A 114,526-nucleotide genomic window follows, 5' to 3' on the forward strand; every position below is an offset into this window, starting at 1 on the left:
TGCTTTGCCTTCTCATCCCTTTTGGTCTTCTCATCCTTTTCCCCCAAAGCGGAGCTTCGAAAGCTTGCATCGCCTATTTCGTGCATTTGGGGCCTCATTCCCACTTACAAATAAATTGGTTTGCTATCCGGATTTACGATCCGGTTTAAAAGGTAGTGGGAATCAGGCCTGGGTTAGCTGTTTGGGCTTTACTAATGGTGAGTTATAGCGCAGTAGTATTACAGTTATAAACATTTGGGATTCAAAGACATAGCCGTGTTAGTCTGTAGAATCCGTATGTAGCGGGGTCTTGGAGCACCTTTGAAAGAAAGAAGTTGGCGGCATACTAACATTTCGGAGTTGCGTCCCAACTCCTGAGCCATCCCTCCCTGCCCCAAAAAGAACAGACGCCAGTCTTTCCAGATTTCATTTCATTCTTATGCTTCCACCGCCAAGCCTCACGTCGCGCCTTGCCATCTTCCGGATGAAAGGGAAAGCCATCCATGGGGAGGCAAGCTGTTGGCTTTGAAGCCTCCTCTCTGGAGTCTTCCCCCGGAGCAGTGTATCAAAGAACCCTCCGGCTTGCTTCATGCCACGGTTGTCTGGAAATGCGCTCTGGATGAATTGTGGTGAGGAGTGAAGTCAAACGGCAGGGTCCCCCAGGAGAATGTGCGCTGCCAGTCTCCGTCTCTCCTGCCTTCTGGCGCATCGGCGTTCGCTCTGGAGGAGCCACGTTGCAAGAGATCGGACTTGAAAAGGTGTAAGTCCAGAGACAGAGGGAGGAGGCAAGCACAGCCATAGAGAGGCATCTAACCCAGACTAGCAATGGGAAAGATGTGTTTTCAGTTAAGTTTGCTGACGTTTCGCCAGCATCTGTGGCCGGCATCTTCAGAGAATGCTGGCATGGAAGAGAGTGAGGTGTGTGCATATACACATGCATGTGTACACATACATACTGTGTGACCCTGGGTAGGAAAGAATACACACACACACACACACACACCTCACTGTCATCCATGCCAGCGTTCTCTGAAGATGCCAAAGCTGGCGAAATGTCAGGAATAAACATGTGGCACATGGCTACATAGTCCGAAAAACTTGCCAAATTTTGCTCATTTCTTCATATTTAGAGTGGGCATAATGTGAAATCAAAACAGTAGAACAGAATCTGAGGTTGCATCCACACTGTAGAAAATTATCTGGTTTGACCCCGCTTTAACTGCCATGGCTCAATGCTATGGGATTCTGGGGACGGTAGTTTGTTCTGGTGCCACAACAAATGGCAACTAAATCCTTAGCAATTAAAGTGGTGTCAAACCAGATTATTCTTGCAGTGCGGATGTAACAATCCAAGCTATTTAAAGGGCTGTATCTCCCTATAAGAACTGGGTTAAGCTCTAAGGACTTCCAGAGAGGCCCTTCTCCTTGTCCTAATATCTTTTTAGGCTCATTTGATGAAACAAGGGAGAAGGTCTTCTTGGTGTCTGCTTCCACTTTGGGAGACTAAGATTGCATCTACATGGCAGAAATAATCCAGGTTTGACACCACTTTAACGGCCACAACTCAGTGCTATGGAAGTCTGGGAACTGTTATTGGTTTTGTTTGGATGCATGAGGAAGTAGATTGAAGTCTAGGAAAGCTCATGCTGCCAACTTTTTTCTTTGTGTCTCAAAGGAACTACCAGATCTCTCTCCATACTGATTCTACAGACTAACAGGGCTTTGAATTCTACCCCTGGATATGTTTTCTTTAGAGTTTTGGCCATAAACCCTTTTTCTCTCCCTCCGCAGCCTATAAATAAATATAGCATTTGAAACATCACTCCTGATGGTCACCAATCCCTCAAATGCAGCATGCCAAGAGTTGAGAGGTTGCAAACATGGTCCTTCGTCCTTTGCCAAAAGCTTTCTCCCTGTAGTAACCCCTATGCCACAGTTGAACAAAGCTGGGATTGGCAAAACCAGTTGTACAAAGCTGGGCATTAGCAAAGTCTCAAGTTCAAGCTTCCCAGTGAAGCCTTTGGGGAAGGAAGAAAACCTTTTAGTCCCTTGGGGGTGCCTTCTCTCTCTACCCATCGCTAGAGAGGAATGGCTGGTTTATGGGATGACGTCCGTCCCGCCCTGCCTGGCAACCCTGTGTCCATAATTCTCTGCATCTCCAATTAAGCGGCCCGGCCAGGCTGTAAAAGCAAGAGATGGAAGATTATTGATTGGACTGAACTGATGCCATGCCAAGTCCTCCCACTGCGGATCTATCTCCTCCTTTGCAGCATCATCTCCTCAGATCCCAAGGGGTGGCATCCCCCAAGCAGCCCAGGATGAGTCAGAGCAATAGAAACTTGAACTCAAGCCATGCCACCAGGAATGACGGCGCCTTGAGAGGGACGCTACTTTTGCTGCAACAGAGGTGCTTTTCCTTTCAGCACCACCTTCGGCTTGAGGTTAAGCATGAGAAGGCAAGCATGAAAAGCACTGCTAGTCATCCCCTTTGCTTTGAAGGAGTTCTTCTCAACCTTGAAAGGAGCCATGGGTTACTGGATTCTCCATGGATGGACAATTGGTTTTGCAGTGTGAAGGCGAAGGCTTTCATGGTCAGCATCCGTAGATTTTTGTAGGTTTTGGGGGCTATGTGGCTGTGTTCTAGAAGAGTTTATTCCTGATGTTTCGCCAGCATCTGTGGCTGGCATCTTCAGAGAATGCTGGCATGGAAGAAAGTTGGGTGTGTATATACCCAACTCTCTTCCATGCCAGCATTCTCTGAAGATGCCAGCCACAGATGCTGGCGAAACGTCAGCAATAAACTCTTCTAGAACATGGCCATATAGCCCCAAAACCCCGCAAACATCAATTGTTTTTGCCCTCTTCTGGATCCATTCCAGCTTCTCAATACTCTTCTTAAAGCTCCTGCATGGCGTTGGGTTGGACCGGATGATCCTTGAGGTCTCTTCTGACTCCATGATTCTATGATTATATTCTGCTTTGACAATCTCTACATGCCAAAGCAGAATCAAATCATAGAATCATACAATCATGGAGTTGGAAAAGATCTCAAGGGTACTCAAGGGTCATCCAGTCCAACCCAATGCCATGCAGGAATACACAACCAAAGAGGAGGACTTGTTCCATAGTGCTGTTCCGAGAAGCTTTTTTGTTATGGACCCATTGGCCCTTCTTCATTTAGATCAGCGATTCCCAAACTTTGGTCTTCCAAATGTTTTGGACTTCAGCTTCCAGAACTCCTAATGGTTGGCCAACTTGGCTGGGGCTTCTTGGAGTTGGAAGTCCCAAAAGCCTCTGGAGGACCAAAGTTTGGAGCCACTGATTTCAGTGCTTTTGTATGGGTCATTCTGCAAACCTCTGGGTCGGCACACATGCTTTTATTTTCTCATTGGTTTCACTTTGGCTCCAGTTCCGTTGGCGTTCGCCACCTGAGTTTGCTATTTAGAAGGCGTGATTAGTTGCAACTCTCTGGAGTGATATCTTTCTTATCCCAGAAAGGTAAAGAAATAGAGAATCCCAAATACAAAATATTCAGCTAAAGAGATTCCCTAGAGAATAAGTGGAGCCCTTCATGGAGCAGTGCCTAAGAAAAACGGTAACAAAAAGCTTTTGGGAAACCAGAGCTTCTCATCCCTGAGTCCGACATTAAGCAGGTGGTGCAGTAAAGAACCTATAGCATGCCAGTCTTATTAATCTTTACTGTGTAGTAAGGCCCATGCAGCTCAATATGATTTACAGTCAAATTAATCAAAGGGCTACAGTCTTAGGCCCCAAATCCATCTGCTAATCCTGACTAATGAAGATCCAATGATTCATTGGGATTTGGTTCAAAATGGTGACCTGTCATTCAGCAATTGATGCAATGGATCTACTTTAGTCGGAGCTAGCCATTGGGTTTAGGCCCTAAACTCCAATTCAATGCATGCTTAAGTCCACTGAGCTCAATGGGATCGACTTTTGATTTTGTGCACACAAGATTAGGGACACTTTACAAATGTGTGCATTGTTCTCCTCTTAAGAGGATGATGTGCATGTTTCAAAAGCATGGATTCTTTAGTGTGCATTGTCCAAACATCCCTATACATTGGACACGTATTTTGGTGTGTGAATTGGACCACAAGGTATAGATTCCCAGTTCCAAAATGCAAATTGTACATGAAAACACACACACAAATGCATATAGTTGTCTCTCTGTTTTTGCAATGGAAGGGGACCAAAATGGTGCGCGTCACCATTCAACCCAATGGGGCTTGAATATTGGCGAGTTTCTGTTTTCGCGGGGTGATGGTGGTCCGGAATGAATCCCCCACAAAAATGGAAACGCGACTCTATTTTAATGTAAAGCACTACAAAAATGTATATTTAATAATAATAATAATAATAATAATAATAATATCCATTTTGATTGATCCAGATCAGTAACAGATGGAGCCATCCATCCCTACTGCAAACATAAGTTATATCTTTTATGTCTCTATCCATTTCAATCCTTTTAGAACTCCGAGGCATTAGACGGTTGCATTGGATTTGCATTATTATCATTTATTTGCAGCATATTAGCAATGCATGAGATCGCATTAGACAGGTGTGACTTGTTGAGCGCACCTGCCTCCCGGGACATTTTTGTTTTCCCCAGCATCCCCATCGGTTTTGGAAAAAATATTCTTGTTTTGCCTCAAAGAGGATGTGAATACTATTTTCTCATAGCATCCCCATGTTGTCTTGAGCTCAATAGAAGACGTTTTTCCAACAGAAAATGACCTGGGAGCCATTTTAGGCCTGGGAGATATCTCTTTTCTGACATGTGGTGACCATTCCTATAAGGATAAAACAGGCCCTCCTATATTTAAAATGGCCAATGGAAGGTCCAAAAGATGATTCGATTGCTCCTGTGTCCCATGGGGCATCTGAGAAAAAGAAAAACCAGTTTGCATAGGATACAAGGTTGGGTGCAATGTGTTGTGGTCCTCCAAAGCCCTCTTTGGGCACGTATGTGGCCCCACTGACCCACAAGAATGGACTACCCTAATATTAGTGCTGTAGCCAAAGGGGTGCAGGGTGGAAAGATGCCACAAATCACATCATGACAATCTGCGCATGCACCAATTCTTCTTGTTCGCTCCGCTCTCGGAGCAAGAAAGGAACAGACCGGGGAGAAATTCTCTCCTCCTTGTTTCTGATTTGTGTTCTTGCTTGACACCATCCCAAGAACGCAGCAAAGGACCATTCATTCTTGATCCATCTGCTTTGATTTAGCGTAACAGGCCTTGAAGGATGAGCGGCAAAGGGGAGTTGGGATCAAAAGGAGCCGGTTAACTCGGGTCCAGAGACGGATTCAGACCGAAGCGGTGAAATAATAGCCCTGTTTAAATGTTTGAAGGGATGTCATGCTGAGGATGGAGCGAGCATGTTTTCTGAAGCTCCAGAGAATAGAAGATGGAGCAATGGATTCAAACTAGAGGAAAAGAGATTCCACTCAACATTAGGAAGAACTTCATGACAGTAAGAGCTGTTTGACAGTGGAAGATGCTGCCTTGGAGGGTAGCGGATTTTCCTCTTTTGGAGTCTTTTGGGAGTGCCTTGGGCCTCATTCCCACTACCTTTTAAACCGGATTGTGATTCGGTTCGACCCTGGTTCCCACTTAATCTGAATCGCCAAAGCAGTTCCAAGAGAGGGGGGCCGTGCTCCAGACCCATTTAACTCACGTCTTTTTGATGCTGATTTTTCCCACTTCTTTTTTGATACATCGATTCCACACAAGTGTGAACCACAAGCAGATCGGAATCAATTCAACTTTCCCCTTCGGCTGGCTGGAACTGAACCATTTTGAATCGATTCATTGGTGAATGGGAACCACAAGTCAGTTACTTTGGTGCCAGAAAAATGATAGAAAATGCAATCGAGGCAAATGTGGTATAAACCACAATCTGATGTTGAATCGATCCATTGATTCGGATCACCCACTGATTTATCTGTAAGTGGGAACGAGGCCTTGATTGTGTATTCCTGCATGGCAGAATGGGGTTGGACTGGATGGCCTTTGGGGTCTCTTCCAACGCTATGGTTCTGCGTTACGGTGCTGCTTCTTTAGAATAAGGTCCCATCCCTCCGAAGGGCTTTGAGGACGCGCGATTCCAGCTCCTTCGTCCTCCCAGTGTAGATGCCCGCCCTGGGAATGTTTATCGCTGACAGCCACCTGGACTGGGATGCAGGGGGAAATTAAAAAATTAAGAAAGTGTTTCAATTAAAGCCACCTGCGGTGCTCCGTCTCCCTCCTCTCCCTGTTGGGTTTCCCTAACCAGGCTCCCTGCCAGCGCTCCCTCTCCCACCTTCCTCCCCGTTCCTCCAAACTCCCTGGCACCAGTTTCCAAGCAACAATATTTGAGATACAGCGATGAACACACCGCGATTATTTTATTATATGTTCCTCCTGTCGCTTCACCCAGAGATTCCCGGTCTGAGATCTGCCAAGTGAGAAGCTCTGGAAAGACAGGCTGGTTTGGAAGGAGAGAAGCAGAGGACTTAGGGACAGAGTGGGTTGGAAGCTCCCATTGGCATGTCTCAGACCCACGAAACAAAGGAAGCCTCTTGGCGTATATGGCTCAGCAGACCTTTGAGGATCTCAGTATCCCTTAGCTACCCTATGTTCTAGTCTGATGGAAGATCATAGCATACTAGAGTTGGAAGAGACCCCAAGGGCCATCCAGTCCAACCACCTGCCATGCAGGAACTCTCAGTCAAAGCATCCCCGACAGATGGCCATTCAGCAACTGTTTAAAGACCTCCAAGGAAGGAGACACCACCAGACTCCATTGAAGGAGTGTGTTTCACTGTCGAACAACTCTTACTGTCAAGAAGTTCCTTCTAATGTTGAGCTGGAATCTCTTTTCCTGGAGCTTGCATCCATTGTTCTGGGTCTTGTTCTCTGGAGCAGCAGAAAAGATGCATGCTCCCTCCTCAATCTGACATCCTTTCAAGTATTTAAACAGGGCTATCATATCACCTCTTAATGTTCTCTTCTCCAGGCTAAACATTCCCAACTCCCTGAGTCTTTCCTTATAGGGCTTCATAGTTTCCAGACCCTTCGCCATTTTAGTCGCCCTCCTTTGGACATGCTCCAGTTTCTCAATGTCCTTTTTGAATTGTGGTGCCCAGAACTGGACACACTTTGGGTCGCCTCAGGCCAAGTGATGCCCTATGCCACCCCCCAAAGATTAGTACAGTAGTTCACATTCCTCAAAGCCAAAAGCAAAATCTACTGCAACATCCTTACGCTGAGGCATTCAAAGCCTTTCACTTGCCTGGACATTTCCAGAAAATGACCAAAGAGAGATGGCCGGGGACCAAAATGGTGACACTTCTTGAAACCATGAAGCCCTATGCGGAGCGACTTAGGGAGCTGGGGATGTTTAGCCTGGAGAAGAGAAGGTTAAGAGGGGATACGAGAGTCCTGTTTAAGTATTTGAAGGGATGCCATATTGAGGATGGGGCAAGCTTCTTTTCTGCAGCTCCAGGGAATAGGACCCAGGCCAATGGGTTCAACCTGCATGAAAAGAGATTCTGCCTCAACATTAGGAAGATTGTCTTGACTGTAAGAGCTGATCAACCGTGGAATATACTGCCTTGGAGTGAGGTGGAGCCTCCTTCTTTGGAGGTTTGTAAACGGGGCTGGATGTCTATCCATTGGGATTCCTTTGATGGTTTGTTCTTGCATGGATTGGATGGCCCTTGAGATCTCTTCCAATGCTATGATTCTTAAGAAGGCCAGGATGCCTTGGTTTTTTGTGGGATGGGGACATGAAAGCATTCTCTGAAAATGCATTCTCTGAAGATGCCAGCCACAGATGCTGGTGAAACATCAGGAATAAACTCTTCTAGAACATGGCCACATCGCCCGAACCCCCCCCCCCCCAAAAAAAAAACAACAACTATGGATGCTGGCCATGAAGGCCTTCGGCTTCATACCAGTATGCCTTCTTTATAACCTCCAGCATAGCAGAGTGGTTTGAGTGTTGGATTACCTCTCTGGAGACCAGGATTCAATTTCCAGCAAGTCACACTCTCTCAGCCTCAGGGCAAGGCAATGGCAAACCACCTCCGAACAAATCTTGCCAAGGAAACCCCATGATAGGTTTGCCTTAGGGTCGCCATAAGTCAGGAATGACTTGAAGGCACACAACCACAACCAACCTGTCACTTCATAAGCCTCCTCTTCTGGTCAGCTGAACCCTCTTGCCTTGGATAGATATCCTTGGTCCTGAGCAACATGCGCCAGACACTTGGAGGAACCTATTTTTTCCTATCTGCTTCATGCTGCTGGAGGACTCGTGACCTCCAGGCCTTGCTTAAGGCTCCACAAATTAACATCTCGTCTGGTAAAGGAGACTTTTAAACATTGCACTGGATTTACCGGGGTTAGCGCTCCTTCAATTCTCTGTCATCGTACAGCATGTTTTGGCAAGCCATAATAATACTTCCCTGAATGCAATTTATGCGGGAAGGTCTGTGAATTTTTTTCAATCATGTCTCCGTAATTAGATCTTGCGTAGAGCAACTGAATAGCTACTATCAGAAGCTCCTGGGGAAAGAACCAGGGAGCCCTATATATTGGCACATCTTCGTTCTGATTTTGGGGTGTATTATTATTATTATTATTATTATTATTATTATTATTATTATTTCCTGCCTTTCTCCCAATGTAGGGACTCAAGGCAATGATGTACTAGCATTATGGAGTGTGAATTGGACAGCAAAGGGTTTTAGCAGTTACAGTGATTCCCTCCAACCATCACTATTCCCTGATCTGAATTTATGAGAACCTCCTATGTAAGACCTCTTGACTCCTGTTTAAAGACATGACATTGTCATGAGTTGCTGGACTTGTGTGCATTGCCACATGAGATGAATGACTGAAATGTTAATGGCTTAATTTTGATGCACATTTTAATGCAACTCTCTCGGCCTGCAGTATCTGGGTTGCACCTAGACGTCTCATTGGATCCGGGAAGGAAGACAAAAGGACTTGCTATAACCAGTCAACCTTCGTGCCTCTTGTTCCTGTATCCTTGATGGTTCTTTCATCCTGACGTCTGGCTTCCCCCTCAACTTTCCTTCCTGATCTACCTGGGATCTGCTCTTTGGTTGTTACCTTGCGGTTCTGGGATCCTCTTGCATAGATCTCCATGGTCCAGCCCTGATGGGCATTAGCGCGCAAGCCATGCATCCTTGAGGAACAGGAGATTGGCACAAATTTAGGGCAGGGCCAGCTTCTGTCATGAAGAGTGTGACATCTGCCCAAAGGCCTTGTTATTTGGGCTGGAGATTTGGGTTTAATGATGCAACTGACCTTCTCATTTCACCAGTGGTTTTAGAGGATGCAGTGAAGAATGGTCTATAAATTGTGCTGGGACTTCAGCCAGCCAAATAATCCAGATCCAGACTGGCATCCTTTCGGTGCTTTATGCATGGTGTGATGCAACAGTTTGGGCATTGGACTAAGATGCTGGGAGACTAGGGTTCAAATCCTGGGTGGCCATGGGCAGGTCACACTCTCTCAGCCTCAGAGGATGGCCATGGCCAACCCCCCTCTGAAGAAACTTGCCAAGAAAACCCTATGATGGGTTTGCCTTAGGATTGCCACAAGTCAGGAACAACTTGAAGGCATGCAACAACAACACCGAAGTTATCCTATGGATGCCAAATAAGGCCCTGCAGCAGTTTCTGGACTTGTTTTAGAGATGTATAAGTGAGAAAATGTGACCTGCCCAAGGTCACTCAGGATTTGATCCCTAGTCTCCCAGTGTCCTAGTCCTAGCACCACACCATGCATAAAACACCCAAAGGTGCATACAGGTGTACATTCTTGGATGGTGCATAACTCTCCATCGGTGTCTCCAGTATGCCACTTGATGCATTTGGGATTGTGAGAACAGCCGTCACATTCATAGATGCACAACCAGTTGCACAGTATTGGTATGCAGCAGGAGGGTAGTGTAGTGCGATCGTAACTTAACCAAGGATACATTTAGACTATGCAAGTAAACTGCAGGATTTGGGCACATTCATTGGAGAAAGCAACTAAAGAGCTGTCATTTTTGCATGCCCCCAATGCTGTTCTCCTGGGGAGGGGAACTACAGATCAATGTTACAATTGACCCTCTACATCTCAGCAGCAGTTTTAAAGCATGCTGTCAAGGATGGATCACTGTTGGGTCGGAACCGCGGCTGGCTGGACGATCCAGAAACGTCCCAGATGACAAACCCAAGCGATGTTATTTATTGTGCTCTCCTAACAATGGCACTGTGCACATGTTTGCAAGCACAGCGAGAGCAGAGGCAGCAAACACTCCCTCTGGTTTTGCCAGCTGGAAAGTGGCCGCTTGCCTCGGCTCTTTCCAACCGCCACCACCCACCCTTTGCTGCAGGCCTGATTCCTCGGCTCCTCTCCTTTGGAAAGACTTAATCCCTTTGCAGGGGGCTTAGCCATCTCCGCCAGCTGTTTCTTCCTAGGAGGACGCGGGGTCAGGAGCACACAATTGTGATTCAGCAGACAGCTGCTCCCACTAATAGGCTCTTCACCTTGGCAACTATAGGGCCAGCTCAGTCAGGATTGGAGACACCGAGGCTTTGTGGGCTGGAGGCATCTCCTTGACCCGAAGGACTCCTTATGCATGCCTAAAATCGATGGGGACGCCCGTCCCGGCTTTCCTTAAAATGAAACAAGTAATCATTTTGAATATTTTAACACATTCTTGTCAAGCAATAGACTCTGTCTCACCTGCCAGGTGGCACAGCGCGGTGGCATGGAGACATCTTTGCTGGCCTTCGGGGGGGAAAGAGGACAGGTTAAACTGTGTCGTGGCACTGGTTAGCACCCTGTGCCATTGCAGAGAGCATGGGGAAAGAGCCAGAGGTCAATTGGGGGGTAGCAGGCACCATAAATCCAGTAAGAAGGTGATTGGGAATGCTCCTCTGCCTTCTAAAGGGAGCCCCATTAAGATGCCCAGGTTAATGTTTTTGCTGCAATTGTACCCTAGTCCAGAGGCGGCACATTGTTGTTGACCCTCCACATTTGTGGCTTTGACCTTTGCAGATTTTATTATTCGAAGATTCAATTAATATGTTCCCTGTAGGGATCTCTAGCTCCATCAACATCTATGGCCAACTCTATGGCCAGCTTTTGCCAGACGTCGCACTGCAGGGCCTAGAGATTCCTAGAGAGAGTGCTTCTCTAGGCATTTGTAGGTCCTCCAGCAGAATTCGTTGGTCAATGCCTGGCGAATGGTGACCCTGAGATTGCATTGGAGGACCTAGAAATCCCTAGAAAGGTGTTCTCACTGGTTTTAAAAAAATAGTGTTTTATTATTTGCATTTTCCCACTTTCACCGAAGTCCTGTGTCCCTAACCCCAGCAAAAGTGGAGGGACCACTGTATTTAGAGGAAGAATTCACAGATATAGCAGTGTTAGTCTGGAGAATCAGTATGTGGAGAGATCTTGTAGCACCCCTGAGACTAACTGAAAGAAAGAAATTGGCAGCATGAGCTTTTGGAGACTTCTGTCTACTTTCTCATCTGCATCTGAGGAAGTAGACTGAAGCCTAACTCATGCTGCCAATTTCTTTCTTTCAGTGAGTCTCAGAGGTGCTACAAGATCTCGCCGCATAATGTCTTTAGAGGAGTTATCTTTAGTGTCTGGATTCCGATTCAAAGAATTTGCTGTCCTTATCAGTCTAGAAATTCCAAAGTGCGTTGTTGGTTTGGGGGCATGTACCGTATATACAGTGCACCCGCGTTATATGCGGCTTTCAGCATATGGTGAAAGCCACATGGGGCACAAGGGGTGGTGCGTCCCATTCGGATGAATGGGGCGCACTCCAATGGCACACACACACCGCCGCACTGCCGCATGCACAAGCCCCATTCACTTGAATGGGACTTGAGCATGCACAGTATTTGGCTTACGCCAGGGGGTCCAGAGCTTATCAGTGGGATATAGATTTTCAAGCCATTTTGTAGTCTCATCATGAACCATGTTGACTTGAGATGACGGTTGAGGTAGTCCCATGAGATATGGAGGACCATGTGGTCCTCACTTCCATTTTCCCAAGAGGCATTCTGACCTATACATCAGGGATTGTGTGTTGTGTGCCTTCACATCATTCCCGACTTATGGCAGTCCTATCCTGATGTTTTCTTGGGAGGATTTGTACGGAGGAGGTTTTCCATTGCCTTCCCTGAGGCTGAGAGAGTGTGACTTGGCTACTGTCACCCATCAGGTTTTATGGCTGAGCCGGGATTCGAATCCCGGTCTTCAGAGTCACAGTCCAACGGTCCAAGGTTGGTATTGTAGGTCATGTCAAAGGCTCTGTTTAGGAATGCAAACAATTTGGAGATGGCTCCTAACTTAAGATTCTAACCCAAATAAAAGGGAGCACTGCATAAACAGTTTGAGGACAGTGAAACAAAACATCTGGATCAAAGATGGATTGATGGCTAGCCCACGAGGGACAGATACGTATGCTAGGATATCCAATGAATGCACAGGGGGTGTCAAATGTTTAATTCAGCGTAACCAATGAAAATGTGATTTGTAGTTTTCTTTGTTCAAAATGCTATATGGTTCACTTTGAATTTCGGGCTCCCAGTAATTTGGACGGGTTTCCTACTAGGAACAATGCTGCGGCTAAACATGAAAACGTTTCCTTTCCGATCCTTGGTCTCCCTACGGGTTTCCAGTTAAAATTCTGGGTTTAAAATAATCGATAACCAATAATCAATAACAGTCGTACGATTTTGTAGGGGGGAAATTGAAAACCATCTGCCCCGCTATGACAACCGCAACATGGAAAGGGGAGGCGCAGAGCCAGTATATCATTGCAATAGGACTTGGTGCCACTTGAGCCGTGAGCTTATTGGATCGGGATGACAGGTGTCTGTCAAGGAAACTTTCAGTGTAACCAATGGTTTATTATTACTTACAAATGAGATGAACAGATACCAATCAGCCCCAACGCCTCTTCTGCGCTTCTGTGTGTCAAAAGGCCGCTTTTATGAGGACTTGCGTCACAGTTACACAAACGCTAATATCAGGATATGTGCCAAATTGATATTATGGCCGCCTTTGGTGGTTGGAAATGGTTTTCAATTATTAATCTAAGCAACTGATCAATGACAACAAGATCCGAGCCTATCTACATGGCTGTTAGGATATAAGATCCCATGTGACAGGATTGGATCAGGACCCTGGAGAGCTGGGTTCAAATCCCCGCTGAGCCATGATACCCGCTGGGTAACCTTGGGCAAGTCACACTCTCTCAGCCTCAGTGGATGCCAACGGCAAAGGAATTTGCCAAGAAAACCCCATGATAGGTTCGCCTTAGGGTTGCCGTAAGTCAGAAGTGACTCGAAGACACACAACAACAACCATCGCAAGTATTGCTACCCCAAAACTGTGGCCATGACATTTCTCCATTCCGTTTAATTTCTCAGTCATGGTTGCCATATATCAAATTCTCCGTACAAATTCAATCCAATTAAAAAGTATAGTTTGAAAATAATCTTTTGAATGTGTCTTTTCCCTTATCTGCAATGAGATAGCGAGAAAAATCAAAGGGAATGTATGAGTATAAGAGATGATCTTCAACACGTTCGCCTTTATATCAGGCATATATAAGGAAAGGAAAGACAAATGTCCAGTTATTTCAGTATCTTTATTAACTTCTCTAACTTTTGGTATCTTTATTAACTACATTTCTTCATTAACTTCTCTAGCATAGGGATTGAGTGTGTTTCCCAAACCTGTTTTCACCCACATCGAGTTCTCCTTTTTAAAAACCCGCAAGTCCTTTGCATCCCAAATACGAGGAAACGTGTGACTTTTTGCAAGTTCGCACCAAAACCAAATCAAGTGCGGCAGGTGTATTTATATTGTAACTTTCACAGCCCCTGTGTTAGTTCGGGACTTGCACGCTCACAAAGGCACACATGCGCACCTAACAGCATTTGAAGAAATGAATTCCTTCTGTTTCTTAGGACATACTGTCTGGCGTACAATGGAAAAAGAACCAAACCCTACGGCAAAATTGGAGGAGAGAAGACACTTTGCATTCGCAACACCTAAAACATTATTGTCATAAGAACGACAGAAGCCAATTTAAGGGACAATTGCCGCTCTGAGCAAGGTTTAATCTTAAATAATGCTATTCATTGACAAAGGAGCTTATCTGTACTTATGGCGATTCAACACCAGATGGGCTTTGGAAGTTGGTGTTTTCTCTTCCTAGTTGCAAAGGTTGAGATTATTTTGTCCCATTGATGTAGTGGTTGGACTAGAACTGGAGACCAAGGTTCGAATCCCGGCTGGGTCATGTAAACCCTTTGGTTTTCCATGGGCAAGTCATATTCTCTCAACATCAGAGGATGGCAATGGCAATGGCAACTCCCCTCTGAAGAAAGTTGCCAAAGGACCCATTCATACTACTGAAATAAACCGGCATGGAACCGTTTTATTTCCGTGGCGTTCACACTCACCCTGACTTCAATCGATACTGTTTGTGGGGGGTAGCCAAAAAGCCCACTTAAATCGGTGCATTTGGCACCGGACCCCTTAGCGGTTCTTTTTTAAAAGAGCCACAACGACCCGCATCTTCGGTAGTGTGACCACGCTACCAAATCGATTTGAATCGCGCTGCACCGTTCCCAGAAACGGAGGCTCTTCCGGTGGCAAATGTGAATGGCAACAGGGTTAAAAATGGCACGGAGAGATTTGATCCCAGTAAACGTCGTCTGAACCGAATTGGCGCAGAGATGTGAATCTCTCCATTCAAAACAGTAAATGTGAACGACCCCAAAGAAAGCCCCATAATTTTCCTTAGGGTTGTAATAAGTTGAAAATTCTCTCTAGGATCGCAATTTTCTCCTTAAGGTTGCAATAAGTTGGAAATTCTCCTTAGGGTTACAGTACTGTATGTCAGAAGTTCTCTTTAGGTTTGCAGTAAGTCGGAAGCGACTCGAAGGCACACAACACACAGACGGCCAAACATCCCTGAAACAAATAACCGGTATTTCAAATTCCCAGGCACCCAAAATCAACATTTAATGGGATTGCCAAGGATCCCAAGGACCATCTACTCGATGGAGGAATCTGCCGCTAAGTAACTCCGAATCGTGGACTTCCAACCTCTGTTTGGAAACCTCTGTGAAAGAGAACCCATTACTTGCTGCCATTCTCTTTCCAAAACGTTCCCAACGTTTTCCGATTCGGTGAAACCTATCTGGAGAATATTAGCCGCGAACAGATATGAGTTGAGATATATGGGTTACCACTTTAACAACAAAACTTACCTGGTTTTATCAGGTCCATATCTAATGAAGGAAACATTAGTGCTGTCAAATGCTGATAAATCATCTGCGTCTCAGTTGATAAATGGAAGTAATTAATTGATCAAATTTTAATCGATGTATGTAGTATCCAAACTTCCAATATACATACATTTTGTTTTTCATGAGCTATTAAAGACTCGATAACAGAACATACAATAGAATAAAGCGCGGCTCTGCAACTGCGTGACCGACATGATCCATAAAACGCAAGAGAGCCATGTTGATCCATAAAAGCAGAGGGAGGGAATCCAATCCGAAATCCATCATTGGGCAATACCTTTATTAGCAGCAATGAAAAACGCTCAAACCACTGTGCCAAACTGACTTTCCAAATGGTATATATTTGCAATTAAGTAAGATATGATGAAAGAGGAGATCCATTTTGGGAGACAGGGGATCGTCTTTCCTTCAAGATCTTTAAGGCGTCACAGTGTCAGGGAACTAATAACGCCACGAAATCTGGCCGGTCGCAGTTTGGGGACAAACCCAATCCAGGGCTACGTACGGCGTGAAATTGGCTTGTGGAATCTGCTGCTGCAAGAGTTGGCGCTGGCTCCACGCCTGGAAGTCAATATGAATGATTAAAGGAATTCATGGTCGGCATCCAGAGCCATTAATCATGAGAGCTAAATGGAACATTCAGATGCAGAGGCAGGTTGCTTCTGGACTAGACATGCCTTTACGTTAGGTGTCTTCCAGATCCAGGTTAACGTCGATATTAAATAAGAAATAAAGAAACGTTAATATTGGGATTCTGCATCCCCCCTCTCTCTCATCTAGCTATCCATCCATCTATCCCTATTATCTATCTATCTATCTATCTATCTATCTATCTATCTATCTATCTATCATCTATCTATCTATCTATCATCTATCCAGCTATCTCCATTTATCTAACTACTATTCATCCATCTATATATATCATCTATCTATCTACCTACTCTGTCTGTCTGTCTATCTATCTATTCATCTAGTTATATCATCTATCTGCCTACTCTGTCTGACTATCTTCTATCTATCTCATCTATCTATCATCTGTCTATCTATCCATCTATCTCTATTTATCTATCTATCATCTATCTATCTATCTATCTATCTATCTATCTATCTATCTATCTATCTATCTATCTACTCTGTCTGTCTGTCTATCATCTATCTATCTATCTATCTATCTATCTATCTATCTATCTATCTATCTATCTAATCATCTAGTTATATCGTCTATCTACCTACTCTGTCTGTCTGTCTGTCTGTCTATCTATCTATCTATCTATCTATCTATCTATCTATCTATCTATCTTATCATCTATCTATCTTATCTATCTATCTATCTATCTATCTATCTATCTATCTATCATCTATCTATCATCTATCTACCTCCTCTATCTATCTATCTATCTATCTATCTATCTATCTATCTATCTAATCTATCCTTCCATCCATCCATGCATCTATATCTATCTATCTATCTATCTATCTATCTATCTATCTATCTATCTATCTATCTATCTATCCATCCATCTATATCTATCATCTATCTATCCATCCATCTATATCTACCTACCTACCTACCTACGTATCTATCTATCATCTATCTATCTATCTATCTATCTATCTATCTATCTACTTATCTATCTGTATCTACCTATCTAGCTATCCCTGTCTGTCTGTCTGTCTGTCTGTCTGTCTGTCTGTCTGTCTGTTTATCTATCTATCTCACCATTCTGCCCCAAAACGGTGCTCAAAGTCCCTGGCAAGATTAAAGAATTCGTATTTAAAAAGCCTTGATTCAAATATAACAAAAGTAAATCCATGAGAACACACTAATGTGACCAGCATCCAACCAGTTGGACTTGCGTTACGAAAAGTCAGTTGCGGTTGCTTTGCGTGTTCGAAATCTGCGTCATGGGGCGGTGGGTTTCGACGCCCTCCCAAGCACCCATGTTTGCCATGTTCCCTGGTTGGGCCGCCGAACCCTTCCCTTCCAACCTTTTTGTTTTAACGTATCAATTTCTTTTTGGCACTCCTTGCGCTCAAGGAAACTTTGGCACAGCGGAGTCGCCATGTGTGTGTTTGCTTTTTCTGTCGCCTGGGGTTTGCCTGGAGGAGAGCATCTCTGTGTCTTTTGGAGCATGAGGTGCGCCAGGGTGTGCGCGGATGTGTGCCTGCTCAAGCTGGAAAACCTCCTGCTATTTATTGTTTGTTGTATGCATGCTCACCCTCCTTCCCACAGATCCAGATGCTCTAGGACTGAATCACAGAGGTTTTGTTGCAATAAGATTGTCCTCAGCGACTGCTGGGCTTAATGCGCTCCCTCCCTTCGTCTTCCTCCCCTGCTCCTTTGAGAGCATCATTCTGGATTTTGAGGGATAGGGACAAACATGGAGGCTTTAAAGGGGAAATCCTGGCCTTGTTCCCACTACCTTTTAAACCGGATCACAAATTGATTTGAATTGGTTCAAACAACCTTGGTTTGCACTTAAACCAAATCGCTGAAGAGGGAGGCCATCTATCTATCTATCTATCTATCTATCTATCTATCTATCTATCATCTCCATCTATATCTATCTACCCATCCATCCATCCATATCTCTATCTATCTATCTATCTATCTATCTATCTATCTATCTATCTATCCATCTATATCTATCATCTACCAACCTACCTACCCATGTATCTATCTACTTACCTATCTGTATCTATCTACCTAGCTATCCATCCATATCTATCTATCTATCTCTACAGTATCTATCCAGCCATCCAGCCATCTATATCTATCATCTACTTACCTACCTACCCACGTATCTATCTACTTATCTATCTGTATCTATCTACCTACCTATTCATCCAAATCTATCTATCTATCTATCTATCTATCTATCTATCTATCTATCTATCTCTACAGTATCTATCCAGCCATCTATATCTATCATCTATCATCTATCTATCCATTTAACCCACCCCTTTTTTATGCCGACATTTTCCATGTCTATTCCGATAAACTGATTCCGCACGAGTGTGAACCAGATGCGGATCGGAATCGATTTGCCTTTGCCCTTCGGCCGTCTGGAGAGGGTCCATGCATGAATGTGAACCACAAGTGGATTATATTAGAAGGGAAAAATGTGATTGGGGCAAACGTAGCGGGAACCATGCTCCGCTGTCGAATCGATCCATCAATTCAAATCACACACCGATTTATCTGTAAGTGGGAATAAGGCCCCTATTTCCTTATGGCCAGGGAAGGAGCACAATGATGAAATAATTTTCTGCGCTATGGAGAGAATAGAGCTGAGCATCGCTGTTGTTGTTGTTGTTGTTGTTGTTGTTGTGTGCCTTCAAGTCATTTCTGACTTATGACGACCCCAAGACTCAACCTATCATGAGTTTTTCTTGGCAAGATTTTGCAGAGGAGGTTTGCCATTGCCATCCCTTGAGGCCGAGAGAGTGTGACTTGCCCAAGATCACCCACTGGGTTTGCAAGGCTGAGCCAGGATTTGAACCCTGGTCTTCAGATTCATATTTCAATACCACTGCATCACGCTAATTCTCACACTCTAATATGCCTTGTATGAATTCAATGCCACTACACCAGACTGGCTCATTGAGAAGTAGGCATTGTTGCTGTTGTGTGCCTTCGAGTCATTTCTGACTTATGGCAACCCTCAGGCAAACCTATCATGTGGTTATCTTAGCAAGATTGGTTCCAATGAGGTTTGGCATTGCTTTCCCCTGAGGCTGAGAGAGTGTGACTTACCCTAGGTCACAAAGTGGGTTTCCTGGCTGAGCCAAGATTTGAACCCTGGTCTCCAGAGGCCAATGCTCCAACCACTAGGCCATACTGGCACAATTAGAACCATGGATCAAGGTGGGGAACAATGCCAATGAGCAGACGCACCACATCCGTTAAAATGCACATAGAATTGGAAAGAACATACTGTACATAACAATTGAAAAGGACAACATGCACAGCAATGGAAACATTAGGAAGGCATGGATGGTCTACCCTTCCAATGTTTGCTGGTCTTATGAGCCCTGCTCATTTCTTCTCCATCTCTCTAGTGGTTTGGCCAGGGAAGGAATGTGTGCGTATTGGAGCCATGGTGAGGCTGAGCAAGTGATGCATGGCTCATGATGTGGAGAACTGGGGAGAAATAATTGCGTTCACCCTTTCTGCAAACACTGGAACGTGAGGTCATGCTGGGAATGGTCAGGAGAGACCAAAGGGAGAGATGCTTGACAGCACATCATTAGCCGAAGGGATACAAGTTACTTTTAAAGCATGCAATGCCCAAATCTCCCCCGCCTTCGCATGACCAGGTGGGCATTGGGATTTTGGAATCATAGAACCCTAGAGTTGGGAGAGACCTCAACGGCCATCCAGTCCAGCCCCATTCTGCCATGCAGGAACTCTCAATCAAAGCATCCCCAGTGACAGATGGCCATCCAGCCTCTGTTTAAAGACCTCCAAAGAAGGAGACTCCACCATTCTCCAAGGCAATATATTTCACTATTGAGCAGCTCTTACTGTCAGGAAGGTCCTCCTAATGTTGAGGTGGAATCTCTTTTCCTCTACTTTGCATCCATTGTTCTGGATCCTGTTCTCTGGAGCAGCAGAAAACAAGCTTGCTGCCTCCTCAGTATGACAACCCTTCTAATACTTAAACAGGGCTATCATAATACCAATCTACCTTCTCTTCTCCAGGCTAAACATCCCCAGCTCCCTAAGTCGCTCCTCATAGGGCTTCATGGTTTCCAAAACCTTCACCATTTTAGTCTCCTTCCTTTGGACACATGGCTCCAGTTTCTCCACATCCTTTTTGAATTGTGGTGCCCAGAACTGGACACAGTATTCCAAGAGAGGCCTGACCAAAACAGAATAGAGTGGCACTATGACTTCCCTTGATCTAGACACTATACTTCTATTGATGCAGCCTAAAATTGCATTGGCCTTGATAGCTGCCGCATCACACTGTGGACTCATGTTCAATTTGTGGTCTACTTGGACTCCTAGAGCCCTTTCACATGTAGTTTCATTCAGCCAGGTGTCCCCAATCCTATATCTGTGCATTTTATTTTTCTGCCCTAAGTGCAGTACCTTATATTTCTCCGCATTGAATTTCATTTTGTTAGCTTTGGCCCAGCTTTCTAGTCTGTCTATTCAGGTCATTTTGAATCTTGATCCTGTCCTCAGGGGTATTAGCTACTCCTCCTAGTTTGGTGCCACCTGCAAATTTGATAAATATGCCCCCAATTTTGTCCTCCAAGTCATTGATAAAGATGTTGAATAGCACTGGGCCCAGGACAGACCCCACTGGTCACTTCTCTCCAGGATGAAAGAGCCATTGCTGAGCACTCTTTGGATTTGGCCAGACAACCAACTACAAATCCATGTAATAGTTACCTTTCTGAATCACTTTCTGAATTCGAATTAAGTGGGAACCATGCCCGTTTAACCCGAATCGCAATCTGGTGTAGTGGGAATTAGGCCCAGGTTTTGATTCCCAGTGAGACCCACTAATTGACCTTGGGCAAGTCACACTCTCTCAGCCTCAGAGGAAGACGACGGCAAAGCTCTTCCGAACAGATCTTGCCAAGAAAGCCAGACCCTTGGATGCATTATTTCCTAAGGGAGACAGTGAAATATCCTCTTGGGCCACTATCCATCCCAGCAAAAGGGTTCTCCTGTATCACCATCAGTTTTCAAAGTTAATACATTATTATTATTATTATCATTATTATTATTACTACTATTGGGAGGGATTATTTCCTGAGTGGGCAAGCAGAGAAATCTCCCTTTCTGCCAGTGTCCATCCCATCAAAAGGCTTTTGTATCACCGTCAGTGTTCAAAATGAATAAAAATGAGGATGCTGATGATTGAAGTAAGAGAAATGCTGGAAACTGCAATGGCCAGATGCATTTGGAGCCATTACAGTATTTCCTAAGGGAGAGCGGTGCAGTTCTTCCTCTTGGGCCACTCTCCATCCCAGCAATGAAGCTGCTCTCAGTATCAGCTGCACCATCATCCCTTTTTTTTGGAGGGGGGGGGGGAGAAGAGATGGAGCTTGGATTGTACCAAACCACCTTGGAGCTGGGGGCGATGGTTGGGTGGGGTAGGGATAACGGATTGGGTGCCACTCTGGGTACCACTTCTGAGGATGCTGGCCAGGGATTGCTGCCAGACCTTGCTCCCTCCTATACCTTCCCTTGGCTCCGTCCTGTAGAGTCAATCCAAGCCATTCCAGGGAGGAGAAGGAAGGGCTTGGGGGTTGGATTTGGATTTATTTTCCTCCACCCCATCCCTCCCTTTCTGTCTGAGCCTCCCCTCTCTTGGCTCTCCAGATGGTTCCTCCCTGATGCTCTATTTAATCCCAGCAACTGCAGCATCTTTTTTCCCTTCGCCTTTTTGAGCCCAGCCAGCAGCAGCAGCAGAAGCAGAAGCATCATCACCTCCTCTTTGGCTTTTGTGCCACTGCAGTGGAGGATCGGAGGCTTAGGATCTGTGGGGAGGAATCCAAAGGGGGGGATCTCCCTTGGACACCCCCTTATTTGCCCCCCCAATTGGGGTGGGGGGTCAAGGAGGACCACCTTTGCAAGGAAAGCAGGCCAAAGAAGCATCCTTCTTCCTTTCCTCCTCACCTTCCTTCCTCCTCTCTCCCCCCTTCCCAACCCCCCAGGACCCCCCAAAATGTCCTCCCTGGCTTGCAACACCTTGATCCTCCTGGGATCCCTCTGGATAGCTGCCACCCGTGGAAATCTCTTGCGTGACCGTGAGTCGAGAAGGCGGCTTGCATTATTTTGGAATGGGATGTGGGGGCTGGCTCTTTTGGGGAGTGTTGGGGGTTGGATTTAAGGGGCTCCCCCTTTTTGGAGGATGGTTTCCCCCCCTAGATCTGGGCAGGGGTTGAAAAGAAGGAGGGGAAAAGGGATGTTTTTGGCAACGATTTTCTATCGGGAGCGACACTTGGGGGTGCGGAGGGTGCGGACCGCACCGGGTGACACTCGAAAAGAAGGGGCGATGCCGCCAGTACCCAAACATTTGGGCTGTGGCGTTGGCTGGCATCCCTTGAAAAGACGAGGCGAGTCCGGGGCGAGGCTCGGTGGGAAGAGTTGATTTCAAAAATTAATTAATAAATATTAAAATGCTATTAAATTTTCTCGGAAACCATCGCCGCTTTCAACCGCTGGGAACCGTGTCGGTGAGGTGGTGCGTATTGTCGTTTTAAAGGTCCGTTTTGGATTTAGCTGGGTGTCTATGGCACAACTCTTTGGGACCTAGGGATACGGGGGGGGGGGAGTAGGATTGGGGAGTAGGAGCAAAAAAGAAGATATTACTAAGGGTTTTGTTTATGGTGCGGTATAAGAAGAGGTCAATATTGGGGGGAATGGCACCGACCCTAGTGGCACCACTCAATTCTCTTTTATGTGTTTCTTTTTGGCTGTGATGCCACAGTTTGGGTCTGTGGGGCTGCAATGTTTTGCTTCGTGGAAGTGGATTCGGGGATGCTCCAAGAAGAAAAAAAGAGGGTAATCCCAGAGGGGGGATAAAGGATTTCTCCTACCTTAGTGCCAAGAGTGCCCCTCAAATGCCCCCCGAAATTGAATGGCCTCCCTTCAAACAAACCCTAGTTTTTGTAAGGAAAAGAAGACCTGAAGCTAGGAAAAAGGGACTGTGCTCCCCTTGGACTGGCACTTGTTGGAAAGGGCATTAGAGGGGGGCAAGGGAAACCCTTCCAAGGGGGGCACAAAGGGGGTACTCCTGGTTTTGTGGATGTGAGTTTTGGAAGCTGCAAAGGATTTTGTTATGTGTGTGGGGAGGGTGGTATAATGTATGCCAACACACCCACCACAGAGGGGGTTGGTTTGGGGAGGGTGGGCAGAGGCAGGAGGGCCAAAGTGGTGGGCACTCCCCATTGCCAGCTAACATCAACAGAGAGTCAGCTGCCGCAGCCACCAACACAAGGCTGGCATGGTGAGGAGGCAGAGAAGGCGGAGGTGGCACTGGCTCATGCCAAGGCGCCCAGAGAGACTGCATTGTGGGCGAGCGAGTGGGCATTTCTTTCTTAGCTATCCTCTGGCTATATTCTCTCCTTTCTCCTCTTCTCAAATGCCAGCAGGGCAGAGCTCTCTTTGGAGGCTGCAGTGCCAGCCAGCCGGAGATGCCAGGGAGGAAAGGAGGAGGAAGGCAGCTGAGGAGTGGCAAGGCTGGCATAAATAAGAACACATGGTTTCCCCCCTCTATTGCAGAGCAATACCAGCTTGGGTTGATTGTTTGGTTTTTTGTGTGGGGCAGCGATATGCACCTCTGTGTTTGTAGGTTGTGTTGCCATTCTGGGGCTGGAGCCCAGGTTGTTGTGTTGTTGCGACACAATGCCCATAATGCCCAGGGATGCTTTTGTTTTGTAACATTGCAAGCGTGGAAGGAAGGGAGGGAGGGAGGGAGGAAGGAAGGAAGGAAGGAAGGAAAGAAAGAGGAGGAAGAGGAGAAGGAAGGAAGGAAGGAAGGAAGGAAGGAAGGAAGGAAGGAAGGAAGAGGAATGGAAAGGGAAGAAAGGAAAGAACGAACAAATAAAGAAAGAGGAAGAGAGAAAGAGAGAGGATGGGTAGAGTAGGGGAAGGAGAAGAGGAAGGAAGGAGAAAGAAAGAAAGAAAGAAAGAAAGAAAGAAAGAAAGAAGAAGGGAAGGGAAGGAAAGGGAAGGGAAGGGAAGGGAAGGGAAGGGAAGGGAAGGGAAGGGAAGGGAAGGGAAGGCCACTGCAGATCTTGACAGTCCAAGTGACCAGTGAAAGCCACAAGGTGGCAAGTAAAGAGGAGGGAGGAGGAGGAATTAATATCTTTCCCCCAAAACAGCACTGAGGTACCAGTGGGCAAAGCCTGTCTGGCAGATGTTGCGGTTGACTTGGAACTGGGCTTTCTTGTGCTTGAGTTTTTTGGCTTCTGCCTGATCCTGGATATGTGTGTTTCTTAAAAGGGGAAGCGGCTGGAGACCTAGAGTCTGAACTTGAATTTGGAGAGGGAACGGAGAAGGAGCTTTATTTGCAGTGCCACCCTGTTGTTGCTGTGCCAAGTCACTTTTGAGTTATGGCGACCCTAAGGCAAACCTATCATGGGGTTTTCTTGGCAAGTTGTTTCAGAGGGGGTTTGCCCTTGCCATCCGCTGAGGTTGAGAATGCGCGACTTGCCAAGGTCACCCAGTGGGGTTTGAACCACTGTGCCACGCTGGCTCTCCCTGTTCTGAATCACCCGAATAATAAGGAGCTAAGAGTAGCCCAGCTAGGTCAGGCCTTTCTAATAGTTTCTCTCAGTGCCCATCTCGATGCCAGCTGACAAAGCAGGGCGTGGAAAGGGCAGTCGCCCTCTCTCACTGCACTTGTTCCATGGCGACTGGACCCCGGAGCTGGGATTCGAAACCTGGTCTCTAGTCATAGTCCAACACTTAAACCATGTCACAACGCTGGATATGGTTTATGTAGTTTAAGAGAGGGAGGGCTGCCACCTTTCACTCTGCGTACCATCTACTAAGTCACTCCCTCCCAGCTTCGTTGGGCATAGATTGCTGAAGGCTGGAACATCTGGCACAGCTGCACTTGGACTGCAGAAGGAGGCAGCTGTCTGTGCCATTGGCTGGTTTAGATGATGCAGGGCACCTGGCCTGGTTTGTGCCTCATCTTTCCAATTCCCTCTTGGCTGGTAATGGGGGATGTACAGTGGGCCCTTGGTATTCTATGGCGTTTGTTTCGAAGTCCACCTCCCCATGGATGCTCAAGTCCCGTATCTAAAATGGCAAAATCATGGTTTGCTTTTTGGAATATATATATATATATATATATATATATATATATGGAATATTTTGAAGCCGTGGATGGTTGGATAGAGAATCCACAGATACAGAGGGCTGACGGTAGTTTAATTCTGACTGTCAGGTTGCAAGCAGGGCATTAGCAGGGCATGCTGCCACCTTATAGCTAGCCAATCTGGTCTACCCTTGAAAAGACTTTTGCAGAGGGCCTTCTTAAGATGATGTTCTTCTCCTCCTGCTTCTTATGGCAAAAGCCTTGTTGGGTAATCCATCCAAAGGCCAATGTCTCTAACCCGGCATCTGTCTCTGCGGTTAGCAACCAAACACCTAGGAAGCAGGACTGGAGTGTGTGTTGTTGTTGTTGTTGTTGTTGTGTGCCTTCAAGTCCTTTCCAACTTACAGCGACCCTAAGGCAAACCAATCCTGGGATTTTCTTAATGAGGAGATGCCAGCTTGCAAAAGATACTCCTCCATACCATCTGAACTAAGAACAAATATGACAAATGCAGGCCTATGACTAACTTCTTCCATTTTTTCTCCTCTCCTGTATGGTTTTTAACACCTTGCCTGATGAAGAAGCCGGTGGAGCTTCGAAAGCTTGCAACATGTATAATGTGCGTTTTGGTTGGCCCAAGAAAAGGGTCACTGCTTGGTGGATTTTGGATTTGCTATATGGCCAACATGGTTCCCCCTGGCTGTTTTATGGCTAGCCTTGTCTTCCATGGATTTCTAGTGCTTTGTGCTTTGGACCCTAGTCCAACACTGGGAGGCCAGGGTTCAAATGGTAGTTCATGCATGGAAACCTCACTGGATGACTTTGGATGAGTCACACTCTCTCAGCCTCAGAGGATGGCAATTGCAACCGCCATTTGAAGAAACATGTCAAGAAAACCCCGCGGTAGGTTCTCTTTAGGGTCGCCCTAAGTTGGAAATGATGTGAAGGGGCAGAACAGCAACAACATGGTGCTTCAACCTACATGCCTAAAAGGCACCAAATTCCATTGGATGCTGGAAGCTAAGCAAGGCCAGCTTTGGATAAGACTTGGATGGGGAACCGCCGATGAATACTGGTAAAATTCATGGAGTCGCCATAAGTCCATAGCCAACTTGAAGGCGCATATATGCACACAGGACGGTGCTTCTATCCACAGATGAGTTTCACTACCGAGGCCTAAAAAAAATGGGCTTTAGCCTTGGGGCCTTCAACGTTTTCCAGACCCAGCACCTCTTTCCAACCTGGGTGCCATATTTGATCAATTACTTTGCATCAGTGATTCCCAAAGTTTGGTCCTTCGGGTCTTTTGGGGCTTCTTCTTTTTCTATAATTTTTTTATTCATTTTCCAGACACATTATCAATACAATTTGTTTGCAAATCCACGATGCATCAATAACACAATACTAAAATACTAAAATATCGTACTATTTTAATATATCAGTATCTCAATAACCTAGTCTTCTTCAGCAAATAATAACCATTATCACTGATCTCTTCTGTTATTCATATCATTCATCGTTGCTCAATATAAGCTATTTTTTAATTCTCTATCAACTCTTTTACTGTTTGTTATATGCATTCCATTTCTTCATTCCTCTTTCATCAATACTTCTCTCCATTCATGTTCCATTCTGTTTTCTTGTGGGTTTATCTCCTATACATCCTTCCCTTATAAAATATTTCCCCTGGTTTTCTTTCCCTATTCTTTCTTTAGCCTTCTTACCTATATTCCTTTCCATTCCTTTCTTTCTTACTTAGCTCCTACTTTAGACTTCAACTCCTAGAACCCTTAGACATCTTGGCCAATAGTCAGGAATTCTGGGAGTTGAAGTCCAAAACATCTGGAGGACCAAAGTTTGGGAACATTGGGAAATCAATGTGCTTATTCATCTCTGAGTTTGTTTCCTTATGCACCCAAAAGGCAAAAAATTGGGTGCAGCAAAGCGTCTCTCTTTGAGTTTTGCAAACAGGGAACTTTGTGTGGATGGGTCACCAGCATTTGCACAAGGCTGTTTGTATAGGTTCCTTGATGCAGCAACATAGTGTGTATGTGATATGCGTATGTGTATGTGTGTGATAGAGAGAGATTACCTGGCAAGAGATGATGCATAGTTGGTTATGCAAGCTTGCTCTGCATTGAGCATTGCTTTGGGATCCAATGTTTTCTCAGATATGGTGACTGGGGGCAGGAGTATGATCCTTTTCTGGAATCTACCACTAGGGATGCATGGATCAGTCCTTTTCTGGTCAGGATAGTCTTTATTTATCACTCTACCCTGTTCCATTTCTCCATTTATCTGCTAGTTTTAAATAGAAAAATCCTGCATGGGACGTCCGATATTGATCTGCAAAGGTATCATCTGAGAAGATCACTCGTCCATTCCATTTTTCCCCCTTCGTTGTATGCGTTTCTGAATATGTTTTATGTAGAGAAAGCATGCATTTCTAAATATGCTTTGTGCATGGAAAGTATGCATCTCTGAATATGTTTCAGGTATAGAACGCACGCATTCTAATAAAAAGTCTGACAAGTGTCACAAAGGCAAAGATGAGAAGAAGGGGACGCCAGAGGTTCCAGATCATTGTCAGAGCAACCGCACGGCTGCGACAACGATCTTCACACGACGCCGGCAAGCCGCCATTAGCAGCCTGGGACGTCGCGCTGACGTGTCTTGTGCGCCGCACTTTTTGTACGTGTCAGACAAGACACATCATGGAAGCGTGCGCCATATGGATGGTGCTGCGTAAAAATGGCGCTGCCCATATGTGATAGGGTTCCAGACACGGCAGATGCTGCGTGCTTCAGAACCGAAGAATTGGCCCCAGGCCACCGCAAACTGGCAGTCTGTATAGGGGCCAAAGTTTGGAAAAGCTCAGAATTGACAGGGCATAGATATAGGATGGTGAACACCTGGCTGAATGAGACTACATGTAAAGGGATCTAGGAGTCCAAGTAGACCACAAGTTGAACATGAGTCAGCAGTGTGATGCGGCAGCTAAAAAGGCCAATGTGATTTTAGGCTGAATCAATAGAAGTATAGTGTCTAGATCAAGAGAAGTAATAGTGCCACTCTATTCTGCTTTGGTCAGGCCCCACTTGGAATATTGTGTCCAGTTCTGGGCAACACAATTCAAAAAGGATGTGGAGAAACTGGAACGTGTCCAAAGGAGGGAGACTAAAATGGTGAAGGGACTGGAAACCATGCTTTATGAGGAAAGACTAAGGGAGCTGGGGCTGTTTAGCCTGAAGAAGAGAAGGTTAAGAGGTGATATGATAGCCCTGTTTAAATATTTGAAGGGATGTCACATTGAGGAGGAAGCAAGCTTGTTTTCTGCTGCTCCAGAGATTAGGACCCAATGGAGCAATGGATGCAAGCTCCAGGAAAAGAGATTCCACCTCAATGTTAGCAGGAACGTCCTGACAGTAAGGGCTGTTCGACAGTGGAGCACACTCCTTCCTCAGAGTATGGTGGAGTCTCCTTCCTTGGAGGTCTTTAAGCAGAGGCTGGTTGGACTGGATGGCATTTGGGGTCTCTTCCAACTTTATAATTCTATGATTCTAGGAGGAACCTCTTGACAGTAAGAGCTGTTCGACACTGAAATATACTGCCTTGGAGAGTGGTAGAGTCTCCTTCTTTGGAGGTCTTTAAGAAGAGGCTGGATGGCCATCTGTCAATGGGGATGCTTTGACTGAGAGTTCCTGCATGGCAGGGAGGTTGGACTGGATGGCCCTTGTTGTCTCTTTCAACTCTATGAGTCTATGATCTATGCTTTGATCCACTCATTAGTTTAGGACTTGAGCATCCATGGATTTTGATATCCACAGTGGGTCCTGGAACCAAACCCTAGCAGATACCAAGGGTCCATGTACTTTTCCTATCCTTCAGTGACCACTAGGCTATAAGGACAGTCCTTTATAACTCCATCGGATGCGAAGATCTCTCCTACCTGGTGCATTATTTCTGTACTGCAGAACGTTCCTGAATTTCCTCTTGACATATTTCTCAGCGTCTCTTTCAAAAAGCATGCACACAGAGCCAAAACCACTAAAGGCAATCCGATTCTGAAGGGCTCTTGTCCCTTCTGTTGGAGGAAAGAGCAAGGTCATGTTGTGCCGTCATGCCGCTATTGATTCCCAAACAAGGAGCTGAATGAGGGAAGCATGGGGTGAAGTGGGTTTTCTTCCAGGCGGGGTCCAGAGGTCAAAGGCAAGAGCCGGAGAGATCAGACAAGGGTCAGACTCAACAGTTGCATAGGACCTGTTTTTCTACTGCATCATCCTCCCAAAAGAAGAGCTATGGCTAAAATGGGTGCATTGGTGTGTTACCCATTTTGTTTTACTGGATACTTTGGAGAGGAGGTGAACAAAGGAGCAAAATATATGCCCAGCATGTCCAGAGAAGAGAAGAGAAGGTTAAGGAGTGACATGATTTGTTGTTGTTGTCATTTCCAACTGATGGTGGTGAATCTATCATAGGATTTTCTTGGCAAGTTTCTTCAGAGGGAGTTTGCCATTGCTATCCATTGAGGCTAAGTCAGTGTGGAAACCCATTGAGTTTACATGGACAATCTTGGATTCGAACCCTGGTCTCCAGCATCACAGTCCAACACTCAAACCACTGGCTCCCAAGGGACTTGAAAGCCATGTTTAAATATTTAAAGGGGTGCCATATTGAGGATGGAGCAAGCTTGATTTCTGCTGCTCCAGAGAACAGGACATGGAGCAGTGGATGCAAGCTACTGGAAAGGAGATTCCACCTAAACTTTAGGAAAAACATTTTGATGATAAGAGCTTTTCTCAACAGTGGAATATGCTGCCTTGGAGAGTGATGGAGTCTCCTGCTTTGGATTGGATTGGATTGGATAGCCTTTGGGTCTCTTCTATGCTTCTGAGATTCTGGGTCTGTACTCACCTGCCTTAATTCTCCACTTGTTTGCTGCCAGTTCTTTCCTTGGACCAGCAGCTGCTTTCATACTATTTGGGACCAGGGCTAGATAGGTGAGATCCTTCTTCCTGGGAATGTATCTCTGGGGTATCAGGAACCATGAATGATAATGTCACAGCCTTGTGTAGCCAGTACTGTATATACTCATGTATAAGTCTAGAAATTTAGGTTAAAAATTGAGCCCAATAACCTGAGTCGACTTATCCACAGGTCAATGTAAGTACAGTGTGCCCACGTCATACGTCAGTGTGCTTTGGGCAGCTTTCAGCATACGCTGAAAGCCACGCGGGGAGGAAGGGGTGGCGTGTCCCATAGGGACTAATGGAACTGCCACGCCGCCGCATGCACGAGCCCCATTCTTTTAAATGGGGCTTGAGCATACTCGGAATTTGCATTACGCGGGGGAGTCCAGAATGGATCCCCCATGTAAAGCAAGGGTGCACTGTAGTGTATTTTAATGTGTGTGTGTGTATGTGTGGTGAAATGCAAGAGTTTAATCTGCCCTGGAAGCACTGACCATAGCCATCCAGCCTTCAGTATGTACACAAATAGTTAGGCCTGCTGAGATTTTGTAAGTTCTTTGGCATTGTTTCTCTTTCCTTTGTCCTTTACATCCTTCATTACATGCTGCTTACGTTTTACCCTCGACTTATCCACGGGTCATATCAAAATCCAGAATTTTGGCCCCAAAACCTGCCCTCGACTTATATATGAGGTCGACTTATAATGTAGTATGTACGGTAGTTTTTGCAGGTACGTGATGACGGCTCTATCTGCACTGCAGAAATGAACCAGGTTGACACCACTTTAACTGCCGTGACTCAGTGCTACAGAGTTCTGGGAAACATAGTTGTTGCGGCGCCCAAGGTCAGAGGAGACCAAATGTTTCGCAAAAACACAGTTCCCAGGAATTGCTGGCAGCGAAAGTGGCGTCAAACTGGATTATTTCTGCAGCCGATGTCAGAAAGCCAACTGAATGAGAGCATTGGGAGCCCTTGCTTCCAATGGGCCCTTGCGCCTTTACCGTAATGCCCTCAAGGGAGATCTCCGCTCCTCTTGCCGCGATTGAATGTTTTCGTGACAAATGCGTCTCCTCCTTGTACTGTGGAGTGGCAACTGTTGGAATGAGGAGCTGTGGTTGGGTTTCACAGCTAAGCAGTGTTTGAGGAGCATCAATTTAACTCTCTGTCTGGCTTGTTATCAGTCTTTCCGATCGTTGCTTATTTGCCTCCCAACCCATATCGCTCCATTTGTCTCTCTCTGGGTTTTTTTGGTTTTCTATCTCTCTCTCTCTGTTGCTTTATCCATCTGCCTTTCCCATTAAGTCGGTACAGACCGTGCCTCAATTAAAGTCAAGTTCTCAAAGTTGCAGGGGAAGAAGCAGAAGAGTGCGCAGAAGAAGAGGCCGCTAAGTTTATCCTTGGCAAGGCCATGTTCTTGGATGGCGCATCGGTAATCCAAATGTTGTTACATCACAACTCTGAGCATTCCTCACCGTTGGCTAGGATGGCTCGGGCTCATGGGAGTTGCAGTCCCATCCAAAAGGCCACACCATGCGCACTTGTGCTTTCGTCTGCTGGAAGCTCAAAAGAGAAAGAGAAGACTTGAGAATAATGCAGAAGAAAAGCTCATTAGGATGTTATGACAGTTGGTTTCCAAAGCATGGGAGCCTGATGCGATTGGCAGTCGTTCAGTACAATTATGTCGGAAGTGAGATTGCGCTGAAATTTAATTTAGGTTCAAACGCTTTCAAACACTAATAATGTAATTGAGTTGAATGGGTTTTACTCCCAGTTCACTAAGTATAATCAGACTTCTGGATCCATGGGTTCTTTATCCATGGATTTAACCATCCACAGATTGAAAATATTGAAAATATTTTTGAATAGCAAGGGCCTCATTCCCACTACCTTTTAAATCGGATTATGAATTGGTTTGGACGACCAAGAGGGAGGCCATGCGCTAGACCCATTTAACCCAAGTCTTTTTGATGCCGATTTTTCCTGCTTCTTTTTTGATAAATCGATCCACGCAATTGAGAACCACATGCGGATCGGAATCGATTTTAAGTTTCCCCTTCGGCCGGCTGGGAGTGAATCATTTTGAATCAATCTGTTCATGAATGGGAACCACAAGTGGATTATTTTAGGGAGGAAACGTGCAATCGGGGCAAATGTATTGGGAACCACACTCCGCTGTCAAATCGATCCATCGATTCAGATCGCACACCGATTTATTTGTAACTGGGAATGGGGCCCTTGATTTTGTCGTTTCAGATAAGGGACACCATTTTACTATGCCACTGTATATAAAAGGACTTGATTATCCCTTGATTTTGGTATCCATGGGGGGTCCTGGAACCAAACCCCAGTGGATACCAAGGACCCACTGTATAGACTGCAGTCTAAGATTTGCTTAAGAGGAGGTCACAGAGCAATAAATGAAACTGACATCTGAATAGACGCTCATAGGATTGTGGTGTAAGACTGGAAGTGCCATAGGGTCACACCATAGGAAGGAATCTCAAAGATCATCTAGTCTCACACTTTGCAAACGCAAGACATTTGCTACTACAGCATACCCAGCAGGTGGACATGCATTTGTTGTTGTTTGTTGTGTGCCTTCAAGTTGTTTCTGACTTACGGCGACCCTATCACAGGGTTTTCTTGGCCAGATTTGTTCCGAAGATTTGCCTTCCTCCGAGAGATGTTTCTTGCCCAAGGCCATGCAAGTTTGCTTTAAAGCAAACAAAGCAGTAGGGATACACTGAGAATGGAGTTGCGTTCCTTTCATAACTGGAATGCATTCGGTTCATTGTTGTTTGCTTTGAAAGAATCAGAGGAAGTCTTCTAACTAAGGAGCAAGCATGCAAGAGCATCACCCCCATAAAAATAGGTCCAAAAGTGTGCATTGCCCCACCATTCAGGATACAAAGAGTCTGAAACTTGAAAATATAGATGTTGCAGAAAGTGAAGTAGAAACACTTGGCTCTCTAAGGGCTTTATCGCACCAAGATGTATAACACAAATAAACGGTGCCAATTCGATTATTGCTTTGCTTCTATCGCACGGCGGTGTGTTTCTCTCGTAGGTGTATTGCTGGACTCGTGTTACTTGTGGCATGAAACTGTGAATTGCCACAATGTCGCTTCCCAGTGACCATTTTTCAAGTGTGTAATAATTCAGTCCTCTGCAATAGCAATATTGTGATCATTGTGTGATGCTGGTAGGTGTGTTTTTCCATTCTTTCTCTTGCAGACGCCATTCAACATGTGCACGCATGTGCAAAGTGACATAGAAGAGATTGCTATGGTTAGTTGTGCGATAAACCAAGAAAGCGTTGCGCCGCTTTCATTCCAGTGCTTTTGCAAAGGCGCAATATCGCTCGATCTTAAAACAGTATGTTTCTGTCTGCTCAAATACTGCTATATTAACCATTTGTTTGTGCTATACAGTGCGACCTTGCTATCCGCTGGGGTTTGGTTCCAGAATCTCTTGCGGATAACAAAATCCGCGGATGCTCAAGTCCCATTAAATATAATGGCCGAGCAAAATGGTGTCCCTTATACAAAATGGGAAAATCGAGGTTTGCAATTTGGAATTTATACTTTTGGGGGATATTTTCAAGCCGTGGATGCTTGAATCCGTGGATAAAATCAGTGGATAAAGAGACCTGACTGTAAATCATTGTGTGATAATGCCCTAGGCCCAGGGCACTGAGTGTTGAGCTCTTAGAAATGGATTCGAATTGCTGGAAACAAGTCAGAGGCAACAAAGATGCTGTACATTTGCCTTTTCCCTATCCCATTGGATTTCACCACCTTCTCTATGCAATGGCCCTGCGTTTCCTTGTTCTCCCTCTTGCTTCAAACATAGCCAACCCCCTTTTTATTATTTTAACCTCCTTGGTAAGCCCGTCCTGACTTTCTCCCTGCAAATCCCGGCTATTCATTTGTATTCCTCTTGGGCGATTTTCTCCTCCTTCCTTTGTTGCAGACATCTCTTTTCAGTCTGAAAAGTCCTTTGTGCATCCCCCTCTGGATTCTGTAGATGCTTCGTACTTCCTCACTGGAGTTGCTTGCGATGGCGACTTCAATATTTCACCTTTACGAAACTCCCACCCATCACGAATTTCCCCATCCGTTGAGCCTTTCTGACCATTGGATCTCACCCTGTGTTTTTCCAAGCTTATTGAAATCGGGGTTTAAAAAGTGCAAAGCGTAAAGTGCGCGTCTGACACGTTTCCTCCATATAACAAATGCCAGAATGTGGTTACTATTACTGGACGATCCAACAACTTCCACCCTTTTGACCCCGTTCATTTCTGTCAGTGAGGATCAAAGCCCAAATAGCTGATCCTCTTGTTGCTTCCAGAACCTTCTGGATGATGAAATGGTCTGGGAGACAAGAGAGGATTTGTTCTCGTTTTGGGCAGAGTTTGATGTCTAACAAATATCGGAGCGCTTAAAGTCGCTCGCGACTACTACAGCTCTCCTTTCGAAAGTTTGGTCATTTGTTCTTGGAGAGCATCATCCAAGACTTCAGTCTGGCTTGGAGGTCTTGGAGCTCCATGATGATATCACAGTTGTGTTGCCCCCCCTTTACTTTTTCATTTGAATGTCACCCCGGTTTCCATGCTTTTGAGTCAGTGGTTTCCAAACTTCAATAAGTGTTTTGGATTTGAACACCCAGAAGCCCCAGCCAATTTGGCCAATGGTCAGGAATTCTGGAAGCTGAAGTCCAAAACTCCTGGAGGACCAAAGTTTAGGAACTACAGTGGGCCCTTGTTTCCGCTGGGGTTTGGTTGCAGGATCCAAATAAAATCAGTGGATGCTCAAGTCTCATTATATGCAATGGCAAATCCAGGTTTGCGTATTGGAATTTATATATTTTGGGGAATATTTTCAAGCCATGAATGCTTGAATCTGTGGATATGGAGGGCCAACTGTACTGCTTTACGTTGGATATCTCCTCATGGGTATACACATCCCTGGCATATAATGCCACCCCACCTTTTGTCATGTTTGGTCTATTCCTTTGGGATAGTATGTAGAGAGATCTTGTGGCACCTTTGAGACTAACTAAAAGCAAGAAATTGACAGCATGAGTTTTTGTAGGCTTCTGTCTACTTCCTCAGATGCATTTGGAAGTAGACTGAAGTCTCCAAAAACTGATGCTGCCATTTTCTTTCTTCCAGTGAGTCTCAAAGGTGCTCCAAGATCTCTCTGCAAACTGATTCTACAGACTAACACAGCTGCATCTTTGAATTCTACCTTTGGAATAGGCTATACTTCTCTGTTTCGTTGTTATCATTGTGTGCCTTCAGGTCATTTCTGACTTATGGTGATGTTAAGGTGAGCCTATGATGGAGATTTCTTGGCAAGATCGTTTCAGAGGGAGGTTGCCTTTGCAATCTCTGAGGCTGAGAGAGTGTTGCTTGGTTAAGGTCACCCAGTGGGTTTTCATGGTCCAGCAGGGCTTTGAATTCATAGAATCATAGAATCGTAGAGCTGGAAGAGACCGCAAGGGCCATCCAGTCCAACCCCTTTATTCTGCCATGCAGGAACTCTCAGTTCAAGCATCCCCATTGACAGATGGCCATCCAGCCTCTGCTTAAAGACCTCCAAGAATTGTGGTCTCCAGAGTCATAGGTTGCATCTACACTGTAGAAATAATGTACTGTAGTTTGACATCACTTAAGACCTGTCTTGAGATTTGTAGTTTAGCAAGGTCTTCCGCCTTCCCTACCAAAGAGTGCTGGTGCCTCGCCAAACTACAAATCCCAGGATTTGGTAGCATGGAGTCATGGCAGTTAAAGTGGTGCTGACCTGCATTATTATTGCGGGTCATAGTCTGAGGCGCAAACCACTGCACAGGTTTGCGCTGGCTTCCTCATATCCCTCTGTTATGGATGGGATGAGCCTCATGGTTGGGAACAATACTCTGTTTATACATTCCAGTCCGGAGGCTGATCCCATTGGGTTTCAGTGATAACTGTGTGCATGTGTGTTGTGTGCCTTCAAGTCATTTCCAGAGGAGGCTTGCTGTTGCCTTCCCCTTGAGGCTGAGAGTGTGCGACTTGCTGCCATAAGTCAGGAACAACCGGAAGACACACCATAACAACAAATCCCAAATCGCCCGCAGAGTGTCATGACTTAGAGATCCACAAAGTCCCAGTCCGGCGCATGTACCTCCACACCGCTGAGTTTTAATCAGTTAGACTATTACTAAAGCAAGAGTTCTGCAAAGGAAAATCATGTTTCCTTTGGGTACGCGCTCGACAAAGTTAACCCTCTTTTAAATCCTATCGATTTAAGTGGAGGAGTTAAGTCCATCCTTAAATCTTCCCATCCTTAAATCTTCCCTGTTTGCAAGCAGCTCTTGGGGATTGAAAGTGATAGGTTTTTTGGGGCTGGTTGCTGTCCTTTCTGTTCCGATGATGCATTGATGTGTCATAGGAGCACTGCGTCTTTAGAAATGTTCCCGGAGGGACAGCGGTGTTAGTCCGTTGCAGCAAAAGGAAAACCACAAAGGAGGATTTTTAGTACCTTGAAGACATATACTTACTTTTAACACTTTGAACAGATGCCTAAATAAGGATCGGAAAATCTGTCACACTTCTCCTTCCTGATGCATTCAGATTGTTTTAAATCTGAGTTCTTTCCACCTGGAATGTAAAGAAATCTGTGCATTTTGGTAGATCAGTCGGAAACAAGTTGGAATCCCTCCTCGTTTGCATTGGCCACATTCAGTAGGTGCATCTGTTGAAAGCATGGATAAGATCATATTGTGCCTGCCTGCTATACTGTTAAAGATGAAGAGCTTTATAGGAGGAGGAAATAGGATTTGGCCATCCAAATTGAGCAGTAATGTGGCTGAATACATAGGTATTTAAAGGCTTTAAGCTTTAAGATTTAAATACCTGGCTTTGGATGGATGAATCTGTCAGTTTTCTTGCATTCGGGTGATTCGAACCCATATTATTTCCTTTTGGAGTAGGAAGACATTTGCCAATTTTGGTAACTTATTGTAATGAAATGAAACCTAACTGAATTTTTCACCAATCCTGAATATGGATATACACTTGTCCCTCCATATTTGCTAGGGTTAGGGGCACAAGACCCCCATGAATATGGAAAAACCGCAAATAACAACAACACCATGTTTTTACCCAAGAGGGTACCTCTCTAGGAATCTCTAGGTCCTCCACTGCAACTTTATGGTCAACATCTCCCAGAAAGTGACCATAGAGTTGTGCAGGAAGGGACCTACAAAGGCCTAGCGGAGTGTTCTCTCTAGGAATCTCTAGGTCCTCCACTGCAACTTTTAGTTAAAGCTGACCACAGAGTTGCACTGGAGGACCTAGAGATTCCTAGAGAGGAACATATTAATCAAATCCCTGGATAATCAAATATCAAGGTGCCTGGGGCTAGGTTAGCCTCCACTTCTCGGAGGACGTTCTCCATAGCTGCCCCAGCCCTTTGGAATGCGCTGCCCACAGAGCTCCGCTCGTCTACTACCCTGGCCCAATTTAGGAAGGACCTTAAAACCTTCCTATTCCAACAGGCATTCCCCGAATAAACATCCTGTGGGCCTCCCTCCTCTTTCGTGGCCAAGAGGTTGGGCTATGGGGCTTTTTTACTGTTGGTTTATGTGTATCTTATTTAATGTGTATTTTAATTTGTTGTATTTTAAAGTGTTGTAAGCCGCCCTGATCGGAGGAAGGGCGGCATATAAATAAAAAGTTTATTTATTTATTATATTAAAGCCGCAAATACGGAGGGATGTGTGTATTTGAAATATTTGGAAAAAATGGCCAAAAATGCTTTTTGAGTGTTGAGAATCTGCAACCTGGTGTTTATTCTGTGCACAATGTGAGTGTGGTTATTTTGTGCATAAAGCATTTTATGAGCTAGAAACAAAAATAAGGAATACTATTAGTGGGCATTAGGAGTGGGCACAGTCTGGTTGCTGAGGGCCAGGCTATTGCCTAAGGATGCCAATTTCGAACTATGAATTTCCCAGTAACAGATAGATGCCATTAACTGTTGCAACCCATAAAGTGGCTCTTAGCCCTCCTTCTTTAAACGTTATTCAAGGAATCCTCTTTCAGAGCAGGCCTGTGCGTTGGAACGCATTACCATATTGCAGACAAAGGGCAACAGATTAAATAAAGATCTTGAGTTTCCAGGTATCTCCCTCCCTCCATCTACTCACTGGTTAATGTCTTTTCGGGTCTTGATGAGATTTAAACTGTCAGTTTTGCAAACTGGAATGGGCAAAGGAGACGAGACGGGAGGGTGGGCATCGCCCGCGCCAGTCCTTAAGAGTCAGCCAGTATTAAGGAACGCTCTGCTAACAGGCAATTGTGGGCTGCAGCAGCTGAATATCTCTAGGACGCTTTGTCAGAGGAAAAGAAAAAAAGACCCCAAGATCATCCCAGATGTATCTAAAAAGATGAGGTTTTGGACTCTTCTCTAGACTAGAAAGATGGACCAAAGCTATCAAAAATGAAATGGACAGATATAGAATGGCTTGGCAAAAGTACATGTCAAAGGGATCTAGGAGGCATAGGCTTCATTCCCACTACCTTTTAAACCGGATCGCAAATTGGTTTGTACCGGTTTAAATGGTCATGGTTCCCACTTGAACTCAATCGATGAAGCGATTCGGAGAGAGGGGGTCATGCGCTACAACCATTTAACCCGCGTCTTTTGGATGCTGATGTTTTCCATGTCTTTCTGGATAAATCGATTCTGCGCAGTGTGTACCAAATGCGGATCAGAATCAATTTAAGTTTGCCCTTCGGCCGGCTGGAGCGGGTCCATTTTGAACCGATTCATTTGTGAATGTGAACCACAAGTGGGTTATTTTACAGGGGGAAAATGTGATCGGGACAAATGTAGTGGGAACCATGCTCCGCTGTCGAATCGATCCATCAATTCGAATCGCAAACCAATTTATTTGTAAGTGGGAATGAGGCCTTAGTAGACCACAAGTTGAACATGAGTCAACAGTGTGATGTGGCAGCTAAAAACTCAATGAGATCCTAGGTTGCATCAATGATGTATAGTGTCTGAGCAAATGCTCTGGTGGAGGCTTGATATGATAGCCCTGTTTAAGTATTTGAAGGGGTGTCACACTGAGGATGGGGCAAGCTTGTTTTCTGCTGCTCCAGAGAATAGGATCCAGAACAATGGATGCAAGCGACAGGAAAAGAGATTCCACCTCAACATTAGGAAGAACGTCCTGACAGTAAGAGCTGTTTGACAGTGGAAGATGCTCCCTAGGAGGGTGATGGAGTCTCCTTCCTATTTAAACAGAGGCTGGATGGCCATCTGACAGGGATGCTTTGATTGTGAGTTCCTGCATGGCAGAAAGAGGTTGGACTGGATGGTCCTTGGGGTCTCTTCCAACTCTATGATTCTATGAGGCAGGTTCGAGGTGTGTGGCAGTTGTGGATCCATGGTGGCAGGTGCGCATGTAAACACGCATCCATCGCCACATGGTCCCAGAGACCTATATTAGAACCTGGATCAGGAGAGCATGGGCTTGGTGGGGGGCCAGATCAGGGACGTAGCCAAGGGGGGGTTCTTGGGGTCCAGACCCCCCCTTCCATTAGAAAAATGAATGGTGTGTGCTGCTGCGCCGCCACACCCAAGCCCCATTATAATGGTGGCACTTAGTCTGGACCCCCCCCCCTTCCTAAAATCCTAGCTACGTCCCTGGCCAGATTCAAAGGGAAAGCTCCTAAGAAAGGAGTATGAAGAGAGTAGCTTCTCCAGTTTTGGCTCAGCAGAAGATGGGCCATGTTCAGTATCTCTCCCCACCCTTCCCTTTTCATTTTCAGCAATAGGAAATCTGTATTTGGTTGGCGGGTAGCCACTGTGGGGAGCCTGACATTCAGTTAGCTGTTCTTATGAGACTTTCGAGAGAGCTGTTTTTTCCCATCACCGGCACAGCAGCCTTGGTTGTTCTCTGGAGGAAGGACAGGTAGCGCCCTTCTAGACATTTCCAAGTACTATTTTTCCCCTGGAACATGAGGCCTGTAGTGGTATTACCGAGCGGCAGGAGTGGAAATCATGTACTTTTTTTGTGTGCGCTTGGGGTCTGCTGTGATGAGAACCTCCAGCCCATAAATCTGAAGGTGTTGCGCTCTTAGTAAAACAAAGGTTCAGAAGACAGGGTTGACCTTTCGGCGAAGGCCATAGTGTGCACTTGCCCCTTTCGTACCTGATCAACCTCTAGGATTATCAATGAAAACCGGCAATAGCTGTCTCTCTTGCAAAGGGCACTGTCCCTGTCACGTCTCCTTGCATTCTTCAATGTCTAGGGATCATGGAGGCTGAAATGTTGGCAACGGTGTGTTTTTTATTCAAAGGGCAGAATGCGGATCGTTTTGGCAGGAACCGGGGGCAGACGCGAGCATGTTTCTGCACAATCTACTTTCTGAAAACCAGGAACGTGGAAGCCATCTGGTGCAAAAGTCATGCACTTAGAATGGAACTGTTTTGGCCCGGGGGGTTATTTTGAACACCAGAATGAAAAAAGATTCACAGTTCTCCTGCATAAGCATTTACTATTTTTGGTGGGATTTGGGGCTATGCGGCCATGTTCTGGAAGAGTTCCTGATGTTTCACCAGCATTTGTGGCTTTGGCATCTTCAGAGAATGCTGGCATGGAAGAGAGTGCAGTATATATATATACTGCACTCTCTTCCATGCCAGCATTCTCTGAAGATGCCAGCCGCAGATATATATACACTGTGTGACACTGAGTAGGGAGAAATATATATATATATATATGGCATTCTTTGAAGATGCCAGCCACAGATGCGGGTGAAACGTCAGGAATAAACTCTTCTAGAACATGGCCACATACCCCGAAAAGCCCACAGAAAGCTATGGATGCCGGCCCTGAAAGCCTCCGACTTCAGATTGGATCTGTTGATGCCTCCGCAAACCCCCCTCCGACACGTATCTGCTCATTCCAAGCGAAAGAGCAATTTTCTTGGCTCCGGGCGATGGCCTGGTATCCTCGCTCGGAGTAATGACAATCTGCAGAGATCTTTTCCCACCGTTTCCCCAGAGTCATCAGTTTCTCAGCCGAACTTGTTTGCTATAGAGAATTGAGTTTTGTAATGGTGGGACCTACATGCTCTGACATTCACATTCGCCAGATGGATGAGGAGCTGGATGAAGCAGCTGCTTTGTATTTATTTCTTTGTTTCCAGCTCCCCCAAATCCCTCCACCTTTTTCCCTTGTCTGTTTTGGGCCCCATTCCCACTACCTTTTAAATCGGATTGTGAATCGGTTTGAACCAGTTCAACAAACCTGATTCCCATTCAATCCAAATCGCTAAAGGGATTCAAGGGGAGGGGCATGCACTAGTCCCATTTAACCCGCATCTTTTGGACACTGATTTTATCTACTTCTTTTTCAATAAATCAAATCCGCACAAGTGTGAACCACATGCGGATCGGAATCGATTCAAATTTCCCCTTCGGCAGGCTGGAACCCAATCATTTTGAATACTCAATTATAAGTCGACCACATGGGCAGGTTTTGGGGCCAAAATTATGGATTTTGATATGACCCATGGATTAGTCGAGGGTAAAACTTAGGAGCATATAGCAAAGGATCTAAAGGATGAAGGAAAGCAAAGCAATGTCAAAGAGTGTACAAAGTTCCAGCAGACATAACTCTTTGTGTTCATTCTTAAAGTTGGACGGATGGGAGAGTTCGGTGCTTTCAGGGCAGAATATACTCTTGCCTTTCAGCAGGGAATCTTTCCTTCTTTTAAATAAGAGTTAAGATGCAGAACTTACATTGACCCATGGTTTTGGGGGTCAATTTTTTGACCTACATTTCTAGACTTACGCATGAGTATATAAGTATTTTTTAAATACATATATATAAATTCTAATAGCAAACTTTGATCCCCCCCCCCAAATATTATCTAAAGAACACCATTTTACTACTCATATGGGACTTAGGCATCCATAGATTTTGGTCTCCTGGAACCAAACTCCAGCAGATATCAAGGGCCCACTCTAAAAAGGAGGAAAGAACGTCAATAAATAAATGAATAAATATGCAATAAACAAATATTTAAAAGTTAGAATAGATTGTGACTCCATATTCCACTATTGGGGGGGAAATGCATATAATAGTCCAAACAGTTTTGCAGCAACAGATGTGAAAGCCCAACGTTTAATTGGAATAAGATTGATGACCATGGATTTCCACAATAGAGATCCATAATAAAACAAGGGCCAGACGTGTTTCAGTGCTGTCGTCTTCTTCTTCTTCTTCTTCTTCTTCTTCTTCTTCTTCTTCTTCTTCGGTGGCCAATATTAAATGTCTTTTAATTGTCTCTTACCAAGCTAAGGCAAAGACATCGGTGCAGAAATCCTTACAGAATAAGAGCAAATATGCCTCTTGTCTTGACTATCCACAGCCTTTGTTTGCTTGGAATACAGTTATCCTTCAGACTGTGCACTTCTCCAAATTCTGTAATGCAGTTCCTTTGGTCTCAAAGAGACGCATGGGAAGGAAGCGGGAGGCCAGAGATACAAAAAGCCGGCTTCTTTTTTGGATTGCAGCCCAGAATCCAGCCAGTGTCATCGAAAAAAGATAGGTTTTCCAAGCTTTGGAGAAGACGGATCCAAAAACGCAGACCGGGGAGACCATATGCGATGCAAATGTAACTCCCATTTGGGAGTTGCAACTCAAAAAGAGAAGTTTGCCAAGCTTTGGGGGAAGATGAATTTAAAAACTACAGATGGGAAGAGAATGTATGTGCTGTAAATGTAACTTGTGCGTGTGTTGGTGTGTGTGTGCAAAACATGGGACGGGAACAGATTGGTGACTGCAATTGTACAAAACGGAGAGGGACCAGAAATAGACTCATCTCTCAATCGCTGCTCACATGGATAGCTCTTTCCCTGTGATTCATATCTCTAGGATAAATGTTGGTTTTCCTTTAGCCGCTCTACTAAAATGCTGGGAGGTTCTCCTACAAGGATGCATGGAGCTTTTCCTTCCATGGACTTCTTGTATATGTAAGGATTGTCCCATCGGCTGTGTGCAATTGGTGCCCTGGAAATAGTTTCACATTGGTATGTTGCACATAGGTGCATTGGGAAAGTGAACTTAGGCCTGGTACAGATGGACGGGAAGTGCCGTAACTGGGCCGAAATTAGGGTTTGGGGGTGCATAGCGGTGGTGGCGCCATCATGGAGGCCTCTGGTCCAAGCGCCACGCAGCATCCGCACGTCACAAGACAGGAAGTGGCATCATGGTGGCGCTCTTTCCTCTTTGCAGTGCTGCAGAAAAGAAGCAGCTCTAGGCCGCTTCTTTTTGGCAGCGCTTTGGTGTTGCAGCTTGCGGCTGCTGCAAGAAAGAGGTTGGCAGCATTGGCCTTCGTAGACTTAAGTCTACTTCCTCGGATGCATTTGGACTTAGGTAGACTTACAACGTATGAAAGATGCAATTTTTATTAGACGTACATTGTCACATAGCAACGTCTGCTTGGGTGGATTTTGGGAAAATTAGACCTTCTCATTTGGCAGGGAAAGCTGAGACCGAGATGTGAAACGCTAGCTAGTGATACACCATGCAAAAGCTATTTAATTGTTTTAGGGATGAAGTTGCCTTCCTTTAGATTAGAGATTAGCAACCTGGTGCCCTGCAAATGCTTTGGGTTACGGTCCCATTAGCCCCAAACAAACATTGACCGTTGATGTAGAGAGATCTTGTAGACCCTTTGAAACTAACTTTGAAGCAAATCCATGGAAAAGAAGCAGTTTATCACCAGCCCATTGCCATTCATATGAACATCCATATTCAGAGACAGTGTACCTTGGAATAGCAGTACATTATCGGGGGAGATCTATTTCCATTATGCCCTGTTTGTGAATTATTTGGAAGCACTGGCCAACATTGGAAACAGGGTGCTGGGCTATCTGTATAGATCTTGTTTGGGTAGCACTTTGGCTTCGTCCGCACTGCAGAAATCACCCAGTTTGACACTGCTTTAACCGCCATGGCTCAATATTGTGAAACTCTGGGAACTGTAGTTGTTTGGCATGGGATACGATGACCAGTAGGGTTTCAAAAAGGAATGTATCTCCTACCCTGTCTCTTTTTATCACCCTTTCTGAGCAACGTAAAGGGGGTTTCAACTCTATAGTCCACAACCCATTTCAGAAATAATCCAGTTGGAGACCACTTTAACTGCTCTGGCTCAGTGCTAGGGAATTCTAGGACTTGTAGTTTGTGGTAGCACCAGAGCTCTCTGATGGAGAAGGCGGCATGAGAGTTCCTGCATGGCAAGGGGTTGGACTGGATGGCCCTTGTGATCCCTTCCAATGCTATGATTCTGTCTCACAAAACGACAGATCCTGAATTCTTGAGCATTGAGCCAGGACAGTTATAGCGGTCTCAAAGTGGATTGTTTCTGCAATGTGTTTGGACCCTATGGCTCTTTCAACTCTATGGCTTTATGAAATCTCACTATTTGGATTCAGGCAGGCTTGTTCCTCCACGCCGTTCGCCGTTGGAAAGGTGAAAGAGCTGAATTGCCTGATGTGGTCCCTAGTCAATTCCAGCCTCCCCGAGATGGATGGCGGTGTTAGGTCTGGTTTGCAGTAATGGGAGTCACAATGCAGCACTTATCTAGGGGAGTGTCAGCAGAATCAGATTAAAATGATGCATGGAAGGAAGGAAGTTTCTTCTCCACGGCAGCGCTGATTTTCTTTCCACTTGTTGTTGGTTAATAGTATACCTGCATCCGTCCCCAAAGACCCTCGACATCCCCAGGATATAAGAATATGAGATGAAGAATGAGGCAGAAGAGTCTTGGGTGGATGGTGCCATTTCAGGCAACCGTGATGGGAGTTTGGAGGCAGGTCATTGTAGGATGCTCTCCCATTTTCTGCACGTATCCGTTTGCTCCTCTTTTGGGAATGAGGGTGAATTTAATTTGGTCTGTGTTTTTCAGTGAACAGACCCAACTCATATTTCTCAGACAAATCTGCAGAATGGAACCCAGGCATCCATTCCAATGTTCACTTCTTTGGATGTTATGATGCGGCTTTGGTCGCAAATGACTGTGCTTAAAACGGACGGTGGAAAAGTTGCTTACGAAAATGTAAATGTATATACAGTAGCTCCTCCGTTTTCGTGAAAATGGAAAATTGCTGATATTCCAGCCCCGTTGGCTTGAATATTTTGTTCCCTTCCATTTGCTGCCCGCAAACGGGTGAGGGACGCGGATTCGAAGTCTGCAAAAATGGAGGGGCAACTGTATGTGTAGAAAAGTTGCATGCATCAAAGGCATGTATATGGGAAAGTGGCATAAAGGCACATGGACTTAAAGAAAACCATATAAAAGTTTTACATGGAGCCAGTGTGGAAAAGTGGTCTGAGTGTTGTTTTTAAATGGAGGAAAACTGAAAAGTGTTATAAACCTCTTTGGTATACTGAGGTATAACAGGGCATTCGGAAGTCCCTTCCAGCCCTATGGTTTAGCGTTTATCATTTTAATCCAAACTTGGACATTCCCTAGAAAGTTGCAGTGTTCAAAATAAAGACTGCATCACTTTATACTGCAGGTGTGGCCAGAATGGCATAGTGGTTTAAGTCGTTGGACTACACATCTGGAGACCAGCGTTCAATTCCAAGCTCAGGCATGACCTCTGGCAAGTCGCACTCATGCTCAAGGGAAAGCAATGGTAATCGTGCCAAGATAACCCCATGATAGGTTCGCCTTCGGGTTTGCCGTAAGCCAGAAATGACTTGAAAGCACACAACGACAACAGCAAAGATTTTGAGAAGAACTTGTAAAAGTCCAGCTTTGGACTTCTCCTTTCGGTGGCTGGATCTTTCAAGAAAGGTAGTCCAAAACAATCTTGGGCTTGACACTGGGATAGGGATGTATGTGCCTATGTATGGAAGAGCTTACTGTTTCCCATCCTTAGTCGTAGAATCGTAGTGTTGAAACAGACCTCAATGGCCGTCCAGTCCAACCCATTCTGCCATGCAGGAACTTACAATCAAAGCACCCCCAACAGATGGCCATCCAACCTCTGTTTAAAAAACTCCAAAGAACTAGACTCCACCATCATCCGAGGGAGTATATTCCACTGTCCAACAGCTCTTACCATCAGGATGTTCTTCCTAATGTTGAGGTGGAATCTCTTTTCCTGGAGCTTGCATCCATTGCTCTGGGTCCGATTCTCTGGAGCAGCAGAAAACAAGCTTGCTCCATCCTCAGTATGACCTCCCTTCAAATACTTAAACAGGGCTATCATATCATGTCTTAACCATCTCTTCTCCAGGCTAAACATCCCCAGCTCCCTAAGTTTCTTCTCACAAGGCATGGTTTCCAGACCCTTCACCATTTTGGTCGCCCTCCTCTGGACATGCTCCAGCTTGTCCACATCCGTTTTGAATTGTGGTGCCCAAAGTCAAGCTTGCCCTTGACTGTTTTCCCTGCTGGTTGTGCTCCTCTCTAGATGGATCATGTGCCAACTCCCCTGTGCCACCCCTTTCCCCACCGCTACTAACCACTGCTTTCTTCCCTTTGGATCAGCTTGCAACGCTGCTGTGTTATGCTCAGCTAATTGGTGTCAACGCAATGTAAACACAATAGGAACTCGCAGCCAGAGAGCATTATCTGCCAAGCCACTGGCAAGCAGGTGCTGCTGACAGCAAGGAAAGTGGATCACGTTCGTTCTTCCTTCCCCAGTGCAGACAGGCTCCCCAAATCCAGCAAAACTCCATCCAGGAGAATGCATGCAAAGCACAGGCAACAGCTGGACCTCCAGATCTTGGAAGACCCTAACTCCTGTCAGATGTAGTTAGCATAGACAATGGTGCCAGATTGCTGGACAGTACTGGGACCAGCTTGACCACTGGTATGCTTAAGTCTTGGGGCATATAAAGCACCTGTTCAGGGCTTTTTCAATACTGGGAAGCAGGATGTGCCACATTTATCCATTTGAGATCCCATTGTCTTTCATATTTCTGCCTTTTGGGGGCCAAGTAAAAATATGTTGGTTTGTACAGGTTTTCAGGGAAGGAGCCGATGTTGGATTTGTCTTCCGTAATAGTTTATTTGCATCACTTTTATTGAGAATAGAATAGAACAGAATCTTTATTATGATCATAGACCAGCACGCTTATATTGAGTTATTTTAGTAGGAATCTCTTTTCCTGCAGCTTGCGTCCATTGCTCCATTGTGTCCTATTCTCTGGAGCAGCAGAAAACAAGCTTGCTCCCTCCTCAACGTGACATCCCTTCAAATATTCGAACAAGGCTATCATATCACCCCTTAACCTTCTCAGTATTGTTCTAAAGTATTTGTAATTTGCAAATGGTTTTGCTCTGTTTGCTTTTATGTGGATTATTTTTTAGCCTTCCCGATCTTCCGGGAGGAAGGGTGGGGTATAAAGGAAAGGAAGCAAACAAATAAATCAATGTACTAAACATTCCCTATTGCTGTGGGAGTTCCTGCCTACTGAGTCAGACCATTTATTCCGTCTAGCCGCACCATCCAAATTACATCCGATTTGGTCTGATTTTGGAAGCTAAGCAGGGTCTGGCCTGGGTATTATTTTGAATGGGAGACTACCATAGAACACCAGGGGTCTCCAGGTACAACTAGCAAAGATCCCATTTGAAATCCTGGATTGCCAGTTGACACTATTAGCCTAGATGGACCAACTGTCTGACTCAGTAAAAGACAGTTTCCTCCGTTTGCATGTCCCTAGCCCTGTATTATCCACTCTGACTGGTAGTCATTCTACAGGTATTATGGTTTTTATCCCCCAAACTTTTTAAGATGGAGCTGTCCAGGTCTGAATCTGGGATCTTGCACATTCACTTGACTGTGGTCTTTCCCCGGGAATGTAGGAAGCTAAGCTACAGGTTTGGAAACCTTCCTGATGTCAGCTCTGAGGATTTGTCCACCTCTCCTGCAACCGCCTTGGGTCTCTGGGAGGTCTTTCCCATGACTTGCTCCGTTATCCTTCTTACTAGAGATGCTGGATCTAGGACCATCTTCATGCAAACCGTTGGAGATAAGCAACCGAGGTTCAAAGCTAGACTGCCTCTGAATCTGGAGATGCCACTTGGCTATTTCCAGCCTTGCTAAGCCTCTCTTCTTCTGGGCACTCGCCTAGTCCTTTGAGAGCTGCCTAACCTAGTGACCAAGAGCTTGGAGAAGGTATTGGTCTGGACTACATCTTCCAAAATCCCCAACCCATCAAGGCCACTGTTGAGGAATTCACAGAGTGGTGCAGTAAGACACAGAGACGGATTTCCTAAGACAGCTCTTGCCACCCCATCCTTTCTCAGGGAATCCTATAGATGAACTACATGTTGTAACGTCATAGAATTGTCTAGTTAGAAGAGACCTGAAGGGCCATCCAGTCTAACCCGCTGCCATGCAGGAAGACACAACAGGAGCATCCTTGACAGATGGCCATCCAATCTCTGTTGAAAAACCTTAGAAGAAGGAGACTTTGCCACTCTTCACGGCAGCATCTTCCACGGTCAAAGGGCTCTTGTGTGTCAGGTTCTTGAATCTGTCCTGAAACCAGTACTGCTTTGGGCCACAGTGAATTAGCTCTATGGAGAAATGCAGGAATGGAGGAATGTAAGAATGGAGGAATGCAGGCTTTGGAGTGGTGCCAGGCCCCCTTTCTCCCCCAGCCTCCCTTCTCCTCCAAACACCTGCTGTCTTTCTCTTCCTTGTTAATTGCCTATCGATTGCTAATTACTAGCCATTTTCCAATCGTTTAGTTCTTGTTAGGCGTGGCGTTGCGCTGACGGCTTGAGCGGCTTCCTGGAACATGTTGTTCCCTGCGAGGTCTGTGGGGATTGTTCAGCTGCCTATGCGAGCTTCCACTTTTTCATGGATTTAACCTGATGTGGTGCATGTGGGCACCACCTCTCTCTCTGCGTTTTGCCAAGACGCATCCATGGCAGTCTTTTCGAAAGGCACGTTTCCTTTCCTTCGTTCTGTCACTCGCTCTGTCTGCATGTGGGGAAATAAAACTGGCATGCCTCCATCCCTCTGAGGTTTCCTGCTTTTATATATTCCTAATACTCTACTATTTAAAACATATACACACACAAAGCAACTGTACTTTCCTCGGGACTCTTTTAACCCAAAGCAGCAGCAACAGATTGCAGGAGCAAGCGATCCATCGACAAGCTGGCACCATGCTTGAAAAACCATTCTGAATTTATTGCGAAAGGTGAAATGTGGTGGAAAACGCCTCTGAAATAAAGAACGGGATTAATTTTTGCTTTAAATACACCAGCATACCAAGGGAGCATCCTCTTTTACCTCTTTGCGACGAGGAAAGCACATGACCACTGCTTTATTTGTTTTGTTTCGCGCGCTGAAAATGCACGCATTGTCTTCAAGGGGTGAAACTAGTGCAGAATAGGCAACAAAACAGAAACAGAATAGGAACAAAACAGAAGGCTAATGTAGAGGTTTTTGAAGGGATGTCAGATGCAGCAAGTTTATTTTCTGCTACTCCAGAGAACAGGCCACAAAGCAATGGATTTAAGTTACAGGAAAAGAGATTCCAGCTCAACATTAGGAAGAACTTCCTAACAGTAAGAACTGTTTGATAGAGGAATATGTTGCCTTGGAGAGTGATGGGGTCTCCTTCTTTGGAGGTTTTAAACAGAGGCTGGATGGCTATCTGTGGGAGTGCTTTGATGGTGTATTCCTGCATGGCAGAAGGGGGTTGTACAGTGGTCCTTTCCCTTATACGGAGAACCGTTCTGGACCCACCATAAGGGAAATTCCACGTATGCTCAAACCTCTTTAAAGACAATCGGGCTTGTGCCCATGGTGGTGTGCAATTGCGCACGGTGCGCACGCACCATTATTCTTTCCAGTGCATGGCACCACTTCTTCCAGCATGACTTTCAGCATATGCTGACAGCCACGTATATCGCACCCATGTATGACGCAGGCGCACTGTACTGGGTGGCCCTTGTGGTCTCCTCCAACACTATGACGCTACGATTCTACCATCTTAAAAACCCTCAAATGGCCAAATGCAGCATTGCTGTGGTACACTCTAGGAAATGTACCAAAGTAGTCGGCTTCCAGACGCCCAACTGCTTGGTGCCAACCAAGCGGAGGGGAATGAGCTGCTGGGTATGTCGAGCCCAAAGTAGGCATCAACATGCCTGGGCCATTGGCAGCCACCCAGTAGTGCCAGCGGTTGATCTAAACATAGCCATCCCACTTCATAAGGAAGCATGGCTACTTGTCTTAAAACAGAGCTACCTTAAAGTTTGGGGTTTGCTGACTCGGAATTACGGACTCGAAACCACAGAGGAGGCTCTTGGAAAGGCCCATTGCCAAATGTTGTGCGTGATGACCATTGCAGAGATGCTGCGCCAAGAAAGGCTGGGCTAGTTGCTCTGGAACATTGCAGCATCAGCTGATTTTGTGGTTCAGCGATATTCAAATTGCTGAACGCCGTCCATTCTTTCTTTTTTTCCGTCGGTGGCCCCTTGTTCAGAGCTTTGAATGCTGTGGGGAGGAGGGGATGGGGGAATTGTACAGTGGGAGAGATTGGTCAGGGAAGCGTCTCTTACTTAGCAAAGCATTGGGATGAACTTTTAAGAACGCTGTAAGAACTGTTTGAGAGCAGAATAGATTGCCTTAGGGATGGTGGACTCTCCATTTTGGAGATCTTCAAGCAAAGAGCGGATGAGCATCTTTCAGGAGTGCTTTAGTTGTGTATTCCTACAAGGCAAGGCTTTAACTTGAAGGCCTTGAAGTCTCTTCCATCTCTATCATTCTGTTGTTGTTGTTGTTGTTGTTGTTGTTAGCTGCCCTTGAGTTGACTTTGACTTGAGGCAACTCTGTGAATTAGACATCTCTATGGTCTACTACCTCTCTGCCCAGGTCCTGTAGGTTCAGGTCCATGATCTCCCTGATTGAGTCCAACCATCTACCATGCAGTCTTCCTCTCTTTCTACTACCTTCTACCTTTCCTAGCATTATTGTCTTTTTCAAAGAGTCATGTCTTCTCATGATGTGGCCAAAGTATGACAGCCTCAGTTTGATCATCTTGGCTTCCAAGGAGACTTCAGCCTTGATCTGTTCCAGGACCCATTTGTTTGTCTTTTTGACCATTCATGGTACCCTCAACACTCTTCTCCAGCACTACATTTCAGATGAGATTATTTTCTTTCTATCCACTTTCTTCACCATCCAGCTCTCACATCAGTACATGGTGATGGGGAATACGACGGCTTGGATGACCCTTACTTTAGTATCTCAGCGTTGTGTCCTTGCAATTTAATATCTTGTCTAGTTCCTTCATAGCTGCCCTTCCCATCATGACGTCACTGCAGGTCAGTTACATCATTGATGTGCTACAGTGTGCCAATGGTTCACTGGTGAGATCTGCGACACGGATTTAAAAGAACTTGGGCTTTCCTGGTACTTTTTGCTGCGGAGGGACGCTACACGGTTTGGCTGCTGCAGCATCCCTTCAGAGGAAAAGCGGTCGGCTCCAGCCCACTTTTTGGGGGCGGTCTGTCGAGCCCCTAGGAAAGAATTCTGCCCAAAACACTGGAGGACTGCTGCTAGATTGTTGACAATATTGAGCTAAATGGACAATGGTCGGATTCTGCTTCCTGTCATATTGGCAATGCTGAAGAAAGATTCCATTATAGTGGGCCCTAGGTACCTGCTGAGGTTTGGTCCCAGGACCCCCGTCGATACCAAAATCCGTGATGCTGAAACCTCATTAAATACAATGACATAGTCAAATCCAATGGTTTATCCATTTTAAAAATACAGTCGGCCCTCCGTTTTCACAGGGGATCCATTCTGGACCACCACCACCACCCCAAAAATGGAGACTCGCCAATATTCAAGCCCCATAGGCTTGAATGGGGTGTGTGCCTGTGAGCGCATGCGGAGCTTATGCCCCACTGAAAATAACGGAGGACGCCCCTCCATGAATATTCAAGTCTACAGTCCGTGGGAAAGGTGGGGCGACTGTATTTTCAAGCCATGGGTGCTTGAAGCCGTGGATATAAAAAAATCTGTGGATACAGAGGATTGACCATAACAGCTTTTTAAGGCTTTGTTACACCAAGTAGAGGGAAATGTGTCGTCTCGCTTTTTGCCCTAGGCAGCAACATGTTTTGGGGTGACCCTGAGACCCATAGACATGTCCTCCAAAGCTATTTAGGGGCAATTCTTTCCCTGGAACCCATTGTAAAGGAAACTCCCTTTGTTTTTATGGGAAGAGTTAAGCGCCAAGCCAAGCCACAGAGGCCCAGGAGTGGGCTTCCCCTGAAAGCCACTTTCATGAATTATTCTTAGCATTTTGATATGTTTAGATAGTAAATGTTTGTGTGCCCATTTTTTTTTTAATTTTCAAAGCTTCCAGCTCTTTCTGAACATCTCTTTGCTTGGTTCTTTAATAAATGAACTGGGAACTGGAACAGATTTGACTGTCTTCCTGAGAGCCAGGTTCATCTATGCGTTGGGTGTGCAAGCTTGATTTAAAATGACATATGTGGAGCGATGAAAAAATGCGCCACGTCTCATAATAAGCATACAAGTCTGGTCCCCCCCCCCCCCATATCCATGGCATAACGAATATTAACAATATGAGTGACGGTATGAATGCTTCCGAGGACCAGACCAAAGCGTGTAGTCCAGTGTATCCTTCCTTGAAGCACTGGAAGCGCAGTCACATCGGTTTATCCTTCAGAGTGCATCCACACTGCAGAAACAACCCGGTTTGATACCTCTTTAACTGCCATGGCTCAGTGCTCTGCAATTTTGAGAATGGTAGTTTGTTGCTTTTGGAGCAGGAGTGGAAAACCCACATCTCAAGGCCCATGAAAGTACTGGGAGATTTTATTCTGGTGCCCACAGCAAGCTAGCATGCCAAGAATTGGGCAGCATTGAGTCATGGCACTTAAAGTGGTATTGAACCGGATTATTTTGGCAGTGCAAAGACAGAGATAGTGATTTCATGGAACAGTATACAGCGGTCCGTCTACATTTTCTGGGGTTAGGGACAAAGGGCCCCATGGGGAAAAACCACAAATCCTGAAACCAAACCCCAGCAAAGCTTGATTTTGACATTGGATATAAGGGACCATTTTACAACACCATTGTATTGGATGAAAATGGAGCATCTATGGATTTTGGTATCCATAGGGAGCCCTGGAACCAAACCCCAGCGGATACCAAGCACATACTGTATATAAATCCCAAAATCAAAGCTTGATTTTGCCATTTTATATAAGGCATGCTATTTTACTATGCCATTGTATTTACTGGGACTTGAGCATCCATGGATCTTGGTACCCTCAGGGAGTCATGGAACCAAACCCCAGCAGATAACCCAAAAGTCCACTATTCATAAAGGAACATTAAAAATGGTGACACGATACACATTTGGCCCATTTTCCTTTTTGTTTGCTCCCATAAAACTCCAGCAAGGGGATCTGTTTGATTTGGGTGCTGTTTTGCACCAGCTGCTGCACAGGCCATTGGCCAGCGCTGCCTGTGCCAAGTGGCATGGGATTACCATGCTTGCGACGCGGTGAAACAAAACACTCTGTCAACTCTGCTTGGCGAAGCAGTCATGCCGGAAGAGTTGGCAGGCAGGGTAAGGTGTATATATATATATACGTGTGTGTGTGTGTGTGTTTATGCGTGTGTATTTTGTAATCCATGTGACTGGGCTCTGCAGGTCCCCCAACTGTCTGCTGTTACGCAACCCACTTGTACCCCGGTGCCCTGGGTCTGCAAGGCTGTTGTGTTGTGCTAAAGTGGATGTGACATGGAGCAAAGCTGGTTGGCGTCGCGCGGGAGGTGTCTCCCGACGGAGTGTCTGTTTGCAGAAGGCAATGCGTGCCTCTTTCCCACACAGCACTTGGTCTCCTCCCTGGAGGAACCCTGTTTTGCAAAAGGCAGAAAAGAGAGACGCCTCTGGCTTTCCGCGCTTCCCGGGGAGGCAAGAAGCGACATGTACGAATGCCGCCATGAATGCCAAAATCGAAGTGCCGGAGGTGGTATTATTGGTTCTGCCATCTGGAGAATATGGGCATTTGAGTTTATCGAACAAGCTCCTAGTCCTCAGGGTCATAAGAAGACTATTTGTTCGTGTGTTTGTTCATTTTGTTTCGTTTTTTATGCCGCCTTTACTCCCAGAAAGGGGCCCAAGATGCCTCACAAATAAAAACACATCACTAAAACACTGGATAAAAGCAACATAAAATTACATACATTAACACATTAGAGCACTTGCTCCATTTATTACAACCCCCCCCCCATATAAAAGCCACCCCATGATTATAGATTATATCCTATGAATGTTATATACATATACACATGGTTATATGTGGTTGTATACTTGAAATGGGAACATTGGAAGCTGTCTTATTCGGAATCGGATTATTCATCCATTTGGATCAGGGATGGGCAAATGGTGCTGCTGGGACCATGGGTATCTGTTTTTGCAAAACCCAGTGCACCTTCCCACTGCATCCCCACCTGGAAGGATTGCCTCTCCTGACATCTTCTAAGATATGCCATTCACCTTTTGGATAGGTTGCTGTATTTAAAATCAACATCCCTCCGTTGTTTCTCTTCCAAGATGGCAGTTTTTCACTTCCGTTTTGCGGGGACACCTTTGGTGACTTTTTGGAGAGCTTCAGGGGCAGAGAATTGACCCCTAGTCCTGCCAAAGTTGCCCATCCTTAATATAGGGCCCAAATAGACAGGCCAAAATAAAGCTGCTTCGGGTCATTTTGGAGATACGCAGTTTAAATGACACAAGTTTCTTAAAAGGCTAGAAGCTGTGCCAAAGCAGCACTCTAATCCTTAAGACTGGAGCATGGCTTTGGTGCGGCTTCTGGCCTCTTAGGACGCATGCAGCATTTAAACTGCATACCTCCAAAGAGACCCAAACCAGCTTTATTTCAGCCTGTTTGTTCGGGCCTCTAGTTCAGTACTGTTTAAATCAGGAATGGGAAATGTCTTGGCTATTAGATGTTGCTGGACAACAATCTCCATCATCCCCAGCCAGAATTGCCAGTTGGGAAGGATAATAGGAGATGCTGTCTGGAAGGCCTGTTGTTGTTGTTGTTGTTGTTGTTGTTGTTGTTGTTGCTGCTGCTGCTGCTGTTGTGCCTTCAAGTCATTTCCAACTTATGGAGATCCAAGATGAACTTATCATGGGGTCTTCTTGGCAAGGTTTTGTTCAGAGGAAGCTTGCCATTGCCATCCTCTGAGGCTGAGAGAGTACGATTTGCCCAAGTCACCCAGTGCGTTTCATGGCTAAGCGGGGATTTGAACCCTGGTCTCCAGAGTCGTAGTCCAATGCTCAAACCACTACACCACATGGCGCCTGCGTTACTGGACAACAATCCCCATTATCCCTAGCCAGAATGGCCAATTGTGCGTGATTATGGGAGATGCAGTCAGGAAGGCCTATCCTTGGTTGAAACTGGATGCTGGTAAATTTCAGTGTTTCAGACCCAAGTCTGTTTGGAGACACCAGAGATAAGACTGAGGATCTGGGTTTCGAGGAGACTATCTCTTGAGCATCCGCATGGCTCTTGTCTTCTCTATTGCTGTTGTTCAGACTGTGAATGGACTTTGTTTAGAGAGTCCAAAACAGCACCATCCCCTCTCAATGGAAACTCAACATCATGTTCAGAAAAATCATTAGGAACAAAAACTAGAAAGGTGGAACCTTCCCATCCCAAATCCTTTGGATGCTTGGTGGCCATATAATGTTGAAGGATTGTTGTGAGAGTGGCAGAAATGGAAACTTGAACTCGGTTCATTGGGCAGATCTGGTGATCAGCCTCTGCAGCTGTGTTCAGGCGACAGTGGCTGCACCACACTGCAGAAATAACCCAGTTTGATACTAACTTCTCTGCCATGCTATGGGATTTTGGGAACATGGAACCATGGCGGTTAAAGTGGTGTCAAACTGGTTTAATTCTGCACTGCGGATGCAGCCTTAGTCAGCGCCCCAGTCTGGAGCGATATTTATGTATCTCCACGCTGACCGCTTTTCCTCATAAATATTCAGTGGTTCGGGGATTGCTGCAAAAGAGTGCAAAAGGTTTAATTAAGAAAGTATTGATTCCTTTTGCTTTTTCAATTTTGCAAAGCATAAGGATAGTTTGCATTAATTTAATTCCAGCGGACGGACTCAGATGCAGATACCGTTTTTTGGCCGGCGTTGGGGAGGGTCGGAAAGCTGGATTAAAAAGGCTGGGTAAATGTTCAGCATAGCATTGGGGTCCTTTGGGGATTAGTAGAGCCATCTCTCCTTGTGTGAGAAGACAAACATGCCTCCTTCTTCGCTTACTCTTGATCACACAGCGCTGTGTCCATGGAGTGACTTTCAAGCTAGATTTGGGGATGGCGAAGAGGATTGTGCTGCGAAAATTGTGACGCAACCGACGGAATGAAATCAGTTTGAGTCAGATTTGGAGATAGGGGGTCCATTTTCATTGAGCCACTGTGAATAATCCCTCATTCCCACTTTTACCATATTGTCCAAAGGGGACAATATTGTCATTGAACCGATTGAGGAAAGAGTGTTCTCATTCTGCTTGTTGTTGTTGTTGTGTTCCTTCAAGTCATTCCCAATTCATGGCAACCCTAAGACAAACATATCATGGGGGTTTCTTGGCAGGTTTCTTCAGAGGCAGTTTGTCATTGCCATCCTCTGAGGCTGAGAGAGTGTGATAACGTCATACGGTCAGTTTCATGGCTAAGTGGGGATCGGAATATTCCCCCCATCATTATTTGTTGTTCTTTGTGTTGTTGTGGGCCTTCAAGTCGTTCCCGACCTATGCCAACCCTAAGGTGGCCTTATCATGGGGTTTTCTTGGCAAGGTTTGTTCAGAGGAGGTTTGCCATGGCCTTCTCCTGAGGCTGAGAGAGTGTGACTTGCACAAGGTCACCCAATGGGTTTCCATAGCCGAACCAGGAATTGAACCCTGGTCTCCTGAGTCAGAGTCCAACACTGAAACCACTACACCCCACTGGCTTTCTGCATTATACTACAAGTCTAATACTACTATTAAAGGGAAAGGGAAAGGTTTCCCCTTTGACAAGGCAGTCAAGTTGTGTCTGATTGTATACTACTGCCATTATACAAAGATATAGTCATGTTAGTCTGTAGCATCAGTGATGTAGCACCTTTGAGACTCACTAAAAGAAAGAAGGTTGGCAGCATGAGCTTTCGGAGACTTCAGTCTACTTCAGGCCTAATCAGAGTAGGCAGGATATAGAATATAAAAGATTATTATTATTATTATTATTATTATTATTATTAGGTAATGCATCTGAGGAAGTACATTGAATTCTACGAAAGCTAGTGCTGCCAGCTTCTTTCTTTAATTAGTCTCAAAGGTACTACAAGATCTCTCTAACTACTGTTACAGTAATTTAGAAGAACAAGAACAACTATAGATGCTGTTAAAGTCTGTTTTGGTTGGTAATGCAATCTAGAATTTATCTGAGAGGGCAGTATCCCATACTGCCCTATTATTATTATTATTATTATTATTATTATGCCTCATCATCATCATCATCATCAATCTCCATTATTATTTTTGTCCTTCTCCTTCTGGCGCAGTGGTTAAATGCCTGTTCTGCAGCCACTCATTTTCAAACCACAAGGTTGTGAGTTCGATACTAGCCAGGGTCTCAGGGTTGACTCAGCCTTTCGTAGGTCGCTAAAATGAGTCCCCAGCTTGTTGGGGGCAATTGGCTTACACACATTGTAAACCGCTTAGGGATTGCTGAAATGCACTGGAAGTGGTATAGAAATGTACTTGCTATCGCTATTGCTATTGTTAGGTGCATGCATGGCAGGGGGTTGCAATGGATGGCCCTTGTGGTCTCTTCAAACTCTGTGCTTCTATGTTTCTATGATTCTATGATTATTTCCTCCAGGGCTACATCTCTCTTTTAAGATGTGATCTTCATGGGAAATACCGCTTTTGAATCAGAACGTAGGACGCAAGAGTGCAAATGTGTCTTTGTGGGTGTGCGCTTGTAACATGGTGGCCAGGCCTCCAGTGCCATTTCTGTTGATGCCGCTCCCCTGAAGAAGAACAATAGAACAAGAGGCTGTGGTAGTATTGCCACAACACACGCACACATATAATGGATCGCTTCTTCTCCCTCTGGAGACCTGTGGCGAACGGTCCTCCCTCTCCTTTCTCTGCTCGCGAAAAGGGCTGACGGACGCAGGCAGACCCTTTACGCACCGCTCTAGGTAAAACAGGCGCTGCCATGGTTGTTTTGCAAATGGTTTCCGCCCAGCTGGAGACTTCATAGGCAATAAGCGAGGCTGTTCATCAGGGCTTGTTTTCCCCCTCCTCCTTTCGCGTCCGTTGCACCTCTCCTTCTGCACCAGTTCCTCGGTCAACGGTGCCTCGGGGCTGACTTGCCCTGTGTGCGAGTTCTTATCGAAACAGGGACAACAATGAGCAGCAGACGGAAATAATCAGTCTGCATCGCTTGGCTGTTGTTGGCAAGACCCATCTGCCGCCGACTAATCTCCGAGCATCTCTCCCAGGTGTCTCACAATGATGTTGGCGGATTGGGATGGACAATGGAAGGGAGGATCAAGGACATCTTGCAGGGAACTTGGCGGCTTCCTCCCTCTGTAATGCAGACCCTTGAATGAGACGTGTCTCAGATTTTCCTTATTTACCCCTCCTTGCAAAAAAGGCCATCTTACAGGTTTCCTGCAAGGCTGCAGATTTCACAAATTTCTGTGAACCTTTTCCACCATTCTAGGGAATGGAGAAACTATGCTTGTCCACCATTCGCTGGGATTAGGGGCACAGGGCCCCCATGAATGTGGAAAAACACAAATAATAATAATAATAATAATAATAATAATAGTAATAATAATACACTTGTCCCTCCTTATTCGCTAGGGTTAGGAGCACTAGACCCCCGTGAATATGGAAAAACCGCAAATAACAAAAACACCATGTTTTTACCTGGGGCACCTCTCTAGAAATCTCTAGGTCCTCCAGGGCAACTCTGTGGTCAACATCTGCCTGACATTGACTGTAGAGTAGCGCTGGAGGAGCTACAAATGCCTAGCGGAGTGTTCTCTCTAGGAATCTCTATGTCTTCCAGTGCAACCTCTGGCGGACGTTGACCACAGTGTCGCATTGGACAACTTGGAGATTCCTAGAGAGGACGCATTACTCAAATCCGTGAATAATCAAATCCGCAAAAGCCAAGGCCACAAATGTGGAGGGATGACGGTAGTCAGGTTTTGGTGCCTGCTTTGATTTTGTGCCTCGATCTGTTTTCCGATAGACTTCAGGCCCTGAACAAAAGAGCTGTCTCTGGTGCTGATATGTTGAGTCACATCTAAACGCTGCCTACAATCTCAGCTGCTTCCTTCCTCCATCTTCCTCCCTCCATCTTTTATATCTGTCGAGGCTTCCATCTCCTGGCACATGAACTGGCGCATCACGTTTGTCAACGATGCTGTTAGAGGCCGCTCATTGGCGAGCTAATGAAGCCCATTTTTCACGTTCTTTTCTCTCTCCACTTCACGTTCTTGCCGCTGACAGCTCCAATTCGTAACCTCTGTCGGTCCATGACCTTCTCCCTCCGTTGGACACCTGATGGCGAAGAACATAAGAACTGCCATGTTGGGTCAGATCAATGGCCCATCTTTGCTATTGCATACTATCTTTCAACAGAGCCCTGCCTGGTATTTTCAAGAGTTTCACCAGTGGAGCTTGATGATCATATTCTGTTGTCAATGTGGGCAGGAGAATGGCCCCATTTGGGCAAATGGATGGGCTTGGAGCAGATTGCTAGCCTTCTGTTTTAAACCCTTACTGACATATTTCATGCGGGTGACATCTCATACAGATAGATCTGGCTTGATTTTATGGGTTTTACTTATATTGGTTACATATGCCTACAAGAAAAAAGTGATTCTGATAGGGAGAGTATTCTATCTAGAGTCGAAGATAAGACATCCACACGTCATGACAGCCAGGATCTCAGTATTCTTGTGTATCAAGAAAAGGGTGACTGTCAAATGGGTGTTTTCCACACAGTTCTTCAAACATGTTTTTCTTTAAAGTGCTTTAAAATTAGATTTTTGTGGGTTTTGGGGGCTATGTGGCCATGTTCTAGAAAAGTTTATTCCTGACGTTTTGCCAGCATCTGTGACTGGCATCTTCAGAGAATGCTGGCATGGAAAAGAGTTGGGTTTATACTGTGTGACCCTGGGTAGGGAGTGTGTGTGTGTGTGTTTACACACACACACACACACACACACACACACACACACACATCTGTGGCTGGCATGGAAGAGAGTGCAGTATATATACTCCTCCCTACCCAGGGTCACACAGACTATGGGTAGGGAGGCGTATATATACCCCAGTCTCTTCCATGCCAGCATTTTCTTCCATGCCAGCCACAGATGCTGGTGAAACATCAGGAATAAACTCTTCCAGAACATGGCCACATAGACTGAAAAACCTACAAACAACTATGTATGCCAGCCATGAAAGCCTTTGACTACTTTAAAAATATTTGTGTATACACACACACACACACACACACACACACCTACCTTAAAATCTGCTGCTTGCAATTTCTACGAACAGGTGATATGACAGCCGTCTTTACAAACATGAAGAATAGAGGAACTTTGTCCTCTATCTGCCCAGACAGCCGACCCTAAATCCATGGTTCCCAAACTCTGGTCCTTCAGGCATTTTGGACTTCAACTCCCAGAAGCCCCAGTCAACATGGTCAACAGTCGGAAATTCTGAGACCTGAAGTTCAAAACATCTGGAGGACCAACGTTTGGGGACCACTGACCTAAATTGTTGGGTTTAGAATACAGTGGCTCCTTGTTTTCCGCAGGGGTTTGGTTCCAGGACCCCCCTTGGATAACAAAATCCGTGGATGCTGGAGTCCCATTAAATATAATGGCATAACAATATGGTGTCCTTTTTTAATTTGGAATTTATACTATTTAAAAATACATTTTCAAGCCATGGATGCTTGAATCCGTGGATAAGGAGGTCCGACTGTACAAGAAAGGGGTGGACAACTAAAGTCCCAACAATGGCTGCCCTGCCTTTCCTTTGGCCCTTCTCCAGATTTTCCGTAGGCACACAGAACGGTCCATTCTGGAGAGTGTTCTCCATCCCCAGGAGATGCTGGGCAAGCGATAGTTAGTGGCAGCAATTGCTGGCACACCAATTAGGGATGTTTGCATCCCTTTCCTGCCTTGGAAACACGTCGCAAAAGCTCCCAGAGAGCCTTTCTGAGCAGGCGGTGAAGACGAACTGAAAGGTCATGCCGCAGTCTTATTTTTGCACCTTTTACTTGGGGAGAGCATTGAACGGATCCCTTTCGTTGTGTTCCTGGTGACGTTCTGGTCAGTCCCTTCTCCAGGATGCTCCGTCGCATCTCCCTCCCTCATCCTCTGGGTTTCAATTCCCCTTCTCCAGAAGTTAGCATTTTGTATCCGCAGAGCTTGCAGTTTTCAATTCTCCTTCCACAAAGGGAGATAAACAATATTGCCAGGTTTTTGCACCGTCGGTAAGAAAGGATGTCTCAACACATATTTAAAACAATTCCGGTCAACCACTGCCTGACTTTCTGCATCTCAGGACCTTTTGACAATTATTATTATTATTATTATTATTATTATTATTATTATTAGTTTTTTGTGGTTTTTTTGGGCTGTGTGGCCATATTCTATAAGAGTTTATTCCTGACGTTTTGCCAGCATCTGTGGCTGGCATCTTCAGAGAATGCTGGCATAGAAATATATATACTCCATTGTCTTCCATGCCAGCATTCTCTGAAGATGCCAAAGCCACAGATGCTGGCGAAACGTCAGGAATAAACTCTTCTAGAACATGGCCACAGAGCCCAAAAAACCCACAAAATACTATGGATGTCAGCCATGGAAGCCTTCGACTTCATATTATTATTATTATTCGCAGAGGACAAGAAACATTTGTTTTCTGATTTGGGATGCATCCACGGATTTGGGAGTTCCTGGAACCAAACCACCTCAGATACCAAGAGCCCGCCGTATATACCCCCTTGGTCTTGCTCAGCGGACGATTTTTTGTCTAAGGCTTTGCAACTGAGGATTCCTGTCTGTCTTCTCCAAACGCCGCCTAGCCCCGCTTCACTGGAATCCAGAGTGGCTGGAGACCAAGTTGCGTTGGAGAAAAGCTTCATCCCCGTCATTGCTGTGACCCCATTCTGTCAAGGGCCAGTGGGTTACAGCCAGGGAGCTCTTTTAATTAAATCTCGCTGGCTGTGGCGAAGGTAGCTTCAGAGCTCCCATCTGTTAGTTAAAGCTGTCAGCCTTGCGAGTCGCTGGAGGGCGAACGGCAGATTTAGGTCAGGCCCGAGGGTGGCAAAGAGTTGGGCACACTCCGGGAATAGAGGAACCGAAGCCGGAGATGGGACGGAAGCCATTTCCCAATCCATTTGGATACTGTCAGTCTTCTTCTTCAAAAGGGGCAAAGGAGAAGCCTCTCCATCAGAGACGACATCCATCCCTTTCTCCAGATTTTTGCCCCCGCAATCCCCTGCTCTGTTATTTTTGCCCTCGGACATTCTCCACTCGCTTAAATATTGCATTTCGGATGCGAAAATCTGTCAGTTTCATTTCCGTTGCATTTCTCTGAATCTCATCAGCATCCCAAGCCCTTCCAAATTCTGGCTTGGGTTGCAAGTCCTTCTGGAAATGTACCATATATACCCGACTGTAAGTCAACCTCATATATAAGTCGAGAGCATGTTTTGGGGCCAAAATAATGGATTTTGCTATGACCTATGATTAAATCAAAGGTAAAATGTAGGGGCATATAGTGAAGGATCCAAATAACAACAGATATAACTCTTTGTGCTCACTCTTAAGGATGGATGGATGAGAGAGTAGAGGGATCAGTGCTTTCAGGACAGATTATATTCTTGCTTTTCACCAGGAGATGGTTCCTTCTTTTAAATGCGAGTTTAGATACAGTACTTACATTGACTCATGGGTAAGTCGACTCACGTTTTTGACCTAAGTTTCTAGACTTATACATGAGTATATAAAGTATGCCTGTTTTGGCACACACGTTTCCAACATTTCATCATGGCTAACATTTAAAGGACTGGTTTTGAATTCCTCTGTATAGTTGGGCAACTGCAGAAAGTCTGGGACCAGTTTTTGCATGCATCCATCATAACTCTGAATTCAAAGATATTGCCGTGTTAGTCTGCAGAATAGTATGTAGAGAGATCTTGTAGCATCTTTGAGACTAAGGCCTGTTACAGACTGCCAAAATAAAGCTGCTTAGGGTCTCTTTGGAGGTATGCTGTTTAAATGATGCATGGGTCCTAAGAATCCGGAAGCTGCACCAAAGCTGCACTCCAGTGTTTAGGAATGGAGTGTGGCTTTGGCGCGACCTCCGGACTCTTAGGACCCATGCATCATTTAAATAGCATACCTCCAAAGAGACCCGAAGCAGCTTTATTTTGGCAGTCTGTAACAGGCCAAAGTAAGTTTGGCAGCATTCGCTTTCCTAGACTTAAGTCTAGGAAAGCTCATGCTGCCAACTTCTTTCTTTAGTTAGTCTCAAAGATGCTGCAAGATCTCTCTACGTATCATAGCTCTGAGTTTGCTTTATCACCTCCTACTCTTCTTCAAAGCTCCCTAGAATCATAGGCTGCATCTGCCCTGCTGAAATAATCCAGTTTGGCCCCACTTTAACTGCCATGGCTCAATGCTGTGGGATTCTGGGAACCATAGTTTGTTGCGAGATCAGAACCCTCTGAGAGAGAAGGCTAAATGTCATGCAAAATTACCCTTTCCAGATTTCCGTAGCATGGAGCCACAGCAGTTAAAGCGGTTTCAAACGGGATTAATTCTGCAGTGCAGATGCAGAATCATAGACTGGGGGGGAGGGTTGGAATAGATTCCTCAAAATCAACAATTATATGGCAGGAGAAGATCTTTCCGTGGAGTAGATGTACCTGTTAAATTTAGCCGGTGTATCCGCTGGGAGGAGAATTTCAATTCTGTTTGTGAAATATTGATCACAAGTTCTTCGCAGTCAGAATGTGCGGGACAAAAAGACCTTGAGGTTTATGGAACCGAATGGCAAAGAAAACAAAATTCAAAGATGTCCTCTTCCCTACTTTCATTGGGTTTATGTTAAGGACAGGGGGGCAATTGCAGAAAGCCTGGGGCCAATACCCTTCCATGCTAGTTGGGGGGGGGATTAAGCTTCCCCCCCCCCCCGGCACATTTTGGGGCTTTAAAGTGGCTGTTTTGCACCCGACTCTTGGAGGCCTCCAGGACGGCAAAACAATTTTAATATGATTTTTTGTTGGGGGGAGATGGTGCCACTTATGTGGCCTTAGGCTGTCAAAATGGTCTTCCCAAAGGGGGCATTTTGCCCATCCTAGGGCCTCATTCCCACTACCTTTTAAACCAGATTGTGAATCGATTTGAACCGGTTCAAACAACCTTGGTTCCCACTTAATCTGGACCGCTGAAGCATGGATGGAGCATGGCCCTAGATACATTTAACCGTGTCTTTTGGACGCTGGGTTTTTTCGCTTTTTCGATAAACCGGTTCTGCGCAAGTGCAAACCACGAGCGGATTGGAATCGGTTCATATTTTCCCTTCGACTGTCTAGGACCAAATCATTTTGAATCGATTCATTGGTGAATGGGGACCACGTGGGTTACTTTGGTGACAGAAAATGACAAAAAATGCGAACCACAATCCGGTGTCGAATTGATCCATTGATACGGTTTGCGCGCCGATTTATCTGTAAGTGGGAATGAGACCCTAGAGTTAGAAAAAAGAGACTTGGGTTGAATGTTAGGAGGAACATCTTGATGGAAGGAGCAGGTTGGCAAGGGAATCAACCACCTCCAGGATATTTGTGATGGACACCATCCATTTTCATGCATTCTCCCTCGATGGAGGTTTTTCAAGGAAAAGCTACACAGCCATCATCTGGAGATGATCCAGTTCTGGGTTTCTTGCATCAAATGGGAAGCGAGACTGGATCACTTACACCCCTTGTTTCATTTCTATGATTCTACTTTGAAGCGTCTCCGTTTCAGCGCTACCCGCTACTTAATATTTAGGTTCGGTGACAGTCTTATGAAACCGCATCGGGGCGTCACTTGCTGTGAACAGGCATGCTGAGATCTAATGAACTCCAGAGCAAACATGAGTCATATCTTCTCCCTTATTTTTAAAAGAAAATGTGACCGTCTTTTGTTCTTCGCTCTGTGGGCACTTTCTCTCCCTTTTTTGTCGTATTAAGTGCTCACGTCGTGTTAGCAAGATCCGCTCACAGTCATCCAGTCCTTGAAGACGTCTAGATTAGAGCCGCTGAGATGGACCCGACATGAGGCTGGCCTTTGAAGCCTGCGGAGGACATTACAAGGCCTGAGAAGCCACGCATCTATCTAGGCCACTCACTGGGCTTAATAATGAAGGCAAGGATGTCATAGCCATGCTTAAAGGATGGCACTGTCTGTTTGCTTCTGGACAGGCTCTAGTTGTAGCGACCCACCAAAGATCCTCCCTTGACAGGGTAACAATCCACTATCACAGCCACTGGAAGCAATGGGAGGCCCCATACTAGATGGGGAATGTTCCCCATCTCGTATTCTCCCTTTGTTGTTGTAGTTGACTTCCTTGAGTCAGCCCCAACTGATGACGATCCTATGGATGAAACATCTCCCAAACCCCTGCCCTCCACTGCTCTGCTTAGCTCCTGTAGAATCATGCCCATGACCTCCCTATTTGAGTCTATCCATCTGGCATGTGGTCTTCCTCTCTTTCTACTGCCCTCCATCCTTCCAAGCATTGATGTCTTTTTCAGTATGTCACGCCTTTTCATAACGTGGCCAAAGTATTATAGGCTCAGCTTCATTATCATCAGCTTCCAAGAGGAAAAGCTAGACAACCATCATTTGGAGATGTTCCAGTTCTGGATTTCCTCCATCAAATGGTGGGGAGGACAAAATGACCTGCACCCCATACTTCAGTTATACGATTCTCCGGCTACTCTGAAGTATCTCTATTTCAAATCGACCACTACTTACTGGTTAGATCGCTCTTGAAGCCATTTATTTGTCTTGAACCCATTGGTTTATCTTGGCCATCCACAGTATCCTCAGCACTCTTCTCCAGCACCACATCTGCAATTAATTGATTTTCTTTGTATCCGCTTTTTTCACTGTCCAGCTCTCGCATCCGTACATGTTGATGGGGAATACTTTCACTTGGACTTTTCCGACTTTAGTGTTCAGTTGCATGGTTTTACTCTTTGGGATCTTATCTAGTTAGAATCATAAAGTTGGAAGAGACTCCAAAGACCATCCAGTCCAATCCCCTGCCATGCAGGAATACTCAATCAAAGCACTCACAACAGATGGCCATCCAGCCTCTGTTTAAAGACCTCCAAAGAAGGAGACTCCATCACTCTCCAAAGGAGTATCTTCCACTGTTGAACAGCTCTTACCGTCAGGAAGTTCCTCCTAACGTTTAGGTGGAATCTCTTTTCCTGTAGCTTGCATCCATTGCTCCATGTCCTAGTCCCTGGAGCAGCAGAAAACAAGCTCGCTCCATCCTCAATATGACACCCCCCTCAAATACTTACACAGGGCTACCATATCTATCATAGCTGCACTTCCCATCCCCAGTTTTCTGATTTCTTGGCTGCTGTCACCATTCTGATCAATGTTTGATCCTAGGTAGAGCTACTCTTTAACTATTTCAATTCCTTCATTGTCTAGGTTGAATTTAGGGACCTCAATTTCAGCACAGTAGGCAGGCAGCAACAATGATAACCACAGTTTTTTGTGGGTTTTTCGGACTATGAGGCCATGTTCTAGAAGCGTTTATTCCTGACGTTTCGCCAGCATCTGTGGCTGGCATCTTCTGACAATGTTGGCATGGAAGAGAGTGGGGTATATATGTACTCCTTCCTACACAGGATCACACTATACACACACACACACACACACATATACATATATATATCCCACTCTCTTCCATGCCAGCATTCTCTGAAGATGGAAATGAGTGGTGTGTGTATACACACACACACGCACACACCACTCACTCCAATGCCAGCATTCTCTGAGGATGAAAGTCAGTAGGGTGTGTGTGAATATATATATACCGTATATATACACACACACACACATATATACACACTGTGTGACCCCACTCTCTTCCATGCCAGCATTCTTAGGCATCTATATATGCCAGTATATATATACTGTGCATATATATATATATATATATATACACTATGTGACCCTGGGTAGGTAAGAGTGTGTGTGTGTGTGTGTGTGTGTGTGTGTGTGTGTGTGTGTGTAGATATATATCCCCAACTCTCTTCCATGCCAGCATTCTCTGAAAATGCCAGCCACAGATGCTGGTGAAACGTCAGGGATAAACCTTTCTAGAACATGGCCACATAGCCCGAAAATTCCACAAAAAACCATGGATGCAGGTCGACTTCACAATTATAACCACATTACTAAACAGACTGTGGCTCTTCTCCTACCTCTCTGCTTGCCTGCCAGTGGTTTGGGATGGCACATACTTGCACAGCGCATCTCCCACTGGCATCTGAGTGGATTGACTGGGCTCAAAGTGTCTGATGTCTATGCGTGGAAACGTTTCCAAACGGCCCTGTTCTGTGAAAGGTGGCTGTGACTCAACGGAGTGGGAAGCAGTCGGTAGGATAATATTGAAAGGGAGGAGAGATCTCGGGTTCAGAAAAGCAGTGATCTCATGACAATTAGCTTTGAGCCCTTGTCAAGGGATGCTGGTCTCCTCAGGGGATCGCCAGTTGCCGGATCTGCCAAAAAGATCCACAAAGAGGGAGAAGCCAGTCGAGCACCAAGCCACCAAACATGTTATACATAAATGCATGGATCTGGATCTAGGGCTGTCTGCATGGAGGTTGCCTGTGAGGATGGGCAGCTGTTTCTCAAGCTTTGAAGCTTCATGAAAACCTGACTTGTTGCAACAAAATTTGTCCTGCTCCGAATGCTTGACAGCATTAAGAGCCGAGCATCATTTCCAAATTCTTCTTTGGCTTTGGATCTTATGCAAGATCTGGCATGTGGGTGTTCAGATTCCTCAAACTAGATGCCTTGCTAGAAGCTTAGGATTCCTTTTATATTAAACTTCTCCTTTGGGCAGAATTCAACTCTATGATTCTAGAATGCTATGCAATTATTTTTTCCAGCGATGGTAAGCATTTTAAAAGGATTTAGAGATAAATGAAATGTGCATGGTCCCTTAAAACAACCAATTTTTAATGGTTTCCCCCCTGAAAATATTCATGTCCTAGGCATCTTTTTAAACAGCGCATAAGAACATTTGCAGAACCATCCTAAAAGACAAGTGTGGCTGCATCCACAGTGCAGAAACAATCTGATTTGACACCCTTTTAACTGCTATGGCTCAATGCTATGGAATTCTGGGATGTGTAGTCCTTTGTGGGGCTCTCTGACAGAGAAGGCGAAATGTCCCCCAAAACTACAGTTCCCAGGATTCCCTAGCATTGAGCCATGGCAGTTAAAAGGGTATCAGGCGGGACTATTTCTGCAGTGCAGAATCCTATTGGTGTGTTAGTTGAGGAATTACAAATGAGGTTGAATGAAATTCTTCACTGTTGATAATAATAATAATGATAATGATAATAATAATAATAATAATAATAATGTCTTACTCGCCTCTCTCCATAGGTCTATCTCGCAAAAGGTAAATTGCTTCTCACTGACCGCCCAGATAACCCCGAAGCAAGAAGCGCATGTATACACATGCGCAAGCAAACACACACACATGCCAAGCGTTGACCTTAATCTGTCCTCTTTATTCCCCAGGCTCTCCATTTGAACATATAGGTCAATCTATTCTCAGCATCTCTCTGGGAATCCCCAGCCCAGATGCTGGAGAATCGCCAGCCTTGGCGGGGCCCTGTGGATGCAAGGAAGCATACTACGGTTTGCAAAGATGTTGTGCAAAGCCCCTAAACATGAGGAGAAAAGGACTAGGAATAGCCTTCAACGTCACATTGGACTAGGAATAGTTTAAATAAATAGCCTATGTGCTAAGCAGCGTTGAGTAGAGTGCACACTTATACTCTCCAAAGTGGAATGCATCACCAGGAAAAAGGATCCTACAACTTGCATTTGTTGTTGTTGTTATACGCCTTCAAGTCATTTCTGACTTACGGCGACTTGCATTAGAAACATACAAATCATTAGTTTTGTGTGGGGTTTTCGGACCATGTGGCCACATTCTAGAAGAGTTTATTCCTGATGTTTCGCCAGCAATTGCGGCTTTGGCATCTTCAGAGAATGCTGGCATGGAAGAGAGTGGGTTTGATACCTTCCTCTCAGCCAAGGGTCACACAGTATATATACCCCTCTCACTCTCATGCCAGCATCCTCTGAAGATGCCAGCCACAGATGCTGGCAAAACGTCAGGAATAAACTCTTCAAGATCATGGCCACATAGCCCAAAAATCCCACAAAAACTATGGATGCCGGCCATATAAGCCTCCGACTTCACATACATATAATTATTAGGCGACCGAAATCCAGTTGTGAGTCCTAACTACAGTTGCGCTACAATTGGATTTACCTGTTTGTCGACTCAGTATTCCACAATTTATTCAATCGGTCCAATCTAGGTGGGGTTAACCACCATAGTTTATATGGAAACACAGTAAAGTAGGCCCTTGGTATCCGACTTTAGGACTCCCCTTGGGTACCTAAATCCACGGATGCTCAAGTCCCATTAAATATGATGGATAGTACAATGGCGTCCCTTATATAAAATGCCAAAAAAATCAAGGTTTGCTGTGGCTGGATTGACAAATGCAGCTGAACGGAAATGAGATGATAGAACGGATGGTTCAACGCCAGGTTAGGGACGGCGAGGCGTTTTGCCCGGTTCCTTTTTTTATGTGTATATAATAAGAGTCGATTTCCCTAAATAGGAAAGTGTAGACTTGAGATTTCGTTTTCATTTTTCCTTTCTTAATGAGCGCGGGGAAAATGTGAGCCTGCCAAATCCATCTCTCCAGACAGGCGCCATCGAGCACTTCCCTCTTATAAGTCTAGCTTTGAATCCATGCGCATTCAGCCGGCATTGTGGGGCTGAATCTGAGGTGCCTCCTCAATTTTTCCTCTCCTTTTTGTTCCTGATAGGCTCCTCGTCTTTAACAGCTGAACAAAACACGGTTCTTTTCCAGGCTGAGAATAGCTGTGCCTATGGAATTTGTTCAGTACAGGTGCAAAAATAACATCCATTCCCCTTTTTCCTGACCTCAGCGTCTGACATTCAAAGATATCCCACTCAGCCGCCCTCTTTTTCCATTTCATGTCTTCCACTTCTGCCTTCAGGTCCAGGAGGAATTCCAAAATGTCCTCCAATCTGAGCATGACAGGAGCATGAATTTATATTTAGTTGAGTGTTTTTACCTTTGGTTTGGTCATGTCCTCCCTTTTTTCTCGCACAGCCCACATTTTGCACTGTCTTATGTGGCACTAAATCTGGTCACGCTGACATAGATGTGGCACGGTTGGGACAAAGCACCCGAAAATGTAGGACGCTCAAGAAAAATGGGGAACAGGACCAAATCAAAGGTGAAACCGCTCACAGGACTTTATCGCACAGGACGGATCCCATGCAGAAACTGGAGTTGAAGTGAACACAACCCACAAAAGGGAGTTGTTTTTCACACGACGAGCGGAAAGAAAAAAATAACCCACAAAAGCAGGTAGTTTTTCAGACGACGTTGGCACCGACGGGAAATAACGCAACATTAATCCTAGCGGAAAGTCAACCAAATTCGCTCCTTTTTACTTTCGAAAAGTAAAAAAGGAGGAGGGTTTCATCCACTTTCCATTTGGATTAATGTCACATTATTTCTCATTGACATCGCGCAAATAAAGCAAAAGTGGCGAGTAATTGTGCGAATGATTACCGCACGCAATTGCGCAAATGAATTTATACCGGAAATGCATTGTCACTGAAATGCTGAAAACAGAAAGATGTGCGTTGATGCTTCTTTGTGATCACTTTAATGGCGGGTTTAATGCGATGCCATGTGAAACGGTTTCACATAATTGTGCATTTTTTCCAGGATAGTCACAGGATAAACTCCCAATCTCCTTCATGTGATAAACATATAAGAGATATTGCATACGATCCCTTGCGGTTGGCTTGACTATAAAACCACAGAGAACATTTGCGGGCATAATACCTGCGTAATACCCAGCATTTATTTATATGGTGCCGTCCATGTACATGGGCGCACATGTGTGCAGATGTGGGATGTGCAGAAGGAAGAGTGCAGCATCGTTTTTGGGAGGAAAGAGGTAAAACAGATGGAGTGCTAAGATGCCTAAGAAGGAAAAGATGGAGAGCGGTGGGAAAAAGATGACAATGCCATTATGTAAATTATCCCATGGCCCTTATCTGAGGCCGCACCATGCGCTGTGCTCATCATTGCCGCCTCCAAAAATAAGTGACGGGGAAGGAAAAAAAGCTAATTGACAAATTGGGGTGAGCTTAGGGAATGGCAGCGGGAGGCAGGAAAGCGTCGGGAGAAGCACCCAAACAATCATATTATTTATCATTTCAATAACAGCTTTCTGAGCGACGCTGAAACGAAGCGCTGGTTGTTGTTTTTGTTGTTTTGTTTTGTGGGTGTTTTAAATTATTATTTCAGATGGGAGGAATCCCATTTGCATTCGCCTTCCTAGACTTACTCACACCGCTCCTATTCCAACTAAGGTGGAAATCCAAATGGCAGCACTGTCGTTTCGCTGCTTGAGGCAGGCACCCAATTTTATATGTGGCGATCTTCCCCCGGAGTTGGCAGTGGGATTATGTTTGTGATAGGGATACAAGAATCTGTAAAACACACAAATAGACACACACATATATGAATACAGTGGGCCCTTGGTGTCCTCTGGGGTTTGGTTCCCAGACACCCTATGGATACCAAAATCCATGGACATTCAAGTCCCATTATATACAGTGGCATAGTCAAATGGTGTCCCTTATATAAAATGGCAAAATCAAGGTTTGCTTTTTGAAATGCATATATTTTTTAATATTTTAATATATGGCTGAATCCATGGATGAAGAATCCATAGATACAGAAGTCTGACTATATAAGACTTCTCCGAATACCACCTCAAAGTTTGCACTGACTTCGGTCCATGACTTGAATCCTGTTTATGACATATATATGCATAACTCAAGATTACATTCTGATAATAGGAGGGAGACGGGATATAAGAAAATATGATGATGATGATGATGATGATGATGATGATGATGATGATGATGATGATTGCATAGAACATTTGGATGAGATGGAGCAGGGCTGGCCCCTTATACTCCCTCCCAGGATTCAATTTCAACAGGGAGAAAACGTAGGATACTACACTTGGGCAGTCAAAATGAAATGCACAGATATAAGATGGGTGACACCTCTCTTGACGACAGTACATGCGAAAGGGATCTAGGAGTCTTAGTGGACCACAAATTGAACATGAGTCAACAGTGTGATGCAGCAGCTAAGAAGGCCAATGCGATTCTAGGCTGCATCAATAGAAGTCTAGTGTCTAGATCAAGGGAAGTAATAGTGCCACTCTGTTCTGCTTTGGTCAGGCCTCACCTAGAATATTGTGTCCAGTTCTGGCACTACAATTCAAAAAGCATGTGGAGGAACTGGAGCGTGTCCAGAGTGACCAAAATGGTGAAAGGTCTAGAAACCATCAAGCCCTATGAGGAGCAACTTAGGGAGCTGGGGATGTTTAGCCTGGGAAAGAGAAGGTTAAGAGGTGATATGATAGCCCTGTTTAAATACTTGAAGGGATGTCATATTGAGGAGGGAGCAAGCTTGTTTTCTGTAGCTCCAGAGAACAAGACCTGAAGTAATGGATGCAGGCTGCAGGAAAAGAGACTCCACTTCAACATTAGGAAAAACTTCCTGATGGTAAGTCCTGTTTGACAGTGGACAGCCTTGGAGAGTGTTGGAGTCTCCTTCTTCGTAGGTCTTTAAACAGAGCCTGGATAGCCATCTGTCAATGGGGATGCTTGGATTGTGACTTCCTGCATGGCAGATTGGTTTTGGACTGGATGGCCCTTGGGTCTCTTCCAACTCTATGATGCTATGGGTTGTTTTTTTTTCTAGTGAGGAAGAGACCATGTTGTGCCCACGTCCCATAAAGGTGCGAATGATGAGGAGTGTCTCAAAACAAAAGAGTGGGCAATCCGAACTGAGTACCAAAACATTGTTGCCAACTTCTGAGGTTTTATTTTGTTCAGAGTAGGTTTGCCATTGCCTTCTTTTGCAGCTGAGAGTATATGACTTGCCCAAGGTCATCCAATGGCTTTCATGGCCAAGCGGGGAAATCGAACCCTGGTCTCTCCGGAGTCATAGTCCAATGCTCAAACCACTACACAATATAGTTGTACACCATGGGATTGAAACCCAACCATTTAAGAGCTAAGCACACATAGGTCTAGACTTAGATTGGAGCTTATCACACGAAGGAGATCGGGAGTTTATCCTGTTAATAACCCGGAAAAATCGCATAATTACGCAAAACGATTTTGCACGACGTCACACAAAACCTGCCATTAAAGTGGCCACAAAGAAGCATTAACACGCATCTTTTTACTTTCGGGATTTCAGCGACAATGAATTTCTGACATCGGTTTCTTTCTACAATTGTGTGTGATAGTCATCCGCACCATTATCCACCATTTCCCCTTCATTTGCAGGATGATTTAAATGCGCTTGAATCTCTCTTTATTGCCGAAATCATGTGATAAACTCCATTGGTCCATCCGACGGTTTTCACCATATTCAGACTTATAAGATGTCAATACAGAGACGGTTTGGATTGTGGCAAATTCTTACCAAAGCCGCGCTGAAACAAAATCTTCCTCCATCCCTAATTATTATGGAAACAATTAGGATCCGGCGGGATTTTAATGAAGGTATTAATTGTGGGCCTGGAAGCTGTTGGGAAGGAATGACTGAAATACAGATTAAATTACATTGTTTTAAAAAATGGGTCGTAAACTCGGACCTAATTGGGATCCGACTTCTTTGAAAGGAGCTGACGGCACCTTCTCCGTTGAAGAGTCGCCTCTTTCACCTCCGCAAAGACTAAATGACTTGTCTGTATTCATTAGTTAAGGAAAACTGTCATCTTAGATCCTATCACCTACGCCGAGAGGCTGTCATATTTGGATTAATTAGTTAATTAATTAATTAATTTGCGAAATCAGAGACAGTTTTAATAGATTGGAGGGGATGGGATCACGGAATTGATTGACATGGAGAAGGAAGGCTCTTGCGCTCTTGCCAAGAAAGTGTATTGTTTGGACCCTCGCTGCAACGCTTCGATTCCTTTTGCCGTTTTTAACACACTCCCGAAGGTGTGGTTTGTGTGAAAATCGGTAGATTTGATCCTCTTATTATATTTATGCTAAGGCGGTCGTCCGGGCCGTAATTCAGCCGCCTTTAATGTTTAAATAGTCTGCTGCCGTTCGGGCTTTTTGATCCTCCGCTTTGAAATGTTTATATTCCGACGAATGCTGTTTCCGTGCTTTTTGCGCTGTGCATTTTTGACGCCTCATTTGCAGGACGTCTTGGTTTTGTCGCCTTATCGTTCGTATGGTGCTTTGAAGTCCTATCGGGAGAAAACACACACATACATGAAATTGTTTTATTATTTCGTTATTTTGTTGTCGCCTTGCCGGATTGAAGGAAATGCTAGGTGGGAACTTAGAGCCATGTCAGATTTCCAACAACAGCCAACACTGGTTTGCAGTGCAGTAACTGTTGTAGGTCTCCCTTACGCCGTTGCAGTTTACTTGTGCATGCGACAACCAAAAGTCACTCCATAAATGCACCTTTTCCAGATCACAGTGCTCATTCCTATGTTGCCAGAAAGCAGGGGATGCGCAGAGATGGTGGACATGTTGCAATAAGCATTTGCAGGGATGCCTCAAGTAAAATGAATCTGGGAGAAATGTAAGGTACAGCACTTAGGCCGAAAAAATGAAATGCACAGGTATAGGATGATGGACACCTGTCTTGACAATCTCTGAGGATAGTTGCAACTGAGAGGGGAAAAAGTGGCCCTGATGGATTTATGACTGGATCGAATCTGATCTAGGATCTTGGTTCCCTGCAAAGAAAAGAGGACTCGGAGTGACACTGAGCCTTATCACACGAGGGGTTTTGCAGCTCATATCCGGAGTCACTGCGAGTCCAGCCATGCGTATTCATGCTATAATGTGATATATTATCAGACGTGATTGTTTTCTATGGGGGGTCGTTGCGAGGCGGAGCCACAGTCAATTCGGAGTGACTCCTAATTTTTGTGCATTCGGTAACAAGCAAATTCACAAAAATTGTTTCCAAGCTCACTTCGATTTCACTTCAAATTGGTTTGGTGTGGAAGATCACCCCAATCTCACCCCCAGTGACCCCCTGCCACCTGTGCCATCATCCCCTACCTCCTCCTTCTCCCCGATTTCGCCCCCAGTGACCCCTTGCCACCTATCCCATCATCCCCTGCCTCCTCCTCCTCCCTGATCTCACCCCAGTGACCCCCTGCCACCTGTCCCACCATCCCCTGCCTCCTCCTTCACCCCGATGAAGGATGATAGCTAAGGAGGGGCAGGGGAAAATGACAGCGTCCAGAGCCCCACTGAGTATGCGCAAGGGTGCCAATTCGAACCGTTGAATCCCTCTAGTGTGGTAATACAATGTGCACTCACTCCGCTTTGCCCAAGTAGAGACCACAATTTCGTTCCTCACATATGATAATACATCACATGAATTGCCTTGGATCCGAAGTGACTCTGCTACCCCCTCGCTTCCAAAGGGCTTCGAATTGGAGCTCTTGTTTCACGTGTGATAAGGCTTTCTGTCAGGGGAATAGCTCATGGAAAGCACGTAGATGCAATAAAATACATTGCATGTCTTTCCAAAAAAAGAAAAACACATTAATGTGAAAGGATTATTGGTAGATTTTTGTTTATTTATATCACATAATCTATGTATATGGTGAATTATCAAATGCAGATGTGAGAGAGAATACCCCCGAGGGATTGGCGGTTGAAAACATATACTGTATAGAGAAACAACGATTAGGATGCATTGGACCCTCGGTATCTGCTGGGGTTCGAGGATCACCCCCTGGATGCCCAAACACTGTGGTGTTCAGGTCCCATTATATACAATGGACACTAAAATGGTGACCCTTATATAAAATGGCAAAATGAAGGGGTACTTTTTGGATTGCGTATATATCTTTTGAATATTTTCAAGATGTGGGTGCTTGGATCCATGGATAAAGAATCTGTGGATATAGAGGGTAGGCTGTGATTTGTGTGATATGCAAACCTGATACCTGGATTGGGGGAATGGAATATGGCAACCGTAATCAGGATTGCAACTCCTACCATCCCTCATTGCTCTCTCTCCTGGTTAGGGCTGATGGGTGTTGGAGTCCAGCAACTGTATATGGCAACCGTAACCAGGATTGCAACTCCTACCATCTGATGGGTGTTGGAGTCTAGCAACTGTATATGGACAACATAATCAGGATTGCAACTCCTATCATCCCTCTTTGCTCTCTCTCCTGGTTAGGGCTGATGGGTGTTGGAGTCCAGCAACTGTATATGGCAACCGTAACCAGGATTGCAACTCCTACCATCCCTCACTGCTCACTGCTAGGGCTGATGGGTGTTGGAGTCCCGCAACTGTATATGGTGACCGTAACCAATTTTGCAACTCTTACCATCCCTCACTGCCCATTGCTAGGGCTGATGGGTGTTGGAGTCCAACGACAGCCAAAGCATCCAATGTTTACCATCCCTTGGGTATACCAGGGGCATGCAGAATCTAGACTGGGATCTCTCCTGATCATTCCCACTTGACCTGATCTTCTGGTTCCAAAGGTTTACAAAGAGCCGCCTCATGTGTCAGATGAGAGACTATCCTTCTCTGCAAAATACCTTGCCTTTCAGCAGATCTGGTTCTTTGTTTTATCCCTCCATGCTTGGTTGCTTTACATCGCTGTAGCAAAGAATAACAGCAATACAAATAGCGTTTGGCCACCGTTTCAGCCCATCAACCGCTGGGGACTTTCTTGGCTGCCGGTACAAAAATATAGCCATTGTCATTGTTTCTCCTTCTGTTTTCACATCTGACGTATATTCTCCATCTCTCGCTCGTCGCCGACTCCTTTTCTCCCTCTGGGAATATTTTTCTACCTCTCCCCCTTTTTATATTGATTCGCCTCTCCTTTCTCCCATTGATTGGGACTGGTTTTGCTCCATGCTTTCTCCTTCTCTCTCCTATCTCCTTCCCGCTTTCCAGGCATCTGTCAGTCAGCCCTTGCTTCTCTTAGCCTCATTATAAATCTCTCCCATCCCATAAGCCAGGCTCAATTTCCATTTGGCCTTCAATTTGTCGAGTGTATTTGAAAGCAAAAGGCGGACGCCTTCCTCCCTGCTTTAAATTCAGAGCAAAATGACTTTATTTGAGAGGGTTTATTTAAATAAGGTCATTAATTTGGGGCTCTGGGTTTTAGAAAGATCATTTTAACTTTGATATATCTGCGCTGTGAACTTGACTTGCTGGGGTCCAAAGGCGCTCAATTCAATGCAACCACAGAGATGACCAAAATTACCTCTGCCGACTTGGGTTTCTATCCCAAATACACTTATCCCTCCATGTTGGCTAGGGTTAGGGGCACAAGACCCCCGTGAATATGGAAAAACTGCAAATAACAAAACACCATGTTTTTACATGGACACCTCTCTAGGAATCTCTAGGTCCTCCAGCGCAACTCTGTGGTCAATGTCCAACATACACTGACCATAGAGTTGTGCCGGAGGAGCTACAAAGGCCTAGTAGAGTATTCTCTCTAGGGATCTCTAGGTATTTCAGTGCAACCTTTAGTTAAAGTTGACCATAGAGTTACACTGGAGAAGCTATAAAGGCCCAGTAGAGTATCCTCTCTAGGAATCTCTTGGCCTTTCAGTGCAACTTTTGGTTAAAGTTGACCATAGAGTCGCTCTGGAGGACCTAGAGAACATATTAATCAAATACGTGAATAATCAAATCCACGAAAAACCAAATCTGCAAATATGGAGGGATGAGTGTATACTCATCCCTTTTTCTCTCTGTGGTGCAGGTTGCATGGCTCTTCTCACGGCAGTTTGGTACATTGTGTTTATGTTATCGTTTGGGTGCAAAAAGTGCAGATCAGGTTGTCCAGTTATCTAGCTGTAAAGCAACTGCTTTTCCACCGAGTTACAGCCCATCTCAAATTAGAAAATTCAACTTGTTTTTTACAGCATTTGTTCTTTCCGCCCCAGTTTGCCTACTCTCCAGGCTTGCTCCCTGACATCCTTTTCAACTAGAGATACAGAAATTGAACTCTGGTGTTCGGCACGCAGGATCTCACTGATCTAGATTTTCGCTATGGACATACTGTGCTTTCCAATATTAGCCAAGCGTTTTCTTGTCCAGCTGCAAGTCTCAGGGAGATTCAGGTCTTCCCACGGCCAGCTGCTTGATGCTCTTTTTTAAACTGGAAATGCCAGGAATGATGCTGAAAAGATATCCAGTGGGCCCTGGGATTTGGTTCTAGGAACATTTGTGGATACCCAAATCCATGGATGTTTGAGTTGCATTAAATACAACAGCCTGGTTGAAATGGTGTCCCTTGTAAGATTTTGCTTTTGGGATTTTTCATATTTGGGGGGATATTATCAAGTCATGAACGGTTGCATCCATGGATAAAACATCTGTGGGTATGGAGGGCCAACTATACCATTCAGCCATGGTTGCATTCCAAAAATACATAGCAACCACCATGTACTGAATGCCAAGGCAGTGGCTCAGCTGCCCCTAAAATGAACAATCTAGCTAGCTATCTGTCTTGTATCTCATCTTTCTCCCAATATAGGACCTGTAGGACATGTAGGACCACACTCCTCCAGGATCAAATCCTGATCTTCCCATTTACCAACCTGTCAGGTGCTCTCTAAAACCTCCAACCAGTTCACTTCATGTATAGATCTGATATGTTCATAGAATCATAGAATCGTATTAGTTTATCATAATTACGTGAAACCATTTCTCATAACGTCGCACAAAACCTGCCGTTAAAGTGGTCACCAAAAAGCATTAACGCGCATCTTTTTTACTTTTGGGACTTCAACACAATGCATTTCATTTGCGCAACTGTGTGTGATAATCATTCGCGCCATTACTCGCCATTTCAACTTCATTTGCAGGATGCCTTAAATGCGCTTTAATCTCTAATGCCAAAATTATCCCCAGTGTGATAAACTCCTTAGAGCTGGAAGAGACCCCAAGGGCCACCCAGTCCAACCCCATTTCTGCCATGCAGGAACTCACTATCAAAGCACCCCTGACAGATGGCCATCCAGCCTCTGTTTGAAGACCTCCAAAGAAGATGACTCCACCATCCTCCAATGCAATGATGTGTTCCACCATCGAACAGTTCCTAATGTTGAGGTGGAATCTCTTTTCCTGAAGCTTGTATCCATTGCTCCAGGCCCTAGTCTCTGGAGCAGCAGATGCATTTGTGCCTCACTCTCCATCTACTTACAAATAAACACAGTTGCTCCAGAGTACCCATGTTGGGAACCTATTATTAATGACTCACTTCTCTTACCTGAGCAATCTGGTTCCTCTCCAGTTTCCAAAGGAGACTGAATATTTTCTCCATCCTTTTCCTTCACGCTGAGGGAGGTGCAAGGAAGGGGAGCGAAACCATGGGTCTTACTGTCTTTGGAGAAACATGGAATCCCATCAAGAGGGAAGGCAAGGAGCGAGTGCAGCGAGACGTGTGCACATGCAAGAAAGGAGATGCTCATTACAGGGCAGCTTGCCACATCGCCAGCTGTGTGCCACACATTGCGAACATGGTTTTAATTGGCAGGCATGCTGGGCTGGCTAGTGAAAGGCAAGCTGCAGGCTGATGGGGATGCTCCAGTCAAAGCGCAAGGAAGGCTTGGATGTGGGACGAACCATGGGCTTGGAGGGCTTTGAAAGGGGGATCGAACAAAATTGATGTGCAAAGCAGCCGGCCATCTTTTCTTCCAGACCTCTCCGTTGCGGATGTGCAAGCACACACTCAAAGCACTCTCTGCAACAGTCAATAAACTACTCACTGAGCATACTCAATCCTTATTAAGTTGGTTTTGCCTGATTTGTGTGTGTGTATGTATGTATGTGTGTGCACTTTTACAAACCTGAGGCTCTTTGGAGACTGCTGATAAATCCCTCAAGTGTGGTTGGTGCTGTTTTATTTTGGGTACTTGCATGATGATGATGATGATGATGATGATTAGTTATAATACTCTTTCCACCAAAGTGGGGGACATCAAACATATATGTCCCTTCTTCATATCTTCAGGGGATCCATTTCGGACCCCACCGCAGGTAAGAAAAAACGTGGCACCTGAAGTCCCATTGTCACCAATGGTGGCATGACATGTGCGCATCTTCTGAAGATGCCAGCCACAGATGCTGGCGAAACGTCATGAATAAACTCTTCTAGAACATGGCCACATAGTCTGGAAAAGCCCACAGAAAGCTATGGATGCCAGCCATGAAAGCCTTCGACTTCACATCCCCATAAACAGTTTCACCTGCTGACATTTTGGCATTGTTTTCCTTTGCTTTGTCCTTTAGATCCTTTGTGATGTGCCCCTACATTTTACCCTCAACTTATCCATAGGTCATACTACGATCCATCATTTTAGGCCCAAATCCACCCTTGACGTTTACATGAGGTCAACTTATAGTCAAGTATATTTGGTATGATCACCAGTTGGTTTTCCGCATCGGTCAAGATCACATTGCACCAAGAAGAAACAGAACCCGGGGGGCGAGGATGTGCCAGTGAAGAGGCATGGCTAACCAAATAGATGCATAGTTATTCAAACTGTGCATCCGGAGACAGCGGATTGTAATTAGACTCGGGCAAATTGTCAGTTTTGCTTTCCCCCACATCTATCAGGTAGATTTCGATAAAGAGCAAACTGATACAAAATTCTTTGCAGGCTCCCATTGTAATTAGGAAAAGAAGAGAGGTTTGTTTGGTAGGTTTTAATAGGAAGCCATTTAATTTGCACTTCCCAAACTAATATGTGAAGTGGAACGCTTTGGGGTTGTGGTTTTTTCCCCCTTGCTTTGTTTTTAACACCCCTCTGGGTTTTGCAATAGGCTTCTCCGATCAAAATGGGCATCTGGAAGGGAAAGAGCATGCAAAGATGTCACATACTGGGGGAAATTGGATGTAGAAATATGTATACAGTAAACATTTGCACTTGCACATATGCACCTGAATGTTTGTTGTTGTTGTGTGCCTTCAAGTCATTCCTGATTTATGGTGACCCTAGCCCAGGGTTTCCTTGGCAAGATTTGTTCAGAGGAGGTTTGCCATTGCCTTCCCCGGAGGCTGAGAGAGTGTGACTTGGCTAAGTTCACCCTGCAGGTTTCACGTCCGAGTAAGGAATCGAAACCTTGTCTCCAGAGTCATAGTCTAATGCTCAAACCACTACGCAACACAATGGGATTGAAACCCAGCCATCGAAGAGCAAAATGCACATAGGTCTCGGCTTAGATCGATCCGTCTGACAGTTTTCACAATATCCAGACTTCTAAGATGTCAAGTCCTTTCCTCTCTGCCACGCTGGCTCCTGCCTGAATGTTTATGTGGACTTTAAAAAAGTAGTATGATGGATGAGTAGGACAGAAAGGAATAAGAAAAGAAAGAAAAGGGTGGATGGAAATTAAGGAAAAACAGGAGGGGGAAAGGAAAACGAAAGAGTGAAGTGAAGAAAGAAAGAAAGAAAGAAAGAAAGGAATATATAGTTGCCGCTTTGAACTTGCAGGGGATCCGTTCCGGACGCCCCGGCGCGAGTTCAAAATCTCATGCATCTTCAAGCCCATAGGCTTGAATGGGGTGCATGCATGTGGGGCGCATGCCACAGGCGAGCGCCCCATTAAGATTAATAGTGGTCACCCTTCCGCGCATTTCCAAGTCCGCGCATTTCAAGTCTGTGGATTTGGAGGGGCAACTGTACTGTATATATTCATGTATAAGTCTAGAAATGTTAGTCAAAAAATTGACCCAAGAAACCTGGGTCGACTTATCCATGAGTCAGTCTAAGTACTGTACTTTAAATCTTCAAGTTGAGAACTTGATCTCTTCTTGGAGCACTTAAAAGAAGCATCAAGTACTATCTTATCCATCCAAGGTGAGCATAGTTATGCTTGCTGGGATTTTGTATGCTCTGTGGCATCATTTCCTTTACATCTTTGGTTCCATGCTGCTAAGTTTTACCCTCGACTTATCCACGGGTCTTATCAAAATCCACAATTTTGGCCCCTAAAACTACCCTCGACTTATACATGAGGTCAACTTATAGTCGAGTATATACAGTGGGTATATAGTCGAATATATAGGGTAGGTAAGCAGATTATCAAAAGGACAAAGAAAGTGTGCTAGAAGAAGGAATGTGAAGGATGTATAACGGGGACGTTGCAAGGAATATGGGAAGACAGAGGACCAACAACGGAGGGATTTAATAGAGATTAAATGTAAATAGTGTAATTAAAAGTAGTTTGTGGAGAGGTACAGAGGTGTTTACATTAAGTTATAGCAAAGGATCTGGATAATGGCAAATACATCCTGGTGATTTCTTTTAAGACAACCGGATTAGTATGGCATTGTAGTGTTGCTTTTTGGATTCAGATTGTATTGTTATTGCACTTGAATCATAGAATCGTAGAGTTGGAAGAGATCCCCAAGGGACATCCAGTCCAACCCCATTCTGCCATGCAGGAACTCTCAGTCAAAGCATCCCCGATAGATGGATGAACATGAATAAAATGTAATTGGGAAGGAAAGGCATTGCAAAGTAATGTGGGAACAGGACAGAACGTGCTTGTGTTGTGTGTGGATGAGAATGCACACCTTGCGCAAAATGAAACCGTTTTGTCTAGCCTGAGTATTAATCTAGGACATAGTAAAGAGGACAGAGATATTTTTAATGCAGGGCTGGTGGTGAAAGGAGAGCAAGGAACACTCTGTAGGATGTGCATTGCGTGTGTATGTGTGTGTATATGTGTGTATATAGGTCTGTCCGTGTGTTTGTAAACCCCATAGTAACGCTACTTGGCTCTTCTTCTCCGGGTCTAATGAGTCCCAGAAAGAGAGCAAGGGTTTGTGTACATGATGTTCTACAGCTACAGAATCTTGTACCGGAGGCACAAATTGCTTCCTAGTTGTTAAGACAGATAAAATGTGCAAGTCTTTGGCTGCTGACTGGTGAAATCTCATGAGCTCCATAAGGGCAAAGTTGGAGTTTTGTTGGCTGGCGATGCCCATTTTCGTGATTTTAAAACCGCCTCCGCCTCCCAGCTGCCAAATCCGCCAGAAACTAGGGATCCGGCTTAATACTGTTGGGAAAACAAAGCGCAGGTTTCCTTTTAAAATCTTTATTTGAAATGGTTTGAGCTACGCAAATGTCGCTTTATTCCAGATGGGCAGCATCCGCCGGGACAACAGCGCAGAGCCCTGAATCTGCAGACAGACTATAATCCCAGTGTTTCCCAGAGGTTTTGTTGAATGCACAGGCACTATCTGTTTTAACGGCCTTCACTTTAGAGGTTGTGGTTGTTGTTGTTGTGTGTCTTCAAGTCGGGCTCTGTGGCCATGTTTTCGGGCTCTGTGGCCATGTTCTAGAAGAGTTTATTGCTGACGTTTCACCAGCATCTGTGGCTGGCATCTTCAGAGAATGCTGGCATGGAAGAGAGTGGGGTATATATATATATACTGTGTGTCACTGGGTAGGGAGAAGTGTGTGTGTGTGTGTGTGTGTGTGTGTGTGTACACACGCACCCCACTCACTTCCATGCCAGCATTCTCTGAAGATGCCAGCCCCAGATGCTGGTGAAATGTCAGCAATAAACTCTTCTAGAACATGGCCACAGAGCCCGAAAAACCCACAAATAACTATGGATGCCGCCCATGAAAGCCTTCAACGTCACACAGGTTTGCCATTGCCTGAGGCTGAGAGCTTCTGACTTGCCCAAAGTCACCCAGTGGGTTTCATGGCCAAACCAGGAATTGAACCCTGCTCTCCAGGGTTCCACTATGCTATGTTACTAAAGTGAAAAAGAAGCTGACTCCCAGAGCAAGCACCTTGGAGCATTGGGCCAAGACCCAATACAGAAGCTGCATGGTCTAAAATTACATTATGCAGCTATGCCATGAGTGCAATCTATATGCAGTAGCAATAGCATTTACATGTCTATACTGCTTAATAGTCAACGCAGCACTCTCGAAGTGGTTTACAAGCTGGGTACTCATTTTATCGATCTATCGAAGGATGCAAAGTTGAGTCGACCCTGGAGCCCTGGGATCGAACTCACAACATTGTGGCTTCAGTATCGGCATTTAACCACTGCACCACCAGGACCCCTTCCTTAAATGCTAGATTTCATCATTGTGCAAACCGCTAGATAACTTGCATCATGCCGATACCACCCAACACCATGGAAAGCACAACTGCTTATGTAATGGTTATGTTAGTGGGAACTCAGTTGTTGCAGCATATCCTTGTGCAACATCCTAAAAAGTGCAACCGTTGACATAAAACTATTGCTGTAGATTGTTACCAGCAGTGTTCTAGCTTTGTTGTCTGGCAACAGTTGGTTAAATATCACCCCAAAATGCATCCAGGGCTTCGTCTGTTTGCTTTCCCTTGACCCAGATTCACAGAACAAGCTTTCTAATACCGACTTGTCCCCTCTTCGACTTGAGCCAAGAAGGCTGACCGCCAAGGGGCAACGGACATTCGAAGAGTGTGCCGACGGAGAGGGTAGGGGTTTTTTTGTTCAAAAGATGATATAAGGATCAATTCTTTTCCATGGCAACCGCAGAACAGAGAAAATGGATGAGACTAGACAGCAGAAAGTAGAGCGAAGCTGGGTTCTGTTTGGGTGAGGATTTAATAGGCAGGAATTGTGGCTTCAAGTGCAGGCTGCTTTTGCTTTCTTCTGTTGGAGTCACTGCCACCTCTCCTTGGACAAAGACCTGGGTGCACATTATTAAAATAAGAGCCAAACCAATGCACTGAATGCAACCCAACAGACATGCAACCAGGCACTCTGTAACCAGCTTCTGACCAAGATCAGGGAGAGGCAATGGTCCCACTCCATTCTGCTTTGGTTGGACCTCACCTGGAATCCTGTGTCCAGTTCTGGGCACCACGGTTCAAGAAGAAGGTTGAGAAGCTGGAGCGTATCCAGAAGAGAGTGAACAAAATGGTGTAAGATCTGGAAACCATGCCCTATGAGCAGCGACTTAGAGAGCTGGGTAGGTTTAGCCTGGAGAAGAGAAGGTTAAGGGATGATATGTTTAAGTATTTGAAGAAGTGTCACGTTGGATGGAGCAAGCTTGTTGTCTGCTGCTCCAGAGACTAGGACCCGGAACAATGGATGCAAGCTCCAGGAAAAGAGATTCCACCTCAACATTAGGAAGAACTTCTGGACAGTGAAAGCCATTCAACACTGGAATACACTTCCTTGGATTGTGGAGGAGTCTCCTTCAGAGGTTCTTAAGCAGGGGCTGGATGGTCATCTGTTGGGAGTGCCTTGACTGTGTATTCCTGCATGGCAGGGAGATGGGCTGGAGATATGACAGTGGTGAGCCAGGCAAGAATCAGAACAGCATTATAGTACCCCAGACAATAAGTTGGTAGAACTGTAATAAACATCACATTGAAGATGGAGCAAACTTGTTTTCTGCTGTCCCAGAGAATAAGACCCAGAGCAATGGATGCAAGCTCCAGGAAAAGAGATTCCACCTCAACATTAGGAAGAACTTCCTGAAGGTAAAAGCTGTTGGACGGTGGAATATGTTACCTTGGAGTGTATTGGAGTCTCCTTCTTTGGAGGTCTTTAAACAGAGGCTGGATGGCCATCTGTCACAGGGGATGCTTTGATTGAGAGTTCCTGCATGGCAGAATGGGGTTGGATTGGATGGCCCTTGGGGTCTCTTCCAACTCTATGATTCCATGAATACAGTGACTTTCAATTACCTGAGCACTCGTTGCCTGTTGGGATGCACCTGACCACCTTCTAGATGCCTTCACATACCTCTGCCTTGGCTTCTGGCTCCGGTGTCTTTCTTGGATGTGGAAGGACATCCAGAAGATACCCATGCGCAGCCCTGAAACCAATAAGGGAGAAGGAACAGAGCTACAACCCATATCCCTCTTGTTGTGCAGCTGGAACAGAAGCAAGGGAGGCAAGGAGGAGAATCGGTTTCCCGAACGGTGTAGGTACACTGGAACCAGGCCATAATGTCCATCAGGAGCAGGACATCTACAATATTAATGGGCCCAAATTGCCCATTCAAGCCTAGTCACTCCCCATTACTTTTGTTTGGCAACAAAGATCGCTCACAACAATATAGTGTGGTGGAAAAAATCCACTTTGGACATTGCAGCTAGGCTCAGGGAAAGCAAGGGAGCTATGGTGGGGGCGGCAGCGGCAGCGGTGGAAGTTACTACCCTTCCTCCCCTTCCACAGCCGTTTAATATCTGTAGCAAGGACCCCCTGGGAAGGATGGAATAAGACGCACAGAGCTTCCCACAATGTAAGATGCCCACCGATGTCATAATCTCTGCTCATCAAACAGCCCTGGTGCTTCAACTTTAGATTTATTAAAGCGCTGGCGATTCCCCGCATGGTGCCTTGGTACACATGCGTATGTATTTGCACAGATATGCTTGGAAACCAGATGCCTCCATTTCCTCATTCAGTTCTTTCAGTGGACGAAAGGGCAGAAGGAGCTGAATCCACAGAGAATGTCCATGCGAGATTATGCCCAATCACCTGAGACGATACAGTAAAATGTTCCAGAAAAGCAGATGAGAGTGAAGCACTGGCCATGTCAGGGGGGTAGAAACAATAGGAAACTAGAACTTTCCTTTGTAAATAGAAGTGGCCCTAAATGTAGGCTTTCTTCATAGCATTCACACAGACAAGAGCTGCTGGGAAACCTTCCCATTTTGACAGGGGTGTGACAGCTGTCACCTTCATGCCATCCATCTGGTTGTCCTCTATATGAATCAGGATGATGGAGGAGATGATGGACTTGGTGTCATCCAGAAGGCCTCTTTATTAGCCATAATAATGAGGAATGGCATCCTCTTCCAGGACAGTCTGCCTCTAAAGATTCACTTGGAGACGTTCGAAGATATAGCCACATTAGTCTGTAAAATCAGTATGGAAAGAGATCTTGTTGCACCTTTGAGACTAACTGAAAGAAAGAAGTTGGCAGCATGAGCTTCTGTAGATTTGAACCTTGGATGCATTTGGTGGAATGGAAAGCCACTCCAACAAATGCATTCGAGGAAGTAGGCTCAGGTCTACCAAAGCTCAGGCTGCCAACTTCTTTCATTCAGTTAGTCTCAAAGGTGCCACAGGATGCCTTTCCGTTTGGAGGAGGAATAACAGGTGAAAGCCTTTCCCCATAAACCCTGCTTAAATAGGTTTCCTGGGACCGCAAAGGTAGCCGCCGTCAGAAGCAAGATGCCGAGCTCCACAGGCCTTTGGTTTTATCTGCAGGGTTCTTCTTAGGTTCTTATGAATTAAGGGGTTAGGAAGGAAACATCCGAGCGCCCACTCGGGCGCATTCCTTCACCATTTCCCCTTGCCATGCGAAGCGTTTTTGATGCCCTGGTATGTGGGTGATTGTTCAGGGCGATGTGCTGAAACTCAACTGGGCATGCTTTGCGATGTGGGGGCAGCTGAGCCCAGACAAGGGGTTGCTTGTTTGACCAGGAGAGGGGAGCTTTGACCAGCTAAGGCTTTGCAACCAAGGATATCTGCCAAAGGCCTTTTCCCCTCTCCGGCTACTTCTCACTTGGGTCAACCAGGCAAGCAAAGGAAGGGAGGAATTGGGGGCCACGACCCACTCCTCCCTATAGCCCAGGCTAACAAGGCAGGGCTGGAATGTGCTTCGCCAAGACACCCACGGAGAAAGGAGACAACAAAGTCAACAGCTTGAGAAAGGGAGCGCTTCTTTGGTTCAGAGAACTGTAAGGGATCAGGGATGAAAGTACCATTTTAACATTTTGTTGATGGTGATCCTGGAGCATGCAACGTTCAGTTGAATTGCTGAGCGTCTTGTGTGTTTTTTGAAGCGCTGCGGTGGTGCCACTTGGTTCTGCTATGCTCAGGCTGATGGATGCAAGGAAGAGGGAAAAGGCAATATTACAATATACAGTATTGAGTATCCACTGCAGAACCTAGCAAGCTGTCTTCTGCCAATCCTGTTGCTGTCACCACATAACTCCTGCCTTGCTCTTAAGAGTAAGATAGGGAAGATGTTTGTGCCTGGCTTCCACTCCACCGAATGCACCTGAGGAAGTAGATTGAAGTCTACAGCCTCATTCCCACTACCTTTTAAACCGGATCGCAAATCGGTTTGAACCATTTCAAATGACCCTGGTTCCCACTTGAACCTAATCTCTGAAGCGATTTGGAGAGGGGGGCCATGCGCAAGACCCATTTAACTTTTTGACACTGGTTTGTTTTTTTTAGTCTTTTTGGATAAATCGATTCAGCGCAAGTGTGAACCAGATGCGGATTGGAATTGATTGAAATTTGCCCTTCGGCCGGCCAGAGCAGGTCCATTTTGACTCGATTCATTTGTGAATGTGAACCACAAGTGGGTTATTTAACAGGGGGGAAGTGTGATCGGGGCAAACGTAGTGGGAACCACGCTCTGCTGTCGAATTGATCCATCGATTCGGATCGCAAACCGATTTATTTGTAAGTGGGAATGAGGCTAACATGGCTATATCTTTGAAGGATAGTGATGGTTGCAGAAACAGCTGACATTGCTATCCCCAGAACCGGGCCCAGAGCCAACCAAGTCTCTAAGTGTGAAGTCGAAGGCTTTCATGGCCAGCATCCATAGTTTTTTGTGGGTTTTTTGGGCTAGAACATGGCCACATAGCCTGAAAAACCCACAAAAAACTAAGTCTCTAACTGTTGCTGAGGATGCCTTAAAGTTAGGCGCTTGGGATCCCATCAGTCCTGCAGAAGAAGTCTCTATGGAGAAGCATCAATGGCAGTAGGGACCCTGTTGGACTTGTGTGTGTTTGCTGCTGTTTTTGGCTGTTGTTGTGTGCCTTCACATCGTTTCCGACTTAATGGCGATCCTAAGGCGAACCTATCCTGGGGTTTTCTTGGCAAGATTTGTTCAGAGGAGGTTTGCCATTGCCTTCCTCTAAGGCTGAGAGAGTATGACTTGCCTAAGATCACCCAGTGGGTTTCATGGCTGAGCTGGGAATCGAACCCTAGTCTCCAGAGTCATAGCCCAATACTCAAACCACTGCACCGCTGAAACATATTTGTCCCTCTCATTGCCATACCACCCCTTCTTTGTTGTACATCTTAATTCATTTCACGGAAACAACCTTGAATAGGCTTGACTCATACTTGCCTCCCGTAGCTGAGACCACCGTGTCCCAGCAATAGCCATTTCTACTGTATCATCGTACCAGCTTCCCGACATTTTACGGCAGGCAAGGTGCATATGCAACTCCCTGACAGTGATTTATATTTTAAGTGCATATGTTTCATTTGAAAGCCGCTCTTGCTGAGTGCCTTTTTGGCGGAGAGACGGGTTATCAATCAAAGCCGATAAATATTTGGAGATTTTGGGGAGCGAGGGAGTGAGATTTGTACGATTCGAGCAGACTTGCGGAGGCAACAAAAGCGATGCCTACCTCTTTCAATTCAAAATACCCCATCAGAGCGTCTGCCACCATTGGGACCTTAGGGATGAAACAAAATGGTGGCCAGTGGCCTGCAAAATGGACAACAGGCATTACCTCTCATTCTGCATTTGCAAGACAGACCTCCCTTTTCACTCTTCCTTTTCTCTTATGCTACTCTCAGTACTTTGGGCTGAGCTGTTTCAAAGTATTAAATATAGAATGGAACAGTCTGTTCTTTATGCAGATCTCACAGTGGTGAGATCTACATCTGGGCTTTGCCGCTTGGAGCGCAAGTGGGAATTTAGATTGGGAAAACTCCTCCATAAAGGTATGATTTCCCTTAATGTAGAAACCTAGCATGTGAAAAGTGCACATTTGTTGCTACGTTGTTTTTTTACATGCAAGGAAACGTCACCATTCCATCATGTGAGCCCCTCTATGCCTATGGAGTCTAATGTGACGCAGCTCCAGTGCGCCGTAATAAGCTTGTGAAGTGTTGGAAGTGACCTAGATCTCAGATGCGATGCATTGCGAATCGTAAATGGCTTGTAGTTAAATTATGTTTTGCAGTAACTCAGGCATAAATCAGTTACTCAGTGGTTGCACTGTACTGTTTTTAATGGATTGGTTACAGGACGGTAGCGTCTCTCCTTAAGTATGCTTCGTACCAAAGGTTTGGGTTTGCTGGTTTAAAGAAAAGGTACCTACAAAAGCACCTACAGTTGGCCCTCCATATTTGTGCCTTTGAATAGTAAGAAAGTAAAGTGTTGTCCTAAAGTGTAATTAGAATTGTAACTTATTAATTTTGAAAAGTGCTTTTCCAGATGCAGGTCTGAATTCTGACAGCCATCTTCTCTTTTAATTCTCCGCAGCTTGCCAGCCGACGACGTCGGATGAAATAGTAGTTGCAGGCTCCAAGGTGGTCCTCCGGTGTGAGGTGGAAGACCCCGATGACTCCTCACTCCAGTGGTCCAATCCTGCCCAGCAGACCCTCTACTTTGGGGAAAAAAGAGGTAGGAGCCGGACTCCATTTTGCTTGAACTTGAAGGGAGGTGGGTTGTATGGTCCCTGGCAGCTGGTGTTGATGTGTCATGATTTGTTGATACTATTACTCCACTTGCTTCTTACTGAAACTGGTATACAACAGCAATAACAAATTGTTGTTGTTGTTGTGTGCCTTGAAGAAGTCAACACCCAACGGAGAAGTCAACACCCAATGAGATGACCATCAGTACTGACAATGCAACTCTGGCAGACAATGCCAATATTGACAATGCAATAACCAATTGTTGTTGTGTGCCTTCAAGAAGTCAACACCCAATGAGGTGTCTCATGATAATGGCAAAGGATGACATATCCCTTTAGTCAATTTGGCTTTTGGGGAGAGTTCAGGCTATATTTCTAGCAGTCTTCCTAGCAGTCCATGGCATTCTAAGCACTTCTCCAGCATCACATCTCGAATGAGCTGATTTTCTTACTATCAGCTTAATTCATAGTCCAGTTTTCGCACCCACCTATAGTAATGGGAAATACAATTGCATGGACGGCTCTTTTGCATTTTGCACTAGCAAAAGTTTCAAAACTCTCCAAAACCAGCTTTCTGGTGGTCCAACTAGGAATTTATCAACAAATGGATGGCACCAAGCAAGACTTTAATCTCTTCCTTTGTCACAGATTGTCACTACAGAAAATCACATCTCATGCTTTTGTTCCTCGCTCTGCCAGTGCACGGTTTTGTTGTCTCCGGTGTAATATCTTTCATTATTGTACATGTCACTACAAAGTTTCCTAGTCAGTCAATCACTCGGTAGGTAGCAGATTTCTCTAACTCTTCCCTCCATCTCCGTTTTTTGATACGGCGGTGAGATCCAGAAACCTCATTCGTTATGAGCTTTTGCAAGCGAGGCAGAATTCTCTCGCCTGCCTTGAGTTTGGCATTAAGACAATGATAACATGAGACTGCTGTAACAAAATTTGCAGACGGGCCATTTCCCCCCCCCCTCCGTCATTCTTTTAACGCTCATTCTTTCCCTGATGTTCCAGCACTGCGAGATCTTCGAATCCAGTTGGAGAGGTCAACACCCAATGAGCTGACCATCAGTATCGACAACGCGACTCTGGCGGACGAAGGGGAGTACACCTGCTCCATATTCACTATGCCGGTGCGGACCGCAAAGGCCATTGTCACCGTCTTGGGTGAGACATGGCAATGTAAAGGGAGGGGATGGTGATAACAGAGAGTATGGGGAGAGGTGCCATTGCAACACATACTCAACCAAACCCCAGTGGATACTATGTAAAGATTAGAAAGGGAATCTTCCACCTCCATTGTTTCAGGTTTAGAGAGCAGCTATGGATTTGTAAGGCTAATCTTCGGTCTCTTATCTCTTGCTCCTTCCAGGAATCCCACAAAAACCTCAGATCTTCGGCTACACGGATCCCCTCAAAGAAGGCGACATGGCCAAGCTGATGTGCGTCTCTTCTGGCAGCAAGCCAGCCGCCGAGCTCCGGTGGCATAAGAATGGCAAACCACTGGCAAGTAGGTGGCAAGAAGTCGATCTTTCTTTTTGGCAATGACAACTAGGCTACCAAAGCAGAAAAGCAACCTCTTCGCTCGTGGCCCCGAAACATAAGATACACTGAGATATGTTGTCTCTGAGAATGGAGACAGTGTTCCGTTATTTCTATTTTATACCAGATTTTGGTATGGGATTTACAGTCGGTCGATTCATTTAAAAAAAAACAGTTTAGCAATGTACACAATTTAACGCCAAAGCAATCTTGCATTCTGGTAGAGTGAAACCCAAACCGTGATCTTACTAGGTGCCAAAAATGTGGATGAACTTGGCACTTTATGTTTCTGGGGTTGGTCTCTCCATCTTAAGAATAAGGTGGATACATGTAGGGAGACGGACTCCCATAAATATCTAGGTCCCAGTTTGTTGAGGTCTTTGGCAGTCAACACCAGCACCTTGAACTGGAAGTGTCATCACCAGGAAAAACATTAGAACAAGTATCTTGATGTCAATGCAAGGATTAGTAGGAGCCACCATGGGTTTGTCAAGAGTATATCCTTCCAAACTAATTGTATGGACCTGAACAGACAGGCCAAAACCAAGCTGCTTCGGGTCACTTTGGAGGTATACTGTTTAAATAATAATAATAATAATAATAATAATAATAATAATAATAATAAATTTTATTTATATACCGCTTTTCCACAGATCAAAGCGGTGTACAGACAATTAAAACCATACAATTACAGAACTCTAAGCACAATCATTCGCCTTCAAGCGTAAGCAGGGAATTGATGGCAACAGGGTTGATAACTTCATTCTTCAGGGGGCAAGGCTTGACAAAAAAGAAGAGTTTTAAGCCTCTTTTTGACTGTTTCAGATGGAGCTCCTCAGGTAGATCATTCCACATCCGTGGGGCCACCACTGAAAAGGCCATCTGGGATGTGGCAACATATTTGGAAGGTGGAATTACCAGTAAGATGACACATGCATCTTAAGAGGCCAGAAGGTGTGACAAAGCTGTGCTTAGGACTGGAGTGTGGCTTTGGTGCAGCTTCCAGACTCTTAGGACGCATGCATCATTTAAACAGCATGCCTCCAAAGTGACCTGATGCAGCTTTATTTTGGCATGCCTGTTCAGGACCTTATATCTTTTTTTGGACCAGGTCACTAGATTAGTAGATGGTGGGTATGCTATAGATGTCATTTATCTGGATTTTGGCAAAGTATTTGATAAGCTTCCTCCATGATATTTTGATTTGCAGACTAACTATGGAAAAGACAGAAGTACCATCTGATGGCTCTATATGCCATGCCCCCAAGCTGGCATATAATGCCAGTCTATATAGGATCTGGGTGACCATCTGTTTGGGGTACTTTGACTGTATATTCCTGCTTGGTAGAGGGTTGGACCTTATGGCCCTTGAAGTCTCTTCGAACTCTATGATTCTATCTTACATCTATAGTGGCGTTTTTAGCTTTTATTTGGTCGTGTCCTACATAGTTTTTGGATGCCGTACCTTTTGCGGCACCTTGTCCTCCTTTGCGGTGATGAAATATTTGAAAGGATGTCATATTGAAGAGGGAGCAAGCTTGTTCTCTGCTGCTCCAGAGAACAGGACCCGGAACAATGGATGCAAGCTACAGGAAAAGAGATTCCACCTGAACATTAGGAGGAACTTCCTGACAGTAAGGGCTCTTCGACAGTGGAATGCACTCCCTCGGAGGGTGATAGAGTCTCCTTCCTTGGAGGTCTTTAAACAGAGGCTGGATGGCCATCTGTCAGGGATGCTTTGAATTGGATTTCCTGCATGGCAGGGGGTTGGACTGGATGGCCCTAGTGGTCTCTTCCAACTCTACGATTCTATGATTCTATGATTCTATGACACCTGGTCACCCTTCTTTGAGCCATTAAGGATCCTCAAATCCAAGCCGTTCTATATCTCGCACTCCCATTCCTGCAATCTCTCCAAGATACTAATTTCTTGTTTCGTTTCTTTGTCCTCCTTCCAAAAACGCAGGTGATCCTTCAGAGGTGGAAGAAGACTCCAATGGGAAAACCTTCACCGTCAGCAGCCGCGTTGAATTTGCGGTCGGGAAAGAAGATGATGGCGTGGAAGTCACTTGCACGGTCGATCACGCGTCCCTGCAAAACTCAGACAAGTCCACTTCCCAACAGATAGCAGTGTTTTGTATGTAACAGTCACTGACCATTGAACTGCGCTGGAGGAGCTACAAAGGCCTAGTAGAGCGTCCTCTCTAGGAATCTCTAGGTCTTTCAGTGCACCCTTTAGCTAAAGTTGACCATAGAGTTGCACTGGAGGACCTAGATATTCCTAGAGAGAACATATGAATCAAATCTGTGAATAATCAAATCCGCAGATATCAAAGCTGCAAATATGGAGGGATGAGTGTACTTGTCTATGTAGACCAAACTTTCGGACTCCAGATGTTTTGGACTTCAGGTCCCAGAATTCCTGACCGTTGGCCAACTTGGCTAGTGCTTCTGGGAGCTGAAGTTCAAAACCCCTAAAGGTTGGGAACCACCGATGTAGATGCTCAGCTTTTTTTGGTTAAGGTATAAGGGGACCCAGCCATGCCAACCTTCTTCATGCGCTCTACAATCCAAACATTTACTCCAAATTGAGATCTCCCCATCTCCTAAAAGTTTGTTTTGTTCATGTGCCACGTCAGGGACCTGCACACGTTTCATTGATGTTTTTGCTTTTAAGTAAAAGAAACCAGGGTTTGAATACTGCCTTGGCCATGAATCCCACTTGGTCAAGTCAAGTCGCACGCTCTCAGCCTCAATGGCAAATCTCCTTGCCAAGAAAACCCCGGGATAGGTTCCCCTTAGGGCTGCCATAAGTCAGAAGTGACTTGAAGTCACACAACAACAGCAACAATTGTAGTTCATAGTTTAAGTTGCATTTAACTTTGCTTAGCAGCTAAGCCTTACCTAACAGCTTAGTTTAGCTTTACATTGGATTTTTCTTACTTTAAGTTGCATTTAACTTTGTTGCTATCGTTGTGTGCCGTCAAGTCGTTGCCAACTTATGGTGGAGGATCACCATATCAAGGGGTTTTCTTGGCCAGTTTCTTCAGAAGGGGTTTGCCATTGCCATCCTCTGAGGCTGAGAGAGTGTGACTTGCCCATGGTCACCCACTGGGTTTTACGGCTGAGCCAGGATTCAAACCTTGGTCTCCAAAGTCATGGTTAAGGAGGGAGGGGGCTTGTGGGATTTTATTCTTTATTCTGATGGTGAACCCCACAGCTGTCCATAGACTTGATCAAAGTCTTAGGTTTTCTCTTCTCCTTTCTCCCTCTCTCCAGATAAGCCAACCGCTAAAATTGAACCGAAACCCGAGCATCCGCGAGAAGGGGAGAACCTGGAGCTTCACTGTGATGGACAAGGCAACCCCATGTAAGTCCTTTCTTTCCTTTGACCAGACCTCTTTTGGACTGCAGGTCCCATGAGCCCCCCGTTCCCGACGGTGGCTGGAGGAACCTGGGAGTAAACCAGGAGTAGTGGGGAAAGTGCAGTCTGTGACCTAGCATGCGGTTCTCTTGCAAAGGCTGGTTCAGAGGAGGTTTGCCATTGCCTTCCCTTGAGGCCGAGAGAGTGTGACATGCCCAGTGTCACCCAGTGGGTTTTTCTCTTGGGTCTTCCCACCAAAAAATCCCCATTACACTCACCACTGCCACTACAAAAATGCATACAAATCTGAGAAGGAATTGACTGAAAATTAGCCAATGAAGTCAGAAGTGGAAATATTATTATTATTATTATTATTATTATTATTATTATTGAATTAATAATAATAATAATAATAATAATAATAACAACTTTATTTATTCCCTGCTTTTCTGTTGCCAAACAATCAAAGCAGCTTACTTCTAAAAATCATTCCAATGTGCAATGTGTTGTACAAAGTCCTTACAAACAAACTTGAGAGATGGCAGACATTCATAATTTCTGGTCCATGCCAACGTTGCGTGCCATCTGCAAGTCTATTCCATCCTGTTTTATTCCAATTCTGCGCAAACATTTGCATTGCAACGGCACACGTTTGCCCCGCAACATATGCATTGTGGCACTCATGCTCCCATAAAATGCCTACTTTTGTATGCGACGTGCCCTTCGAGCGTGAGTTTCCTATGCATATTTTTGAGCTGAGAGCAGCATTGCGAGATGGAAAGATAATTGCATTCTGGTCTGTATATATAAGACGGGTAAGTGTGAATTAAGTTGGTTTGCTTCAAAATGTGGGCTGAGCGAAGTTTAAACACAGTCCCTAATTATGGCTCACCATGTGCAAGGTGGGTTTCGGGAAAGCTGTGGGGGCCGAACGGTTGGAACATATGGATACGTGCACATGCATAAATCGATAGATGTGTAGCACGTATATGGTACCAGTTGCGGTGGTGACCTTAATACCAGGCCCTATTTAAAATGCTGGTGTTTAGTCCTTTAAAGCTCTAAACCAGTGATGGTGAACCTATGGCACACGTGCCAGAGGTGGCACTCTGAGCCCTCTCTGTGGGCACATGTGCCAGCGTCCCAGCACAGAGTTTGCCAGAGTTTAAGGCAAAGGGACTTCAAGAGCTTCAGGAAACCTTGGTATCCGTTGAGGTTATGGTTCCTGGACCCCTCATAAATCTATGGGTGCTCAACTCGATTCAAATTAGCGCCTGGTTCACACTTGCGCTGAATCGATTTATCCAAAAAGACGTGGAGAAAATCAGCGTCAAAAAGACACGGGTTAAATGGGTCTGGCGCATGGCCCCCCCTCTCCGAATCGCTTCGGAGATTCGGTTCAAGTCGGAACCAGGGTCCTTTGAACCAGGTCGAACCGATTTGCGATCCAGTTTAAAAGGTGGTGGGAATGAGGCCTTAGATGAATTTCATGTTTAAGACTTGGGTCCCATCTCCAAGATGCCGCCTTATCTATATGCAAATATGCCAAAATCTCAAAAACAGCAACTCCCAAATCCAGAACGCTTCTAGTCCCAAGCATTTGGAATAAGTGACACTCAGCTTGTATTAGGATTATTAATACCATTCCAAAATCTCTCCAGAATGTGCCTTCTGTCCAAAGCATTTCTGGTCCCAAGCATTTTGAATAAGGAACACTCGGCCTGTATTAGGATTATTAACACAATTCCCAAATCTCTTTAGCATGTTTCATCTGTATCCTCTGCTATTTATGACTTTATACATAGAGAGATCGTGTAGCACCTTTGAGTGCTACGAAATGCTGGAGTCTAGGAAAGCTCCTGCTGCCAACTTCTTTCTTTCAGTGAGTCTCAAAGGTGCTACAAGATCGCTCTGCATACTGATTCCACAGACTGACATGATTATATATTTGGATTCTACCTCTGATTTTACTCACTCTCAACCTCTTTTCTCCTCGACAGTCCTCACAATTACAAGTGGGAGAAGGAAGGTGCCGAAGTCCCCCTCCCAGAAGCCCAAGACAATGTCCTCATCTTCCCTAACTTGAACAAAAGCGACAGCGGGACCTACATCTGCTATGCTTCGAGCCTCATGGGCATGTCCATAGCACGCTACAACCTGGACGTTAATGGTAAGCACTGGATGGGAGACTTGGTCTATCGCAAAGCTGGTTCTCCATCACCTCGGATGGTGGTCCTTGGTTGGCAACTATAAGGTCGATGCAATGCCTTGCTATCTTGATAAAAATCCGCCAAAGCAACATCATAGCCTTTAAGATGGCAAGAGATCTTATACCACCTTTGAGACTAACTGAAAGAAAGAAGTTGGCAGCAGAATTCTCTTTGCAGACTTAGGTCTACTTCCTCGGATGCATTAGACTTAAGTCTAGGAAAACTCATGTTGCCAACTTCTTTCTTTCACTTAGTCTCAAAGGTGCTCTAAGAGCTCTTTACATACTGATTTTAAAGGCTATATCTAAGAATTTTTCATATCTTGAGATAGCAATGCCTGTTTTGTATAAACATGAGCTTCTCTAGTGTTTTCGCTTTATTTCCTTGCATTTGGAACAGTTTCCAGGATTAGAGATGCATGAAACCCCCGTCGAGAAACAATACCCTTTTTGCTTGTTCAACATCTCCAAATTGCTATGGCCATTTCGGTTCAAACGGGCGCTCCCAAATTCACCTTGAAATTGCCTTTAAGCAAAATTTGGAGGCGAGATCAGGGAGGTTGATTCATTTGTGTACATTGCTTCATTATATTCAGGGAACCGGGTGGCACGCATATGCAGTGCATTGAAAAGCTTCGGAAAGGACCATGTCTGTTGATGGCATTAATTTTTTTACTCGTTTGCCTAAACGTTTTTGAGCTGCTCCTAATCCTTGCAGATATCGGGGCAGTTTAGAGGATTAAAACCATACGCAACGTGATTAAAAACAGCTAAAAACTACATCATTGCGACCGCGCAAAGAAGGCACCAGGTAGAACAAATCAGATCAATGATGTCAGACCAATTCAAATCCAAAATGCCCAATCAAGTAAAACATTTTGAGCTGATATCTGAGATCAGATGGCCAAGCCGCACGCTGCTCGCTTTATTTAGATACTTGCTTTTGTGTGTCTGCTGTACACAGAGGATTTGGCTATTACACAACCAGTACTAAGTACATTAACAGCGGTTGAACGTTGAGTTGCAATCCCGTCTGTAACTGCTATCCTATACGTATCTATTGAGAAGGAAGGGGCTGGACAGACCTCCCCAAAAGGGTGGGCTAGAGCTGCCTGTTTTTGTTCCCAAACTGTGCGACGTCTCTCCGTGCCAAAAAGAACACGGAAAAAATGGGTTCTTTTAAATCTGTGCGGCAGACGTCACAAGTGAGCATCAGTGATGTAAGCGACATGCAGCGACATCTGTGCGTGTGCATCACTTATGTCATGATGGCGGCCCCCAAGTGGACAGGAAGCCGCCATCATGGCACCACTGTTACGTACTAGGGTTCAGGAACATGCGGTTGGTGTCCTAGAACCAGCACCAGCACACCGCATCGTCTTATCTTTTCCTATAACTGTGGCCCACAATCCTATTTTTCCTTTCACATCTTATTTCTTTTAAATCCCTCCCTTGAATGATGGATGGGTCTTCCCTTGTTGAAAGTTCTGCTTCTAAAAATACATGAATTCTGTCATGGTCAACCGGGGATAGACTTCGACATGCCTTCCATAGACCCTGGTCTTGCCGCATTTCTTCTTGATGGTTTCCCCCCCTCCTTCCCTACTATGGCTTGGGAATCTGAAAAAGGTGCTAGGAAAAGGCAAAGAGAAGCCCACAAAAAAGAGAAACGTGTAATACAATGGGCCCTTGGTATCCGCTGGGGTTTGGTTCCAGGGTCCCCCGTGGATAACAAAATCCGTGCATGCTCAAGTCCCACTAAATACAATGGCACGGTAAAATGGTGTGCCTTATATAAAATGGCAACATCAATTTTGGAATTTATACATTTGTTAATATTTTGAACCCATGACTGTAATTTTCCTGCTTTTTCCTAAAACCTTCCACTTTCTTCCCTTTTAAACAGACGCCAGTCCAATGACGCGAACCGGAAGTCCCTACCATGCTATTATTGGCGGAGTTGTCGCTGTCATTGTCTTCCTTCTCCTTATCTTGCTCATTGTTTTGGGACATTATCTGATCCGACACAAAGGTAGATTGTATGCAAATATGCACAAATTACTATCTATCTATCTATCTATCTAATCATTTACTTTCAGTGGTTCCAACCATTTCCCCTTACAGCTTTTTATTGCATGGGACTTTCTTCCAGGACCATTTTTGGTCTCTGTTCATCCCTTTAACAGAAAGATGTCTGGTTGTCATAACATGTGCTTTTCCTCACCCCTGCATTTGCCGCGCTTTGTTCTGCAATTACCATATATATTCGACTATAAGTCAACCTCACGTATAAGTCGAGGGCAAGTTTAGGGACCAAAATTATGGATTTTGCTATGACCCGTGGATAAGTCGAGGGTAAAACTTAGGGTCATCTATCAAATGATGTAAAGGGTGTAGCAAAGGAAAACAATGCCAAAGGATTTACCAAATCCCAGCAGACATAACTGTGCTCACACTAAAGGCTGGATGAATGAGACAATAGAGAAGGTCGGTGCTTCCAATACAGATTATATTCTTGCCTTTTACCAGAGAGTTCCTGTATGGCAGAGGTTTGGGCTGGATGGCCCTTGTGGTCTCTTCCAACTCTATGATTCTATGATTCTAAGATAACTCTGAAGCCAAGCGACTCCTCACATATTGACCTCTCTACGCAGGTACCTACCTGACCCATGAGGCCAAAGGCTCGGACGATGCCCCGGATGCGGACACGGCCATCATCAATGCCGAGGGAGGTCAAACCGGTGGGGACGACAAGAAGGAGTATTTCATCTGAGTGGGGAGGGTGGGGCATGGCGGCAGGGCAGCGGGGGGAGGAATAGGAGGAGGAGGAGGAGGACGTGGCAAATCGGAACCCAACCTCAACTGAATGGCAACGGCACCCACCCAACCAACATGTCGACGGAATTTCTCTCGCGCCTCGGAAGGATTGGACAGACAGACAGTGGGACAATGGCGGGGACCAAGACCGGCGATGGACAGAGAAGGAAGAAGAAAGAGAGAGAGAGAAAGGAAGATCGGCTTGGCTCACAGTGCTTCTTGGAACTTGTTGTATAAAACATTATTACTAAACGGAAAAACAAAACAAAAACAAAACACCTGAACATTTGAGAACCCCGCAAAAAACCCCTGTTCCTGCTTGCTTGTACCTACATATCTGCGGCTGCCATACTCGCACTAAACACACAGAGCTGGAGAGTGAGTGATGACGATACCTTTCTTCCTTCCCCTCCTTCCCTTCCTTTTTGGCTTGGTTTTTTTGCGGCTGTGTCTTTCCTTTTCTTTCCCCTTCCCTTGCTTTTCTTTTTCTTTTTTTCACGGTGTGCTCTGTTTGGGACTCTTCCTTTCTTTACTTTCCTTTTGGAACTGTTTGTGTTGCCTTCTGTTGGGGAATGTCTCAATGGGGTGGGTTGGTGTGGGGCTTTTTTGGGGACGGGCAGTTTGGTTGGTGTTGCTCTGCTTTCCTTTCGAGTTGTTACCTGCTTTTCGTTTGCGAATCGGGAGGATAAAATCAGCCGGGGGTGTGTTGTTGTGTTGAAATTTGTGTAGCGGGGGGAACCCATCCAGAGGCGGAATGCAGGCTCCTGCAAAGTAGATGCCTAACCTTTCCATTTGGGCAGGTCAAAAATAACGGATGGGATCATAACTTTGTACGTTGCGAACGTCTTGAGAAACTTGTGATTAGTTTAGAGACCCGGGAAAGTAGGGTGGCATTTGGAGACATCAATGTTGGATGTATCCAAGATCTGGGGAAGCTCTGAAGCAAGCTCTTCTCTCACCTGGAAGAGGAGGACATGCCAACAGAGCCTTCCTTCAAATTGCCTCTAACTTTCTTGAGTCCTCCATCGTATCTTTGATGTTGGAAATTTGGTGCCAATTGATGGGGAACCGGAGGCGAGGCCCAAAGGGATGCTGATTTTATTCTTCACTATGTATGGTTTTGTTGCTCCAGTTGAGTCTATTTGTTTGAGAGGAGGATGTTGTTGTGTGGTAAGTGTACCAAGGGGCGCCAGCGACCTGGTTCCAGTCCCTACAGAAACCCACAGCAAACAAACACAAAAGAGTATGGTTTTAGTGCCAACCTGAATGTCTTTTGAGCTTCCCAACCACACGTATGGTCAACTCATGTTTAAGGAGGCCTCTCAATGGTGAATCTTGAAATTATCTCAGTTCAGAGCCACATTTTCTCAGTGCAAATGGGGATCTACCCTCCTGCGTCTTCCTTCAGCAAGAAGGAGGGAACAAGAGCTCCCGGAAACAGGTGTCTTGACCAGTCGAAGCAAGGAACCAGTCCCATCGGTGCTGGTGGCCACAGGTCCAAGAAGGAGGGTTCTCGGGAGTATGTCCACAACTCCCGTTCCCTACTGTTTGGGGGCCAGAATCAGACCTTAAACCAGGAGGGAGCAACTGTGGTCTTCTAGATGTATTTTTGGGACTACAACGCCCAGCTAGCCATGCTGGCTAGGAGCGATGGGGGTGACAGTCCAGCCACATCAAGAGTGCCCCGGTTGCCCGCCTCTAGACTCTTTCAAATTTGATGCGCTTCGCTGCATTCCAAAAAAATGTGCTTTTTTATTATTCTGTTTAGACGGGCATTCTGATCTGAGGCCCTAATAATATTAATATATTCCATTTATGCATAAATCTGGCAATGTGTCTGCTGTCTGGACCAAGGGAGGAAAGGAGTGTGGGTGATGGTGGCAGATGTCTCCGTGCATTTGAGCCACCGTTTCTTTTCTCGGGATCCTAGAGCTCATATGGAAGCAGTACATGGACTCACACTTGACATTTGTGTTTATTGCAGATGATGTGTTCATCTGTCTCACAATGGGAACCCGAAAGGGCACACTGATGTCTGGCTGCAACCAGGAATAGTTGTGCAACTCAAGGTTGCCAGCCAATGTTACCTCAAATCCTGACATTCATGTAGTGCCTGGATGAGTAACTGTGGCTCACCCAACGGAAGGCTGCGCCTCTCATCAGCAGCACTTGGGAAGCCAGTAGTAAAGGATGATGGGAGCTGTAGTCCAGGAACACCTGGAGGGCCTCGCAGTGCCCACATGATGTACTGCTTTGCTTTTAAAAGAACAATTGGGTTCTTCCTCTTTGCCTTTTGTCACAAAAGCCTTTATATATATATATATATTAAAAAGCATCCAACTTGTGCCATGGTTTGTGAATGTTCCAAAAGAAAGGAGATGAAATTTTATGGCTTTTAAAACTGAGCAGAAGCAAACTTTTGATGGAATCCAGAATGGAGAATGGATAGGCGAAGTTGCCTTAGCATTGTGATTTTACAGGTCTACAAGAATGCAGATATATGTATGAACATGTTTCCATAGAGTCTTTTGTTATTTCCTAGTTTGCCTGCTCAGTAGTATTTAAGGTTGCAGTTTCAAACACTGGATTACTATTCCCGTAGTAGTGACTGAGTTTTGGAGCGTTTGGAAGATTCGGTATATCCTGGTTTTTCATCAGATGAGATGAAGATCAGCTTGGATAGTTTGGTTGAAGAAAAAGGCCCTTGACCATACTCCATGTCATAGAGTTACCCAAGAAAGCCTTGTATGGGAAATCCAGTAAATATGAACCACCTAATTCTTTGTGGGTATACATGGTGTATGTGAGTGTGTGTGTTAGAGCTAAGATGGAGGTAATGCCTCTGAATCCCAAGCTCAGGTCCTCCAGGTGTTTTGGATTTCATCTGTCCAAAACACCTGGAAGACCAGAGTTTGGGAACCTCTTCTCTAAATTAATTTAATCCGAATGAGCTGCTGCCTCATCCTCTGACTTACTCCCAACTCCTGCAGACTCAGACCTAAGGTCTCTTTGGTTGAGTCTAACCATCTGGCATGTAGTCTTCCTCTCTTTCTGCTGCCCTCTACCTTTCCGAGCATCATTTGTCTTTTCCATGGATTCGCACCTTCTAGTGATGTGGCCAAAGTACAACAGCCTCGGTTTCATCATCTTGGCTTCCAGGGAGAGTTCAGGCTTGATCTGTTCAAGTACATATTGGTTTGTCTTCTTGGACATCCACAGAATCCTCAACACTTTTCTTCAGCATCACGTCTCAAATGTGATTTTCCTTCTACTGGCTTTCTTCACTATCCAGCTCTCACATCCATATATAGTGATGGGGAACACAATGGCTGGAACAATCCTCAATTCAAAGAAGTTGGTGGTATGGTTGAATAAAGAAGGTGATAGGATGCAGCCTTGCTTTAACTGTTTTGCAATTGGGAACCATTCTGTCTCTCCATGGCACTCTCTGCATGGTATTCTCACATAGTACCAAGCAGCTAGATGCCCTTCGATCTGGCAACTGCTTACCCCTCCCAATATACCAGGCCCATCCCAACATGAGCTAAACCAGTCTATGGCCTCTCTGACCGTCTCTCTCTGTCTCTCTCCATACGCATGCTAGAGCGCATGAACATGACCAAGGAAGCATTTGCTGCGCTTTATATGCGAGAGTGATGGAGTTTCTCATGTCACACTAATTAGAGGTGATATCTTCAGCTCAGCGGGGTTAACAACAGTTTTAAAACTCTTGTTGTCTCTTCCCGCATGAAACAATTACTTGTCTTTTGAAGCTTTCCCTGCCAACTTTTGTTAAACAAAACCTTTAATGTTCTGTTTTTTGTAATTTACCGAACGTTGTATTTGGTGTGAGTCGCCTTCTTTGAACCAACAGGGAATTAATGACTTGCTTTTTCACCTTCCGGTTCCCTCTCCAACAGAAGGTTAACTCTCTCTATAGGTTCTGTCTTCAGATCAAGTAAATCTGGAATATTGTAACTTTAGTTCTGGTGGTTTGACAGCTGTCCATATATCAGTTAAATCAGAATTTGGTTGATTTAATGAGACGGCTTTAAAGAGCTTGCTTTGCCGGCTAGGAGTTGTCTAGAACCGTGGTTCCCAACTTTATATGGCCATAAAAGACAGGTCGCAACAAGGAACCATGGCTATTTCAGACATGTATTGAAGGCTTTCATGGGTGGCATCCATAGCTTTTTGTGGGTTTTGGGGGCTCTGTGGCCATGTTCTAGAAGAGTTTATTCCTGATGTTTCGCCAGCATCTGTGGCTGGCATCTTCAGAGAATACTGGCATGGAAGAGAGTGGTGTGTGTGTGTATTGTGTGACCCTGTATAGGGAGAAGTGTGTGTGTGTGTGTATGTATGTATATATATAGCCCACTCTCTTCCATGCCAGCATTCTCTTCCATGCCAGTCACAGCTGCTGGCAAAACATCAGCAATAAACATAGAATCATTGAATCATAGAGTTGGAAGAGACCACAAGGGCCATCCAGTCCAACCCCAATCTGCCATGCAGGAAATCTAAATCTAGGTCATTTGTGCAGATGAGAAGCCTTCTGGATCTCATTCCCCATTACCCAAGATACAGACTCCGTTTTTTCTAATCAAAGTGGCAACAACATAAACAGGTTTAAATAAAACAATGTAAAAAAGTCAACGCAACCGTTCCGTTCTTGCGACTCGTCCTTTGTGGCATAGCCTTCCCGGCTCGCCTTCTGCTGCGGAAATATAAAATGACAGTATTTCATAGAACAAAATCAATTTATTTGGGAGGGATGCTCATTCTTAAGCCTTTTTAATTGCTGAAGATACATATTTTATGAGCCGAAATGAGGGAGAAGAGATAGCGATTGACTGAAATTTAACTACTGTAGAAGCAGAGGTAGGCATCTGAGGAAGTAGATTGAAGTCTAGGAAAGCTCATGGTGTCAACTTCTTTCTTTCAGTGAGTCTCAAAGGTGCTACAAGATCTCTCTATGTACTGATCCCACAGACTAACACGGCTATATCTTTGAATTCTGCATTTAAATGCAGTTACTCCTTTCTTTAAAATGCCACTCTTTGTCAAAGGAGCTCAGGGCCGCATTCGTATCCAACCCACTTTCTTCCCCTCCTCCCGGCGCAGGAGAAAATAGCCCTCCAAGAAAAATTAGACCCTATTAAATATATATATTCTCAGCCAGAAAGGAAGACGTACGCCAATATTGCCTCTGTTTTGACATATTGTGGAAATGCGGGGATGCTATCGCTCCTAAGAGACAAGCCGTTAAATTGCAAACCTACAAAGATTTATTGACCGTTTTATTTGCCGAGCATGGAGAGATCCGACTCCATGGCGTTTCCCAGCCTGTTGTCCCATAACTTTGAAAAACGCACATGGATCTCAGTTTCGGATATATGGGATCGTTTCTGGGGGGAGCTGAAGGCATCCTAAACCAGATTTTGAAACCAGATATCCCCCAAATAATCACTTAATGTCTATTTTGGTGTCTAAAGATACTTGTAGCAATGATGCTCCTTCTCTTGATTTGTCACCATGCACCAGCATGCTCTATATCATGCTTGGACAACCCAACTGTATGGCACTGTGGCATGACACTGAGAAACATTATAGATAGGTTATGAAGAGTTATGTTTGGGGCTCTGCAGTGAAAGGGGGGGAATTACAGTGGGCCCTCCATATTTTCTGGGTTTAGGATGCAGGACCCACGTGAAAGTGAAGAAAACACTATATTTTTAACCTGAGAGGACACCTCTCTAAGAATTTCTAAGTGCTCCAGTGCCACTCTATGGTCAGCATCTGCCAGAGGTTGACCACAGGATTGGGCTGGTGAACCTATAAACGCCTAGACGAGTGTTCTGTCTAGGAATCTCTAGGTCCTCCAATGCAACTCTATGGTCAACGTCTGCCAGAGGCTGACCATAGAATTGTGCCGGTGGACCTATAAACGCCTAGACGAGTGTTCTGTCTAGGAATCTCTAGGTCCTCCAGTCCAACTCAATGGTCAACGTCTGGTAGAGGTTGATCATAGAATTGGGCTGGTGGACCTATAAACGCCTAGACGAGTGTTCTGTCTAGGAATCTCTAGGTCCTCCAATGCAACTCTATGGTCAACGTCTGGTAGAGGATGATCATAGAATTGGGCCGGTGGACCTATAAACGCCTAGACGAGTGTTCTGTCTAGGAATCTCTAGGTCCTCCAGTCCAACTCAATGGTCAACATCTGGTAGAGGTTGATCATAGAATTGGGCTGGTGGACCTATAAACGCCTAGATGAGTGTTCTGTCTAGGAATCTCTAGGTCCTCCAGTCCAACTCAATGGTCAATGTCTGGTAGAGGTTGATCATAGAATTGGGCTGGTGCACCTATAAACGCCTAGACGAGTGTTCTGTCTAGGAATCTCTAGGTCCTCCAGTCCAACTCAATGGTCAACGTCTGGTAGAGGTTGATCATAGAATTGGGCTGGTGGACCTATAAACGCCTAGATGAGTGTTCTGTCTAGGAATCTCTAGGTCCTCCAGTCCAACTCAATGGTCAACGTCTGGTAGAGGTTGATCATAGAATTGGGCTGGTGGACCTATAAACGCCTAGATGAGTGTTCTGTCTAGGAATCTCTAGGTCCTCCAGTCCAACTCAGTGGTCAACGTCTGGTAGAGGTTGATCATAGAATTGGGCTGGTGGACCTATAAACGCCTAGACGAGTGTTCTGTCTAGGAATCTCTAGGTCCTCCAATGCAACTCAATGGTCAACGTCTGCCAGAGGCTGACCATAGAATTGTGCCGGTGGACCTATAAACGCCTAGATGAGTGTTCTGTCTAGGAATCTCTAGGTCCTCCAGTCCATCTCAATGGTCAACGTCTGGTAGAGGTTGATCATAGAATTGGGCCGGTGGACCTATAAACGCCTAGATGAGTGTTCTGTCTAGGAATCTCTAGGTCCTCCAGTCCAACTCAGTGGTCAACGTCTGGTAGAGGTTGATCATAGAATTGGGCTGGTGGACCTATAAATGCCTAGATGAGTGTTCTGTCTAGGAATCTCTAGGTCCTCCAGTCCAACTCAATGGTCAACGTCTGGTAGAGGTTGATCATAGAATTGGGCTGGTGGACCTATAAACGCCTAGACGAGTGTTCTCTCTAGGAATCTCTAGGTCCTCCAGTGCAACATCTGGTGCAAGTTGGCCACAGAGTCACACTTATGGACCTAGGGACTCCTAGAGAAAACATATTAATAAATAATCAAAGTCACAAAAGTCAAGCTGTAAATGTGGGGGACCTGACTGTATGTAGATCAAGAGTAATTCGTCAAAACCACCCTATCTATCTCATTGTAATGAAACCATGAAGGATTTCCCCAGTTAAAGAAAAGGAAATGGGCTTTGGTACACCAAAATCTATTGTCTAGCCTCAGCTCTGGCTTTCAGATCATCCAGGTTCTGGGTCCTGTCTCTTAATCATACTCTTTTGTGTGAGCAAACTACAAGAGCCAGCAAGGTGCCATGGTGATTAAAGGTTGGCACTATACCCTTTGCAGCAGGATCAGCCCTCATTACGGACAAAAAACACGAGCGCCGATGCCCCTGCCTTTAATGACTGGTTTCCCATAGAAAGAAAAGGGCTGGCATGCCACACTAGTTATAATTGCAGTTCTCTCCAGAGATCTCTTCCCCGCATGGATACACTCTACCCTTTAAAAAAATGACAGGGCCTTTTGCAAGCATTTGAGATTTGGTTGCCTCCGGTAGCCATTAACTTTGCCATTTTGACCTCGACGACCGTCAGATTAAGATACGGGTTTTTGTCTCAGATTGGAACGACCGAGAGAGAGGTGAAAAAGCCACCGCCTTCCCTTTTGGGTTTCGGTCGGTCAACTAAATTATACTCAGCGGTCAAAATTCTGGTATCAAATGTCGCTCAGCAAATCTGGGCGGGGGGAACGGGAAAGTATGTCAGACTTCGGAGAGCTGCAGTGGTTTGTGTTCCAGTTGTGAACTTTTCCTTCTCTGGCGACTGGACTGAAGAAATCGGAAACCCCAAAGGCTCCCTCCTTCCTAAGCAATTGCCTTCCAAACCAATAGATGGAGCCTAACTGACCAAAGAGGCCATCATTTTGGATATCCTGGTCTTAAGCTGTTTTTGGCCTTCGCCGATCAGAACCAGGATCTTGAATGGGGCTCAGAGGCAAACTGGAAGCCATTGTACAAGTTCTTGTAACACTGGAGTTGTATGATCCCTATAACAATACGCTCAACCCTCCATGTCTGCGGCTTTGATATTTGCGGATTTGCTTATTCACGGATTTGATTAATATGTTCTCTCTAGGAACATCTAGGTCCTCCAGCGCAACTCTATGGTCAGCTTTCTGGATTCTGGGATCCATGGCCCAAAAAAGTAATGCTCCCAAGTCCTATAGCAGATGTATCTTGGTTGAATATAATACATTATGTTTAGGGCTATGGATTGGTGGAACATGCCAGGAAAAATTATTCAGACGTTTTGCTAACCCTTTGGTAGATCATAGGGAGAGGGTCCTTTGTATGCAAACATCATAAAAACAGACTCTGTTCCGATTAAAACATCTTCTTTTTCGGGGCCTTTGGGAGTTCTCAAGCTGTATCTTTTTGTTCCGACCAAGACCGTTTGAGAACATTTTATCCCGTTTTTCACTCTTTTTAAAAGGATCCCCAGTGATTACAGCAAAAGGAAGATGCTATAAACCAATTGCTGAAATGTATAACTCGGTAATAAAACAAGGGAATTAATAATTAAAAGCCAGGAAAATTGATCACGTTGATGTATTGCAACTTGCAGGGCTTTCGGAAGCGGGCAACCATTGTGTTTAGATGCCTGGATACTTACAAATGAGGATCTCAATCTTTCAAGCTTAGATATCTATTTATTTGTTTTATCCTTCTTCCTCGCCTAAAGTGCAAGACTCCTTTATTTACTTCCACAATCCACCTTATTCTGTCAATTTAATACAAAGCCTGGGTTGGATCAGTTTACAGTTAAGCCAGGCCACTTGGAAATCTTGAGTAAAGGAGTAGGAATGGATCTGCCGGAAAGGTTAAAATAGAGATATAGTGTAGTGAGGATGTCCAAAGGCATTCCTAAATGTATTTATTTATGTACATGTTACACATACAGGTAACAGGTACATAAATAGTCTTACAAGCCACCCACTTTTCTTGGTTAGGGCTGCAAAAGCCAAGAGAGGTGCAAAAGAAGGCAGTGTGCTGTTGTATTGCTACTTATGATTTGTATGCCATCCCCAAAACCTTTGGACACTTCAACTTCTCTGGAAGTGTTTAAAATGCCCTCTTTAGTTGGCAATCTCGATGCGCATCTCTTGTCATCTCACCCAGTAGCATCGCCGTCGGGGAATATTGCGGCTGCCCTGGTGAGAGCTTTCTCACATCAGGTGCATCCGCCAAATGCAATTTGCGGTGCGCATTGGCGCTGGGGAAGATCTCACCTCCAGATGAAAAATGTTGCAACACATCTGGGTGCTAGTGGCCCACATGCATGCCTTTGCATGAGCATGAACACTAAAAACGCCCGGGCGCTGCTTTCTGTCCAACCTTATCCAGCAAATTCAAAAACATTCTTTTGTAGTCACTGGTTTTTCTGCTAAAACGCACCAACTAAGGTGTTGCGCACACCAAGGCTCTGTTAAACATTTGCAACTTGTTTCTATATACATATATATATAAAGGAGGTGTACAGTTGGTTTTCCAACTCACATATAAGAAAACAGTACAGTCGAAGTTGCTGGTGTGCGTGTGTGTGTATCTTTGTATGTGTGTGTTTGTGTGCGCACATATGTAAGACATTGCCGTTATGCAGAATGAGGGAGCAAATTTTGGCTATCATGAAAGGTCAGAAAATTGTTGGCGATTTAATGTGTTGTTGCATTTATTTATTTTTAGTGGCGGGAAGGCAGACAAGTGCGGATGGGATCTTATACCCCAAGAGACAAAGTATCTCGACTATCCTTTAGCTTGTATGCAAAGAGGGAACCGCATGTGGGGCCTACTCCAGTTGCAAAGTGTTTGGGACTAGCCCTATGAGAATTTGCATGTTTCATGTTCAAAAGCTTGCCTGAAATTTCACCCATGAAGTGCAGGTGCAGGGACGGATCACCGCATGGATTGCATCTCCAAAAACTAATGGGAGTTGCAGTCCAGGAACATCCAGAGGACCACAGTTGACTCACCATTGTGCTGGAGCTTATGAACTCCATGATGGAAAGAGATGAAGAGGCTCCCTTTGTGTGCCACATCTCTTTGCCACATCCAAGTGCATTCTCAGTGGTTCTCAAACTTTTGTCCTCCAGAAATGTTGGACGTCGGCTTCCAGAATTCCCGACTGTTGCCCAAACTGGCTGGGGCTTTTGGGCGTCCAAAACACCTGGAGCACCAAAGTTTGGGAACTGGTGCATTACAGTTTCTCTCCACAGGAGATTCTCAAGCTAGGAAGAGTTGCGATGCAAGGCTTTGGTTATAAAACTGGGGCTGTGACAATCCGGCTGGCGATGGAGAATCGGAGCCAGTGACACTCCAGTGGAGCGAGGCTTCTGTTTCGTGGATAGCACAGTCCCTGTCGCAAAAAGAAGACAGAGCCGGCAGTGCGACGGCAGGAACAAAGAAACTGCTTAGCTTGGGGAAATGGAGTCTACAGTTCTTGCTGAGGTTTTTTTCTTAGTATGTATTAGTAGTTTTCGTATGGCTGTTCAGTTTAAAGTCCATGGTAAGAACCTTGGCCGGAATCCTATTGGAGCATTGCATGCTCCTAAATGGACTTCCATGTGCAGGAAATAGAATTGGAAAGATGCACAATGTCCGCATTCAGTAGAGGGCTTCTGCGTTGTGACTACATAGCAATGTTGGCAAAGGGACTGATGGGCATTAGGATACTTACAAGGGAGTTCTGGTGTGCATTGGGCACCCCGATGCACATTAGCTGCACATCGTCACCATTCAGTATCCGGGTTGCTTAGTGCCTCTGCTACTTGGTTAAGTGCATACAAGTTTACGTTGCACGAAGGGACATACAGGATTCTGGCTGACGTTCTTCTCTGTAGAGTTTCTACCTTGGAAGTATGGAGAGCAAACTGTTTAAAAACCAAAATTCACGCAGGCTTGGTGACCAGAAGGCAAATGGCAAGAATGCAATATTTATTATGTTGTAAGGTCATCCCACGATTATGATTGTTGGTGTGGATTCATGTTTCATGTTTCTTTTTTTGACCATGGTCAGTTTTCATTCTAGGAGCAGGGTGATGAATATTGGGATGGATGCTAGCTTGTGGAGGTTACTTTTCTGGACTGTAGTTTCCTGGATCTGCCAGCCAGCATTGCCAAAACCTTTCTGAGCTCTGGTAATGGGTCAAAAGAAAGGTTTTGTGACTCGGTCAAGGAAGCCATGACCCCGAATCTGCAAGACTCATCCATTGGGAAAAGGGGTCACTTGGAGATCTCTCATTCATTTGGGTCTCCATAAGTCAAACTCAACTTGACAACAGTTAATAACAATATTGCAAAGCCTAGTATTTTGTCTGGAATGGCAAGTAAGTCCATGAGGGCATAAAATCCATAAGGATGGCCCAAGTGACCTGGAGATGAGGTTTGACTGTGCCATTGTTTCCTTAGGAGGCCTGATGTCCTCTTAGGAAATCTCTCCAAACCTCCCTGAGCTTTTCTCTCTAGGCAACTCATTTCCAACTAGTTTCCTTCTAGTTTGCAAATTCAGTTTAACTACTGAGATCCCCTCCTTTTCATCCTGCGATGCTCATAAAAAGCTTACCAAACTGGATCGAATTTGTGATGGAAACCTTTTTATGACTGGTAACTTTTCCCACTTAGTTCCGCATGCCTTTGTGCAGCCCACATCTCTGCCTTGCCAAGTATGATGGGAACCTTATAGCTGCTACCACCTATTTTAACACAAAACACAAAGACAATGTCTGAGGACATGAGTGCATCTGTTTTGTAGGAGATGATAACTTCTAGTACCTTTCTCTAGCTGTCTATTCAGCGAACCAACCAGCCGAGAAAGAAAGGTAACCTCTGAATTTGCAAGGGACTTTGTTGGACTAGTTAATAATGCTTTTGCCTTTGTAACGCCTGGCCTATCCTTTGATGGAGGGCATCGATCGGAGTTGTGAAGGGCATGTTATCCTTGAAGAGCTGCCCCTTGATATTTAATAGCAACGTGCCCCAGGGTTTGGCCTACATTTAGAGTGGCACACCAGGCAAAACATTCTTGGGATGGGCATGCTCAACATACCGACAAGTTTGTTGTTGTCAGTGTTGGCCCACTGCTTGTTCTAACATCTTGGCCGAATCAGAACCATTGACAAGACGGATGACAGGACAAAGCAAGTAGGAATGCTCCTACTTTTCCTACTTGCATGGAGAGTGAACAGACTGTGAGATTCAAGCGCAACAAGGTCAGGGATTTTTGAGGAGTACTCAGCTTTACCAGCTCTTGAAATGCCCATCTTTATGAGGTGCACATAGATGGAAGTTTACATTCCCTCCAAACCAGGGTGGCGATGTATACACAGAGATTACTTGCATCTCCTGCCCATCACAAGATCAATGTTGGCAAGGCCTGTGCATGAACGTTCTGCCATCTCCATCACTCTGGTTCTTTGGGGCAGCAGATAGGAATGGCGGCCCATTTGCAAATTGAAGGGGGAAAGTAAAGAAACCGTATTGGGTTTAGAAGGGCTATGACTTCCACTCCTTGGCACCTTGCTTCTTCTCTTTTCACTGGCTCCATTCTGGATTCCCTAATTTGTTCATGTAAGGATGCGTTGAATATTAGGTTCTCCCAGTTGCTGGTTCTCAGTCTTGGGTCTCAGATGTTGTTGGATGGCGACAACTCCCAGAATCTCTGACCATTCAGCTATGCTGGCTGGGGATGCTGGGGCATCATTCCCACTACCTTTTAAACCGGATCGCAATTCAGCTTGCATCGGTTCAAACAACCCTGGTTCGCACTTGATCTGAATCACTGAAGCAATTCCAAGAGGGGGGCCATGCTCCAGACCCATTTAACCCATGTCTTTTTGAGGCTGTTTTTCCCCCCTGCTTCTTTTTCAGTAGATCGATTCCGTGCAAGTGCAAACCAAATGCAAATCGGAATCAATTCAAATTTCCCCCTTTGGCCAGCTGGAACTGAATCATTTTGAATTGATTCATGCATGAATGGTCACCAGAAGTGGGTTGTTTTGGAGGGAAATGTAGTAGGAACCATGCTCCGCTGCTGAACCGATCCATTGATTTGGATCGGGCGCCGATTTATCTGTAAGTGGGAATGAGGCCTGGGAATCAAAGTCCAGCAACATTTGAAGATCCAGGTTTGGGAATTCATGCAGCATATTGATCATTTGCAAATATTGATTCCTGGTTATTATTTTTTACAGCCAATTGCAAGCAAGAAGCATC

General features: G+C 45.2%; 1 protein-coding gene across 1 annotated transcript; it reads left to right on the forward strand.

Moving 5' to 3' along the window:
• Positions 1-21,772: 21,772 nt before the first annotated feature.
• On the forward strand, positions 21,773-103,395 carry LOC149302054 (cell adhesion molecule 3-like). The gene is made up of 9 exons (XM_089483450.1): positions 21,773-22,132; positions 90,987-91,127; positions 92,158-92,310; positions 92,516-92,653; positions 94,652-94,822; positions 95,965-96,055; positions 98,050-98,219; positions 100,165-100,290; positions 100,913-103,395. Exons 1-9 carry the CDS (start codon positions 22,051-22,053, stop codon positions 101,029-101,031), a joined length of 1,191 nt encoding a protein of 396 aa, XP_089339576.1. The 5' UTR covers positions 21,773-22,050; the 3' UTR covers positions 101,032-103,395.
• Positions 103,396-114,526: the final 11,131 nt, after the last annotated feature.

This window comes from Sceloporus occidentalis, unplaced genomic scaffold, assembly GCF_023333645.1.
Source record: "Sceloporus occidentalis isolate IW3139 unplaced genomic scaffold, rSceOcc1.0.p SCAF_20, whole genome shotgun sequence".
Lineage (NCBI taxonomy): Eukaryota > Metazoa > Chordata > Lepidosauria > Squamata > Phrynosomatidae > Sceloporus > Sceloporus occidentalis.

Bases quoted from the DNA above. Each gene is read 5' to 3' on its own strand.
- LOC149302054 (XM_089483450.1), top strand. From the start codon at position 22,051: ATGTCCTCCCTGGCTTGCAACACCTTGATCCTCCTGGGATCCCTCTGG. The intron at 22,133-90,986 runs GTGAGTCGAGAA...AATTCTCCGCAG, and splicing joins TGGAAATCTCTTGCGTGACC to CTTGCCAGCCGACGACGTCG. The intron at 92,654-94,651 runs GTAGGTGGCAAG...CCAAAAACGCAG, and splicing joins GAATGGCAAACCACTGGCAA to GTGATCCTTCAGAGGTGGAA.